At 40.6% G+C, this 144,179-nt stretch overlaps 5 protein-coding genes across 11 annotated transcripts in view; 3 read left to right on the top strand and 2 right to left on the bottom strand.

Moving 5' to 3' along the window:
* LOC103720534 (SWR1-complex protein 4) overlaps nucleotides 1-10,462 on the bottom strand; it is an 11,815-nt gene extending 1,353 nt beyond the window's left edge. For 3 of the 4 annotated variants that reach the window (XR_001880166.3, XR_001880167.3, XM_017846031.3), the window contains exons 1-13: nucleotides 10,214-10,462; nucleotides 10,008-10,097; nucleotides 8,282-8,347; nucleotides 8,109-8,168; nucleotides 7,904-7,960; nucleotides 5,427-5,556; nucleotides 3,952-4,019; nucleotides 3,754-3,846; nucleotides 3,542-3,589; nucleotides 2,493-2,663; nucleotides 902-1,012; nucleotides 519-614; nucleotides 1-52 (exon numbers count right to left, since the gene is read on the bottom strand). The exon at nucleotides 1-52 is cut by the window's left edge and continues 20 nt beyond it. Coding sequence is in view for 1 of the 4 variants with exons in the window: in XM_017846031.3 (XP_017701520.1) it covers nucleotides 1-52; nucleotides 519-614; nucleotides 902-1,012; nucleotides 2,493-2,663; nucleotides 3,542-3,589; nucleotides 3,754-3,846; nucleotides 3,952-4,019; nucleotides 5,427-5,556; nucleotides 7,904-7,960; nucleotides 8,109-8,168; nucleotides 8,282-8,347; nucleotides 10,008-10,097; nucleotides 10,214-10,327 (1,156 nt within the window). In the remaining 3 variants the exon portion in view is untranslated. The remainder of the gene's footprint in view (nucleotides 53-518; nucleotides 615-901; nucleotides 1,013-2,492; nucleotides 2,664-3,541; nucleotides 3,590-3,753; nucleotides 3,847-3,951; nucleotides 4,020-5,426; nucleotides 5,557-7,903; nucleotides 7,961-8,108; nucleotides 8,169-8,281; nucleotides 8,348-10,007; nucleotides 10,098-10,213) is intronic. The other variant, XR_001880168.3, reaches the window with a different exon arrangement.
* A 32,223-nt stretch (nucleotides 10,463-42,685) lies between these two features.
* On the top strand, nucleotides 42,686-68,070 carry LOC103720536 (protein ROOT HAIR DEFECTIVE 3-like). Its single transcript, XM_008810281.4, has 23 exons — nucleotides 42,686-42,851; nucleotides 44,866-45,015; nucleotides 46,151-46,217; nucleotides 46,311-46,413; nucleotides 47,125-47,195; nucleotides 47,314-47,377; nucleotides 47,467-47,532; nucleotides 47,629-47,676; nucleotides 47,750-47,812; nucleotides 47,900-47,956; nucleotides 49,642-49,800; nucleotides 49,889-49,957; nucleotides 50,050-50,141; nucleotides 51,448-51,526; nucleotides 53,576-53,741; nucleotides 53,924-54,048; nucleotides 56,637-56,899; nucleotides 56,989-57,085; nucleotides 57,192-57,353; nucleotides 64,835-64,939; nucleotides 67,116-67,210; nucleotides 67,302-67,398; nucleotides 67,504-68,070. The coding sequence occupies exons 1-23, from the start codon at nucleotides 42,695-42,697 to the stop codon at nucleotides 67,726-67,728; spliced, it is 2,580 nt and encodes an 859-aa protein (XP_008808503.1). The 5' UTR covers nucleotides 42,686-42,694; the 3' UTR covers nucleotides 67,729-68,070.
* Nucleotides 68,071-69,143: 1,073 nt separating this feature from the next.
* On the bottom strand, nucleotides 69,144-75,243 carry LOC103720537 (transmembrane 9 superfamily member 7-like). 2 transcript variants are annotated; one of them, XM_008810282.4, is made up of 7 exons: nucleotides 75,038-75,243; nucleotides 73,245-73,409; nucleotides 73,008-73,117; nucleotides 72,587-72,698; nucleotides 72,397-72,512; nucleotides 70,743-70,890; nucleotides 69,144-70,668 (listed from the first exon to the last, which is right to left on the bottom strand). In XM_008810282.4, the coding sequence occupies exons 1-7, from the start codon at nucleotides 75,143-75,145 to the stop codon at nucleotides 69,511-69,513; spliced, it is 1,917 nt and encodes a 638-aa protein (XP_008808504.2). In that variant the 5' UTR covers nucleotides 75,146-75,243; the 3' UTR covers nucleotides 69,144-69,510. The 2 variants fall into 2 exon arrangements, with proteins under 2 accessions (XP_008808504.2, XP_008808506.2); XM_008810284.4 differs by having other exon boundaries at nucleotides 72,397-72,509.
* A 6,849-nt stretch (nucleotides 75,244-82,092) lies between these two features.
* On the top strand, nucleotides 82,093-108,727 carry LOC103720542 (mediator of RNA polymerase II transcription subunit 9-like). 2 transcript variants are annotated; one of them, XM_039125264.1, is made up of 5 exons: nucleotides 82,093-82,409; nucleotides 92,671-92,733; nucleotides 96,649-96,729; nucleotides 108,289-108,347; nucleotides 108,459-108,727. In XM_039125264.1, the coding sequence occupies exons 1-5, from the start codon at nucleotides 82,245-82,247 to the stop codon at nucleotides 108,520-108,522; spliced, it is 432 nt and encodes a 143-aa protein (XP_038981192.1). In that variant the 5' UTR covers nucleotides 82,093-82,244; the 3' UTR covers nucleotides 108,523-108,727. The 2 variants fall into 2 exon arrangements, with proteins under 2 accessions (XP_038981192.1, XP_038981194.1); XM_039125266.1 differs by lacking the exon at nucleotides 96,649-96,729.
* A 4,798-nt stretch (nucleotides 108,728-113,525) lies between these two features.
* On the top strand, nucleotides 113,526-122,784 carry LOC103720538 (V-type proton ATPase subunit B 2). 2 transcript variants are annotated; one of them, XM_008810285.4, is made up of 16 exons: nucleotides 113,526-113,630; nucleotides 114,683-114,754; nucleotides 115,593-115,648; nucleotides 115,775-115,873; nucleotides 116,906-116,965; nucleotides 117,620-117,731; nucleotides 117,843-118,051; nucleotides 119,364-119,492; nucleotides 119,649-119,786; nucleotides 120,442-120,592; nucleotides 120,881-120,963; nucleotides 121,233-121,280; nucleotides 121,435-121,488; nucleotides 121,581-121,664; nucleotides 122,323-122,440; nucleotides 122,527-122,784. In XM_008810285.4, the coding sequence occupies exons 2-16, from the start codon at nucleotides 114,697-114,699 to the stop codon at nucleotides 122,625-122,627; spliced, it is 1,500 nt and encodes a 499-aa protein (XP_008808507.2). In that variant the 5' UTR covers nucleotides 113,526-113,630; nucleotides 114,683-114,696; the 3' UTR covers nucleotides 122,628-122,784. The 2 variants fall into 2 exon arrangements, with proteins under 2 accessions (XP_008808507.2, XP_008808508.2); XM_008810286.3 differs by having other exon boundaries at nucleotides 113,527-113,630; nucleotides 122,323-122,784.
* The last annotated feature ends 21,395 nt before the right edge of the window (nucleotides 122,785-144,179 follow it).

The raw sequence follows: 144,179 nt of genomic DNA, 5'->3' as shown, positions 1-144,179 counted from the left end.
CAGCATATGAACTATCACGATTTGCCGAAGCTTCTGCCTCTTTATTTTGGAGCTGTACGGAGAGAATTTAAAGGTCACATTATGAAGAGTATCAACAAACATGACAAGGGGAGGGTTCAAGAGAAACAATGAGTTAGATCTATACAATTCTTTGCCTTGTACTTTTGGACTAGTGGCTCTAAAATGTGATGATATATGGTATTCATACACCTTAGACCATCAGCATGTGCATGACCTCCACACACATGCATGCACACACACACACACACAGAGAGAGAGAGAGAGAGATGCACTTTGACAGATAAATATGCATGAAAACATGCATTGTTATTCACACATGCATATGAAGATAAGTGTGCATGTAAGTATGTAAATCTTAGATACAAAATGCATGCATGTGCAACAAGATTGCTATTATTGATTAATATAACAGATGAATGTAAATCTTAGATACAGAATAAAACAAACAAATGCAGCCATCGTCTGAACATGACATAAATTGTAGTAAAAGTAGGAACCTGTTTCTGTAGGTTGAGCAATGTAAGTATTTCTTTTCGCAATTCAAGATGTTCTGCACAAACTGCTTTTGTTGGGACCTTCGGTTTCACATGAACCTGAAGAGAAGTTGGATCATCATAAGCTAATAGCAGCAAGCTGAAAGTGGCTTTGCTACAGATGTTGTATCCAACATAATGTAAAAGTAATTTTACAACAAAATGCATTTAAACTTTGTACATAATAGACCCAGGGCTAGCAACTGAAAAAGGAAAAAAGAAATTATCTACTATTACATAGAAAATTGGAACTATTGCTGTATCCATATTATCTGATGTATATTTTCACAATTGGTACTAATGGCTGCTGCATAACTCTAAGCACTGAAAGTGAGGAAGAAGCAAACCCCAAGATCTTGTAAAGTCTGGTCAACCCTTTTGATAGTCCTGAGACCAGCAGTTGAGCTTGCTGCTTGCACCATTTGGTCAAGTACATGGGTTCTCAAGTATACGCGAAGCTGAAAATTTTCATATTAGTTACAATCATAACCGAAGAAATGTGGATGCATATACAACTACTAACTAGGCAGGTGCATTAAGATTATAAAAAAAAAAAAGATTTGAGAAGATACTTATCCCAGTATAACATTTGTATGGCATGGTTGCATTAAAAGAAATTTCTTGGATAGGTATAACTAAAGATCCGTTAGGTTAAGATATTGTGCCTCCTATAATTATTATTTAAAAAAAATATGGACTTGGTACATCGATATTACATAACCCATCTAATGCAATCAAATCATACAACAGGGCAGAATACCACATTGCATGACACAAATCCACAACAGAAGGTAGCTTAATTACAATGCCTATGAGAATTTACCTTAGTCAGTGTATAACTCAAGGGTATGCTTAATATTCTTGACTTTTTGTTGAAAAGGTCCTCTTATACTTGATTGTTCAACGAATAATGAACAAAGAATAATTACAGCAATCGACAGCATAGCCATGTATCTTTTATAGAGAAAATTCTAGAAAAAGGAAGTTATAGAAGAGTCTAGAGATTCGCTCCAAATTAGATGTGAACATATAATTTTTTTTCTGATGTCACTCTGCATCTGTTTCAACCCTAAGCTTTCGGTTAGAAAGAAGTTTTATGTTGGTTTAACCGTCAAATAAATTTATAACAGAGAGGAATGTCAAGCATGCATCTTAGGAGTTAAGGACAAGAAATGACAAAAACAATGTAGGGCTAGGGCATGAACAGAAATCACTCGTGCTAATAGCAGCTTCTTTCATCTAGCCAACCACCTATAAGCACCAAACCTCACTTGCATGACATGCTACAAATTTATCTGTCATAACATTTATGAACCTGTTTGGCTATTCCTACAGGATTGGGCTGAAAATTCTGTAAAATTCATGGATTGGGCTGTCAACTTAAGCATAGTCCTGTATCAACCACACTCCACCCAACCCAAATGTTGTGAAATAGGTTTTTTTTTTATCTTCCTGCAGCCCAAAGGCTAGGATCCAAGCTAGGTTTGGATATGTTCTTAGAAAATGGAAGCTAGATGAGACAACAGGCCCAATTCCTATAGGATCTTCAGCCTAATTCTGTAGAATTATCCAAACAAGCCCTTAAATGTTTCAAGTGATTAGAGTTCAGGTTTTTATCTGCATCCAGTAAAAACCTAGACAACGAAGATATGCATATAAAATAACAAACCATATGGATTTTGGGCCCAAAAATTGCAAGACTAAACAAAAATAAACTAGATACAGATATGTGCAGCATTCAAATTTCACAGGGATCGAAATGGATACAAGTGCAGATGATTACTAGCCTTGTTTATCGCAATCATGCATGCCAAACAAGAGAAACCAAATGTGTCAAGCATAATCTTAAATCACCAGTAAAAGCGAAAGGTGATGACAAGGTAAAACTACAGCAAATCAATAAAGTTGTAAAAAATAAAAATAAAATATGGGATCTACCATCCGGAGTGAAGCTGGAGTTGAAGCACTCTCTGTTGTGGCTGTCGCGGGTGCAGCAGTTGAAGACGATGGATGGATGTTAGTAGATGGTGATACAGATTCAGCAGGTGCAGTAGCCTTCTCAGTTTCGTTACCAGTTGGGTTAACTGGCATCTCGGCATCTTCAGCACTCTGCAGTTACAATCAAAGGAAAACATATGAAAGCCTTAAGAGCACAGTAAATTACTTAAAAATTCTCAAAAAATTACTCTTATAATCTTAGAGATTAGAGTATATTATCTGTCAAAGAACTAGATAAATATCTTTTAGAAAAGAAGAATGGAGACTAACGATATGAGGTTGTGGGCATAATTTAAAAAAGATAGGAATAAAAACCAGAATAACTAGCAAGTTAATAAGAGTTTGATATGGTATACTGCATGAAGAATCAGCTGTAGTGATGAATCCCTAATGTTTGTGGTAAGAAAAATGAAAACAATGAAGAGAAAATGCAGAAAGAATATGAAGATGGGAGAAGAAAATTGATAATGCATCAGAACTATACCTACCTATGAAGCTACTGAAATCTATTAACACCCAAATCATGGTATCACACTTAGCCTTGGTGTTAGCCCCACCTGAAAACCACATACTTGAATAGCTTTGAACTTTTGATGACATGGAAAAGTCAATATTTTGCCAAGGAGAGTGGAGAAAAAAATATGGTAGAAAAGAAGCAGGGCTTGGTTCCCGGAAACCATCAAGAGACAGCAGGATCAAATGCATAGTGGACAATCAAAGTCATTATGTTCAACTTGAAGCTTTGTTCTCAAACTGATGGACAGTATAAGATGATAGGACAGAATATGTATATGGAACCTTGTTGACATACTACAGCTGCCCTTGGATAACTTACTTGCACTATGGATCTAACCAATTTGATCAATCAAAAATCAAAAAAAAAAAATACAAAAGATTTAGCTTCCACCTGTACATGTAATAGAGACCCTTAAGTAACAAGCAGCAAGAAGAATAACTTGACAGGTGCTGTTTATCAATTGCATACTCACTTTACTAGCCATGCGTGACTCCATTATACGTTTAGCTTCGGCAAGGATCTGACACAAGAAAAAAATAGTTAATGCTGTCAGATTGGAGAAGCACCTGTTAAAAAACTAAGGTAAAAAAATAAAAAAAAAAAAACAAGTGGTCTGAAATAATCATTAACCACCAACATGAACATTATTATAGAAGTGCTGACGCTGCAAAACAATACATTTACCTCAGCATCTCTGCGCTCCTGCTGTTTTGTTTGAGAGAGCACAGCAGACAACGCACGTTTCCTTTCAATCTCATGAACCATGTTGTAAGGTTCCTAAAGAAGGATGAGGAATTCAAAAGGAAAGAAATTAGGTTGTAGTTGTACACATCATATGTTAGAGGCCCTAGTATACAAGCAAGTTTGATAACAAGACCAAACCTTAACTAGTGGATGTCCAGAAACATCAGAAGGAGAGGGTGCTCTAGCAATTAAAAGTGCCCGGTTCACTGCAAGCAGACAAAACATATTAAACCCTTAACTTATCACATTTCAAATAAAATAACATAGTCAAGCACCAATTCCGCACAATAATCATAGAGTTGAAGATGGTTATAGATGAGAATCATACAAACCATGGTCTGCCGTACCGATCCGTACCGGCCGGTACGGGCCGGTACGTACCGGTCCGGCCTGGGACCGGTACCGGATCAGCGTAAAATCCGGTACCGGTAATTTATTGTTGAAGAACCGGTACGGACCGGTACGGGGCCGGTTCGGACCGGTACGGGGCCGGTTCGGACCGGTACGGGGCCGGTACGGACCGGTACGGGGCCGGTACGGGACCGGTACGGGGCCGGTACGGGACCGGTACGGGGCCGGTACGGGACCGGTACGGGACCGGTTCGGACCGGTACGGGACCGGTTTCGTACCGGTCCGGGTCGCCACCGGTACGCCGACCGGTACCGGTACGGCGGACCTTGATACAAACCCTTCAAAAATTTCTACTTTCAAATCTAAAAATTAATCTCTTGCCGATGCATGATTATAAGAATAAAAACCCCCTTTATTGGTTATACTCTTATATTTGATCTTCTTTGTTGCACAAATTGAGCTTTCTTGATTTATAGTCTTGTTATAATTACAGTTTGAGATGATTTCCGTTAAATATATAGACACACATGTGCATCTGGTTTGCCAGAAACTCCAGATGGCAGCATTTTTCCGAAAAAAGAAGAGAAAACTATTTTCATCTGTTGCTAGCAGCATTTGTCCCCATCTGTATGTGTCAATGCAGATGCAGAAAGAAAGCCATCACCAGTGATTGCAAGAAAATGCCCAATGCCCTGGGTAAGAATAACCATGCACTTTTACCGTAGAAGAATAAATTGTTTGCATCACTTATTTTTTTGTCATTCAGAATTCATTTTATTACAGGAAAGTTTATCTGATTTTTTTAATATATCCACAATTTTTGAATTACCAAGCATGTTAAGCTTCAAATAGGCCTATCATCAAAGCAGCTTTTTTTTTAGGTTAAGGATAGTTTGTTTTTCCAGAGTTTGATGGTAATTTATGGCAAAGAAATAGAGATAACACACTACCAAGTTTCAGATTAGCAACCAATGTCTGAATTTGTTTCTATATGATTTATGGATGTCTGAATTTGTTTCAACATGGGTTATGGATATCTATGATTTTTTCATCATTGTTCACAAATATCACCTAAGAGTGATTTTGCATGAGGCTTTCACATACAGGTTTAAATTTTACAGAAATGATAATATCCAAATGACCTGAAAAATAGAGCATGACTAGATAATCTCCAATATCATTGTTACAAGAAATCTTATCAAGGAAACAGAAAATTGTCTTAACAAACTCCTTGATTAACTTTAAAGAGGCAAAAGAATACCGGAATAATAGCGACTCTTAAGTTCCTCCACACTCCGAGATGATGGAAACCTATCAGCTATCACTATGAAGCGAAGATCAAATCTTTCGCAGAGATCAAATAACTGATCTGTTTCTTCCTTAGTCCACATCTAATTCAAATCACATCAAATCAGATCCCTAATACAGTAAAGCATGCAGCTGCTAAATGCTTTCAGATTATATAACAAGAAAATTGGTATATTAACATTCATGGAAAAAGTGAAAAGCGAGTACAAGCGTGTCAACAAATATTGCAAAATATCCTGTCAACAAATGTTAAAAAGCAAGGTTCAAAATACCGTCAGGCAGGGCTGTCCCACTTTTCCGTGGAACAAGATGCCTTGGGTCTTGACACTCGGGGTGGTGAACATCTTGTCCCAACCCTATCCATTTCCCGGCTCATCTTGTCCCGACACTCAGAACAGTGGGACTATTGTCCCACCAATATTTAAAACCTTGCTAAAGATCCACAATATTTCAACAAAGTCATGTATGCAGATTTTATATCAGAGTTTTATATCAAGAATGGATTAATTTGGAATAAAACATAAATGTAATGTATACAATAGAAGGTTTGGACAATTTGAGCATTTCCTCGCATATAATTCTTCCTCAGGAAAATGAATCCTTATCTTCATCTTCGACTAAATACCACTCTATGCATGCATACATATGCATGTATGCATACATGCAATGCACAGATAATGAATCATCCAACATCTTGACTAAAAATAGCTTATGGCGAGAGTTTTAATATGACCAACCATCAAATAGATATATGTACTGTAAACAGCCACAGATGGATCAAGTTATGTCATTGGTTTATAAAAATAAGGAGCTTTGATGAAAAGTAAGATCAGAAAAAATCTGATTCTTCTCCACAGTGTAGCCTAATTCCACCATATTCTTCTCATCAATACCATTCAGATTTCAACAGCTTAATTAACACATTTTTCCATAGGATATGAGAATGCTTGCTCTGAACCAAGCCTTACATAAGTGGGCAAGCAAGCAAGCATTACAAACCCCAAAGACATAGTTTCATAAGTAGCAACAGTCACACAAACAACGGAACAAGATAAAAAAGATTGAGAAACCATCTGAGCTCCATAGATTTAACTGTTAAGAGTTCATTCATACTGAAAATTTCTATTTCCTGAAAAATAGATGAGCATTCTATGCAGCAAATATGGACTTAACAATGCTGTACAATGCAAGGTCTTGATGCAGAATAAGTTTCTTCACCGCAAAACAAGATGATATATCCATAAGCTACTCCCTAAGTTGTACATTCTTCACAACAGAGTGTGGGTCAAGGGGGTATTTGATAATCAATCACTCCTAACAAGAATAACTATTGGTGTAGATGATCTCCACAATAAATCAGGCTAAAAAAAGAACACAAAATCCACTAAATCTGAAGTTCAGGATATCGAGCAAGATCAAAAGAAATAGTTATATGACAAAAAACATGAAGTTAGATTTGGCATCGAATCAAAAGACTCCACAGCTAAAAAATAAACATAAACAGGTTACTGCTGTATAATAGAATAGGTTTTGCAACTGATGAGCATCAACCCAGACCTAAACCAGATCAACAGAGAAAAGATACTGCAGGAAAAATGAATTATAACTGTATACTAAATTGCTGGTATCCAGCCTAAAGCCAACCTTCCAATTTCCCATACACCCTACGGCTCGCACACCACATATGCAGCGTATTGTTGACATTGCCAACATTTAACACTAACAGCTATGTGATATGCAAACAAATAGAACTGGTTAACAATAAAACTTAGCACTGAGGTGGACTAACATAATCCACGAAGTCGGAGAAATACCAGTTGGAAACCAAGCAGCTTGCTTATACTGTCATCAATGAAGACCTTTGATGAATGGTTCCCATGCACCAAACTCTCAATGTGCATGATACTAGAGAACTCTAAAATGTTTCTCTATGACACGCTCAGTAAATTTCCCCATTTATTGATCATTGAGGGCAAGTCAGCTTTTAGGTAACAGAGTTTACAAAATAGACTCATATGTGTGCCATGTGGGTGAAAAATTTAAAAATATTTGCTGACTGTTGAATAGGTATCTTCTTTATTAAATGCAGGCACTATCATACCTGCAGACTGCAAATAATGTGTTGGCTGTACAGCAATATAAACAATTGCATATGATGAGAATTTAGACAAAATCAACATCCGCTAATATCACAGAATTGATCTTCACTCGCTTGATAAAGTATTTCAGTTATATATAACATACTAAGTCAACAAAATGTTAGGAAAACCTTAGCAATACATGTATAAATAATATAACAAGTAATCAAGAAATATCAGGTCTCAAAAAATCGTTGCAGTGATATACTTGTATGTGCATCCATAAATTGCATTGCAAAATAGACAGAAACAAAGATTAAAAATTGCATATTCTATGGTACCTAGTACCTACAGGATCAATCAAGTGCTTTTCATATTCCTCATCCGTATACCTAAGAATGTCCACAGACTGCATCCATGTAGCAATAAGAAATGCATATTATTCCTCAACTGGAAGGACTGAGGCATAGCCAATTAATAGTGAAACAATAGAAAGAAAAGAGAAAAATACCATTGCTAGTATGCAATATAGCACTGAGTTAAGTTTCCGCTCTTACCTTGTTGTACTTAGCAAATGAGTAATCACCAGTTGGTGGAACACCATTTACAACCCTGACCTGAATAATATAATGTTTCAAAAAAAATAAGAGAATTGATTGCAGCATTTTAAGGTGGAACTCTATAAACCAAATATCATTATGGTTGTGTTGAAGAAGACATGAGAACAAACCCAATGATAAAGTTGCAAGTTATCTGTTCTTGCAGATGATGTAAATGAAAGCCACTGCCATGTGATCTGCACAGGTTGTATATAAGTTTGATTTTAGAAAATAGTAACAAAGTCAACAGAATTAGAGTAGTGCTCTGATCTAGTTCTACTACAATTACAACAGTCGGAACAAAAGAAAAGACACCCAAATAGCAAAGTTCAACTCTTGGAACTTGCCATAAAAGCATAATAAGTGGGAAATCGAGCAGCCACACATGTGTTGCATTTTTAATATCTTGAGTTTCCTGTCATACATGTTTCCATAAAAACAAAGATGGTGACAAGATCCAGCTAGAGCCTTAGAAAAGACCCCACAGGTTACAATCAATTCTAGCTGATCAGATTGACCTAAAAACAAATACCACTTGGTAGAGCAAAAAATTAATCATGCCACTGTATGAGTCCCAGCTATGATCTATGTGAGTCTTAGCGTGGACCATAAAAAGAAAAAGAAGATACACAAACTACGTTCAAAAACTTGATGATGTGCATGCCTAGAACTAAAAACATATGCAAATTGGCTTCACACTAAAGCAAAGTTCAATGTCTCTGGTTATTTTTGTTTTCATCATCTTCTTAGCTTGGATGAACCATCTACCAGCAAGAACTTCTTTCTCATTCCATGCTCTGTTTCTCATAAAGTGATCATCTATATCCACCTTAGCACAGCCAAGAATAGGAAAAGCTTTTCTTAGGAGGACACCAGGACAATTAGGCCCATAAGTCAAACTAAAAGCACCATGAAGGATTGTGTTTCTTCTTGGGTCATTCACACTTTCTTCTTTGTTCCACGTCATGCATTGAAATGAGAATTTTGATGCTTCTGATTCTTTTTTCAGATCTCAGGCACTTGGCAGAAGCTTCGTGCTAATTTGCAAAACCACATGGTAAGTCTATTTAGCCAAGGCCTCACAATGTTCTCTAGATGGCCTAATTATTGCTTGATAGTTTGACCCAGGTGTTTCTTCAAAGTTCAAAATAAATTTAATTGCTCTCACGTAACTAACTTACATAGTTATTTCATGTAATAGTGCTTAAAATTACCATATTGTAGCTGATGAAACCTAGGGTAAAAGGGTTGATGGGGAGAAGATTGAAAATGAAGCTTAAGATGAAAATTTGGCATAGTGCAATGAGGAACTAAAATGCTTTCCATTAAGGCAAAGTGTTGTTGCTTCTATATTACTATCTCGTAATTCTTGGATCATTCAAATATATATGAGCATCCAATATCCCTCATGCAGCCAGCCGGTCGGAGAGGGGACAATAGAGGAAAGTTTGGGTCTCGATAAGTCAAATTCATTGATATAAATAATGGAGGCTTTCATTATGTTTTTGTGAAGTGTTCAGTGAGTTTCAGTTCTCTTCATCCTCTTGAAATGAAAATGGGATTCTTCTTCACATCTTTTTCCTCACTTTGCAGTAACTCAATGCAATTGACTACCTTCCAAAGGGTTTAGGAAAATTATTAAGCTGTTACCACGGAGAAATAACACCTTATTCGGCTGTATTTTCTGCTATTAGCCATATCTAGTCAGTGATATAGCAAAAGGAACCGAAATCTACTGTGCAACTTCAACCAGTAAACCAAAAAAATCTGCACATTTCCTAGAGGACAGGTTCTTGCTACGAAACCCTAGCGATGAAAACAAACGGAATCCATTAGGAGGTTAAGAAACACTCTTACCTTCTCTTTCTCCGAATTGGGCCGCTTCTTCAAGTGTGAGACCTCGATGGAGGGCATGAGAGGCGCCATTCCTCCCGTAAGAGCGTAAACCTAGAATCCAGAACGGCAAGACGACGACAAATAAACCGACTAGAAGAGGGATAACACCCGGGAGGAGAAGAGGACGCGGTGTTGGGGCAAAGAAGAGATTGGGGAAGGAGAAGTACCTCTCGGGAGACGCCATCGGGCTTCCTTTGGGAATCCTTCGGGGGGCGAGGCTTCTTCTCCTGGGCTGCCGGAAAAGAATTCTTCGGGAGACCGAGGATATCCTTCGCATCCATGGATTAGGGTTTAAGGAGCCTTTTAGGGTTAGAGTTCGCTCTGAATCGTTTTGACGGAGCTCGGGAAGAAAGGACCTCTCGATCCCAAATAAAGAAGGAGGACCCCGATTACCGCTAAAAGGATTCCGAAGGCAGGAGTTATTTATAGGGACTGCAAACTATTTCAACTACGAGAAAAAAAAATATTTTAAGGTCTCGAGCCGAACCTTTGCTTACGTGGCAGGTTTTTAGCGCAGGTTTCATGCCTTGCAGTAGCACGGCGAGATAAATTATATAGCTAATTAAAATTGCAAGAATAGGTAATGTTAATCAATACAAATACTAGAATGTTACAAGAAACAGATCATTTTAAGTGTCCGATTAAATTTTAATTTATTTGTAGGTCTAATTTCATATGGAGACTCCATGCAGCCTATATTTCTAGATATAAATAACTAATTATTTAAGTCTAAGATGAATGATATCCTATGGCATTAAACCTTGATAAAAAATCTTAATATTCAGTCAAAAGTTATATTTTTTATAAAAATTAAGAGATATTAATGTAAGGGATAATAGAATTATCCCCTACTTAGGTAGTGTTTGGTTGCATATTGAGTTTTGAAAGAAATATCTCTTGTATTGTTTTTTCTGTTACAGAAACCCTTGGAGTAAATTTAGTCTGCAGAATAGAAATATTTTACTATTTGGTTGGAGAGATAAATAGGGAGAATAAGTAAGGATAATAAGGCGCCTTTAAGGCATATTGGATTTCAAGAATTTTTAGTTTTTATCATAATGATAAAAATTTTCTTCCACTTTTTATACATATTTATAAAGTAGACAAGAAAGCCATTGAAGGAGATAAGAGCAAGCTTATTATGGGGTATAAGTGTACTCCACCAAAATGGTGGAATAAAATTATATCTCACGATCTTATCTATATCCTCGCACCACATAAGCTCAAGTTCCATTCCTTTTTTGATGTTTGGCAAGGATATCCCCCAATTTGCAGGGGGATATTATTTACTACCACTATTGGTTGAGGCATATTTTTGTAAAAAAATATTGAATTGAGGGTGTATGGTAATACTCAAGGAATAAATTTGTCTTTTAGGAATCCATACAAAAAGTCTAAAAATTTCTAGACTCAAGTTGAACTTACTCCATTTCTGCAACAATGCTTCTATTTGCTCCCCAATTCATTCTTTATGCAGCGATATTTCTCTCATTATATTTTTTATGATGGTGTAAATAAGTACCTATTTAAGTCCGGGATGAGCACAATACTCTTTTCCATACGCATCCTTGCAAAATTTTCACATTCGGTAAAAACTACATTTCTATGTAGAAATTTAGGAATATTGATGTAAAAGAATAATATAATAATTATAAACTTTAAAAACTATCTTTCGGCACAACTGGCGGAGGGGGTAGGTTTAATTAAGGCTATATAGAGTAGTCTCCAAGGAATAAATTTGCAATAATCATACTTTTAGATACACATGCAAAAAAATTCAAAAGAAAAAAAGATCCAGACCGTAGCCGAATTGTTTCTTATTTGTGTGCATTTAAGTTAGTTTCATACAATGACTATAAAAATTTGCATTCCCCATACAAATATAATAAAATGTAAATAAAAATTCAAGATCCCCAATACCATGATGATTGATTTATAGACTTTAAAGGATAAAATTCAAATAAATACTCAACGATCTGCAATCATCTCGTTTAGGGCATTAATAAAAAAACTAATTTATCTCTAAAAGATTGTTGAACCATCTTTGGGGTCCTAGTTCATGTTTCTGTTAGAATATTGAGCATTATGGGAGTTAAGTGTTTAAGCCAAATTAAATGTAGGACCCACATGTTTAATTAAACAGGTCCAAGAGGAAACGTATTCTACTCTTTGAGTAGAATAACGTGATATATTCACATGCTCAAATTCGTTAAGTAGTGAATTAGATAATTCGCTTCAAAGTATCAAATTGGTAATGGATTATTGATGGAAAAATATGGATCCTACATTGGGAGAACATATTTCAGTAAATGGTTTATATAGTGGCAGAACAGTTTTTAAAACCATCAACTGTCAACAGTTGTGTCTGTTCAAAGAATTTATTAACTTCCTATAACTGCCATTCGGTTGTAATATATAATTATTCTTCACTCCAGAAATCTGTATGTCTCCAGAAATCTGCAGGATCTTTTTTCTGAAATTGCAAACAGATTTTCAAATTTACTTTTTCTCTCTCTGCACTTGTTTCTTTATTCCTTCCAGCCCATTCCCCTAATTGAGTACTAAACATTGAGTTTCAAACAAAGCTTGAAGATTGTAGTGCTTCATCTTCAAGAGGTTTCATACCGTTTTATCCTGGGAGACAAACGTCTATACAAACCTTAAGCACCGAGAGGGAGACGAATTTGTCTTTAGGAAATTGTGTTAAACACAAGACTCGGTTATCAAGTTCAATTGACATTCGAATTATTGTAAGTGGTTATATACAAATTATGTTTGCATAGTTTTTATTTATCTCAGAATTTTAATACTGTAGTATTGATAAATTTACCCCATAACAATCTTAAGACAAAATTCTTCTTTCTGTTTTATCAGTACTACATATTATAAAAATTCTGTGTTGCAGATTTTTGTTAAACAGATTTCTGCACAGTTTTTGAATCTGTACAGTTTTAATAAACAGATTTCTGCCCAGTTTTACATCTGTGCAGCAATACAGAATTGTAAATCTGTGCAGAATTATAATTTACAGATTTCTGTTATCAATGTTATGTACAGTATCTCAGTTCTGTGTAGTATTAAATTTGAGCACTAGTATAATCTGTGTAGCATTTCAGTTTCTGTGTTAAACTGTTTTCACTAAATCTATACAGTTTTGATATTATCAGTTTTTTGTGCAGTAGTATTATTTAGTATATATAATTCTGCAGGTTTACATTTATATATACTTTTACAAAGTTTGATTTCTACAATTTGTTCGCAGTATTGCTTACATTCCTGGTATACTGAAACGTGACATACACATTGATTTTGTGCAGATTTTTTAAACTCATTCCTGAATTGTTTTGCTAATCTACTTACATGTGTTTTTACACTTTGAATTGTTTTTTCTTTATCCAACACTTGTTAATTAGTCTTCATCACTTTAATGCACATGCATTAGTCAAACCTATATTTATGTTGTGTGTGTATACAGTTAGTGCAGGAAAGGACAGTTAATTATTTTTTGGTCAAAGTTCTTTAAGTGTATCTATATCAAGCTAGTTAGTTAAAGTCAATATTGTTTATACAGTATTGGACTTGTTTGATTTGTGTTAATCAGTATAAATTATATTTAGTTTATTTTTAATAACCTATAGTGAATTTAGATTTCTTCCATTGAACTGTACAAATTTCTTACTCTTATAATTTTGTGTACAATTCAGTGACTGAAAAAATGGCATCATCTAGTGCAATGCCTGTGACTCATGGAGAAAAACCTGAGAAATTCAGTGGGCTTGATTTCAAAAGGTGGCAACAGAAAATGTTGTTTTACCTAACCACTTTGAATCTGGCTAAGTTTCTCTCTGAGGATTCTCCAAGCAAGAATGGTGAAGATGAGGCTGTTGTTGAAGCATGGAATAAGTCAGACTTTCTATGCAAGAACTATATCCTGAATGGATTGGACAACACTTTGTATAATGTTTATAGTCCAATGAAAACAGCAAAGGAATTGTGGGAGTCCTTGGACAAAAAGTACAAAGCAGAGGATGCCGGCTTGAAGAAATTCATAGTCGGACGTTTTCTGGAGTATAAAATGGTGGACTCCAAAACAGTTGCGAGCCAGGTTCAAGAATTTCAATTAATTCTTCATGATATAATGTCGGAAGGCATGAGTTTAAGTGAGTCTTTCCAGGTGGCTTGTACCATCGAGAAGTTACCACCTTTGTGGAAAGACTTCAAGAACTACCTGAAGCATAAGAGAAAGGAGATGAACCTGGAAGACCTGATAGTCAGGCTGAGGATAGAGGAAGACAATAGAGCCTCTGAGAGGAAGCTTGGAGGATACTCCATTGAGACCAAGGCCAATGTCATAGAACACAAAGATAAGAGAAAAAAGCGAAAGTTCTTCGGACAAGAAAAAGGACCTAAACAGGGGAACAAAAAGAAGTTCAATGGTAATTGCTTCAATTGTGGCAAGAAAGGCCATCAAGCCAAGGATTGCCGAAAACCCAAGAAAGCATCCGCTCAAGCCAATATGATGAACAAAATCACAGATGAGTTTTCAAATATCAATTTATCTGCAGTTGTCTCTGAGGTGAACCTAGTAGGAGGGAATCCTAAAAAATGGTGGGTGGACACTGGAGCTACCCATCATGTGTGCTCAAATAGGTCTATGTTCTCAACATACAAACCACTAGAGCATGGAGAAAAACTGTACATAGGAAACTCCTCAACTTCCAAGATTGAAGGAGAAGGAAAGGTGATTCTGAAGATGACTTCTGGAAAGGAACTGACTTTGAATAATGTGTTGCATGTGCCAGACATTAGAAAGAATTTGGTATCTGGTTCTTTGCTGAGTAGGAATGGTTTTAAATTCGTTTTTGTGTCTGACAAGTTTGTACTAACTAAGGATGATGTATATGTGGGGAAGGGTTATATGAGCGATGGGCTCTTTAAGATGAATGTAATGACGGTACTCCGAAAGGAGATTGTTAATGACAATAAAGCATCATCTTCTATTTATATGGTTGACTCCCCAAACATATGGCATGGTAGGTTAGGGCATGTTAATTTTAATTCTATTCATAGATTAATTAATATGGACCTATTGCCTAAGTTTAACATTGATTCTAATCATAAATGTCAAATATGTGTAGAATCAAAGTTAACTAGATCTTCTTTCCAATCTGTTGAAAGAAGTTCTGAACCTCTTGATTTAATTCACACTGATATTTGTGATTTAAAATTTGTTCAAACAAGAGGTAGAAAAAAGTACTTTGTTACTTTTATAGATGATTGCACACGGTTTTGTTATGTGTATTTATTGAGAAGTAAAGATGAAGCAATCGACATGTTTAAACATTATAAGAATGAAGTTGAAAATCAACTTAGCAAAAAGATAAAGGTCGTACGTAGTGATAGAGGTGGAGAATATGATATACCTTTTGATGAGCTTTGTTCAGAACATGGCATTATTCATCAAACTACAGCTCCATATTCACCTCAATCAAATGGTGTTGATGAACGTAAAAATCGAACCTTAAAAGAAATGATGAATGCTTTGTTGATAAGCTCTGGATTATCCCAGAACTTGTGGGGGGAAGCGTTACTTTCCTCAAACTACATTCTTAATAAGTTACCCCATAAGAAAATTGAAAAGACACCTTATGAATTATGGAAAGGAAGAGCTCCTTCTTATAAATTCTTAAGAGTATGGGGGTGCTTAGCTAAAGTTGCGGTCCCTAAACCCAAAAGGATTAAAATAGGACCAAAAATTGTTGATTGCATTTTCATCGGGTATGCACATAACAGTAGTGCATATAGATTTCTAGTCTATAAATCAGATATTTCTGATATACATGTGAATACGATTATAGAATCTAGAAATGCATCATTTTTTGAGGATATTTTTCCTTATAAGAATGATGCAGAAGCTTCGAGTTCATCAAAAAGAACTCATAATGCTACTACTAGTAATCATCAAGAGAATATAGGTCAAGGTCCTATAAACAATGAAGATGAACCTAGGCGTAGCAAGCGAGCAAGAATAGCTAAGTCTCTTGGTCCTGATTTTCTAACGTATATGTTAGAAAATGATCCTCGAACGTTCAATGAAGCTATGTCTACTCCTGAAGCTCCTTTTTGGAAAGAAGCTGTGAACAATGAAATTGAATCCATACTGCAAAACCATACATGGGAACTAGTGGACCTTCCACCTGGAAGTAAACCACTTGGTTGTAAATGGATATTCAAGAAAAAGTTGAAAGCAGATGGATCCATTGATAAATATAAAGCCAGGCTTGTAGCTAAGAGCTTTAAGCAAATGGAAAGATTAGACTATTTTGATATATATTCACCAGTAACTAGGATAACATCCATACGTATGCTAATTGCCATTGCAGCATTGCACAATTTTGAGATACAGCAAATGGATGTTAAGACAGCATTCTTAAATGGTGAATTAAATGAAGAAATTTATATGGAACAACCAGAAGGGTTTGTGTCACCTGGACAAGAGAAAAAGGTGTGTAGACTTGTTAAATCCTTGTATGGATTAAAACAAGCACCTAAGCAATGGCATGAGAAATTTGACAGTGTTATGTTGTCAAATCAGTTTAAAATAAATGAGTGTGACAAATGTGTATATGTCAAGAATACTCATAATGGATACGTCATTGTATGCCTTTATGTTGATGATATGCTTATTCTCGGTAGTAATCATGAAATTATTAAAACTACAAAGAGAATGTTAATGAATAAGTTTGATATGAAAGATATGGGTGTTGCCGATGTCATTTTAGGAATCAAGATTTCAAAGACATCAGAAGGGCTGATTTTATCTCAGTCACATTACATTAAGAAAATTCTTGAAAAATTTAATAAGGATGACAAAAGTCAGGCTAGAACACCTATTGATGTAAATCTTCATTTAATGAAGAAAATTGGTACTGGCATATCTCAACTTGAATATTCTCGTATAATTGGCAGTTTAATGTATTTGATGAATTGCACAAGGCCAGATTTAGCTTATGCTGTAAGCAAGCTAAGTAGATATACGAGTAATCCAGGATATGATCACTGGAAGGCAATCATCAGGGTTTTAAGATATCTAAGATACACCATGAATTATGGATTGCATTTTACAAGATATCCAGCTGTACTTGAAGGATACAGTGATGCTAACTGGATATCGGATTCTAAAGATATAAAATCCACAAGTGAATAAGTCTTTACCTTGGGAGGTGCTGCAGTTTCTTGGAAATCCTCTAAACAATCTTTAATAGCCAGATCGACCATGGAATCTGAGTTTATCGCTTTAGATAAAGCTGGAGAAGAAGCAGAATGGCTTCGCCAATTTTTAGAGGATATCCCGATGTGGCCAAAACCGGTGCCTGCAATATGCATACATTGTGATAGCCAATCAGCGATTGGAAGGGCACATAGTAATATGTATAATGGTGAGTCTAGACATATACGTCATAGACACAATACCATTAGACATTTGCTCTCTAACGGAATTATCTCTGTTGATTATGTGAAGTCAAAGGATAATATCGCAGATCCACTTACAAAAGGTTTAACTAGAGAGCAGGTAAATTGCTCATCAAGAGGAATGGGGTTAAAGCCTATGAATTGAAAGTCACAATAATGGTAACCCAACCTAGCTGACTGGAGATCCCAAGAACTAGGTTCAAAGGGACAATTGAATTATGTGTGACAACAAAGAGCACTAAAACCCACTCCTGAGATATTAGTGCGCCTACAGAGGTTATTAGGGTAAGCTATGCTTTTAATGGTTTTCATATACCTGATTAAGTCAGGTTGAGTATGGCAGGATACTCTTAAATGGAAATCACCTATGTGAGTGTGAAGGGGCCGCTTCTATGAGAATGAGTAAGGCTAAATTCTCTAAAACACTTGCAGAACCAGGTGGTGTTCAGGGCCAAAATGAACACAAAGTAAGAAATAACAATGTTCGAAAGAAAGTTGTGTAATTTCTATTGTCTTGATTTACACGAACGGCTGAACAGTTCAAGGCATCTCATCCACTGGTTAGCCAAGTAAATCCGATAGTTTTTACTAAGGAAGGTTCAAGGCCAAAAGCTACCTATCTCGATGCAGTTACTTTCATTAGTACTCAATGTCTCTCTCTGTGTCTGTATTTGAAATTTGTTTTCTTCAGCCAATTCCAATTCATGTGGGGGATTGTTAGAATATTGAGCATTATGGGAGTTAAGTGTTTAAGCCAAATTAAATGTAGGATCCACATGTTTAATTGAACAGGTCCAAGAGGAAACGTATTCTACTCTTTGAGTAGAATAACGTGATATATTCACATGCTCAAATTCGTTAAGTAGTGAATTAGATAATTCGCTTCAAAGTATCAAATTGGTAATGGATTATTGATGGAAAAATATGGATCCTACATTGGGAGAACATATTTCAGTAAATGGTTTATATAGTGGCAGAACAGTTTTTAAAACCGTCAACTGTCAACAGTTGTGTCTGTTCAAAGAATTTATTAACTTCCTATAACTGCCATTCGGTTGTAATATATAATTATCCTTCACTCCAGAAATCTGTATGTCTCCAGAAATCTGCAGGATCTTTTTTCTGAAGTTGCAAACAGATTTTCAGATTTGCTCTCTCTCTCTCTGCACTTGTTTCTTTATTCCTTCCAGCCCATTCCCCTAATTGAGTACTAAACATCGAGTTTCAAACAAGGCTTGAAGATTGTAGTGCTTCATCTTCAAGAGGTTTCATACCGTTTTATCCTAGGAGACAAACGTCTATACAAACCTTAAGCACCGAGAGGGAGACGAATTTGTCTTAAGGAAATTGTGTTAAACACAAGACTCGGTTATCAAGTTCAATTGACATTCGAATCATTGTAAGTGATTATATACAAATTATGTTTGCATTGTTTTTATTTATCTCAGAATTTTAATACTGTAGTATTGATAAATTTACCCCATAACAGTTTCATATGGGGACCCCAAATGCTTCAAAATCCTTATTTAGATCTCTCCTTAGTAATAAGTTTTCAATTTTGAGTGAAAGAGAGAGAGATGTGACGAAACTTTGAAACCTATTCTGAAGTAATGAATTGAGACTCGTTCCATTGGTAATGCCCCTTTGTATAACAACCATATAGGGCTCGTTTGGTTCGCGGGAAAAGAAGGGAGGAAAGTGTGGTCAACGGAAAAGTAATGAGATGCCTTTTGTTTGGTTGGAGTTTTCAAATGAGAGAGATGGAAAAGTTGTCTTCCTATGGGAATATGATTTCCACATTTCATGGGAAAGTCTTTCCCATGAGAAACATGGAAAAGTTACTTTTCCATGAAGTGAGAATCACTTTATTTTTATTTTTTTCCAAAAAGCCCCTTCAACATTAAAGAAACATTAAAGAGGCATTAAAGACCTAATTTTTATTAAGGGCATAATAGGAATTATACATAACTTTTCCAGAAAAATAGATGGCCAACCAAACATAAGCACTTTGAAAATTTGTCACTTTTCCATGGTCAACCAAACATGCCAAAAGTACTTTGCTAGGCATCCTCTTCGTAGGAATTTGTTTTCTAGAAATCATATTCCTAGGAAGAAAAATGCTTCCCGCGAACCAAACGAGCCCATAGGGATCCAACTAATTATAATTCCTTGAGTACAAGTTTGGTGCATAATAATAAATATTTAAAAAATTCTCAATAGATCTCAGAAATATTCAAAAAGGTCCCTAAATTACAATTACCACATAGTATTGAGAAAACATTACTTGTGACTCCAAATTATATTTATAATACTAAGATTCAAGCTTCATAATCAACAGATACGACCTGCCTTTTGTGCAAAAGGATTGCAAGAAAAAAACATGTGGTTAGTTACAAATCCTAGTTTGAGAGGATCTATTAAATGGCACACTATTTGCAATCTCTTCATACAAGATCCCACAAATGTTAGTACATGTGGCATATTTAAAACTAGAGAAAATTATATTGCAAAAGTTCTTTTACACTTTTTTTTTCTTTCCACTGAGAAACATGGATAGGTGAGTGTGCACATTCTTAATCAATAATGTAGTTCCTATGTTTTCAAAGGCTTGTATACATTAATAAACCATGTCTCAGTAACACCCTCCTGAGCCAAACCACCAAGGAAAGAACAACATCTAATGAACCATCCATCGCGACACTCATAAACCATGTGTTTGGCCACATGCATCTAGAAACCACACAACTTCAACTCGCACATTTTTTTCTTTTTTGGAAAAAAATCATCACCATGTCAAAGCAACATCCACATACCATAATTGAAGCTGTAGGTTCCTTAATAACATTATATTGTACTAAATCTCACTTAAACAACACACTTGTTATTTCACATTAATTTTACTATATGGATCATGTAGAAGTATTGTTGCGGGGATGACGCTTTGGCCGGAACCTCGCGCAACAGCATAGCCCACATTAAGCTAGCAGAGAAGGAGGACCGCGTTCCTCCCGAGGTATTGTCCGCTTTGAGCACTCCGGCCCGCGCGTCCAGTGCTACGGGGGGAGACATTTCCGGCCCGCGCGTCCAGCGCTGACGGGGGATGCCCTCACGGTTTTGCCCTTCAAAAGGCGCCTCGAGAGGAAAGAGCTTTGCCCCCCAATTAAGGCACAGAACCTTTCCGCTACTAGCCGATGTGGGACTAAATTCGGCACCCCCCACAACATAGCCCCCTAGCGGGAAGGTTTAGTGCACCTCGCAGTCCTAGAGGGTAGCCTGCGGCAGGGAGCGCCCCTACCTGGCGCGCCATCTGTTGCGGGGACGGCGCTTTGGCCAGAGCCTCGTGCAACAGCATAACCCACATTAAGCTAGCAGAGAAAAAGGACCGTGTTCCTGCCGAGGTATTGTCCGCTTTGGTCGCTCTGGCCCACGCGTCCAGCGCTACGGAGGGAGACATTTTCAGCCCGCGCGTCCAGCGCTGACGGGGGGATGCCCTCACAGTTTTGTTAGATGTATGCCCTAGAAGCCAATCTGGCTGACACATTATTAATTTTAGGACATAATTTTATACTTGACTATTTATTATTGAATAAATAAAAGGCATCTTTTTCATTCATATTGTTTATGTGTCTATGAATCGTCCAAAAATTAATAAGATGATGATGCATATTCTTAAGAGTTAAGAATTTGAGCCATGCATCATTGGTGATTAATTTCTACGAGGACGGTGATCGATCCGATCAGTGCACACATTGCTTTTCTTATGGATGGACGAGACTCGAGTCCACAGTGTGGCGACACTGAAGTAATAGTGCAGGTGCTTGTTAAGAACAAGGGTACTGAGCGTGACCAAGACAAGAAGTCACTTGGATGTCTATCCACTCGTCAGTGACTTGCTTGATATTGCAGTAGTGTGACTGGTCCTTTGACCTGCGGTGCTTCGGCTACTCACAGTGAGGTTATTGTAGTTTGACTGCACGTATACATGGTCTCTAGACATGCGGATCCATGCAGTGTAGATTGGCTGCAATAGGTTCACTGTAGGAGTAGGGTATGCACCTATATGGAATCTATCGACCTTGGTAGATAAGGAGAGATCCTAAGTGATTTATAAGACTGAGTTCGTAAGACCTCGACCGGGGCAGTGTGCACAGTGGAGAAAGAGTTTTCCACTCTCGAACTTAAGTCGAATAAATCTTGACATATGACAGACGAAAGGGGTTTGACGAGTTGTCCATGACCTCCGTACTGTAGGGATCCACGATAGTAGGACTGTATCATACGATAACTGCACCTAGAGGTTCATCATTCCATTCTGCTGGGTAGCCACTATATGCTACTAGGTGTCCCTGGTGGATGGTGAGACTCACAGGGATTATCTCGATGATCGATAAATCCTAATGAGTAGAGTTGGAATCGTTCCAACCCATTGAAAAGAGTTTTCAATGATATTGTGATAGAGATCGCAATATATCTCACTACCAGTCAGAATAGAACCTATGGGTCACACACACTAGAAGTATTGACCGATCCGATGGTTGAAAAGTGATTATGAATCACGAGTAATCAATTCGATTGATAATCAGTAGAAGAAGGAGCAAAGGGAATTAATTAATTGGACTTAAATACAAATCCTACTTAGAGTAGGATTCCTGCAATCCTAATTAGATTAGGACTGGGAGTCCTATTTGGAGTAGGACTGAAATTCCTACTTGGAATAGGATTCCTACAATCCTAATTAGATTAGGAGTTTTGAATTAAATTTGGATTCCTACTTGGAGTAGGATTCCCAGAGTCCTAATTGGATTAGGACTTCGGATTCAAATTAGAGTCCTAATTGGATTAGGACTAAAATTAAATAAGTCCTAATTGGATTAGGATTTCTTAAGTCCTAATTAATTATTAATCTAATGAATCAACATGACTCCTAATTGGGTTAGGATTGAAGAGTTCAATTGAGTCATGGTTCATTCAAGTTTTAATTGGATTAGGACTAGCATAGATTGAACCCAATTGATTCATGATTTGGTTAAACCCTAATTGGATTAGGACTAAACTAAATAGGGGCATCCTAATCTTTTAGGACAACACAAGAAGGAGGGGCTCACGCCCCTCCTCCTTTTCTTCTTTGGTGCGGCAACACAAGAGGGGCCGACGCCCCTCTTGGTAAAACATCAAGGGCTCCTAAATTGTAGGAGCCCTAGATGCCTTTAAAAGGAGGTGAGGGGCGGCACCCTAGGGCATTGGAAGCCCTCTCCTCTTTAGCCGTACGCCCCCTCTCCTCCCTTGGTCTTCAACCGCAAGCAAGGAGAAAGAAAAGAAGGTCTTGGCGGCTCCCTTCCTCCACCCTTCCTTCTTCCAACGCAGGAAAAAGATAAAGGCTACAAAGCTTAGTGATCTTCTTCCTTGGTTGTTCCATCTTCTTCCTCCTCCCAAGTACAATCAAAGGTTGATTAAAAGGGAGGACATCAGCCACCTAAAGTAGTCTCTGCAAGGGAGCTAGCACCCCGGGGAGACAAGGAAGCTTTGATCGGATCTCTACTTCGTGTGGATACCCGTAGAGGCCGGACGCGTGAACGGCTTCAAGCGAACCTTCATCCTAAACCACGAACTTCAGTTTGCGGTGATCATCTACCCGCACAAGGTGAAGATCTGATCTTCATAATTAGTTTAAAAGTTTTTAATTCTAATCTATCTACGAATGGTTATTGAACAACGTTCATAGGATGAACGAATGATCCCGTTTATGCCTCTTCCGCTGCATCTGAAATTTTTTTAAATTTTCTGCGGCATGGGCGGGTTACCAACAGGTTTTGCCCTTCAAAAGGCGCCTCGAGAGGAAAGAGCTTTGCCTCCCAATTAAGGCACAGAACCTTTCCGCTACTAGCCGATATGGGACTAAATTCGGCATCGTAGTTCTTTTTACAATGAGGTTGAGCCAAGATGACTGCAGACTTGAGTAAGATTAATCATTTGCTTATGTGAAGATATTAATAATTTGGATTAGTTCAATCAATATTAAATATTTGTTGAAAAATTATTTTGCGACATAAATATTGCTACTCGACGTTCAATCGCAGTCATGCGCATTTGTATATGAATTACAACTATTCTAAAATGAGTTGATTATCAATATCACATCTATTAATGAAATACTTTTTTCCCCGTAGAGCAAAAGCACATGCACTTCACGTGCCAGGTACTAATTAAATATATACGCACGGCTCCATTTTATGTATCCGGCAGCCTTTCTAATGGCACAGTAAGAATTTTTTTTTTTTTTTATGGTACAACGGCCACACATAATAAGTATGGTGTAGTCGACAAAACCAGAAAAAATGAGTTGAAGAAAAGAAGAAAAAGTTGTCACATGGTTCTTCCAGAAAAAATTTCTAGAGTGATCGGCCGAGTAGGAGGCAGCCCAGTCAGCAACACTGTTCACCTCTCAGTAAACATGAATAGCCCGAAAGAAGTTATACTCTCTCAAGAGTTTATACATGTCGTGAAACAACGTTATTCCACCAGCAGCATTGTGCCGACTCTGAATCCACTCAATCACCGTAGCCGAGGACTCGAGTCTCCTTCAAGAAGGATACAGTCTACACCCAGAACAAATTTTGTATGGATGATGCCTTCCCATATGGCTTTAAGCTCGACACTGATGGCAAAAGTATCGAAAATTCTCTACCCTGGCCGCCACGTAAGATTTTCCCAAATATAATTTTCCCTATGATCCCGCAAGCCTTATCTCAGTTTGCCCGGCCCCCCAAGCAGCGCAAAGGGTAAATCGGCGGATCCATCCCTTCTCCTCGCCCTGCTTCCGATGGTGAGACGCACGCTGCGCCCGCCTCTGCTCTCTCACAGACTCTCTTGAAAGGATCTCCAGGACTTCTCTAGTGCTTCTCATAATTCCGATAGTCGTAATAAAATGGTTTAGGCATTGAAACCCATACCGAGCCCTGTTCCCGCTGCGTGGTAGCAAACTCTGGCCCACCTCACGCTGGTCGCTGGAGTCATCGGCACCGCGACCTTCTTCATGTAAGCCGTTCTACCTCCCTTGTCCCGATGCTTGTTTAGACGATAGTCACAGAGATACATCTCTTGATTTTTTGAAAAATATTATGATATAAGAAATCAAGATAAAAAATTTTCGAATTGTAATTGTTATGATCTAAATTCTGGATGTTTTATTTTCCTTCACAAGCATGATTTATTTTGGAATGTTTGCTATGACGATGAAGGATAAAGAAAGAGTTTGGTAATGAATTACAGAGTTTTCTTCTAACCGCTGCATTTGGCCTTCATATATATGAATGGCTATTCAGAACAAGTGCGGTGTGGGATTATCTATGAGATGCATGAGCTGGATATGGATCTTGATTGGATTCAACTTGGGATGGGTGCTAGCTAGCTTTGCTGCATTTAGCTTTTTATTGGTCAGTAGATGTTCATGCTGCACTTAGACCTGTTATGTGGAAATTTGTCTCTTTTTGGCTAGAATAGAACCAAGTTTCTTACATCCTTCCTTCAGTTACTGCAATGACGACAACTGTAGCTGTTGGGAGATTACCCAAGTCACAACACCTCAGAGGCACTCGACCGAAGGGCGCCGACCAGAGAGGCGCTCGACCGAAGGGCGCCGACCAGAGAGGCGCTCGACCGAAGGGCGCCGACCAGAGAGGCGCTCGACCGAAGAGCGCCGACCAGGAGAGCGCTGACCAGAGATAAAAAGCGCCAAATAGAGGCGCTCGGCTAGAAGGTGCTCGACCGAAGGGCGCCGACCAGGAGCAATCCCGCCACAGGACACTCCGCTAAGCGACCTGCTCGGCTCGGCACCTCCGCTAGGCCCATGCCTTAGCCGAATACCCAATCACTGCCTAATCCTCCAACAAGTCTGACAACCAAATACGTAACTCCACTACAATCTGCCACCGTCCCTAAGTCATCAAGGCACGGGATCTCCACAGGAACTCGGCATGACCTGTCATTAATGCATAAGACCCCCTCGGGCCTCCGATGCACTCAGTCATTAAATGAACACAGCTCAAGACGATCTCCGGATCACTGAACCATCACAGCGTATGGCTCACCCTGACCACCGGTTCACTCAGCAATTAATGAACTTACCATCTACGAACCCCCGGGCCTACCATAACCGGCGGTTCAACACACTCCAATGGGCCCAACCGACCGTGACAGCTCCCTGACTCCGGTCTGATCCGGCCTTATTCTCCACAACAACATTAATGAGCGTGATCGCGTCCAATTATTGCAAAAGGAGACAAACTCCCCTGTCACCTCCCAGGTAACGCTATGTCCCTCTATAAAAGGGGCGGGCCCTCCTCCACTACGACACACACAGATTAGCCCCCTCTAACTTAAGCTTCGGAGGGCCGGCGCCGGATAATCCGGCCACCGGCTTTTTTGCAGGACTGCCCAGGGAAACACCGCCAGTCGGCGCACCGTCTCCCACCATCCCGGCAGCGGAACTCCTCCCCCTCCTTGGTCCGCGGCAGCCCCCGGGTCCAATTTCTAGCAACAGTTGGCGCTAGAGGAAGGGCCCGAGTTGCTGCCATGAAACTAAGAAGTAAAGGGGCTTCCGATGCCTCTCGATGTCCTCCACCTAGTCCCGGACACTCTGTCCAGAACTCACCACCTCCGGCCGAGTCAACTCCTCAAGTTCGGCCGGAGCAGTTTGACGCCCTGATACGGCAGGTGCAGGCCTTGGCTACTGCTGTCCAAAGCTTGCAACCCAGGGGCGTCCCGACGGTACCACCCTCGCCGGCCCCAGTTCAACCGGAGCCCCCTACAAGCGGGCTCCCCCTTCAAGGTCAGGACTCTCAAGTCCAGGCCTCCCTCTGGAGAGAACACCCAGCTAGAGGCCCTGGTGGCTGGCCACAACCCTCGGAGGTCGAGTCAGTCCCAGGGCAACTCGCACCGGAACGGACCGTTGCAGCGATCCCCCAGAACCATGAGCTCGACAAGAAGGTCGAGGAGCTGGAGCGCCAAATCCAGGCGTTCCACGGGAGGAAATCAGGACGTGATGGTGACTTCGAGTTCACTACGAAGTCCCCATTCTTCCTGGAGATTGAAGACGAGCCGGTCCCGTCACGGTTCAAGATGCCCCAGGTGGAGCCTTACAACGGCAGGGCTGACCCCCTAGACCACTTGGAAAATTATCGGATCTTAATGGCCCTACAGGGGGCCTCGGAGGCCATGATGTGCAAAGCTTTCCCAGCGACACTCCGAGGACCGGCCCGGCTTTGGTTTACCGGGCTAAAGCCGAGCACAGTCTCCTCTTTCGAGCAACTTGGCCGGCAATTTTGCCGCCAGCCAGCCCCAGCGGCGGACATCAGACTCCCTCCTTGATGTCAAACAAAAGGAGGGAGAATCCTTCAGGGAGTACTTGGATCGGTTTACCGCCGCAACATGGGAAGTCCGGGAGCTTGACCAGTCGATCGCCATGTCAGCACTGAAGACTGGAGCCCGGTCTTACAGGTTCCTCTTTTCTATTGAGAAGAACTTCCCTGCGGACCTCACCGAAATGCTTGTTCGGGCACGGAAGTACGCCAAGGCTGAAGAAGTCGTGGCTACCAGGCGGAGCGGGGCCGAACAGACATCCAAGAGACAGAAAAGGCATCGCGAGGAGCACGGCCAGCCTAGAAGCCCGTCCCCGCGCCGAGCCAAAAATCTGCCCCGCCTGAAGAGTCCACCCCGATTACGGGGATCGCCTCAGCAGAGGCTATCACTCCGCCCGAGGTTTCCACCACGGGCCCACGCACCTGAGGGGAGGTACGAGAGCTATACTCCCCTCACCGCTCCTCGAGCCGAAATCCTCATGGAGATTGAGGGTCAAGATTGCATCCGACTCCCACCTCCTAAACGAGATTTCAGAGCTTGGCGCGACCCTCGGAAATATTGCCGTTTTCATCGAGATCACGGTCATGATACCGAGGACTGCTACCAGCTCCGTAACGAGATTGAAGCACTCATTCGCCGAGGGATGCTTGATCGATTTGTGCGGGGCCGGTGTGAAGAAAAGAAAAGAGCCGAAGAAGCCTCCCAGCCTGACAGTTCAAATGCCAACAGGCCCATCGCCGGCATCATCAACACCATCCGAGGCGGGGCCCCCGTTGGAGAAGCTTCGGGGGAAGGAACCTCCTCGAAGCGCCTACGCTCCTCGGAAGCCATCTCTTTCTCGGATGACGATCTGATGGGAGTCGAAACTCCCCACGATGATGCCGTTGTCATCTCCATGATTATAAATAGATTTGATGTAAAACGCATCTTAGTTGATAATGGAAGCTCGGCGAATATTTTGTATTTTGATGCCTACTGTAGAATGGGGATGACAACAGAGCAACTACAGAGGATAAATGCTCCGTTAGTCGGATTTACTGGGGATTCAGTCCCGGTGGAGGGCGAGGTCGACCTTCTGGTCTCGGCCGGGCTCGCCCCCCGTGAAAGTACCGTAAGAATGAGCTTCCTTGTGATACGCCTGCCTTCGGCCTACAATGCCATTCTCGGACGACCAGGTCTTAATGCCCTCCGAGCAGCGGTTTCGACTCGCCACTTGCTCGTGCGATTCCCCACTAGCCAAGGAGTTGGCGAAGTTCGTGGGGACCAGATAGTAGCCAGACGATGCTACATGGCAACTCATGAGGCGGGGCGACCAGCTGAGACACTTTTCCCTGCAACCGGCCAGCCTTCAGTCAAAGCTCCGGAGGCACGAGTCAGCCCTCAGAAGGAACGGATAGAGCCTGGTGAGCTACTGATCCAAGTTCCCTTACACGAAAACCTTTCCGAGCTAACCGTGCAGGTCGGCTCTGGCCTTAACAAGTGCGAAAGAGAACGCCTCGTCAATTTTCTACGAGACAACATGGACGTCTTCGCATGGTCGCCTGCGGACATGCCGGGGATAGATCCAGAGATCATGGTCCACCGGCTCCAAGTGAAGCCAACCTGCAAGCCCGTGCGACAAAAAAAGCGAGGCGTCGCCCCAGAACGACAACGAGCGGCGGCCGAGGAGGTTGACAAACTCCTTGAGGCTGGATTCATCCGGGAGATATCCTACCCGGAGTGGCTCGCCAACGTGGTTCTTGTCAAAAAAGCCAACGGAAAGTGGCGCATGTGCGTGGACTACACTGACTTGAATAAAGCCTGTCCAAAGGACAGCTTCCCCCTTCCCAGCATCGACCAGCTCGTAGACTCTACCTCGGGACACGAGCTGCTGACGTTCATGGATGCCTTTTCCGGATACAACCAGATCCGCATGGCACCGGAAGATGAAGAAAAGACGGCCTTCATCACCAACGGGGGCACCTACTGCTACAAAGTAATGCCATTCGGCTTGAAGAATGCCGGGGCAACTTATCAAAGGCTGGTCAACCGGATCTTTAAAGATCAAATAGGCCGAAACATGGAGGTATATGTTGATGACATGCTGGTGAAGAGCAAGGTGGCGCAAGACCATGTGGCCGATCTTGATGAAGCATTCTCCACACTCCGAAGGTACCAAATGAAGCTTAACCCAGCTAAATGCGCTTTCGGAGTCACCTCGGGCAAATTCCTCGGCTTCATTATTGCACAACGAGGAATTGAGGCCAACCCTGAAAAGATCCGAGCACTCCAGAAAATGACGCCTTCGAAGACAGTCAAGGAGGTACAACGGCTTACAGGCCGAGTTGCAGCCCTCGGGAGATTCATCTCTCGCTCGGCCGAGCGCTGCCTTCCATTCTTTACGGCTCTAAAGAAGCCAAAGAATTTTTTGTGGTCAGACGAATGCCAGCAGTCTTTTGAACAGCTTAAGCACCTCCTGGCCTCCCCTCCCCTACTCACAAAGCCTCAACAGGGTGAACTCCTCTATTTGTATCTAGCTGTTTCCCCTGTAGCAGTAATCTCGGTCCTGGTTCGAGAGGAGAGCAAGCTCCAAAAACCGGTGTATTACACCAGCCGGGTCTTGAGGGATGCTGAGACCCGATACTCTAAGCTGGAGAAGACTGTCTATGCTTTGGTCATCTCGGCACGAAGACTCCGGCCCTACTTCCAGGCCCACACAACGGCCGTGCTGACCGACCAGCCAGTAAAGCAGATCTTGTAGAGATCAGACCGTGCTGGCCGGATTACTAAATGGGCCATCGAGCTTGGGGAATTTGATCTCGAGTACCGACCCAGACCGGCGATCAAAGCGCAAGCACTCGCCGACTTCATAGTCGAATGCACCATACCAGACGAAGTCGAGCTTAAGCCCGAGCTTACGCCAACAAAGCAGACCCCTAGTCCGGCATGGGCCTTACATGTCGATGGCTCTTCAAACTCGGGGGGTAGCGGAGCCAGTCTCATCCTCACCAGCCCGGAGGGGGTGGTCGCTGAACAGGCCCTACGCCTCGAGTTTCCTGCTTCCAACAACATGGCGGAATATGAAGCACTGGTCGCCGGGCTCAAGCTAGCCAAAGAGCTAGAAGTAAAAGACTTGGAGGCCTTCAGTGATTCTCAGCTCGTCGTCAACCAAATCCTGGGTGACTTCGAAGCCAGAGACCCTACAATGCAAAAGTATCTACAGAAGGTACGGGATCTCGCCTAGTCCTTGAATTCTTTTCACATCCAACATGTCGCCAGGTCGGAGAATCTGAGGGCCGATCGGCTGTCGAAACTGGCGTCCTCCCGCATGAGCGAGTTCCCCAAGACAACGGCACTGGAGTACCTCCAAAAGCCCAGTACGGAGGAGCCCGAGCAGACCCTCTGCGTCGAATCCGAGCCAAGTTGGATGGACGAGCTCATTAGCTACCTGCAAGACGAAGTCCTCCCCGACGATGAACGGGAAGCTCGCCGAGTGAAGCGCTCCGCCACCCGGTACATATTGTACGAGGGAAAGCTTTATCGGAGATCCTTCACCTCTCCCCTCCTCAGATGCATCCGCCCAACAGAGGCTGACTATGCAATGAGCGAAGTCCATGAAGGAATTTGCGGGAGTCACCAAGGGGGACGAGCATTGGCCCATAAAATTTTGCGTCGAGGATATTATTGGCCGACACTCCAGAAGGATACAATGGACTTCGTCCGGAGATGCGACCGATGCCAGAGAAACGCCAATATCCAACGCCGACCCTCGGCTTCCTTAACCTCTATCAGCTCCCCTTGGCCTTTTGCCCAGTGGGGAATTGACATTCTAGGGCCATTCCCTCTGGCTACCGGGCAAAGAAAATTCCTGGTCGTCTCCATCGACTATTTTACAAAATAGGTGGAGGCCGAGCCACTTGCCCGGATCACCGAGCAAAAGATGCGGGACTTTGTCTGGAAGTCAATAATCTGCAGATTCGGACTCCCCCGCATCCTCATATCCGACAACGGCCGCCAGTTTGACAACCTCCGTTTCAGAGAATTCTGCTTCGAGCTTGGCATCGACCACCGCTTCACCTCGGTCGCGCATCCCCAGACGAATGGAAAAACCGAGGTAACAAATCGTACTATTTTGCAGGGGCTCAAAGCCAGGCTCGACAAATCCAAAGGACAATGGGTCGAAGACCTATACAATGTCCTGTGGGCTTACCGAACTACATTCCGTGTCCTCACCGGCGAAACTCCCTTCAATCTGACATACGGAACAGAAGCTGTCATCCCGTTGGAGATCGGACTCCCATCTCCGAGGGTAGAGCATCATGACGCCAGCTCCAACTCCTCGCAGCTAAGGAACAATCTCGACCTAATCGAAGAAACAAGGGAAGCCGCCCGTGTTCGCATGGCAAGGTACCAGCAAAAGACCGCCCAGTACTACAACGCCAGGGCTAAAATCAAGTCCTTCAAAGCAGGAGACCTTGTCCTCAGAAGAGCCGAGGCCTCCCGACCAACCGAGCAAGGGAAACTGGCTCCAAACTGGGAAGGACCTTACCGAGTCACACGCATCCGTCGGCCCGGAACTTATAAGCTAGAGTCTTTAGATGGGACTCCCATCCCACGAAGCTGGAGTTCTGAAAATCTCCGCGTGTACTACCAATAGAATCCCAAGGGATCCCCTACTATGACCATTAAATTTTATTTGTAAAGGGCTTGTGCTTGTTCAAACTCACCGATTCTCCTGTGTTGTCTCATGGTGCCAGGCTCGTTCTCCATCGACCAACGAGCTCGGCTCGTTCTCCATCGACCAACGAGCTCGGCTCGTTCTCCATCGACCAACGAGCTCGGCTCGTTCTCCTACCCCGACCATGGTCAGGATGCCCCCATACAACGGGACGTATTCAACGAGCTCGGCTCGTTCTCCTACCCCGACCACGATCGGGATGCCCCGATATTTCGGGATGATGTCCGTGAGATCGTGACGTGTTCTCCATCGGCCAACGAGCTCGGCTCGTTCTCCATCGGCCAACGAGCTCGGCTCGTTCTCCTACCCCGACCTCGGCCGGGATGCCTCGAGACGTCGAGATGCCCCGATTCATCGGGATGCCCCAATACGTTGGGATGCGGTCTTCATTGACCAGACGAGCTCGGCTCGTTCTCCATCGACTTCAACCAACGAGCTCGGCTCGTTCTCCATCGACTTCAACCAACGAGCTCGGCTCGTTCTCCATCGACTTCAGCCAACGAGCTCGGCTCGTTCTCCCATTCATGATCAGCGAGAAGTCCGTGTTTGGCAAAAGCTGAATCTCTCTGCCGACGTCCTCAAAGAACGGACCCCGAGCAGAGGAGCATCTTCAGTCGCCTTGGCGAAAAAAACGATCACGGTGCCAGGTACCCATTTATTTAGTGTTTTTACATTATCTTATTTTTGGATTTCTCGCTGCCGACGTCCAAAAAAAAAAAAAAAAACGGAGCCCGAGCAGAGGAGCGTCTTCAAGTAGCCAGGTGAAGTTCATAGCCTCGGCACAAGAGCGCTCACGGTACCAGGTACCCATTCGATTAATGTCTACATTATCTCATTTATTTTCATTCTTGGTTAATTAATCCGATCATCCGCCTCGGCAACCCGAGGTCCGGGCTCGAAGTTCGCTAAGGAATCTTTAAGTCTAGTGGCCTTATCCTAGGGCTCGGTCGAATTCCGAGCTAAACTCGGAGAGTCCCCCCCGAGCCCAAGCACGTCCTAGACATAAGCACCGCTATATTACTGGTCTTGGGACCCTAGTTCAGCTGTGCCGAGCCGTAACGCAAGTTCGGTTATATAGCGGACGAAGTTGGAGCCGCAGAACCTAATTCCTTAATATAAAAACGGATTCAAACGAAAGATCTTTAATCAGCCAAAAATGGAATCAAAGCATAAGTCATAACAAATGTATATTCATTTGAAAAAGCCCATAGGCCAAGTACAAGAGTCCGGACTCGGCCTTAACAAGTATAAAGGCCATTCCGGCTTACAAAAAAAAAAAAGAGAAAGAAAGAGAGCAGAAAGGAAAGGAGAACTATATATAGGGCTCAGGCCCGGCGATTTCGACAGCGGTCGGCTCCTCTGCGGTCGAGGCCTCCACGGTAGCCTCGGGAACCGCCCCGGTGACCTCGGGGGCGATCTCGCCTTCTTCAGCTTGACCCTCCTGGTCGGCCCCGCCAGAGGTTGAAACCTCTGCCTCCGCCTCCGCTTCTGGATTTTCGACCCCAGCGCCTGGTTGAAGCAGGCTAAAGTCGAAGTCGGAAAGAAGTCGCCGCAACTGGTTGCGGAAGTCCTTGAAGCCCTGGATGAGCCCGTTGACGCCTTCCTCTTCCATCAAGTCGCGAAACTCTTCCGATTCACGGAAGAGCTTGACGGCGTCCTGGGCCTGCTCCCGGGCCTCCTTCTCCCGAGCCTCATGGTAGGCGGCCTTCTGCTCCAAAGTCTTTATTTCTCTTTCGCGGTCCGCGAGCAGAGATTGCACGTCAAGTAGACGGATCTCGAGATCTTGGACCTTTATTCGAGCCTCCCCCACCTCCTGCTCGCGTATAGCGAGCGACGATTCGGCCTCCGTCCGGCGGGCCTCCGCGGCGCGCACTTCAGACCTGGTCAAAGTGTGCGCGCCCTTCTCCTCTTCAAGTTCGGCGACCAGAGCCCGAACCTCGTCCTCGGCCGCCCCTAGCCTCGCTTGAAGCACTTTCTGCTCGGCCTCGGACGCGAGGAACTTTGTTTCGGCCTCCTCACGCCCCCTTTGATGCCTTCGGGCCCGGTCCCGATAGTCCTGGATGATGTGAATCATCGTTTCGGTCTCGTGGAGGCGCTGCAAGAGGAACACGTAAGAAATAGTTTTAAGCCGAAACACAAATTTGCACAGAAATAAAAGCTGACTTACTCGGATGGAGGAGCAAATAGTGGAATCCATGAACTCGCCATAGTTCATGGACCGGATCTTGGCCTGGTCGGCCGGGAGCAGCGCGACCCGGAGAACTTCGCGCGCCACTTGTACGCTGTCGAGGGCCGAGTCGCCCTCAAAGACGGCCCATCCAGGAGCGTATGGCACCCGCTCCTGGGGGCCCGATGAACCCGACAGGCCGGCCTCGGCCGGCCTGGGTGCAGCCGACCCCGTCGCTTCCTGGCTATTCCCCGGCTCGGAACCGGAGAGTTGGGGTCGGATTGGCGGCCGACTTGACCGCCGCATGGTAGAAGAGGGGCGCGCGAGCGCCAAATCTGTCGAAGTCCTCCCTCCCTGGTCGGAATTTGGAGCTTCCTGCCGACCAGAGATTTGCGAAATGGGCACCGGGCATGGGAGTGCCATCGTGACTCCGCCAGAGCCTGCGCCCTCTCCCCGACCAGCCTCAAGGCGCGTGGGGCGAGGAGCGCGCGCCTCAACTGAGGTGGTAGCCGAGGTCTTCGCTTTCTTCCTTGGCTCGGTCGGCTCTCCCGAGAGCTCGGCTGCTCTCTTTTGGAACCGGGCGTATAGAACCTCGCTCTTGGTCACCATTTTTGCGATATCTGCAAGGACGAGCAGGATTAAAACTCGGAAACTGTAACAAAATGAAAAAGACACCCTACTGCTACTCTTACCATGGGGACGCGCCGAGCTCAGCCCAACATTCACTAGAGCATCCTCACTGATGAGGCCGCTCAGTAAGATGCCGCCCCCAAGGCTGCGAATGGTGTCGAGGACCCCTTGCTCGCGCGAAGAAAGCTTAGGGACTTTGTTGACAGACTTGAGTTGGGTTGGCCCCCACCTAGGGTTAAATCCCCATGTCCGTTCAGACCCCAGGAAGAAGAACTTCTTCTTCCAGTCATGAATGGACGAGGGGGCACCCTGAAAAAGTGGCCGACCCGCCCGAAGGGCGATATAGAGCCACTCTCCGTCTCCCGGGTTTGACTTTAACACAAAAAGTCGCCGGAAAATGTTAACAGAGGTCGGAATCCCGTGCAGTAAGCACAGCGACAGGAAACCGATCACTGTTCTCCAGGCATTTGGAGCGAGTTGCGCCGGAACCAGCTGGTATTCCGTTAGCAACTCATCCACGAAGCCGTGAAGAGGAAACCGTAGGCCAGCCCAGAGTGATTCCAGATACACTCCAATCCGGCCTACCGGAGGGTCGGTCACCCGATCCCCCTGCCTGGCGGGCTCCAACTGGAACCCTTGGAGAGGAAAAAACCATTCCTCGGTCATTTCCACCTCCAGTACACCCATAGTGGACTCGACTTCACTTGGACCGGAACCCATTAGGAAAAAGGAAAAGAGATTATTGGGAGAAAAAGAAGAAAAGGGAAAGGGACCTGTGAGACGTCGGGAACAAAAACCTCGGACTGAGAAAAACTGGAGGAAGAAGACAATAAGAAAGGAGAAGGAAGCCAGGTGAGGGTTTATATAAATCCCTCCAACGGCCCAGATCAGCGAGAAAAAACGCTGCTCCCCATTCGGGTTACGACGCGTGTCAATCCAAAAGATAAAACGCCGCATTTATTCCGGGGTGACGCTTCGAACACAGAAGCGCCCTATCGAATCATACGGCCCCATCATGAGCCCACGACGCGAGGACGCTTCGGAGAAGGCGTCCCGATAATGAGGTATTCTCGGGAAAGAAGAAACGCCGCCTATTAAAGGCGTCTCAAAGCGCCCGATAATTCAAAAACGCGCAATAATTTCAAAATTTTCCATAATAACCCAACTAAAACTACTTCCCGCGCTCAAGCTGGTAGCCAGCTAGAACTAGGAAGTCGGGGGGTAGTGTTGGGAGATTACCCAAGTCACAACACCTCAGAGGCGCTCGACCGAAGGGCGCCGACCAGAGAGGCGCTCGACCGAAGGGCGCCGACCAGAGAGGCGCTCGACCGAAGGGCGCCGACCAGAGAGGCGCTCGACCGAAGGGCGCCGACCAGAGAGGCGCTCTACCGAAGGGCGCCGACCAAAGAGGCGCTCGACCGAAGAGCGCCGACCAGGAGAGCGCCGACCAGAGAGGCGCTCGACCGAAGAGCGCCGACCAAAGAGGCGCTCTACCGAAGAGCGCCGACCAAAGAGGCGCTCGACCGAAGAGCGCCGACCAGGAAAGCGCTGACCAGAGACAAAAAGCGCCAAATAGAGGCGCTCGGCTAGAAGGTGCTCGACCGAAGGGCGCCGACCAGGAGCAATCCCGCCACAGGACACTCCGCTAAGCGACCTGCTCGGCTCGGCACCTCCGCTAGGCCCATGCCTTAGCCGAATACCCAATCACTGCCTAATCCTCCAACAAGTCTGACAACCAAGTACGTAACTCCACTACAATCTGCCACCGTCCCTAAGTCATCAAGGCACGGGATCTCCACAGGAACTCGGCATGACCTGTCATTAATGCATAAAACCCCCTCGGGCCTCCGATGCACTCAGTCATTAAATGAACACAGCTCAAGATGATCTCCGGATCACTGAACCATCACAGCGTATGGCTCACCCTGACCACCGGTTCACTCAGCAATTAATGAACTTACCATCTACGAACCCCCGGGCCTACCATAACCGGCGGTTCAACACACTCCAATGGGCCCAACCGACCGTGACAGCTCCCTGACTCCGGTCTGATCCGGCCTTATTCTCCACAACAACATTAATGAGCGTGATCGCGTCCAATTATTGCAAAAGGAGACAAACTCCCCTCTCACCTCCCAGGTAACGCTATGTCCCTCTATAAAAGGGGCGGGCCCTCCTCCACTACGACACACACAGATTAGCCCCCTCTGACTTAAGCTTCGGAGGGCCGGCGCCGGATAATCCGGCCACCGGCTTTTTTGCAGGACTGCCCAGGAAAACACCGCCAGTCGGCGCACCGTCTCCCACCATCCCGGCAGCGGAACTCCTCCCCCTCCTTGGTCCGCGGCAGCCCCCGGGTCCAATTTCCAGCAACAGCAGCCTCACATGGTGACGTGAAACTGTCTGTCTCATTGAGACAGTAGAAGTAGAGTTCTGCAATCTAGCTCTATTGTATTGCCAGGTGCTCCTCTCATTCAGGAGAACCTTTTCTTTTCTATCTTTTGCTTGATGCCTCACTTGCCATGGCATTTAGCTTTACCAAACTGGCCACAGGTTTGCAATTTGGGGTGAAACTTAAATCGTATCATGTGTTCCAGTGAGTTGTGACTTGCACAAGGATCCGACCCGACTCGAATAATTTGTTGGATCAAAAATTATGGCCGTAGACCCGACCTGACCCGATCTTCTATAGGGTTGTATTTAGGTCCAAAATTAGAACCCAAAAAAGAAACTGAATTGGGTCGGAACTACTCGAGACCTAATCCGACCATAACCCTGAGTTATGGTGGCCATCGATCCATTTGCGATAGTGGCGCGGTAGCATCGATGGCCATCATAACTCTTGCAAACCCCATCCTTTTCTACTTCTCCGTAATGCCATCGACGGCCAGCGGCCGGCCAACAATGGCGGCGATTTGCAGGATAGTTTTCCTCTCCCATTACTCCACTAGGAGTTTCGGCATCCAGATCCACACCACTACTGTTTTCATTGTGTCCGGGCCCGAGACAAAGTCGGAAGCCCATGGCTCTATAGCTAGCAGCTGCCTCGGCATCACTCAGGAGCCGCCAATGAGGGTGATGTCCTGGTCAGCATCCATCTTGAATTTGAGGGCCAAATGATCCTGAGCGAGTGGAATAGCCTCCACCTCATGCTTAGTCTTCCCCCGTAGCACCACATCTCAGGCCACCCAGTCTGCTAGAACTCGGCAGCCAAGGCTCTAGATGACCACCACCAAGTTCTCCCAAGCCTTCCTTGAGGCTTTGATCCGATCCTTTGGCAATTCAAGAATCGTTATAAAGTGCCGTCGGAAGTTCTCCACCTCCTTCTCTGGGATCCGATGCGTAACCCATCCATCCGGCTTTGCCTAGCTTTCCTTTTCCTCGCCAAGTGCCGGCATTCCTCGACTCCCTCCGGCGGATGGGCTGTTTGCCGCTTTGCCCACTCTCTCAGTCATTATCGCAAACACTTGAAATCAAAGCACCGACTGCGCACGAATTTGAAGAGAGCACCCTTCTCTGACCAAGCCTTTTATATGTACTGTGGATGCTTTGGATGGAAAAGACAGACGCACATGCGCGCTCGTGGACAAAGGCAATGCAGCAGTTGGAATTTGTGCTGATTACTTGTGATCGTGTTACTTTAAATGCCGTGCACGAGGATGCACAGTGTTATTTGTCAAGCCGTTAGCTGTTGTTCTCCTTATGTAGTATGACGAACGACGTATGTCGCCGAGATTTATGGTCGGAAATGCCCGCGTTCAGGCGGCAGAGCCGTGTCATACCATCTCCGTTAGAGGGACCTTGATAGCTCGGAACATCCGAGGTTCCCACTCTGCTTCGGCAGTATCCCGTACGGTATTTTTCACCTGGGAGCTTCCACTTCCGAGCTTCCTCAATATCAATTTTAATGGGTTAGTTCTGGATGGTGGCACGAGGGGAGGCGCGAGTTTTGTTATTCGGGACCCATCTGCCAGAATTGTGGCTGCTGGTGGTAATCAGTTATTTGACACTTCGGTTCCGAGTGCAAAGCTGAGAGCCGCCTGGTTGGGCCTTCGCCATGCCCGGTGCGTGTTACAGGCCAGGTCCATCATCCTGGAGGGTGATTCAGCCACCGTTATCAGTTGGATCCGGAGGAGTCTAAGGGATGACGGTAGTGACCATCCCTTGCTTTGTGACATTTAGGCTATGGTGAGGGATGGAGGCCAAGCATAGTTACCGTGAAGCCAATGGTGCTGCGGATTGGATGGCTGCGTATGTAGCTTGCCACTCCGGAAGCACCTTGTGGACTAGAGATGGAGAGTTGTCCTTGGTGCTCCGAGGTATCCTATTTTTTGATTTTATTGGATGTATCCGTACCCGTCAAGTATGATCCATTCGTATTAGGAGGAGGAGGAAGTAGAACTACAAGTACGGGAAAAGGGAATTTGGAGTAGTGTTCTGTCTCTGCTTGTGCTGAAATGAATAAAAATAGGCATTTTCACTCATTTCCTGCGTCTTATGTTAAAGAGATATTTGATTCCATCTAATCTCGTTCCACTTCATGCAGCACCAAGACCTGTCGATGTGAGAAAACTTAGCGACTGCTGACGTATTTTGGCAATGGAGGAACCACCCCCGGTCAGTCCAGAAGACCTTTCTATAGTGCTGAGCAACATAGACGGTGACTCAATCGGCGGCCATGTTTGCGTTCTGGTATATGTGCATAGTCCGAAAGGCATTATAGTCCTCCACCATCCGATGGAGATCGTGGAGCAGAGAGTTCCCATCCCCCCTCCTCCTGAATCCAGACGATCATTATCGCTGAGTCCCCCTCGAGGAGGATGCGCTCCACCCTCAGCAGTCCCCTTGCATAGGAGATACCCTTTCAGACTGCCCTGAGCTCTGCCCCTATAGCTGATAGGCATGCAGTGCTTCGCCTTCCGACAACGATCAATCTAGAGGCATGGCTTCTGATCAGAAAACCAATGCGTACTCTGTCTCAATTACTGGATACGCTACCATTAAAGTTCACTTTGAAATGGCCTGGGAGTGGAGGCTCCCAAAAGACAAGGGCGATCCTGGGCGTTGTAGCAGCATAAGAAGGGTCTCAGATGTCTTTAACTGTCCCAAATGAAACCGACGTGGTAGCACTAGTAATCTCCGCTGCCTGAAAAAGAGCACGCTCCACAACACACCTCGGGGATGCCCACTTGTCTTCAAAGATTCAGACGTTCCATCCAACGTATGCCACATAGGCATATGTGACACCCCACTCAATTATCCTCGAGCTGCGTATGGCCTTCCTCATCTGTCATAGGAGGTCATCAATAGATCGGATAGCCCGAGCCAATGGAATCGAAGCCCTTCTCTATATTTGTGCTGCCCGTGGGCAACTAATCAAGCTTTTAAAGGGGCATAGAAGTAATCTGATTTTTTTTTTCGGACAACAACAATACTGATGAGTTGCTTATTTTTGTTACCCTTTTGAGCTTCCTGTTTATATTAGATTTTTAATTAAAAAAATAATTTTTTTTTATTTTCTATTTTATTTTAAATGTTTTAAAATATTGTTTTATGAGACGTTTCTTTCAGAAGAGTTTTGACTCTTGTTTTCGAAAAGATACAGTGTTTCTGAAATATTATGTATCTTTTGGATAGAGTCTATAAATAAACTCCTCGGAGATTAATCAAAAAACTAATATAATCCGATCTTTCTTTTTCTCACTAGTACTCTATCTTCTAAAAGTTTCTTCTATAGATAAGAGTTTTTTTACTTTTCAACTTTTTGCTTGCTACTTTTTTTTATTTTTTGGATAATTAAAAGAGTATTGTCGTACTTTGGAGATAAAATAGCCGCAGATTTGCATGCAGGGGGTGAATCACATTCTTAAGGTAGTATATATCATACGTCTCGATTCAGACAAGTTATTCTCAATTTTCTGATTTTATTCTAGTAGATAATTTTTTTATAATACTTCTATAAAGTAAAGATATAGTAGTTTCTAGATAAAATATTTCTAAAAGTTTAATGATAAGAAACATCAACCGATCCCCATGGCTCAGCATTTATATGCTCTTATCGAAGGTGAAACCAGATTTTGATGCTTACTATGTGGTCCGTTAATTCTTTGTCGCCAGCATTCGGTGAAAACAAAGTGCAGAGGAGCCAAAGAAATTAGAATTTGCAGATGGCTGCAGATCTATGGGGATAAGGATTCTCTTAGAAATTAGACTTATGGACCCTCTTCTGTTTCAGTTGAAAATGGGTTGATTGGGACCAGTCTAGTTCCACGTTAGACAACAGCATGCTGAGTTTTGGATTTTGCTGGCTGCTGCTGCTGATCCTCTTAGATAATGGTCAAGAAGGAGGAAGGCGTCCTCGTTTTAAGAATTGGTTCTTGTGAACGGTCCCAGGGGCTGTGCTGTCCAATTGGACACATTTCAAATACCTACCACATTCATATACATATACGCCCCCCCCCCCCCAACACACACACCCCTATATACATATACAAACATACATACATACATATACATATACATATATATATATATATATACACCGTTAATAAAAATATATATTTATTTTAATTAAAAATAAAATAAAAATTTGAAATTACTTTTTTGTCCCCATTATAATTATTTTAAAAATATTTGTGATTGCACATCTATCCATTAAATATATTTTAGTTATTTTAATTTAAAACCATAATTTGTTAACGTCGTTAGATGGTATGGTATATATATGCAAAAATAAGGATAAAAGAGGAGCAGAATAGTAAAACAAGTGTTTTAAGAAGGTATGTATGCAAATATCAATTTTAAAAGAATATCCATGCGAAATTTGATATTTAAAAAATATTTATGTAAAAAAACCTATATATATATATATATTGTTGGGCCAGCTGCTTTACAAAGCTAGCTATATATATATATATATATATATATATATATATATATATATATATATATATATATCAGGAATAAATGGGTAAGTGTCATATAATTCACTTGCAAACCCTTAATATCATTTATAAATCAACTATTTTTTGGGCTCGTTACGCTCGTATCTTCCAATATACAGCCAGGGCGTATAGCGTATACCGGGGCCATACGGTAATATCTGCTATTCCCAAATGGCAAGGAGAAGGACGCCTTTTGGTTGGCTACCTGTTTATTCTTTGGAAATGGCAGTCGCAAGCTTTCCGCAGGCTCGCATCAGCCGTCACGTTATTTTAAAATCCCACCTTATAGACCGTGAGAGGTGATCCGGTGACACCCGACCCAAGGTGCTTTCAGATCTACGGTGTAAGATCTTCCTGTCCCCCCTCAACTGCATCAAAACAACAAAAACCGTCCGATCGGACAATCACGCCACAATTTAATGTTCTCCCTAATCATATCATATGGAAACAGTAATGCTATCAAATTTGAATTTTGAATCAGGACCACCCAATAATGTATTGGTTGGCTGATAGTTACCGGTTAAATAGGAATTAATGCGATACACTGAAATAATGGTGTGGATAGTTAGGATCATAGAATCATTTTACCGTTGAAGCGTTACACGTACGACGTCTAGTTACGAGGATAAGAAAGGAGGGAGAGGGCGGTGAGAAGTCCGAGAAGACGAGATGGAGAGCGAAGTGGGCGGAGTCAGGGCAGGTGGGCGGTTCCTGAGGTCGGTCCGTCTGAATTGCGTGGGTCCCACTTCCCCTTACCACCATCTCTTTTTTTTCTTTTTCTAAAGACTCTTTTTTTAAAAAAAAGCAAAAAAAAAGACTCTTTTTATTTTTTGAATTCAAGAAAGAAAAAATTAGGAAAATAAAAGAAAGGAAGGATGAATTGTGTCCAAATACAACGTATTTTACCACTGAGATGGTAGCCTAGTGAAAATATGGACTTACTTCCAACCAAATAGTTCCGAGTTCAAAACGCACGGACGTCGATTAAATTATAGAGACCGGATGCTCCCTGCTCGGATACGAGGTCTGGAAGGACGTATCGCTCTGCTGGTAGCCTCGATGGTGCCAGATCTGACGTACTCACATGTGGTATTCGTGTTGGAGCCCAAAGGGATAATCGAGCTGGGTTCACAGGTGGAGAGGGTATGAGTAAAACCAGTTGAGGTGCCTAACATACGGTCATTTCTGCCCGCATCAAATATTCTTCTAGTGGGATGGGAGCCTAGTGGGGTTGGAATGCGGGGGTGGGCCCGACGGATTTTACCTCTTTCGCGATTCTTCGGACCGTACGTATATTTATTTTTTAATCATTTTTTAGGACTAGGTGAATCTGGTTTATACTGGTTTAAAGCGTGGAGCGATGGCGATGCTGGACCGGTCTCTCTCGTTCTCCCCTTTCTCTTCTTCCGCTGCCGGAGACGCAGGCCCGGCTTCTCGAATTCACCGCGATAGGGTCGCTGCCGAGGATCTCCCGCTCTACGAACCTCCCCGGCAGATCTATTCTTTTCCTTCTGTGGGTACGGCTTCGCAAATCTCGCGCTCCCTTTCGATTCGAAGTTCATGGTTTTTTTTTTAATCTGCACTTAATTTCTTGAATTCTTGACGCTTATTTCGATGAGATTTAGGTCCGATCTTTCCAATGATGAGGGTTCGATTACCTTTTACTTTTTCCCCCTATTTTATTCTAGTCTTTCTATATTCCTTTCTCTCGAAAGTGGGACTGATGAGTTTTTATTCAACTTGATGCAATGTTAGGAGTAGGGGTTGATCTGTTAATTGATTCTTGAGATGGATTTCAATCTTGAAAGCAAAAAGTTTTTTGTTTTTTGATCTGGTGTTGTTTCGTCAACGGATCAAGAAGTTCGCTTTGAGTGGAGGATCCTTTCTTAAAAGGGGGAAAGAAATTTCCCTTTCTTGGGATCAAATAAAACCTTTTTAGATGGCATGCATAAGGATGTAGCTTTAAGGGAATGAACTTATTGTTTTTTTCTTTGGATCAATGATTAGACTTGCTCGAAGAACTAAATGATAGGAAAAGATGCAGATATTATACATGGTTGTCTGATCTCAAAAACAATTAAAGCAAGAAATCCTCGCACCGGTTCTTGTAACCTCTGGAGTTTCCAGTGATTTGATTATCCACAAGAATCTGTTCTTTCATCCCGAGGCAATTTTCTGAGTTTCAGCCCTTCTTAAAAGATCAACCTTGGTATTGAGGGATCTTGAGGCAAGTTCGTGAAGCATTTGATATCCATGCTTCAGTTAAATCATCTAAACATATCAAGAAATTTACAGCAGCCGACCTTTGCCTCTAACTCCTTCATCTTCTTTTTAAAGCATATTAATGATTAAGTGAAAATGTTGACTATTAACTTTTGGAACCTGTTTCTAATTGTGTTTATTGAGAAGCATGCCCTTTTAGTCCACAATAATTGTTAAATTGGCATCTTATTTCAGTTCATAAGCTCTTATATTCTATGTTGTTTATTTGAACCTTGTAAGAAGATTAGCTGATAAGCTTTACTCTGGAATTCTGTGTACTATTTGATTTGTGAGCATTCTAAAGAAATAGTAGCTGCATACCAGCATATGGTAAGGTCTTATTTTGAACAATTGGAAAAATGGTGGGACATTAATTCTCTTTGCAACCTGTCTCATATTTTATGATTTTCAAGATATTTTCCTTTTGTTCTTTTGAAGTTTTAGCGAGTTGCCAAGCAGTATTACTTTATGAATTTTTTTTCCTTGATGCAGTTTTTCCCCCTTTTTGTGCATGTTTCTTTCCTATTTTATTTGTTTCCTCTGATATGCTTACAAACTTGGTGCTAATTTTTGGAAAGAGAAATATAATTGTCTTGCTTGCTAGTGTGCAATAATGGTCTTACTTTAGACTATGGCTAGGATGATATCTAAAGACTTATGTTCGTTGAGAACTGGAATGTAAAACATATGCATTGCCTATTAATCTCCAGAATCGAGATCCTATGATGTGGACAAGCATTGCCTATTGTTGTGTGAAATTTTGATGACATGCACTTGTAGAACCTGTTTAGAGTCTGATTCAATGACATTCCAAAAATCCCTTTGTAATGGCAATTAAATTCTGATTTTGTTAAATTGGAAAACTTTGGAAAATGACAGCTATTTTCTGTTTTTAATTTCTCACTTCTCAATTTTTTAATCTCTTTCTCTCTCTCTCTCTCTCTCTCTCTCTCTATCTCTATCTCTGTATGCACGTGCATTTGCGTGCGCACCCCCTTCCAAGCACTTTCTTTGTGTAACTGTTAGTAACCACATCAGATAATTTGCTGACAAGTTGAACTCCTGTCTTCCCCTCTGCATTAAAAAGGTTGGCAAGTTTGTGATCTAATAACAGCATCATTATCTGCAATGTTATCAAATATCAAATCAGATAAATTAGCTTCTTTACCTGGTGATCTTTTGTTATAGGTTAACTGTCATTTCTACCTTTGTTCTTTTTTGAGCAGTTCCATAATAACTTCTGATATTGATTTTGTCATCCCATTCCAGAAATGGGTGCAGATTGTTGTTCTATCCAACTCATTAATGGAGATGGCATATTCAATGTTTCTGGTTTGGAAAACTTCATGAAGACGGTGAAGCTGGTTGAATGTGGGCTGTCTTATGCAGTGGTCTCTATAATGGGCCCTCAAAGTAGCGGTGTGTTTGCTAGTCTTGTGAATGCTTTCTTTCAAAAAAAAAACTCCTTGTTTTCATTTAATATAATTGTTTGGATAGCATGTTCTGTTTGGCTTTCTTAATGTTCTTGTTTCCATTTTCACATTTCTGACTTGGTTTGGAGTGGTTGTGCATAAGAAATAGAGTTTTCCTGGTGTGGTCAATATTGTAAACTATCTGAAACTTGAAGACAAATATTTCCTGTTTTCCTGGAACTTGAAGATTGTATGCTCTTGTAGATCAAGTGTTTTGAAAGTGATATTTGTGATTGATGAAGAGGCTTGAGGAGAGAAAAGTTCAGGACGAGAACTCAAATGAGGTTCTTGCTCTGAGATTTTTCGAACCTAGTAAACTTAATTCAAAGATTTTCTATATACAATGACAAATCTCATTGTGGCCTAGGTGCTTCCAAAAGAAAAAGATCTAAATTTGAGAATAACTCAAATTTTAGATTGATGCTGTTGCCTTCAAATTGTCATATGATGCATGATCAAATATCTTTTGCAGGCTTTCAGGTATTTTCTGCAATGCATCTTAAGATGGCGGACATATGTATTGTTTGGTATTACTGTTGATCTCTTCAAGGTGTTACAGTGCTTTGATATTCATCACACCTCAAAATCTAGTAAATCTTGAACTAGGAGCATTTGCTTATTTTGTCTGCTGAAAGTTTCACAAATTATACACTTCTCCTCCGATTACTTGTGTCTAACAACCATGCTTCTGTTGCTGCTATTACTAGTATTGTTTTGCTGTAGGCCGATCATATGATTTGCTTCTATCTATTTAGGTTAATGATATATTGCTGGAAATATGCTCAACTTTAAATATCGTGAATGATTTATATGCTTTAATTGTGCAGTAATGCTATAAATATTTGTTTTTGCAAGGATAGGAACATCGAAGCATATATATGAAACAATGTGTGCAAATTATGCATTAATAGATGTGCTTAGGATCCATGTGTCTGAATTAAGTTCGAAGTTTCATCGGCACCTTAATGTCAGGCTTCTGCCAGCTTATGAATTTCTTATTTCCAAACATTGCATACATGTAAATCAGCCACGTTAGAATGTATGATAAGGTTTCTTCATGATTCTTTCTTGATTTTGGACAGGGAAGAGCACTCTTTTGAATCACCTATTCCATACCAACTTTAGGGAAATGGATGCTTTGAGTGGAAGGCAAGTTTCAATCATCTCCTATTTGTTTTATCAGCATTACCAAATCTGTTATTTATAAGTTGAGTTTACTCAGCTTAGGCATTTTCTCTTTAGGTCACAAACTACTAAAGGAATTTGGTTGGCAAAGTGTGCTGACATTGAGCCATGTACACTTGTAATGGATTTGGAGGGCACTGATGGAAGAGAGCGAGGGGAGGTATTATTTTAGTTTATGCAGTATGACTATCTCATTGAAAAATATATTTGTAAATACAATTTTTTCTTTCCATTCCAGCATTTGTTTACATGTTACCCAAGGTGTATACGGATTTCCTTAGTCTATGTACTCCACTGTCCATTGTTTGACAATTGGAGTCTAAATAAGTCATGTGGGAAGTATTTTATTGATTTATTGTCTGGTTCAGAGTGCTTCCAATCTATTTGGGGGACTTGTGATTTGGTCCTTGTAGATCTGTAAAGATTACGGAACAAGTGATTTAAAGGTGTTTAACCAAATGAGATGGTGAATTAAAAGAAATGGTCTGAGCAAAGAGCATAAGAATTAGGTTCTGGGCTTCTGGCCCATGCCTTGTATTTTGCAGACACAGGAAAACATATTCAGAAATAATCTATAACCAGAAATTCTTCTTATTTGTTGCTTCTTGTTGGGAGTGCTTCCTGCCACACCAAGTTAATTGTTTCCTTGATTTTATATAAGCATCCTCTTGCATTAATTTTCAATTAGAAAAATGAAAATGATTGGTCATGAATTTATTATTTGTGGTGGCTTTTGAATGTAGTTTAAAAAACTTCCATCTCTTTTTCCTAAGAGTATTGTCTGCCTTTTCCATCGCATTGCTATTCTAAATTTCTTGATCAGCTGTCTGGATACTCTTAAGATCTGATTCATCATCTACTTTGTTTCCAGGATGATACTGCATTTGAAAAGCAGAGTGCACTTTTTGCTCTGGCTATTTCAGACATTGTGCTGATAAATATGTAAGCCCACTGGTCATCACACAGCATGCATTTATTTCCCCTTTCTAATCTTGTTTAGATTTCTAAATTTTGCAATGATTTAAATTTTATGTGTTGCTGAAATGCCTTCTTAATGTAGGTGGTGTCATGATATTGGCCGAGAACAGGCTGCGAATAAGCCTCTTTTAAAGACAGTATTCCAGGTAAGTTTGAGGTGTGAAATCCATGTAGTTATGTAGTGCTATAGTTTTAGTTGTTTCACTTTAGTTTTTACTGTGCTTCCTAATAACAGGTCATGATGCGATTGTTTAGTCCTCGTAAGACAACATTATTATTTGTCATACGTGATAAAACCAAGGTGCATTTTTTTCATCATAATCTGAAAAGGTATTTCTTTTTTTCTTACCAATCTTACATGTTTTGATTGCATTTTTTTCTCTTTTCTCTTTTCCAGACTCCTCTGAAAAATTTGGAACCTGTTCTGAGGGAAGATATTCAAAAGGTTCGTGTTATCTAATGTTGATAACTGCATATATGCTATTTCCTTTTTTCTAACATCAAAATATTCTTGGCAGATATGGGATTCTGTTTCAAAACCACAAGCTCTCAAAGAAACTCCACTTATCGAATTTTTCAATGTAAGCTGTCTTAAAGGACTGATATGAGATAAAGATCATTATATTTATCCATTGCTCATGAAATTGGATTTGTTACTTTATTATCAGGTTGAAGTTGTGGCTCTTTCAAGTTATGAAGAGAAAGAAGAGCTATTCAAAGAACAGGTGCATTGCTGCATATGGGCACTGTTTGCCATTCTATTAAATCAATTCAACTTACCTTATTTGGAGCATTTAGATGGCATGCTCTTGCCATGAAATAACAAGTTCATCAACCTCCAATAAAAAACATGGGACAGTTCTGTGTTAGAAAATTAGCAACAGACAATGTAAAATAATAGATAAGCGAGGTAGACCTATTATATCATGGGGTTAAAATAGCCCTAGGTTACTTTTAGAAGGTACACATACACCCAAACCAAAATATGGCAGAGAATAGAAGAGAAATGGTGGGGGGAAAGGAGTTACAGGATTTAAAAGAACCCAATTGTTAAGTCACTGTGGAGAGAACTGGTGTGCGAGTGTGGGACTATTTCCAAGTTTCAACTACTTTTATATGGAAGATAAAAAGTAATTGTAAATTCATCATAGTTGTATGCCGGTAACTATGTATTTAAATCAGAACTGAGTGGAATTCGTAGTTTAATTCCCAACCAGAAGTTGGTCAACTTAGTGTCTCCTATTAATAGTTTGGATTGTAAATTGATGGATGCCCAAATTGTTTTAGAAGTTAGAAAAAAATTCAGACTTCGCAAATGAACTCCAAAGAACAGGACTGGATGTAAAAATTGAGTATCAGGCTTATAAATAAGAGAAGTTACTTCTAGTGTAGATTTTGCTTCTTTTCAGAACCAGCAGGTAAATAAACTTCATCAGATTGCATCATCAGTAAGACTTGTCATCTAGAAAATTATTCTCGAAAACTAGCCAGAATCATTTTGGTTGAAGCATTCTATCATCTACTTTAAACTCACTGCCTTTTGTGGAAAATAAACCTGCAGTAAATCAAAATTTTGATGCCTGCTGCTTTAATCAACTAACAAGTCTTTTATTATGCTTTGTGCATGAGGTGATATGTTGAACTGTTAAGAGCAAGGTTCGCCGTACCGGATCTGGTAGGCGTACCGGTCACCTACCAAACCGGTACGGTTCCGGTTCGTTGTAGAACCGGTTGGTACGAACTGGCCAGCTCTTCCCCGCCGAAGCCGGGGAAGAAGAAGAGAAGGAGAGAGCGCGGAGAAGAGAGGGAGGGAAGAGACCCATCAACGCCATCGGAGAGCCGCGGAGGCCCCGTACAGGTTTCATTGCTCTGGCGTATCGGTTACAGGCCGGACCGGTTCGAACCGGCCGGTTTGTCAGACCTTGGTTCAGAGCATTCGGTAGTGCTAATAATTCGGGGGCTACTATGATTTTTTCATCCTTTTGGCATGATATGTAGATGATATTATTACAGTCTATGAAATTTGTTTGCGAGAGTTATAATTTTAAGTAACCAATAGTTACTACTAAAACATAAATTCTAATGCTTGATCGGCTGAAGCCATGACAATAATGTCATCATGGCATGGTGTTAGATTATGGAGCCATTTTGTCTGTATTAGTCTTCAAAAGAACCACAAGTTGATGGCCTTGCCTAATCTTTGTTGTTTCTATCATTATCATGCTTCACCATGCACTCATATCCAAGGTCAAGTCCACCTCATTTTGTCAAAAAGTGTAAATTCATTGATTTGGAAAATGAAGTGCTCGATCAACTTGAGATGATGTAAATTCAATCTAGCCGTCATTCTTTGGTTAACTTGGAAATCTTTTTGTGTTGACTTATTGATTCTATGTTGTAATTAATGAAGGTTGCCAGTTTAAGGCAAAGATTTTTTCATTCTATTGCACCTGGTGGACTTGCTGGTGATCGCCGTGGGGTTGTTCCTGCTTCAGGGTTTTCATTTAGTGCACAACAGATCTGGAAGGTTATCAAGGAGAATAAGGACCTTGATTTGCCTGCACACAAGGTGGGTGATCTGATTATTTTCTCCGTAGCAGGACTGAATTTCTAATGCTTATGGGTTTAAATTTTGTTTTTCTTTCCCCTGTCTGTAGGTTATGGTAGCCACTGTACGCTGTGAAGAAATTGCTGATGAAAAACTTGCTTATATAAGTGCTGATGAGGTAATGGATGTCCATCCTGTAATTCATGTCTACGTATTCTGTCAATGAAATTTTCAAACATGAGTGGTATATCATTCTTTGTGTCATAATAGGAGTGGCTTCAACTTGAAGAGGCTGTCCAACATGATATGGTACCAGGGTTTGGGAAGAAGCTTACTGCAATCTTAGACAAGTGCTTATCAGGGTGAGCATCCTTATTATTTATAACTATCTGCTGAGTAGTTTTCCAGTTTTAATGGCTCAAATCATGTTTAGGATTTAGGAAAGGTAGTCCAGTTTTCTGATTAGTATCTATAGATTAAAGTGTCTGAAAAAATTGAGTAAGAGAGCTCCTAGAGAAGGTGATGTTCATAGTCTAAATTAAATAAATTTCTATCCTGATAAAAAAATATATTATTAAGGAAGGAAGCAGACATGTTATCATCATACTAGGTGAGAAATTCAAAATAATCTGGACAACAGAGCTCAAGAGAAACCTAAATATTTTGGAAGAAACCTTCTGGTTTGCCTTAAGAAAAGTTAGTATTAATATATCAGCTTTAAACTTTAAATCTTGACAAATGTTGTTGCTCCATTAATCCCCTATATGGAGGACTAGCGTCCCACATGAAGCGTATCTGTGAGCTGTTCAACTAGTCCGTCGTTTATTAAAACTAAAGAGCGATAAAGATGAGCAAATGCCAGGAAGTGTAGCAGTTGCATTGTTGGTGCATATAGCTATGGAGAACCACTTTTGATGGTATGGGTGTTTCCAGTGATGCATCACTGGAGGAGGCTCAAGTAGGAAATTGGTATATGGTTGGTGCAGCTTAGGAAAAAGGGGAATAGATAGGAAAGACCTTTATGGAGATCTTGTGAAATGATAAAAGGGAACTTCTATTGTTAGAAAAAAATGATTTTTATAGGAACAAATGCTAAAGGGTGATTCTTGAAGCTGACCCAAATGGATGGAAGAAGGCTTGTTGGTTGTTGTCTGCTTTGGCAGAACACACTGAAATATAAGTTTCTTGATGCTGTAACATCTGGACGGTTAATGGTACTTCATACACTTCCAAACACTTCGTATCGTCAAAACTTGGTATCATTTTCCCGTGTCCTCATGTGACAATTCTAACAAAAGATGTCGAGTCAAATGCTAGATGTATAGCCCAGATCTTGTTATGATCCAAGTTCAATGTAGCTGATACTACCATAGGCATATATGTTATAGCTGCTGTGCTTGCCTTATTGGAATTTGTTAGTTTGTCCTACTAGATTATTTTGGGGACTTTAATGCTTGCTATTTGGATTATGTGCTTGAGGAAAACTGGTTATAATTGTTCTTACACCCAGTTGTAGTTCGTTAAGTGTCTAGATTTCATTTTTAAATTTAGGTGATGGTTGAAGTGATTTATTTGTGGACACATAACACCAGTAGTTTGACTTGCCAATATCTACGTTTCTAGTCTTATTTCAGAGCTATTAAATTTTATTCTGTTTTTTCTTTGCAGATATGATATGGAAGCTTTTTATTTTGATGAAGGTGTCAGAACTGCAAAGAGGCAGCAACTTGAATCAAAACTTTTGGAGGTATTATTAAATTCTAGAAATTCTTATGTCTGTACTGAGTGAATATCAACATGCAATCCAAGTCGATGTGCCATTAATGTTACTTATGCCATGCAACATAGTGGTATTGCACCAAGGTTGGAGGAACCGGTATCGGACCCCGTACCGGTTCTTCGGCGGGACGGCTTGGTGCAGTCGCGCGCCGTGCCGTGCCGTGCCGGGCTCGTACCGACACGACTGAATAGACGGGGGAGAGGGAGAACGAGAGAGGAAAAGAGAGACAGAGAGAGTGGGGGGAGGGAGGGAGGGACGCCGGCGAAGCACGCAAGGGGCCGTCATCGGCAATTGATTTGCCGACTTCACTTACGAATTGCGAATTTTTTTAAGCGGCTGACCCCTGTAGACCCTTATAGGGCTCGGCTGCTTAGGCGCCCCTTCTTCCCCAACGCCAGCCTCCTTGCAGGCTCTACCGGCCCTCCACCGGCGTCCTCTCCCTCTCCCTCCCTCCCCCGCTCGCTCTCTCTTTCTTTTTCCGACTCCGGCTCCGAAAATGCATCTTGTTTTTTGAACCGGAACCGTACCGGTGGCTGAACCGTACCGGTGAGCCGCCGGTATGGTTCGAAACGGGCGGAACTGGTTGGTTCCGCCGACGTTGTACTGCAGAAATATTCCACTGCCATATAAACATGTAATCCATGTTGCTTGCACTTTCCAAGAATTTGTATATATTCACCTATATAATTTCTATATGACTTTTCCCAAACTTTCTTTTCATATATGATAATTTTCTTTTCATGTTTGCCTACTTCTTATATTGCTAATATGTAATATCTGTACTGTCTTTAAATCATGCATGGTTTGCCGAGTTCTTTAGCCCTATTTGGATAATTTAGATGATGGCTTGGCATATTTGTTAGAATCTTTAGCTCTAGATGAAGCATAGCTTGTGATATTCTATGTTGGAGAAGTCCTTGTCACAATTTTCTAGTATCTTCGATACAAATGATACCTTTAAATGTAGACTTGTTTGAGTTGATATGTATTCTTGTTCTTCACGACAGCCCCAACTTCCATGTTTGAGTATCAGCAGTTTGTAGATAATATGCTAATATTTTCATGCTTGCAGTAATATCAGTATTCCAATCTACAAAGACCTTGTGCCACTCTTGGATTATTGAAAATAATTGTTGTACATCAACTGTGGTGGGATATGACCAATTTCTTCGAGTTTGCCATGCCCAGTGGGAGCTTTGCCTGGTTGAGTCCGCATAGGGAGCACCATAGATTATCCTGAGAGATTTTAGCTTCTTACATCAAATTTATAATTTGGAAGAGATGCAGTTATGTCCAAATTGTAGGCTGAAGAGTTGGTAGGCATCCATGTTTGTTCCTTGCTATGTTAAATTATGCTTGTGCATTCTCAAATTATGAAAGAGGTATCAGTGCTGGAAAATGGTAAGGGACTTGTTATATTTCGACAAATCACAAATTTGTTATGATCCTGCAATTCAGCTTGACAAGGCATTAAAGAGCACACCAAACTATGATTTTGTCAAATTGTAAGCTAGCCAAATGCTTGGACTCTTGAGATACTGAAAATTTTCTTCTAATTGGCTAGGTTAGATTTTTCCTGCATAAAAAAGGTTCACCAGTTGAGCCTTAGCTCATGCAGTGATATTGGATGCTGGAGCTGGGATGAGGGATCTTCTATTATGAAGTATAGAGTCTCATGTGCTCGGAGAGCCTAAGAAATGTTTGTACGACACATATAGATGTTCATGTCTGTTCTGCATGCAATGATGGTCCATGATGTGTTGAGTGGCAGCGTATTTCCTTATTTGAAATGTTGTCCCTAAAGGTATATGCTTAAGTGCATGATTGCATTTCTGAAGCAGGAGCCATTGTGTATTTGCAAGCTTTCTGCAACTTAGGTTTTAGCACATTATAAATTGACTCAAGTACTCCAGTTCTTTGATGTTTTCTGGGCATATAATTCGATTCATTTTGAGTTTGTACTACTTATTTTGAGGCCAGTTGTTTCTGATGGATTGCATTAATTGTACTTTCTAGATGGTCTATCCTGCTTACCAATCTATGTTGGGGCATCTGCGGTCTAAAACTCTAGATGATTTTAAGGAGGCTTTTGCCAAGGCTCTGGAAAGAGGAGAAGGATTTGCTGTTGCAGTTCATACTTGTACTCAATCCTTCATGTCAAAATTTGAGAACGGCTGCAAAGGTAGCATTTTAAGAGAGTTCAATTGTTTTATTTGTTTTCATGTTTTTCCCATTCTTTAGAGGGAATATCTTATCATCGCCTTGTTATGTACTATTAGCTTTTATTCATCTGTGCAACTAGCTAATCATTTTTTTTCTTTTCTTTTTTTCCCCTGCTGGTGTGGTTACCTGTTGGGATTGCAGATGCAGCTATTGAACAAGCACGATGGGACCCTTCGAAATTTCGGGAAAAGCTTCGGCGTGATATTGATGCACATGTTGCCTCAGTTTGTGCTGCAAAACTGTCTGAACTCAGTGCGCAGTATGAGGTATTCCTTTTCTTGATTGAATCCCGGCATTGGGGCATGCGAAATGCACAAGGGGGTACGAATTACTATTTATATGCTCTATGGGTATAGTTTCCAGGAACATATATGTTAAGATACTAGTAGTTTTATTAAGTCTGCTTTCCAGTTTAGGATCATAGAGATCAAATTTTAAAGCTGTCATTTGATTTGAATGAATTAGTAGAAAGGTAAAATAGCTGCCACTTTTATACACACCTATTATGTGTGCATGTCATCGACATCTTCAAAATTGTTGCAGGACCAATAACATGATAACAATCATTATTTTAGACCATAATGTCAACTGATTGCAGCGTATAAAATCCTTTCTTTTGCCTGCTTTTCTTGGATCAGTTTCATCATAGCCACCCACATTTTTTTTGAGCATGCACTATTATGTGTGCATGTCATCGACATCTTCAAAATTGTTGCAGGACCCTAACATGATAACAATCATTATTTTAGACGATAATGTCAACTGATTGCAGCGTATAAAATCCAGATTGTGGTTTTTCTTTCCTTCTTTTGCCTGCTTTTCTTGGATCAGTTCCATCATAGCCACCCACATTTTCTTTGAGCATGCACTATTGGCGAGCCACATAATACACCTGCAATTTCATGCATTTATTCTTCAAGGCAAGGAAAAACAAGAATATTAAAAATCTTACATCCCTGTTGGAGAGATTGAAAATAAAAATCTAAGGTGCTTGGTTTTGTAGTTAGGGCTGAAAACAGGTTGGATACTATGGAGTAGATAGTGCTTGAATGTGAGGTTATGGAGGCAAACTACACATTATGGCCATGACCAGCTAAAGATCATTGCCATCTCATGAATTGGATTTGAAGCAATGAAGCTACTTTCCTTTTAGTAGGTAGTGAGTGGGATATCCGCTGTACAAGGGATCGAACTTAAGACCTCTTGGATTGATGTCTGCTACTCCCTTGATAGCATTGACATTTGGTATATAGTTATAGTTTATTATATCATTCAAAACTTCTTCACCTTATAAAATATGACCATTTCAAATATGTAATGGTATTTCATATTTTAATAATTAATTATTTTCTTAAAAATTCAATCCTCTTTCTTTTGATTAAAAATAAAAAAATGAATAACTTCATTTTATTCTTTATTATATTTTGAAAATATTTTTGTTTAAAATATTTAAAGGCATCAATAATTTCAACATATTGCTATATTCGTATATTTTTATAATATTTTTTTTAAAAAGATAATTCATGTTTCTTTTTATTCATGCTGCAATTTAAATATAGAAAACTTTTAATACTTTGTGTTATATATTTTATTTAAATAGTTTTAGTTTTCAGTATATTTTTAATTCGAATCAGGTTGGATTAGTGGTCCAAATCCTTGGTCAAATTGGTCTTTATGCAAGTCTAATAATTACATCTTAGACTATTACCTGGCTATGGTGCATCACTTAGCAAGTTTGATAGTAGATTTTTGACCTAGCCTTCATAATTATATCATTTATTTAGTTTTCATACTTGACATCTGATTTGCATCTGAATAATATCTGACTTATATTTGTATCAGATGAGAAAATATGGATCTAACTAATATTCGACTTGTATCCATTTTTGTTTAAAACAAATATGGATATGCTTAATATCTGATTTGTATTCATATCCATTTGGACAAATATGAATACTAATTTTGGTATCCTTTTAATTTCCATATTTATGTCCATATTCGTTGAAAAATATGGATGCAAATATGAATATACTAGTATCCGATCTGTGTCCTATCCATTTTCAGCTCTATTTGTAGTCTACACCCTCTTATATTGTGTTTTGTACTCGATCCCTCTTGCACAACCATCAGACAACTAAACTTCCTATGTTCTCACTTTTTTCTTCTAAATCATGGCCATTCCCTCAATAATTTTTCTTCCTCTTAATTCAGGGTCATCCATCTGTTGTTTCTTTCTCATTGGATTATAGTAAAAATTAGCAAGGTACGTTGTACCGGCCTGAACCGGATGGTACAGGGCATACCATACCAGTTCGATACCGGTACCTAGTATAGGTGGCGAAAAAAATTTCATACGGTACTGTACCACTGTGCTAGTGTGGCATCGGTATAGGGTCCGATATCGAGATGGCGAACTTTGGAAATTAGAGAATAGACAGAAGCATTAGTGGGGGACGATCAAGATAGATTCTAGCTCGAATCATGCTAGTTTATATGTTGTAGAATGGTGAGATAGGATTAGATCAAGAGGGAACGAAAAAGAAAGAGGAGAAAGACAGGGCATGATTGCAGTTGGAGTTGTAGGAAAGCAAAGTGGCTGACGGAAGATTATAAAAATTAGATAGGGAAAATAGGTGTGCTATTCCTAAAATTTACCAAAATGTACCCTCTTCAGAAGATGCTTTTAACAGTTTAACTATAAAAAAGCTAGTGGCATTTATGTGTAAATTTTGATCAAAAGTAGAAAGGTACTTGGGAAAAAAAAGTCAATACCTTTGGATTTTAGATGGCCATCATCTCACAGAATGTAATTATAGGTGCTATCATTAATTCATAAGAACTGATACACTTGCAGGGGCAACTGAATAAAGCTCTTGCAGAACCTGTGGAAGCTCTCCTTGATGCAGCTAGTGATGATACCTGGCCAGAAATAAGAAAACTTCTCCAGCGCGAAACTAAATCAGCTATCTCTGGTTTTTCTTCTGCCCTCTCAGCATTTGATATTGACCAGGCAACTACAGATAAATTGATTGCAAAACTACAGGAGTATGCTAGAAATGTTGTTGAATCTAAGGCTAAAGAAGAAGCTGGAAGGGTTTTGATTCATATGAAGGACAGGTATCATGCTCTTGCCCCTTTTCTTTTTTCCTTTTAGCCTGTAATATCCTTTGTTTTCAGACTTAGATTAACTTTGTAGCTTTTAACAGGTTTACGACATTGTTCAGCCATGACTCTGACTCAATGCCAAGAGTTTGGACAGGAAAGGAAGACATTAGAGCAATTACAAAAACTGCTCGTTCTGCAGTATGTCATGGATAGTAACTCTGTTATAAGCTTATGTTATTATTTTGACACTGCAAATTAAATTTGTAATATGAATATTTAACGGAAAAAAGTTAGTTTTTTGCAGTCCCTGAAGTTGCTCTCGGTAATGGCTGCAATTCGCTTGGATGATGAGTCTGATAACATTGAGAATACTCTCTCACTTGCTCTGGTGGATACTGCTAAGCGTAGCAGTTTAAATAGAAGCATCCAATCATCTGATCCACTAGCCTCAAGCTCATGGGAAGAGGTGATCAATTTTCTGGACACCTGTTTTAATATCTTCAAAACTTATATTTGCTCAAGAATCATGTCTTTGTCAGTTAAACTCACTTAGTGTTGGATATCAGATTCCACCACTTGCATTTGGCAATGTCCTATTTTTTGGTAACCAGTTTGCATTTCTTTTAGTTTTCTTTTCAATTTTGATAACTGTTATAAGCTTTACTTCAGGTTCTTAAAGCTTTTCTTGTACTAGCCATGGATGTCATTTTTACATTTGTAACTGCGACCTTCTATTCTATAAGCTATTATCTTATGGTACTGTGATCAAGTCAGTGTTCGTTTGGTGGTCAATTGGCCACCTTGTTGTGGTAAAGATGGGAGTCTAATCTCAGTTTTCTGGTTATCAGTAACCTGCCTTCACTGTTCAACAGCACATGATTCTTGTGGTTTTGCATAAATGAGCATAAAATCTATAACCTAATTATAGTGTATTGACTGCCTTTGCAACACCAAGAATCTTATATATGTATGTGTATATATGTATATATATGTATGTATGTATGTATACATCTGTATGTGTACATGGATAGATAAATAGTGTATTGACTGTCTTTGCGACACGAAGAATCTTATACATGTATGTGTATATATTTGTATGTATCTGTACATGTACATACATACATATATGCATGCATGCATGCACAAATAGATAGATAGATAAACTTTGCTCCTCTTGAGATGGGAGGGTATCTACTCCTCTCGGGTCCAACGTAATAATGAGATAGGTGAACAATAAAAAATTCGAGATAGAGGTATCTATCTCCACAAAATTCGAAATGAGAGGATATCTGCTTCTTTTGAGTCCATAGAAAGATAGATAGAAGATGAACTTTGCTCCTCTCGAAATGACATGGTATTTACTCCTCTCGAGTCCAAAATCAACAATGAGATGGATGAACCCAAAATTAGTAACCTTGCCCTCATTGTTCAACAACACAATTCTTGCGGTATTGGTACATGCATGCATGAATTACTGCATGCATGCATAGATGAACTTTGCTCCTCTTGAGTGAGAGGGTATCTACCAAGGTCCGCTGAAATAGTACCGGGACTTGTATCGGTCGGCGGGCGGGTCGGTATGATATCGGTTTGGTATCGTATTGACACACGGTACGCTTGGGTGTGCCTAATTTTTTTTGTTTGAGTTTTTTAAGTTTACTTAATTGGTAATCAGTCTTTTTTAGCATTTTCAATAATTTTAAGTCTAATTTAATGTTATTTATACTTGTTGATATTTTTTGAAGTTTTTTGATGTTTTTATGATCCCAGTTTAACCTAAATGATGAATCTTGTTATTTTAAAGTGATACAAAATATAAAATGATCAGTGAGATGTTGCATGCTATAAGAAGCAACATGAAATATTTTAAAATCAACTAGTGAGGTGAAAAATATAAAATAATAGAATCAATTACATATATTTAAAGTATAACATGCATACCGATATTTAAAATCTCGTCGAGTGGTGATGCCTCTCGTAGATATTCGGATCATTAGCATAGTCAGAAGATACATCGGCCTATCTCTTTAACAAAGCAGCGTAGTCTTGTATGTTTATCCCATAAGGAATGCGCTCTGGGTTATAAGCACTTTTGAATCTCTCGCTGAAGTTCTTGGCTCTGAGAAATGTCATCTGGCTGATAAAACGACTGTGAAGGGGCCTATTCGAATAAACCGAAAAGAAAATTGGATCTGTAAGATCCTCTGGATTGCGTAGGATAGTAACTACTGAAAAATGCCCCAGACGCACCATATCCGTATTTGTATGAGTCATATGCTGTCGTGGCTGTGGGTAATAAGATCTAGTGTACGACTTGGAACTTGATACGTCTATGGATCCTACTCTACGTGAGCTTTATCAGATCGTACACCGTGGTCCTTATCCTGTGTAGCATACGTAAATTAGGACTTACCAGTGAATCAAAGACCATCCTGCGGCTATCTCATAAACGATAGTCTCATGTCTCACTTCCTCTTTGACCAGTAGATCCGTGACCACCAAAATTGCTGCTCCTGGTCTTTGAATTTGAGTGAATTAACTCCACTCTCCATTGGGGCTACAACTGCTTTTTATTTTTCTTTTTTTGGTGTGCTGAGCAGTTGTCTGTTTACCTTTTGTGCCATTCTCTGCCTGCTTACCTTTTGTGCTGCTCGTTGCCTGATTATCCTTCGTGCCACTTGCTGTTCGCTTACTCTTCGTGCTACTCTTGGCATGTTTATCCTTCGTGCCCTTTTTTTCTGGCTATATTAGGAGGATGCATGTCGCCTTTCTGTCTGAGTCAACCGGGTAGCGTAGTGGCCTCGTTTATGCATCTCTCGATCATATCTTTGAGAGGATGTCTTGAACAAAGAGTCATGTGGTGACCGACTCTCCAATGACTCTTATGGCTGTGGCTGATTAGCTGGAAGGGTGCATGGAATATTGCTTTCTGCCTAATGTCCTGCATCGATTCTAGCCTCATTGGTTACAAAACTGGCCGATCGTGGAGGCGATCCTCGCTCATTAAGTTCCAACTCTTGCTGCTGGCCCACAAGCCATCCGATCATAGAATTATCCACATCATCAATGAAAGCATTATAGATCGGATCTGTGTACTTTAGTTTCACTTCTCCTGAATACACTTCAGCCTCAATCTCAGTTTGTAATGAACATATATAAGGTTGCTGAGGTGCTTCTGTGTCAAACGATTCCTCTACTTACTGTGGATGAGGGTGAAGGTGGACCAGTTGCACTCAGCTATTCGAGGAGACCGTCTGGAAGAGGATCCGGATAGCGAGCCATTAAAGATTTTTCGCGGACAAACCAAAATGAATCCACTATTCAGTTACAAAAATATTGAAAAAAATTCTATATAAGATAGTATCATATTAATAACCATCTAACGTCAGGTAAATGTCGTCCTGATGTGTAATATATATGGATTTCATACTTTTCTTACTTACGACAGCTGTCGAGACTTTAAAGTTGTTAGTGCCCTCTCTAATATATTTTGTTCTAATATGTTAATAACTGAATGTATCAGTTAACTTATACGTCACTTAAGTTAACTTATCTCTTCTAGACATAGGGTCGCAACTTCTGGATCAGGCTTCATTTTATAGATCACATTACGCAGAGCGGCCAGAAGTTCGTCATTCATATCGAATCTGGCTACGGTATACTGAAATCTCGGATTTATGTAGCATGCTGCAGATAGAGTTCGTTATTATCTTAGTAAAATTGTATAGGTATATGTGCAATCTAATTTTTAATATTTTTGCTTACCTGCTAGATGCAAGTCCCTACCCAGCTGGTAGTCCCACTGTCGCTCAATTTTTTTCATATCCTTTTTCAACATTGTGTCAATCCTCTGTTGGTTCGAATTCTTGCTAGGAAAGACATGGATCTAAATCATGGATAGTGGTTCCTGGTGGAATCTCCTTGGATGATTCTTTTTGCTACCAAAAAGTCTCTAGTATAAATGCGGTCACCGCCTCTGCTGACGGCCTCCTTGACCGAGGTCCTTCTAAACTTTAGATCTGCCTTGCTGCTCGCAAAATCGGAGCCCGACTTGTAGTATGAGGGCCCAAATCGAGCTCTATGCGAGGCCACTTTATCCTGCTGCCACTAATCATACAGGCTCGCCTACATGACAGCTTGGATCTGTGTCTCGTCATTTGGAGCGGGTGCCTTCTCTGTCTTCCTAGAGTGATAGGAAGGTGGCTTTGTCGCTCAACAATCCACTTACGCCTTTTTGGCAGTTCTCTCCTTAGTTCTTTGAAATCAGTGAAGTGATTCTTCATCAGCTGTCGAATCTCCTGTGGGCATTTTCGACACATAAATACGTCGGGGTAATGACCAGCTAAGTGCTGCTGCAGTTTGGTTATCCATTCTTTTTTGAATTCTGTGTTGCACCAGTTGCACTTTCAATGGTGCTGACTCGAGCATTTGTCCATGATCCCAACCAATGTCACGCTCTGGCTCTTTTTTGTTTGATGGTTCCATTCCTGCAGGTTTATCAATTACATCAGTTTAATAATTATTTAAAAATAGCAAAATTTCGTTACAATGAAGATTTTTTTACCTCAGAAAATGCATTTGATTTATCTAATAATAATACCAAATTTTCATATATTTTTATTTCTTTGTATGTTTTTAATAATTTTTTAAATTAAAAAATATGTTTAAATATCATAAATTTAGAAAATATATTTTTTACTTTTTTTGTGCTAAGGTGGGTGGATCATACGTGACGAGTACGGATACATCCAATAAAATCGAAAAACAAAATACTACGGAGCGCTAGGGACAACTCCCCATCTTTAGCCCATAGGGTACTACCAAAGTGACTTGCTACATAAGCAGCCATCCAGTCCGCAGCCCCATTAACTTCAAATATATTACTTTAGATAATACTTCTGAAATATGTATTACATACTTTTAAAAAATTAATTTCAGCTCAGATGCATGTAGAAATCAATAATAGATGCTACATATATTTTTTTACGCCCGTGGGCATGTATCAAAAGCTGCTTATTTCTCATTTTTTTTAAATTTAGGCATAGGCCATGGTGCGCATGATCGCATCAAAATTTGAATAAATGGACACCAAATTTTGCTAGAGAGTAGCTTGCATGATCCTAAATACGCTCCTAATTTTACAATTTTTTTAAATTTTATTTTGTTTTATATTTTTTATTTTTTAATCCAAAAATATATTTTTAATTTTTAAAAATTATATATAATTCAAAAATTAAAAATATCTATATCATCATGTAGATCATCTATAGATCTACAATATTTCGTAAAATCAAATGAAAATTAAAAATTTTGGCATGATCTCTCCTTATTTTGCGAAGTTCGAGCTATTTTTTTGGACCCTCCAAAAATAGAGGGAACGAGATAGGAGAGAGAGCACACCTTATTTAGGCTTGGTTCTTCTTTCAATCGTGCTAAATTGGTATGATTTTCGCCGGAGGGGAAGGGGGAGAGGTTTACAGTAAGAATAGACATTGGGAAGGCCGGAGACAAAACATTCTCTTATGACAAAACAAAGAAAGGAGAGGGCCAGTTCCGAACGGGCCTGACTCGACCAGTTTATGATTGGTTCTGGTTGATTTGGTACCGGTCCCGATTTTAATAGCTGAACCGACTCGGTTTTCCACCGGGCCGGTTCGGTACAAGCCGAGCCGGTCGGTTCGGTCCGGTTTGGCCGACCTTAGTATCTACTCTTTTTAAGTCCAAAATCAATGATAAGATATCATTGTTATTTATGATAGATAGTTGAACACAATTTATTACCTGCCTCCATCATTCAACAACGCAAAATTCTTTGGTTTTGAGTGAATTATCCCAAAATCTAGCTATTAGTTTATTGACTGTCTTTGCAACCTACATACAGACCTATATAAACTTTGCTCTTCTTGCGATGAGAGGGTATCTTCTCCTCTTGAGTCCAAAATCAATAATGAGATATCACTATTGATCATGATCTGTATCATAAAGAATGTTTAAAAGCCAAAAATCATGTATTCTGGTAACTTCTAACTTATACATCAAGTGGGTGCAAAAATAAATGGTTAAAACTATGTAAGAATTGGGTGGCAATCAGGGTGGGTTGGACAGGATACGGTTCTGGGTCAGATACCGGATAGATAAAAAAATCTGTCAATTTGATCCTGATTTATTAAATGGGTTGAAAATCCAAACTCGAACTTAAACTATTTTATTAAACATGTAATCTAACCCAATCTACAATAGGTTAAAACAATTTAAACGGGTTAAATAGTTAAGCATTGCCACTAGGGCTGGAAGTGGATCTGAACCGGTGGGAGGCCCATTAGGCCGGGCCAACTTCGGGTCAGGCTATGGGCTAGGTCTAAGAGAATTCGGATTGGGTTTGGGCTTAAATATGGAGACCATATACTTTTTGGGCCAAGCTTGGGTATATCCTTGGCCCAGCCCAAGCCCAAGCCCAAGCCCGGACAAGACTTGAAATGGAGCTTGAACTCAAGCCCAAAGCTAGCCTGAATTGATTTCCAAAATAGTCCAAGTCTTGGAATCATCTTTAGTTGTGATCGCTAATCTTCTATCTCCCTTGAAGGCTCAATCGCTAGTCTCCCATCTCCCTCAGACGCAATGTCCCTAAGATAGTCATCCATGATGGAGGATGAGGAGCTGCAATCACTATGTAGATTCTCCGTCGTGAGGGCATAGCAGATCAGCCTTGTGGCTTTTGAGCTAAGACTTGAGGGGGGAGCAATGGAGGAGTGTCGGGGCTCGTTGAAGGACTCCATAGTACTTTTGTGGCTACGGGAGGCTAGCCACTGCGATGATGGTTGCCATTGCTGAGGGGAGGGGTTCTAGGGAAGGCGGCGATGGTGGTAAGGAGAAGAGATAGGGTGGACCGCGGCTAGAGGGGAGGGCATGGTGTGTGGAAATTGGTCTTGGCTTTGTAGCCATGGAGGCTAATGGCAGCAATGTTGTAGGCACCAACAGCCTCCTCGGTGGAGTTGAAGGTGCTGATGCCAGATGCATGTTTTCATCACAAGTTCACAGATCTCCAATACGAACCACCCCCATGGCCTCTCTTGACACAACAAAATGGACCTCCGGGCCCAAACATTTGATTCAAGTCAGTGCGATTGGGTTTTGGGTTGGGCCCGAGCCTAGGCTCGCGTTGGGCTTGGGCCTCATGTTTTCTAAAATTTCCGGACCAAAGTCGAAGCCCAAGAAAATTTTTCAGGCTAGGCTTGGGTGGAGGCATGGCTCGGCCTGTTTCTAGCCCTAATTACCACCTCTAATGTGAGACCATGTTAGCTATGAGCTAAACATTAAAATTTATTGATTTTGAATTTGTATATGTTTTAACATGTGTAGATCATGACCACTAAGATAAATTCTCAATTTAAATGTTTTATCATGTATTATCGCACACTAGCACAACGAAAACCGTCTATTTTTCTGTTCACATGATGCATAAGTTAGAGACTATCAAAATATATGATATTCTGTTTCTCGGTTTTTTTAACAGTATGTATCATAATCAATAGTGTGGACTTTCAATTTGGATGACTTATTATTGGTTTTGGTCTCAAGAGAAGGAGATACCATCCTTTCTTGAGAGGAGTGCCCCTGCCCCCAACAACCTATCCCAACATCCACACATATATGGATGCAATAATTAGCCCAAAAATTCCAGCTACTGCACTAACTGCATATTCTGAGATTAGTCATAACTATGCATTACTATATACTAGTTTGCACTTAATGATCTTGCTTGTGTATGCATTGAGAATTGCAATAATTATGGTCATCTTTCTTCAACCATGCAAATTCTACCTTGTATTTTTCCTTTTGAAAGCAAAAAATTCGTCATTGTTCTGGCATATTCCATTTTGTCTGAGGTTGCTACTCTCTTAATTTTGATTTGGTAGTTTAGGTTGATGTGTTTTATTTTTTCACCAGGTTTCACCAACAAAAACTTTGATTACACCAGTCCAATGCAAGTCTTTGTGGAGGCAATTCAACACAGAAACCGAGTATACTGTAACTCAGGCCATTGCTGCTCAGGTATGTTCTCAAGCTTATCTTTTTGACATAGTTTATGTCGTTTATCCTATCTATTCAAATTATGGATGCCACTTGTTAAAAAAATTATATGAGTTTCTGGAGGTTTTGATATTTTCTACTGTTATGGTTATATGGTGATAGCTCGGTGGTATTGTTATCAAAAATTCATTGATGTATCAAATGCTGATATGAGGTGTCTTCTGGGAGTCAGATTCAAAAACATTGTACCTTCTTTTTTTTTAAAAAAAAACATCGTATTTATGCTGTCAAAGTTTGTTTTTAAGAATATGCAGAAGAGATTTATGGCGAGGTGATAAAAAGTATGATGCCTTTCAGTTTGAACTGAAGAATTTTGCCTGGACTGGAAGTATCTTATTGATCTGAATGTTGATTGGTTTTAGCTCATGTAGTGTCTGCCACTTGCTTTGGCTTTCATTATTCTCAGTATTGGCTGGCTCTGATTCAGTCTATTGTATATCTTCATGAGTTTACAAATGAACAGATAACTCTTGCTTGGTGACGTAGAAGGGTTTTATTAGCCATAGTTTGTTATAAAACTACATTATATTGCAATTTTAAACTGAATAATGTCCTCTACTTGTGAATGGATCCATTCTTTTATAGGTGGTTTTTCGCATTTTATTGTCTTCCCAACCATTTCTTTTCTATAGTTGCATCTAATTATCGAAAAAGTTGCATCTCTAGTGCTTTCCTTGTGATGGATCAATGCCATACTTATTACAGCACAAATATAAAACAAGTAATTGGTAGAAAAGCAGACTTGCATGCATACATGCGCGCAAACAGATGTCCTTGCTATAACTTGTGCATTTTACCTGACCTAAGATATAAGAAGATATTATGGTGTTGCTATAGGATTGCTATTCTGTGATGTTAGATCATCAATTTCAGAAACTTTAGACATTGAGGAACCTGGCTCTTTCTGGACCTCATCAACTGCCAACCCCCTGTAAACATGAGCAATAGGATACTGGAGATGGTGCCTTCTGCTATCTGGTTTAAAGCCAAAGCTACCAATCTAACCGCCAACTTTGTCAGCCCTTACACTTGATAATCACCTTGTGAAGAGAGAGAAAAGAGGGGGGTGGGGGGTAGTTGGCAGGCAGTGTGTACTGTATGTTTGTTAGATCATCAAAAGGAATTTTAAGGACTTGGAGATTGAGGAACCTGGTGTCTGCTGGGCCTCATCAGAAACTGCCAGCTCACTGCAATCAAGGAATTAGTTGTTGGAGTTGGTGATCTACCTATCTGATTTTTCAAACATGAAACTCCACAGGATAACAAAATCTTTGGCTGTGTCTCATGGCCAACATCATGAAGCTGTCCTTACATGACAACCTCATGAAGAGGGCTTGGTGTTTGGCAGTTTGAAATTACTATATATTGTGCAATTGAGAGCAAAGCCATCGCCTACCTATCATTACAGTATGGAGGATTGATATTACACCTTTTGTGTAGATTTTCTTCCTTTTTTTGGATAAGGTAGGGAAATTCGTAAACATTTTGATGAGTGGGGAAGTGCTCTGAAATTTTAGGAGGGTCTCGTTCGCACATCTAAAGCACAAAGCAGCGAACCTTTTTATCTTTTGTTGCTGGTGGTCCATTTGGGAGCAAATGGGCAAGTGTAAAATGCCTTGATAGGATCAAATTGCCGAGTTCTAGACTTTATCATGGTGTTCTATGGTGGAGCTGATGGGGACTCGTTTATTCTGGTCTTTAGGGTTTCTTTTGGCTTGTTTATGTGTTTCTGGTCTATAGCTTCATACTCATTTACCACGTTGGCATGGCATGCGCAGACTTTAGTTTTTGTTATTTTGTTGTATTTTTTTCAAAAAAAAAGAAGGATGCAAGAGATGGTAGCATTAACAAAGAGAAGGTTTCTGCAGTTTATTCTCTTTTGGAAATAGCAGGAAGCAATTGATTTTACTACTTCTGAGCAATATAGTCTTGAGGTCTCTGCAGCTATCATTCTCACATTGTAGATTGTACACCTTTACACATAAATACATGTGTAAATAATAATTGGTAGATTTCGTTCTTGTAAGAAAATTATAACGTTTCTTCCATGCATGCCTTGCATAATGGTAGCATTTGTTAAAAAAAAATGTCACGTGCAAACTTTATATGGAACTTGTTTGTTAATACCTTATTTCAGGAAGCCAACAAGCGTAATAACAACTGGTTGCCCCCTCCATGGGCGATTGTTGCCATTCTTGTTTTGGGATTCAATGAATTTATGACACTTCTAAGGTAATTTACTTGAATTTATGAGTTGAATATATCTGACAAAACTCCGCCTCTTCCTGGCTTGAATTAAATCTTTTGCTGTTTCCTTTTGCAGAAATCCTCTTTACCTTGCTGTCATATTCATCGCCTTTCTAGTGGGCAAGGCCATCTGGGTCCAGCTAGATATCTCGCATGAATTCCAAAACGGCGCTGTGAGTGTTAGAATAACAGTCTAATTGCATTCTTTTTTATGGCCGAGCTGAAAATACCTTTTTAGTTCTGATTTTGAGTATTTGCCTATATACGTTCCTTCGCAGCTTCCTGGTCTCCTCTCCTTGTCGACGAAGTTTCTCCCGACAGTAATGAATATACTAAAGAGGCTAGCAGATGAGGGCCAAAGGCCTGGAGCTCCAGAACCCCGGCAGAACCCGGAACTTGCTTCAAAACGCTTCAGGAATGGCATATATGACAATTCAGCATCTGATGCGTCTTCAAATGTAACCTCATCAGGGAGCGGGGTGGAGTACTCAAGTGAAGGATAGACTTTAGACTACCTCATTTGTTGTGTTTGGCTGTGGTTTTTTAACATGTAAGCCAATTGCAAGTCTCCTGTTTTGCTGAGATGCCCTTTCGCTAGGTTAAGGTGGGAGCTACGGAATGTATCTAGATTATGTAGTTGTGAGTATATGACACTTGGTTGTATGAGAGAAAATTGGATGCTAGTTTTCACCTTTTTTTTAATTTATAGGGTTTTTATGAGGGGTTATATTTAGTGAAAAAATGACCCGATAACGAATAATTTCATCTTACTTTGCTTCATTTTTTTTTTTGTTTTACGTGTGTACCTCGTCGATAGATGTATAAAGCTCATTTGTTTTCTGTAAGTGTTTATGTTCTGACATCTCAGTTTGAAGTAGCCTCCATTAAGATCCAAGGGTCTCTCTTGTGCATGATAAATGTTCGGCAAGATCGCATATACATGCATTTGTTGGATTACTCGATACATTTGTTTCTGATACTGCTCTGTGCTTGAAAGGTAGATAGCTGAGATTACATTCCTGAGGTGTTTGACTGTCACAGGCAATTTACTGGTCTCGTGGATGTTCTTGGATATCCATGTCCTGCAGAATATGAGGCCAGAATGCGATGAAACTCAAGGGGATGAGGAATTGTTGGAATCAGGAAGAATCGAGGACCCTGTCTTGGCAGGTTTTAGCTTGATTTATAAAGGGTTTGGCTTGGTATGAGTGATGTACTCTATTGTGGTCTGATAGGTCGTGCACGGTTTGGCATGGTTTAGGCCAATTGTATCCAGTTGGCTGTTGCCAGCCCTACTCTTCTGGCAGAGTTCCTTGCCAGCCCTACTCTTCTGGCCCTACTCTTCTGGCAGAGTTTCTAGGGGAACAATTTCAGTTGGCCATCCAGGAATCGAATGCACCTAGATATAAAGCAGATAGATAATTGGAAGAGAGGGAAATGGTAGGACCGGAGAGAATTGAGTGATGTAGAGACGTATAGTAGGATGGCAATTGCAGAACAACAGTTGAGACGAATTTGAGAGCTTATTACCTGAAAACAATTGAGAGCTGTTGAGGCAGCTCTAATAGCAGGCAAAGGGCAGTTCAGTGGACTCCAGAGAAATCAGGCATCTGGCAATTTGTGGGGTACAAGGCATCTACTACAGCAAATGAACCTCGTAGTCATCCACTCCCAAGATGCCTTAAGGTTCACGAGCAAATCGACATGCTGCAAGCCAATGCCAAATGACTTGAACATACTACCCAAAGAGAAAAGTTAAAAGACCAAAGGTATAAACAAAAATGATGTATGCCAGAGAAAGAGGGTAAGTAAAATCCAATGGTCGAGCAAAGACAACAGTGACCAAACATATCACCATGTAAATCTTCACTCAATCTAGCAACGACAGTGCAATCAACTGTATTGGTGAAAAAGACCGAACGAGAAGACTAGTCTGGCATGATTTCCATTTGAAGATATATAGTTGCTTACTGAATTGGTGTAGTCCAAGCAAAAAGTTACAACATATGGAACAGAAATGAAAACAGCAACCAGTTCCAAGAAAACAGGAATATGAAGATACAAACAAGTCCTAGCATGCTATCCTGATTCCTACAATTAAAATAATAAACTCCTGAAATTGCTCCAAAGCCCTCCAGCAGGTACTGAGATAACTTTCTTCCTTCATCTTTCATTCTTCTCCCATCTTCACTTTTTCAACCAATCATCCCTCAGCTCAACGAACCAGCCTTTTATGTTGAAATGCCATTTGGAACCTGATAAAAACTCACCAGCTCACCCTATCATCAGTCTATCTTTACAGAGGAGTATATCTTGCGTACAAACCAGAAGCAAGCATAGAAGCCGATGGTCCCCGTCAATACAAAGAATGCATAAGATACGATCAACATGTAGCCAAAGTACAGGACCCCAGAAACAACCTTTGTAATCTCAAGCTTAGTGAAGAAATAGAATGCTGAATATAAGAAAAGGTACAATGCAGAAGAACCTGCAGTCAGATATGCTCTCCACCACCAGTGGTAATCCTCACTGCAAAGCTGGAAGTAACAGAGCACAATGGTAATTTCCGCACACGTTATAACGAGGATTACAAAGACTATAAAGAGGAAGCCAAATATGTAGTAGAATTGATTCAACCATATTGAGGTCAAGATGAAGAAGAGCTCAATGAAGACAGCACCAAATGGAAGAATACCCCCGATCAATATAGAAAATGCTGGCTGCATGTACCAAGCCTGCTCAGGTATCTGTCTTGGGATCTTGTTGGTCTTTACAGGGTCCTCGATCGCTGGCTTCTTGAAACCTAGGTAACTACCAACAAAGACTAGTGGTACTGATATGCCAAACCATAGGAAAACCAGCGCAAACATGGTCCCAAAGGGAACGGCACCAGAAGACTTTTCACCCCAGATCAATGCATTCAGCACAAAGGAGATGGTGAAAACAATACCTGGAAACATGAAAGCCGTTTTCAAAGTAATCTTCTTCCACTCTGTACCTTTGAACATCTTATAGAGACGAGATGAGGAATATCCAGCAAATAGGCCCATGAAGACCCACAAAAGGACCATGGCAGTCATCAAACCCCCACGGTTGGAAGGAGAAAGAAATCCTAGTAATGCAATTATCATGGTGACCAGGGTCATCCCAAAGAACTGAACCCCTGTTCCCACATACACACAGACCAAACCAGAGTTGATTGGCGGCCGGAACACATCACCATGGAGTAATTTCCATCCAGTTTCTTCTTGGGCTTCATCCTGAGTCTCCAATTGATTGTAGTTTGCTATATCTCTGTACAAGGTTCTCATCATAATCATTGCCACCATGCCGGACAAGAAGAGAACAATCATTAAGGAATTAATAATAGAAAACCAGTGGATCTGATCATCATTCATGAGGAGGTAAGTGTCCCAACGAGATGCCCATTTGATATTACTAGTCTGAAGAGGCAAAGCCATGGAAGTTAGCACCGCATCTCGTCAAAGAAAGTAAGTTTGAAGAAGCGAGTAAATACCTGGAAGATAACATCATAAGTGAATACAACAAATGTATCATCCGCAACTTCCTGTGGACTCTGGGCATTTGGAGTTAATTTGGTGCTTGGGTTGCATGTCAATAATCTAGGGTTCTTATCATCCCACTCGTTGTACTCATGGCGTACACTGTTTGAAAGAGCAAATGACATATCGGTTAAATGCATGCATGCAAAAGCATGAATTAAGATTAGGTTCATCATAGTCCACTAATAGTAGCAATCTGGTACTTTGCATAACAGCTACTAAAAGTATAAGAGATACTAGTGCAAAGCTCATCAAGCAGATCTGAATTGAACAAAAGAGAGAATTTTTTTTCACATGGAATTAGTTCAAGCTATTCTTTTTCCAACAATTCCATTACAATGATTAATTTTTTTTTTAATTACTATTAACCTCCTCAAACTACTCTTAGCATATCTTATGGAAGCACCATAACTCGTAAAAGAATCCACAATACAATTTTGTAACAGATAACCTGGAATATTAATTAAGCATCAAGCAGATGCTAACCACAAAACAAAGAAATGGTTCAAATGGCATCAAAACACTGTGACCCCTAATCTAGCACATCAGACACTTTATTAAGAAACTCTTAATATTCAAAAAGACAGCTTTCCATACATTAAGCTGAAGCCAGAACTAAAGCAATCCCCTAAAGCGCATATAGAAAGTTACAATATCTGGTCATTTTTTTAGTATAATAAGAACCCCAAAGCACCTATTAGAGGTGGTACAAGTAGGAAAAGGCCATGTCACAACAATACTGACTGATATGACTCCAATCCTATGGGTTGCATGAGCAGAGCCAATCCTTGATAGTTGAAACCATAAGGATGGCTAAACACCAAATGTTTTCTACCAAACAATTCTGAAGGTTATAATAAAAACTTGTATGTTGTTGCAAAGATAGAAAATGATAATTGGGGTACCCATTCTTTTAGGAACATCAGTTACCAGCTTTGTGGAGAACTGGGTGGCAAGGGCAATAGTCTGATCCATCTGTCTTCTATCAACATGGAACAAAACCCTGTCCTTACCATCACACTACTGCATCCATGATACTACCTTCTAGTTCTTACTGTCTTTATCTTTCAGAATTATAGCTGCCATAGGCATCATATCCTACCTACATAGAGTACCTAATTCATTAATTTTATCAAACAACATGGCACAACTAATGCACAAAATGCAGCACTCATCAGCCCCTATCACCCGCCTGCCGCGCACAAACACACACCTTTTTTTTTTTTAAAAAAAAAGGAACCATCATGGGCTTCAATGACCTCAAATGTTATGGAGTTCATGAGGTTGCAAAAGCAGATAAGAGAAGTCACCTTAGTAATAACTAGTGTTATCGCGCTCTATTGAGGCTCAACACAAGGACTTGTAATAAAGGTGTTCCCAAGTTTGAGTTTCATTGTATGAATAGTTCGCATATTATGGAAGATAAAGTAATGAATAAACATCGAACTACTCTCTTTAATAACAGTTAAGAATTTAAGAGAGAGATAAGGCACTCAACAAGCAAGTATGACTCAACATTATCATAGAAGTAAAAAGAGAAGAACTATTAAAAAAGAAAGAAAGAAAAGAAAGGAAGGGAGAGAGAAAAAAAAAGAAGAGCATTTGCACCTGCTTGGAGTAACCTCAAAACCAACTACACGAGCGTCCTCGTTTTCAGGGTCCTTATGGTACATAACTCTAAAGCTCAGGTGGTTATTAATGTAATATTTCTCACCATTATTCTGCTGTTAAATAACATATGTTAACTACAATTTAAGCACAAGCAAGAATCACAGAGAAACCACCACATGCAACTTACAGCAGTAAACTGGCTTTGTTTGTAACCAACACGGAAACCATGCTCATAACTTGGTGGTTGACTTGCATCTCTCCTTGGCCTCGGAACTGCAGCAGGAAGATTATCCAATATCCTGTATAGAGCACAACAGGATGGTCAAATGTTGAAGGACATGGTAGATTTACATTAAGATCTTAGACTGTCATTTTTTTTAAGTAAATAAAAATATTCATGTTCATAATCAGGAAATATGGTTCTCTTCCCAATTTGGTATGAATATAACATCTATCATAATCTCATTATTACATAATCACATTTAAATAACTGATGATTTTAATGCTGTAAGCGAGATTAGATCAAGTAATAACTCTAAAAACTGTACAGATGTCGTAATATTAGCAAACATATTCAGTGAAAAAGCAATCTGTACAAAGAAACTTACATGTTCACCCGATACTCATCATCAATTTTCTCCTTAAAATTCTTTGCAGCTTCTGGGGTAAGCTTTGTGCGACAGGCTACTTTGCATGTCTCGTCCGTCCTCATTTTAAACTGATTTGGACACCACAGATTTACAGTATCATGTTCAGATAGTAACTTAAATATTGAAGCCTTATTATTCCCATGATTAAAAATGAATTGTACTTGTTTATTGGACTAAAGTTTTGAAGCGACTCACAGTATAAACAGAGTTCTCAATGCGATCACCCCGTAGGACCTCTCCCAAGTTCTCAGCACTGTTCACGATTTTAGAAGGCTTACAGTAATCCAAGAAATAATAATCATATGGAAGTTGTGTCTTTGTTGATGAGAGTTTATTCACTTTCACTTGAAGTTCATCACCCTGAACAGAAATTTAAACAGCAAATATGTATTTAAATATACTGAGGAAGACGAATTTAAAGATTGAAAGTAAAAGTGAGAAGAAATACCAGCCTCAAAAAACAACCCAAAAAAAAGAAGGATTCTGGTCATAGATCTATGACAAAAAGGAAGATCGGAAGGCAGTAATGTAATATCAACAAATTAATGGATAACTAAAGGTCAACATGTTAAGAAAGATACAATATAAGATCAACAAATTATACACATCAAGAAACTTATTAATATAGCCAATATATGCCTCAGGTGATAGATATCAATCCATATTCAATTTAAACCTTAATGAATGGCATCTCTAAATAATTGGGAAGCATATTTTTTCCTCATGCTTAACACCAATAGCTTCCTGGTCAGCGCCGCTGATGGCATTGACAAGCAATACACTTGAGACACCAAACACAGAACCAAAAAGAAATGTTCAATCTCACTGACATGTTAACGCATAAAGTCAGAATCCTCGACCGAAGTTGGAAATAAGAAATTCATGTCTTTGATTGAGGTAAAATGTGAGCTAGCATGGCGATATCTTGGATTCATAGTTCAGCAGCCTCAACCCAAAGGAAATGTTTCTATTGACATAAGGCTCTAATTATGGAGGTTACTCTCTCCAACTCTAGCCACAAGATTTTCATAGAGGCAATATCTCATTATGTCTAAACATGACCGTTTAAGCCTATTTGCACTCAATGAAGAAAAGCAATGCTTAAAATGCAAAATGTCCAGCTTAAACATAGAATTGTTTTGCAAAAATACAAAAAGACCTAGAGATTGCAGCTTGCAGGAACTCAAAATCTATGATTAGATAGATAGAGAAAGAGAGAAAATAGTGCTGAATAGATAGTACTCCAGAGTACTACATCATATAGAATACTCCGGGAAGAAGCTATCTGGGAAGAATTTCCCCATCCAAGCACCAAAAAAAAAAACATAGATAAAAAAGGACGACTGAAAAAAGGGGTCGAGCAAATCACAGTTAAAATGGTCGCAAATTAATTAATAGGAACTTTTGTATAATCTCAATGAGTGTTATGGCCTTATAAATTCCAACAGTTCCAAACTTCAACTCCCCACAATCTCCCAAATGCAGCAACGGAAAACAAATCTCGAATATTACTACCAAACTAGAAACAAGTCAGTCAAACAGATCAAAATGAGCATATAAAGATCACCAAAACGTGCATCACATGGACAAATCTATAAAATAATTGGCAACAGAATATCATGAGCCTTAAACTCGATTTTCAGATAATTAAACATCGCAATATTATGTGTACATGACCAGTATTTCAAGTATTTTATATAATGAAGGGCAGTAATGCAACGAAGAGAAATAATCCAGCGTAATCAAATTCTTGATGAAGACAAGTAATCAAAAACCCTCGAGTATAAGAGCAGTAGAGGAGCAACAACTAGGACATCTAAAATCCTAAAACACCATTTCTTGGCCCTGATTTCCATGGATCCCTCTATAAAACAACGATCCAACAGAGCAAGACAGGGAAAACCTAGATCCACGAAAGAAATAGATTCGGAGTTGTAAAACCCTAGCCAGATCCGCGCTAATTCGATCAAGATCGCCCAAGAAATCACCTGCTGAAAGTCGCGAGGTGCGACGCCGGGGAGATAGAAGGCATCCGCCAGTGGGAGAAGCAGGAGATAGGAGAGGAGGACGACGGCCATCCCCCCGAGGTTCCCCATCTCGAGTGCTGGAGAGAGAGAAAAGGATTTGGACTGAGACCAAGAAGAGGGTGTGCCTACTGAAGACGACGAGGGTTCATATTATTATTTTGGAATGCAGCGTTCAAACAGTTTACCCGGACAGGCCTTTAAAGTGGCACCGATATTTTTTGAAGGAATTATTAGTTTAATTAGGGAGAAATTACTGGTTAGACCGGATCTACCAGCTCAGGTAGACCGATTATAGCATGAAAAGCCACGTGTCGTATTAAAAAAATGCAAAAAAAAAAAGGAGGGCCCATGCATCCGTCCCCGCCTGTTTTTTTTTTATTTTTTTGGTTGACGGTAGAAGTACCATACAGCACGTGTATGGATACAGCCAAAAAAAATTAAAAAGCAAAACATTTCGAAGAACACTCGATAACTCCATCATGCCCATCCACAAGTGTACCCCCTCGGGTGCTATTGGGCTGACCGCCTACCTTGCTGACGAGCAAAGATAGGCAGCGAGAAAAAAATGTCAAGGGAGATAGATACTTCAATTTTTTATTTTTTTTGGAGTCGAATAAAAATATAAATTTAATATGATTTTAAAAATTAAAAATTATTTGATTTTGTTTTTGTTTCTTTTTGGGATCTAAAATCAAACCTAATACCGGACAGAAATCAAATTTAACCGATATCTCTTAGTGCCATTTATATTTAATATAAATTCTGTGCTACGTCCCATTCAATCTAGACCATCTATAGGCTGGGATTATTATTGGTAGTAGAACTGTTAGAAGTAGAGATTTTGGAAAGTAGAGCTTTTATAAAAAAAATATTTGTTGTTTGGCAACTACATTTCCAAAGTGTTTTAGAACTTTAACATATGTTTGATGTCCAAATTGAGAAAATACTTTTAGAATGATAAAATAACAATAAATGATAGTATTATATATTATTATATATTAAAATATTAGTATATTATAAAATATTATTATAGTAAAATATAATATGATATAATATTTTAATATAATATAATATTATTATAATATAGTGTGATATAATATTGTATACCACAACACAATAATATAACATAATATAATATGATATAATATAGTATAATATAGTAATATATTATTACAAAGTATAATATTATTATAATATAACATAATGTAATAAAATACTCTAAAAATAATATTATATTATTATAATTATAATTGAATATAGTAATATTGTATAGTATAATAATATAATATGATAATATATGATATAATATAATATAATAATATATTGTTACATGTTAAAATATTATTACGTAGCATAATATTATATTATAGTATAATGTAATGTAATATATAATTAAAATATAATACAATACAATATAATATAATATAATAACATAGCTAATGTTAGTTAATAATTATAATATAATATTTTGATATAAAGTATTACAATTATAACCATATATTAATATACTCTTAGATAGTATAATATTTTGATGGTATTTATTCATGGGTAATTTGACCACCATAAAAAATTTCACTAAAATTAAAACAGTTTCCTGGCATTTATCAGAAAGTATTTTTGGAAAGAAACTCCAAAATAGAATTTCTCCCGAGTATATGTTTTAGCTTTATGGCAAAGCTAAAACAACTTTCAGATTTTTTACCAAATGCTACTATACTATCCAAAGGTACTTTTGAAAGATCAAAGAGTATGAGGATGCTACATTTATTGAATGGCATGGATTGTTCGGTGGATGAACAACAATCATCTATGATTCTCTAACAAGAACGCTACATAATGCAACCACTAAAGTTATTTGTAGGATTGAGTAAGAGGATGCTGCACAGCTGTTCTCATTAAGGTTACATTTAGATACTAAATAGCTAATTGGAGAGTAGATGGACCTACATGACCATTGATAATCACCCCCAATTAACTAACCAGCAGCAAAAAGGTGAAACAAAAGGTGAAAAAGTAAAATAAAAGAAGAGAAAGCTTTAGTGATTAATTCCCCTATGAAATAAAGTTAATCAAATTTGTACCAAAAAAAAAAGTTAATCAATTAAATAATTTTTCAGGAGTATTGATGGAATAGCTTTAGCTCCCATTCTTGGATTGTTTGTCTAGTTGAACTGATAATTTGTTCTTAATAAGTAGGTAACCAATAACCACACGAAGCCTAAAACAACAAATTGATTAGATCACATAATATTCATGCTAGCATTGGTTAAAATTTGTTTCAAGAAAGGACTTTGATGGTAAAAATAGATAAATACCATCTCCAACTAAAACAAGAAGAAATAAAGAAAACCTATTAATCCCATCCCCCACACTACCCCATCCTCTTCCTCTTCTTTCCCATGTGGATATGCTTGATAATTGTCATGACCATAAGGATAAAGGAAAATGCTACTTCAACCATGGCCATTACGGATGCTCCTTTGCCCAATATCTCCTTCTCTCACTCGCCTTCTATCTCCCCCCGCACCTCCTTCTTATCAAGCTGCCTCTCCTCATCAAGCTTCCTCTCCTCATCCAGCATTGACTTCTACCTTTTTTGACTCCCTTACTCTCTATTTGGTATGAAGGATAGATTGGAGGAAAGATAGATAGGAGATGAAAGATGGATGAGCGAGATGGTGGATGGTCTTTTATCCATCCTCATGGGTGTTTGGTAAAACATGGAACCATGGATGTGAATAATTTTCTCCTTTGTTTGATATAGAAAAAATGAAAGAAAAGATAAATGATATTTGTGTTATATTTTTACTAAACTATCTTTTGATAAAAAGTATTATTATTATCAATTTATAGTACTTATTTATACTAAGGAGTAGGGCAATATGTAAGCTTATAATCTTTATAACTTATAATTATATAAGTATTTAATTTAAGTTAATAAATAATTTTATAAATTAATTATATGTAACTTTGTTTATATATTAATTAAATAAATAAGTAATTAATTTTTGTTTTTATTTAAATCATTGATTTTTTTTATATAAATAGTTAACTAAAAATAGTTAATATAAATAAAAAAAGAAGAACATTATAATTTCTTAATTAGAAAATTATGTATTAAAATTAAAATAATTAGTAATAAAAGAGTGAAGAAGAGTTGAAGAGAAGAGGGATGGTGGCTAAAGTATAGAAGGGGCATAGATATCTTGTCTAGGAAAAGAGTGAAGAAGTATTAAGGTTATATTAAAAAATTAATAAGAGGTAATTTTGTCAACGTAGAAATCCACTCCTTGTATGCTTCATCTATTCTTTCTTGCATCCTTCCAATTTGGGAAGATGTAAATTGGTGGGCTAAGATATATGGGCAATTCTTTCTTTTTATCCATCATTTCTAAAAAATTTTGAACCAAACGATGGATAGGGCCATCCATCCTTCCAACCCCATCCATCCTCTCTCTATAATCCTAACCAAACGCATAATTAGTGTTGAAATTCATTGCTGTGTCCATATTTTATTTGACATTTATTTTTAGTACTAGTCCACTTTAGTTAAGTTGAGCCTTAAGCATAGTGTACAGAGTTTATTTTTTAGTTGAAGTAGGATAATGATGTTTTTGTCTTGTAGTTAGAGATAATGATATTTTTATTCTCTAGTGGGAGAGAGAGTATGCGAGAGAGAGCTACATGAAGAGAGTTGAGGAGAATTTATTGAGACATCACAGATAGAGAGAGAAGTCATTTGGTGAGATGAGATATATTTGTGAGTGAGAGCCAAACTCATTATTTAGCCATTGTTTTCTTTTTAATTAATTTGTCTTTCTCTTCCAATATTTTTTTCGCTACTATTGCTTAATTTATTTGGGTTTGTTTCGGATCCTAGATCAGCACGTTTGGTCTATATTATTTGGGTTTGTTTCGGATCCTAGATCAGCACGTTTGGTCTATATTGAGTAATATGACATCCTATATAGTTTCAGAGCTACAGATTTTGAGATTGATGGTTCGTGTATTGGTAGCTCCATTGTTTGCTTGTCAAGTTGTCACATGTTACTATTATTGCGATAATGATAGCAATGGGTAATATGGCATAATGACATTAGCAAATTCAATATTATCGGTATAGACTTTGTAATAAGGGAGTGTGTTGAGATTCATTGCTAGGTTTTTATTTTATTTGGAATTATCTTTAGTGCTAGTCCACTTTAGTTAAATTGAGTACTAAGTATAATATATTTGAGTTTATTTTTTAGTTGAAGTTGGATAGTGATGTTTTTATTTTTTAGTAGAAGATGGTGATTTTTTTGTTTTATGGTGTGGGAGAGAATGTTTGATTCTATTAAGAGAAGGTGAGAGTTATATAAAGAGAGTTGGAAGAGTTTATTGAGACATCATAAGCCATGAGAGAATTCTTTTTGGTGTGGTGAGTCATCTTTGAGATTAGAAGCCAAATTTATTGTTTTAGCCTTTATTTTTTAAAATAAATTAATTTTTTTCCTCATTTTTTTTTCTTTCACTATCATTGCTTGATTTAATTTGTATTTGTTTTGGATCTTGAGCTGGCACATTTAATTTACATCAAGTAGTGTGCCATTCTACATCTAGTTACCTCCACAAAAATCCTCTCCTCTCACTTTCCACCTCTACTTTTCCACTTTTATTATTGCCTCATCTTATTGATATCTATCTTCTCCCTCATCCTCTCCTTATATATCCATCCCACCCTCCTTTAGCTCCTCTTGTAGACCCATGCATTGCACAGAATTTGGTATGCATATATATAGAGTTTGTAAATATTAATTGGTTTAAAGAATATGATACAAAACTTGAATAATGAGCTGAACATCTACAATAGCGTGTAGAGTTTGTGAACTATATGGGCTCGTTTGGTTCGCGGAAAGTATTTTTCCTTCTAGGAATATGATTCCTGGGAATCAGATTCCTAAGAAGAGGATACCTAGGAAAGTACTTTTGGCATGTTTGGTTAACCATGGGAAAGTGACAAATTTTCAAAGTGCTTATGTTTGGTTGACCATCCACTTTCCTAGAAAGTTATGTATAATTTCTATTATGCCCTTAATAAAAATTAGTTCTTTAATGCCTCTTTAATGCTTCTTTAATGTTGAAGGGTCTTTTTGGAAAAAAATAAAAAAGGAGTGATTCCCACCTCATGGGAAAGTAACTTTCCCATGTTTCTCATGGGAAAGACTTTTCCATGAAATGTAGAAATCATATTCCCATGGGAATACAACTTTCCCATCTCTCTTCTTTGAAAACTCCAACCAAACAAGAGGCATTTTATTACTTTCCCGTTGACCACACTTTCCCCCCTCCTTTTTCTGCGAACCAAACGAGCCCTATATGCATATATAGAGTTTGTGAACTATCTTTAAATGCTTTGGAGACACAAAGTTTGGATAATAATAGGCTATCTGGAGGGCTACGTGTTCTTTGGAACCAATATATCTTTGTCAATATTTGGAATGCCAGGCAAACCATCATTCATATGAAAGTGGAGGATGGGGAAGGCAAGATCTATCTTTGTTCTGGCATTTATGTTGATTTAGATGATAAGAAAAAGAAGAAGGTTAAGACAGAATTTAAAAGTTATGGTAGCTAATATTTTTGATTTGTGGCTTTTAATAGGAGACTTTAATGATATGTTAAACAGTGATGAGAAATGAGGCAAAACTAGACCAAGATGGACTTTCTCTGATCTCAAGAACTTTCTTAGTGGTTGATGGACTTAGGCTTTGAAGATTATCCTTACAGCAATAGAAGGGAAGGGGATTCTTTAAAGTGAGGTTGGAAGTTGTAGCAAATGCTAAAGGGAGACTTGCCTTTGATGATGCTTAAGTTATGCATATGTCATCTAATTGTTGAGATCACTATCCTATCATGGTTGATATCAAACCAACATTCCAATGGAGGAAAGATATTTTTCAAGATTGATGCTTGTTGGACTAAAGATGAATTTTATAAGGAGGTGACTGAGGAAGCTCAGAATAAGGAGAAGATTGGCTCCAAGATGTTTAAAGTAAGTCAAAAGAAAAAAGCTTGCAAGGAAAAACTTGCGAGATGGAACAAAGGAAAGCATGTAAATTTTGCAGAATGAATCCAATGACTCGAGGATGAAATCTATACCAAGCTTGTAGAGGTCCCAAATAAGTAGCAAATGATTTAATCAAAAAAATAAGTGGCAAATGAAGTAAGTCAGGACATTGGAGATAGAATTTAATGAAACTCGGACCAAGGAAGAAGCATTTTGTAAAGAAAAAGCTCGATTGGATTGGCTAAAACTAGGTGATAAACATTCTACCCATTTCCACACCAAGTTGCTCTAAGAAGAAGAAATAAGAATTTAGGTTTGGAAAGAGAAGATGGTGTTCAGATTTATGATAAAGAGGGCATTCAAAATATAATCATGGATTATTTTTTGTGCTATTCCATGAATATCCTGTTTTCTTCGGCTGTAACATAATTTATCTAGAGGACTCAACTTAGACAATGATATGTTAAATATTGTTCGAGGGTCCATCTGCGCATGCAAATATTTGAATACTCAGATTTTCCATTCCTACTCAAAATATTCTTTATATGTTTAACTTTAGCATTGATACAGTACATGCAGAACATAAGTTTTTTTTTATTTTTTATTTCAAAATTGATGTGTAAATTTACTTTTATAGTTCTAGAACTTTTAGAAATGTTTATATTGAATAGACTGTAACCTTTTTATATTCCATTTTCTTCGAACAATATTCTTTCATGCACCAAACCGTTGAATTGACATCGCGATTGGTGACTACTGAGTTCGAGATTCGTGATATTCGGCAGTGTCATCCACGCGTGCATCATGAAATTGTCACGTGGCAGTATCAACTGCGTTATGCCTACGTGTATCGCAGGCGGCGGCGAGGTAAACCGCGCCCCGTCAGTCCGTCACATCGCGAGACCGAACGGTAACTCGACCCGTAACCGTAGGCCCTCAAGACCGGTCGACGAGCAAGAACAGAGAAGGCCTCGAACCGTTTCCCTGTTTCTTTCGTCCTCCGCCCCCCCACCCTTCCCTTTTCTTGAACCCTTTCCGTTTCTCCTCTTTCTCCCCTCTGGGTCCCAATCCCAAGCCCCAGACGGGGTTCCTTTTTTTAAGCGCAAGAGAGGCTCAGAAATGGATCATCAGTACGGCGGGGGAAGCTGGATGAGGGTACCGAGCCAGAACTCGATGGCTCAAGATCCCCACCCTCTCCAATCCCAATATCAGCAACCGCAGCAGCAGCAGCAGCAGCAGCACCATCACCACCCCTCTCTGGCCTCTAATTTCCATCTCCTCCATGTACGATTACCCTCTTCCTAAAACCCTAGCTCTGTTTCTTTTGGAAATCAGTACAATGTCTTTGTTTAATCGGGTTGGAACGATCAACTCGTATACCTGAAATCATTGTTATCCTGGTTTCTTGAATTCGTCAAGCAGATGGTGAGTTCAATCTCATGTTTGATGAATGACACTGATAGGAAATCAGTTGGGTTCTATTCTTGCAATTTTCTTCCCCATATTGATTTCTTATATATAAAATACTGATAGACAAGAACAGCCTAAATTGTTTCTTTTTGATTTATATTCAAGTAATCATGTAGTGATTCGATATGTTTTTATGGATGATTGATAATTCTGCTAGATTTGGTTTGATTTGGTTGGTTCTTTGTCTAAATTTACCTAAACGTTGGTTTCTTTTAATTTCTCGAGATTCTTGGAAATCCACGGATCTTTCTTCTATGGAATATGATTGTTTCTTTAATCATTAACTAGTTGGTGTTTCTAGATACACGTCGAGGCAGGGGCGGCCCAAAACATTTGGGGGCCTAAGGCGAACTCACAAGGAGAGGCCTTTTTTTTTAAAATGATAATTTTTTTTAATAAGTGTAAAATACTTTAAAATTTTATTTAAAAATAACTCGTCTAGCTTTTTGAGATGCAAAATTATCAAATTTGGTTGTCCATTTCATTTTGTTTCGTTCTTTTTATGTCATTTTCTAACTCTATTTCGGGTGCATGCTCTGTTGTTAATTCTTGAGTTGAATTTGATGTGGTTTTTTCTTTGTTTGTGACAACAAATCTATCTAGAGCTCCTTTTTGAGATTGAATGAGTTTATCAATTTTTCTTTTCTTTTTGAGTTTTTCATACCTACATTCATATTTTCTATTAGACATTTTAATCTAAAAATAATATTATCAAACGAATCAATTAAAAAAAACACTACAAACAAATTAAGATATAAAAAAGTTGAAAATGATAAAATTTGATTGTGTAAAAAAAAAACAAACTCAGGTCCCGACAAGTAGTGCCGAACTTGACAGGGAGAAGAGGCCGAATAGTGCCGAACTTGACAGGGAGAAGAGGCCGAACCGCCGAAATCACAACCAACCTACAATTAGACCAAAAAAAATAATTGTAGTGTCTCTTACTTGACTAAATCAAAATTAATTGGACCAAAAAATTAATCAGTTGGCCATATATTCCCTTGGCTTTTTTCATTATTGTATAACATTAAATGCAATAAGCCAATAACAACAACTGATGGCATATGAAAGAAATCCTCTTTATATACAATTGTTCAGTGATCACAGAACTATTAGATAATAAAATAACAATCAACAAATACTTCCATGTGAAATAGTAATTAGTGAATAGTGATTAGTCAATAGAAAACTCACCACTGCGGTCTGCGGCACTGCCTGGGATTTGGCCTTTGGGAATTGGGATTTGGGAATGGGGATGCTAACGGAGGAGCCGACGAGGCCGGAGCCGCGGAGCGGCGGAGCCCGGAGGTCGGAGCTAGAGTCTAGAGAGGAGATCCGGCCGCCGGCTCGCCACTCGCCGCCGTGACGCCGTCGCCGGGTTCTTGCCTTCTTGGAGCTGGAGGAGGAGGACGGTGGCCTTTGGAAGTTTAGAGGCTAGAGCGGAGCCGAGGAGCCGGAGGCCGGAGCCCGGAGGCCGGAGGCTGGACGTCGGAGGAGCCGAGGATGGCGAGCAGAGCTGGAGAGGAGATTCGGACTCCGAAGTCCGAAGCAGGGGCGGTTGAGCCTCACACCGTCGACGGTCGAGCCTCCCGGCTGCCGGCAGAGAAGGGAACTAGGGAAGGGCCGAAGAAATGTAGTGAAGAAGCACTGGGGGGAGAGCCGGAGAGGAGAACGGAAGGTACGCTCTTTTTTTTTTTTGCTTTGAAGGGTTCTGCCGTGGGTAGTTCTAAATACACCCCCCCGATTGCTCAGGACACCCCCCAAAAATTAAAAAAAAATTAAATACTCTCTACACCCCCCCATTTGCTAAGGACACCCCTAAAAAATTGAAAAATCCTAAATTACCCTTCACCCTCCCCACCCCCTCACCTAAATTGCTCTCTACACCCCCCAAACCCCCCCCCAACCCCGCTCTTCCCCTCCAAAACTCCACTCCAGCCGGCTTCTCCCTTCCCCCCAAAAAACTTCGCCTCAAGAACCTCAAGCACCTCGCCGGCGGCCAAACCCCCTCCGTCTCCCCCTTCTCCCTCGCCCAAAACCCCCCCGTTCCCCCTTCTCCCTCTCGTCGCCGGCATTCTCCCCTTCTCCCTCTCGTCGCCGGCATTCTCCCGGAACCACCTCCCCAGCCATCTCCCGAGCAACGAGCACCTCGCCGGCGCCTCCACGACCACGTCGAGGTAGCTCCCCGCCCCCCCGCCTCCAGTGCTCCGTTCGGCACTGGATCGCCGAACAGAAGGGTTCTGTTCGGCTGAACAGTGCCGAACAGAAGCCCTCTGTTCGGCAACACTCAACCGAACAGAAGCCTTCTGTTCGGCTGCACGGTGCCGAACAGAAGCCTTCTGTTCGGCTGCACGGTGCCGAACAGAATGGTTCTGTCCGGCTCTGAGCAGCCGAACAGAAGCCTTCTGTTCGGCTCTGTGCAGCCGAACAGAAGCCTTCTGTTCGGCTCTGTGAAGCCGAACAGAAGCCTTCTGTTCGGCACTGTGCAGCCGAACAGAAGGGTTCTGGTGCGTGCCGTGCTGAATTTTGTGCCGAACATTTATGTATGCAATTGAATTATTTTCTTTGATATAGCCTAACATTGAATTTCTATATTTTCAGACATGGATCCCCGTCCCGCCAGAGTTAGACCTACGGCGTCAGCTAGGAGACGTCGTGCTAGGATTGCTTCTCCCGAGCCTGCTCATATGCCATCGGACTCTCCTGAGTCAGAGCATGATGATATGCCCGCTAGGGGCGAAGACGATGAGTCCGTTGGACCATGTCCAGGAGGTCCAGAGGATGAGTCCGTCCTGATCAGTTTCAGGACGCATATAGCAGCTTCCATCTGGAGGCAACAGGTATTGTTTATTTGTTATAGCATTATATTTTGTTTATTGATGTTTTATAAAGTAGTAGTAATTATACATTTATATTACAGGAACGAGCTCCACTAAAGTGCATGAACCATACTGCCAAGGTTGGTGAATGGAAGTGGTGGTCTTCAAACCAACCAAATACCAGGTTCAGAGCACTATTGAGGCAGTCGGGCCTCGTAGAGTTAGTACAGTGCTCTTATCGATTCATCGATAAGATTCTGATTTCGGGCTTCGTAGAGAGATGGCAGCCCGAGACGAACACCTTCCATATACCATTTGGCGAGATCACTATCACGTTGGATGATGTATCCGCCATTTTAGGGATTCCTGTCGCAGGTTCCTCAGTATCAGTTTCTCCTGAGAGGATGAGTGATCGGGATGCTGAGGAGCTACTTGTGGAGTTGTTGGGGGTGTCAGCTGGAGACGCGCGTCAGGAGGTACTGTCATCGCGCGGTCAGTCTGTGAGGATGGAGTGGCTGAGGACTCAGTTTCACTCTGTATCTGATAGAGACAGGCAGCAGAGGATAGAGTGTGCAGCACGAGCCTATTTGTTATTTTTGTTAGGCTGCACACTCTTTGCTGATAAGAGTGGGACCAGGGTGCCTATAGCGTATCTGTGTTTACTGCGGGATCTGGATAGGGTGAGCACATATGCCTGGGGTACAGCTGCCTTAGCATATTTGTATCGGCAGTTGGGGATTGCGTCGAGGTCATCAGCGAGACAGATCAGTGGTTATATGACGCTTCTGCAGGCATGGATTTATGAGCATTTTCCAGCACTCAGTCCTCACCCGTCGCTCGAGTATACTGATGCCAGTCCCCGCGTGCACCGCTGGATGCCCGGTACTCCATCCCGTACCACGATGGACCATTTAGTGGTTCTACGTGAGTCATTGGACCTTTTGAGCATCGATGAGGTACGTATCATATTACCATTTGCTTGTGTTTGTCAGTACATTTAATATGCGATATAGTATAAAACTGAAATGGACCTTTTGTTTTACAGGTTATTTGGGATCCCCATCATCGGCTTCGGGGAGATCGCCCATATATACCCGTCGCATTTTTTAGTGGCTCCATCAAGTGCCTTGATATCGTAGAACCCTATCATCCAGAAAGGGTTCTTAGACAGTTTGGTCGTATTCAGACCATCCCTCGAGCGCCACTAGCCCCTACGCGAGCCAACAGAGGTTCCACAGCAGGCTCGTACCGGATACATTACTCCTATATGGATCAGCTTTGGGAGCGGTGGGAGGACCACGTGCTGAGCCAGGCGAGCAGGAGCCACCCAGTTACCCGGCCATCAGACAGCGTACCGGGATACATGGAGTGGTATCTCCGTATCACGCACGTTGCAGTTCAGCCTCCTCATCTGCGCTCGAGTACTCATTCTGGAGCTAGGGGAGGTCATGATGATGCTGACATGCACCGGCGGCGTAATGCAGCTGCACTCGGTATCAGTACCGACATTGTACGGATGGGTCCCTCAGAGGCTACGTCACTAGGTGCCGGGCACCTATATGATGCTATTTCTCAGATGCATCAGGTACTTCTGGGTGATGAGCCTGGCCCGAGTACAGCACCCTCTCATTTGGATCCAGGACCCTCTCATTCGGACGTACAGCAGTACACGCGTCGACGATGGCGTCATAGGGATTGATGATGGAGCCTTTGTAATCTTTGTAAAGCCTTTGATATTAATGAAAAATATATATTTTTGGTACATTTACGTGTAATCTTTGTAAAGCCTGGCCCGTTCTATTTTACATAAATATAACAGTGCACATAACAATCAATCTAACAATGCGAAGACAGATATTTTTTGATTTATATTGATGATGGAGTTTCAAAAATTGTACATATATAAACAATCAATCTAACTCTACTGTCTTGCCTCCACCTCCCCCTGAGGAGATGGAGTCCCGTGGGGGGTTTGACCCTGAATCTGATACGACTGATGTTCTGCCTCCACCTCCCCCTGAGGTACCTCCAAATGTTGTTCCAATCAAAGCTGACCCTGGACAAAGTTCCCCTCCAAAAAAGGCAGCAAAGCCTAAGAGGGTGCCAGTGGCAAGACCTGGCCTTGCAAGGAGAGGGCAGCCGATTAACCTCTTAACCAAGAACATCACAGAGCCCTCTTTTCCAACAAATGTGTTAATCATCTGCTCAAGCTTGTCACCGTTAAGTTCTTGTACATCAGAAAGGTCTATTAGTTCCCCTGTTTGATTTGTTTGCTCCCACCAGCTCTTAAGTATGTTTCTGTTTACATCTGAAATCTCAACGGAAACAACAGTCGTCATATGTATTCCCAGCTGATGATGGAGTTTCACAGTACATGACTCTAAGAGCCCCAAAAAATTTACAACTTTCAAAAATTGTACATATATAAATAATCAATCTAACTCTACTGTCTCGCTAATTATAACATTAGGTGAGATGCTCTCTTTGAACTGTTGAATCCGTGCTTCATATGAATTTTCCCATCCGGTAGCACAAGGAAGATGATATTTTCGCCAGTTGGTCGCTACTGGCGGAACGGGATGTCCCGGCAACAAGAACACCTTCAAAATTAGAAATAAGAAAATATTAATAGCTACAAAATTATAAATAAGCAAAATTAAATAAGCAAAATTAAATATTCGCAAGTGTTGTGAACGTAGTACCTCAACAAAATGATTTCCATTTACGAATCCGATAGCGATATCTTTGCGGGATAGAAGAGGTACTGGCACAGAACGGAGAGGTAGGAAGGTCAGACATTGTTGCAACGAGAGATGGTATAGGACAATATTATAGCAGGATGCTATAAGATGACCCATGTCCGGCATAGTCATCCATCTGTCATATGGTGGACAATCATCATAATATGATAATGCATGAGTGATCTCAGCAATCGTCCCTTCCACACCATATAATGTGCGATAGTGGTCCGAATGACATTGCAACTCTTGCAATAAATCCTTCCTAACACGCACCCAGTCATCTTCTCCAAATCCCAGTAAGTCAGCTATTGCCCTAAATCCGCAATTTCCATCAGCTTTTACATCCTTGATATGCTGGATGTATGGTCTCAAGGCAGAAGGAATAGCATCAATATAGATAATGGGCGTATGTGACTGGGCTCTAGTACGAAAAATCTGCAAATAATATCAAATGATAGAAAATATGTAACAATGGCAGAACATGTCCCGTATCGGCACATCTCGGCACGGCACATCCCGTATCGGCACATCTCGGCACGGCACATCCCGTATCGGCACATCTCGGCACGGCACGTCCCGACATGTCCCGTATCGGCACATGACATACCGGCACGGCACGGACCGTCCCGTAGACGTTGTGATACCTATTGTAAGGAAATAAATATTTGGTACTTACCTTTTGCTTGGGCCGTCTCTTTTGAATCTGAGTAGATGGATTGCGGATGGTAACTTTCTCAACACCAGGTGAATAACTATCCTGTCCAGATAGAACCAACTCAAACGCAGACGGGTCACGTCGAGTAGACGTATCAACCTTCAGTGAAGCGCGCCCACGTGAACCGGTCTTCCGTTTTGCAGGCTCTAAAAGAGGTGTACTATCTGGACTTGCAATCTCTCGTAACTTCTTGATCATCTGCAATTGAGAAGCCCCATCTAACTTCTTGAATCGTAGCGCAATCAAATCTAACTCTGCATCACAACTCAACTGAATTGGCTGCACGGGGGGGTAGGCAGAATATCAAGTTTCCTCCAATGAGGATCTATGCAGTCGAGAGGAATGGGCCGACCTTCCACCCTGTACCGCGCAATCTGGTGAGCACATGGTATACCATGTGTGCGTCGAATAGCGCACCCACAATTTGAATCATCAAACCCAACTGAATTGGCTCGTTTCGATTGGGCGAGGACATGATTTAACGCACTTATAGATATGAAACCTCGCAACTCTTTGAATTCAGCTGGCTTGAAGTTGTGCTGCACTACCAATAAACTCTTCTCCAATGAGGCTTTAACAGAGCTGTGCTGCAACTCAATCAATCCATGTATTCTAGTCCAAGATGACTCGAAACTTCCTTGGCTTGATCCAAGCTGCTTTTTGAGCTTTGCATGTGCACTCTCGACCCTAGTAAACAAATGAAAGTTAGATATAAGAATTGAGGCAAATTAAATTTAAATGAGTCTTTATTTGTGATACCTATTTGTCGTCACATTTCCGTAGTGCCTGCATGTATCAGTCCACGCCGCAACAAATCTTTCCTTGTATTTGCTCAGCCAAGTATCTGACACATACTGTAGTGCATCTGGATAGGTACCGAACTCTCTCTGTAGTGCACTCCAGCGATCATTATACTCGTCTTCCGTGGAGGACAGCACTAGTACATTCCAACTCATAATAAATTTATCCCATTTCTCCTTCAATTCGAAAATTTTTTTGCATTTGGCCAAAACATTCCTACTAATATGCCATCTACATAATAAATGTCTAGCAGTAGGAAATACTCTATGAATTGCATTCATCAAAGCCAAGTCTCTATCTGTAACAATCAACTCAGGCAAAACATCATCAGCTATGACACTGCGCAATCTCTCTAATGCCCAAGTATAGCTTTCTTCCCCCTCAGAATTTAAGTATACAAAAGCAACTGAAAATGTCATGTCAGTAGATGTCACCCCCACAATCTCTAAGAGCGGAAGACGATACCTATTCGTCTTGTACGTGCAATCCATTATCAACACACGGGGAAATGCACGGAACAAATCAATGCTGCCAGGGTGTGCCCAAAATAAGTCATGCACAACATCCGTATTAGTACAATTCCTATGCCACTCAATATATTTAGCCTCTGATAATTTACCTAATAGATGTTGCATTTCAGACCTCCCGGCTTTCTCTGCAACCTTAAACCGTTGACGTACATTGTAGATAGTCTTGATAGTCGTAACATTGAGGGCATCTCTTTCCTTCAATGTGGATAATATGTCCTTTGGACGAACCAAACTCTTCGACATATCCACTAACAATTCCGTCTCCTGCTCAGATAATCTTCCTGCATATGAGTGCCCCTCCAGATTCTCTGCAGCGGGATGATTGTGCACTCCACATACGACCAGTAATATCCAATCATCCGCAGTATCCAATTTCTTTCCTCTTAATGCAAAAGGGCATCCACACTTCTTTGTCCCACAGGCAGTCTTTATTCGCTTTTCTTTTGTGGTTCGGTACGTCCCACCCCTCTCACAACCTAACGTAATTCTGGGTTTCTTAGAAATGGTACCTGCATCAGATGATTTGATTACAACAACAAAACCATTTCGCCTCCCAGCTTCACGACACCAATTACACAAGTCCTCTCTACTCTTGAAGATCTATACATTAAACAATTTATGTAAGTACACAGTTGTAAAAATAGCTCGCTAAACTAATACAAAATTGCACAATATATTATAATACCTCGTAAGTTGTAAATTCGCTTGTGTAATCCAGTACAAATTCTGATCCAATTATACTAGATTCGGTTGTAGCATAGCCCTACATATAAAATAATTTATCATCAAGAATTAATGAATCAGAGGATCTGTTCGGCACAAAATTCAGCACGGCACGCGATTTGGCACGAGAAGGCTTCTGTTCGGCTGCAGAGTGCCGAACAGAAGCCTTCTGTTCGGCTGCAGTGTGCCGGACAGAAGCCTTATGTTCGGCACTGTGCAGCCGAACAGAAGCCTTCTGTTCGGTAGAGCGTTGCCGAACAGAAGGCTTCTGTTCGGCACTATGCAGCCGAACAGAAGCCTTTTGTTCGGCGATCCAGTGCCGAACGGAGCACGAACCGTGAAAAAAAAAACTTTAGAAACAAGGTGGAACACGTACCTTTGCGGCCGATTCTTCGTCCCAAATCACTAGTTGCTTGTCCATGCTTCGAATGGGGCTTAAATCTCCTTCAAAGATCGCCTAAACGATGTAAATGGATCGAGGGGTTTAAGGGGGGTTTGAGGGGTGGTTTTTTTTTTCCTTTTCAAAACGAAACGGAGGAGGAGATGGAGGAGGAGGAAGGGGGGTGTACTGAGAAAATTTCAAGGGCAATATGGTAATTACACTAAAGGTTAGTTTGGGTATTTTTTTTTTGGTTTTTGGGGGGTGTCTTGAGCAATCGGGGGGGTGTATTTAGAACTACCCTTCTGCCGTTTAGCAAAAAAAAAAAGCACCAGCGGAGAAGGGGGGAGAGTCGGAGAGAAGGGGGAGGACCGTTGCCTGTCTCAGCTGTCGTAGGCTTGTAGCCGTGCTCGTCGCCCAGCCGTAGCCTGTCTCAACAGCGTAGCCGTCGCCTCGTCGGGGAGATGGGGATTGGGGACGCACTGTAGCGGGCCAGCAGCGTAGCCATCGCTCGTCACCCTGCTACTCTGCCAGCTTTCGGATGTGAAAGCTCAAAAAAAAAAAAATACTCGCCACGAGTCCATGGGCAGAGCGGGGCGGGGGCCTTCCATGAGCGGTCGCCTAAGGCTCGAGCCGGCACTGCGTCGAGGATGGACGATTGATTGCACACAACAGCAAAATAAGCTGAAGCCGAAGCTGTTTTAGTTTCATGATCATCACATCTTGCAATCTGATTGTTTTTTATTTTTTTATTTTTTTCTCGAAAATCTAGATAAGGAAGCCAAAATCCTTTCTTTTATTGAATGTGATTGTTTTTTCGTGATACTAACAGAAGTCCATTATTTATGACTGGAGACATAATTCTTGACAGTGATCATGTATGAACATGAGGAAAGGAAAGGAACATAATAATTTGACCAAGATAATTCTTATCGAGCCTTGTACATGTTTCTGATCCTAGCTTTGCCCTCAAGATCTGAGCAAAACCAGTAGTCTTTTTTATTGATGTCGGATAAGTGGAGAGGAAGAATATGAAAAGAACCAAAAGCTTGTTCCTTTATCAAGATCGCAGAGGCACCAAAGTCTCCTAGGAAAACCAATGCTGCATCACTGCTGCACAAAGATATATGATTGCTTATGATTAGCCTGTATATACTGAGGCATATCTTTTCCAATTGTCATCTTGTTTCTGTTGTATGTGTCCACCGTTTACTTGATCGGGCTTGTTAGTTTTGATTATGATCATGCATCTGTTATAATGATTATATTTTTGGCTCACTACCATGCGGATACTCATGGTTAAAGAAGAACTAGTTTATTTATCTTTATTTTGTTTATAATTGTTATTAGTACTTTTTTGTTTGCAGTTATTGGAAAGGTTAGCAGATGCAATTGAAAGTGGAACTCGTGATCAGCATTTTGATGCATTGGTTAGAATCTCTCTCTCTCTCTCTCTCTCTCTGACATGTACAAACATGCTTGAGAAATTGTACTTGATTTAGTGGTATTTCAGAGTTCTTTGGCAATAAACTAGTGCTAGAGTGTCAAAGAATCACAGGTGCTCCATTTTTTGGATACCATGTTTCCATCTAGTTTTGTTGCTCAATTGACTTTAGTTGCTAATCAGAGACTCGATTGTGTTATCTGATAAAATGTTCCTCCCCATTAGCCATTTTTGCAAGAAGTTGACAATGCTTCTGTTTAACGTCTTGCTGTTTTGGAAAAAGGGTTGGTAGATTCATTAATTAATTCAAATTTTTGCCAGAGAGCTGCATGTAATATTCACACACGTACATATAATTTAAAGTTCAATATGTTATATGTGAAATATACTTTTATATTATTCAATTTAAATGAAAAAAATAAAAAGATCGAGTTATAACTTGATATATACGAACTGTTTTATATGAAATCAATTAAGGATTGTAAATCAAGGGCTTTATTTGTTATTTGAAATTTATGAGGTTGTTTGTAAGTCCTCTTAAACAGTAGAACAGGAGGTCTTTTTTAATGTATTACTGATTAATAGGATTTACACAATATTAGTTAGTGGAGAGGATAAGAAACATGGGTGTAAAGTGCAGACAGAGCTACACATTGAGACAAGGGAGTTTGGTATCAGATAATGGCGTCTATTTTTAAGTATCATATTGGAGGCTAATGATCCATTTTGTATGAAATCTTATTTTGAGAATAGACTTTTAACTTAATCTTAGTAAGAAATGGGCTATTAGCTTTTTCAGAATGTCATTGGCACTCTCAAATGTATAGAAATTGAAGCAATTTGCTTCCACCTGTTTCCTACCCATATATAGGTTACATTCTCTTTCAACAACATAAAACTAGGAAGAGTCAGTTTGACATGGACATTTGCCAGCGTGCAAAATTGGGACACTATCTTAACAAAATGTGCAATAAAGGAATGAAATTTAATTCTACTCCTCCAGTTTATCCACTAAAGATGGAAATTGTTCTGTTGCACCAATGTAATTCTTGTACCTTTGATACTTTATTATCATATTGTCAGTGATACCAATAATTCTTTGTTTAAACATTGCCACATGCAGCATAAAGTAAAGAAGTCCCCTAGTAAAGTGGGTTTGGGATTTAGGTTAAAGGCTGAAATTAAAAGAATTGATGTAAAAGCTTGGGTAGTAGTGTGAAGATAGAGGACACCTTCATCATGGAGAAGTTGCTCAAGATAGGATTGAGTATTGATAAAGGATTTGCAAGCTGGCACCAGATAGTTGTGATAATGCTTGTCATTTATATTTTTCTTTGTATCATTTGCAAGGTCTGCAAGTTCGATATTAGGTATCATACAGATACCTGACTGGTACGATATTGTAGTATACTGTACCGATACTATATACGCAAATGCATACAGATTTAGTACTAGTATAACATTTTTGTTTTTTTTTTGTTTTTGAGGATTATTTTAAGGTTTATGGATGTTTGAAAATACTGTAGTGTACTTTTAAGGTATCCAATTAAGCCTCGGTTGCTCTTCAAAGTATCTAATTAAGTTTTTATGGATGTTCAAAGTCCTTAATAAATTTTCTATTAGCAAATTTAGACATTTTAAAATTTAAGTTTGAACAGCACTAGCAGTAATTAGAAATTCTAAGGAACACATTATGGTGTTATATATTTGCACTATTCAAGCCCCACTTCTAGATAGGTGGTATCAAAAACTTCTAAGAGCAATCCAAAAGTAATACCATATTAGACTAAGTGATCAACCATGCTAATAAATATCAAGAGAATCATTAAACTTTAAAGCAATGTCTACTATGCTGGTACCGGGCCTGTACCAATTGTCCGGTGGCACGGGTCGGTACGGCCTTGCGTTGTACCATGCTGGTCCAGTAGAGGTGGGAAAGAGGGAGAACGAGAGAGAGAGAAAGAGAGAGAGAGCGGGGGAGGGAGAGGGAGAGGAAGGAAGAGAGAGACCGGCCGGCGGAGGCCGAGGAGCCTGCGCGTGGAGGAGGCAGAGGCCGGAGAGACGCGGAGGCAGGGCTCTGCTCCGGTCCCCGGTTCCGAACGGAGGGGGGCCCTTTTATTTTTGCGGATTTTAAGTTGGGGCAAATCCATTGCCGGCTTCACTTAATTTTTTTTCAAACAAAACTAGGGACCGGAGCAGAGCCCCGCCTCCGCGTCTCCCCGGCCTCCGTCGGTCGGCCCCGGCCGGCCTCTCTTCTTTTCTCTCCCTCCCTCCCCCGCTCTCGCTCTCCTTTTTTTCCTTCTCCATCTCACTCTCCAGCGACAGCGCCTCGGTTTCTTTGCCGGAACCGTTTCGATCCGCCGCCAATATAGCTCGGTATGCCCTGAATCGGGCGGTTTGGGATGATTCTGCCGACCATGCTTTAAAGGAACAAGCTTTTCCTTAGACATTTTCTCAAGACTCATACAACACTAGTGCATTATGTCTCCTTCAAAAATAAACAAAAATAAAAATTAGACTTGGTAAGACTTGATTTATATATCATCTAACACTTTGATTATTGTCAATGACATCTTCGAGCTACAACCATTTGCCCTCAAAGAACTGCAATGAAATTATAGTGCCATTTGCACCAAAATCACATTAAAGCACAAAATACATATAAACTATAGCTTTTAATACAACAACCTGACAAAAAAAACAGATGGTAAGATATCTACAATAATTTGGAACATTTAACTCCAGCAATTTTGTATTTATTTATACATCATTAAATGCTCAAATTTGTTATACCATCCTTGTAGATCGATCAGGGCATGATGCATTCGAGTCATTGTGATTTATGACTGTTTGAAGTATTTGAACAATGCCGACTCAAATAGCATATGTAGGGAAAGAAGAAGAAAAAGGAAAGAAAGAAAGAAATGAAAGAAGAAGAAAAAGAAAAGAAAGGAAGGAAAGGCAAAAGAAGAAAAGGAAAAAAAAGAGAGAAGGGAAGAAGAAGAAAAGGGAAGAAAGAAATGAATAAAATAAGGTTTAAAGATGAAGAAAAGGAAGGAAAGAATGAATGAAAGAAGAAGAAAAGGAAAGAAGGAAATGAATGAGCGAAGAAGAAAAGGAAAGAAAGAAAGGAAGGGAAGAAGAAGGAAAAGGAAACAAAAAGGGAAGGAAAAGAGAAGAAAAAGAAAGAAATGAAGGAAGAAACGAAAGAAAAAAGAAGAACAAAGGAAACAAAAGAAGGCAGAGGAAAAAAAAAGAAAGGAAGGGAAAAAGGGAAAAAGAAAAGAAGAAAGAAGAAGGAAAAATGGAAGGAAAAAATAGTAAGGGGCCTGAACCACTCCGAAGTAAGTGGAACCATGTGGTTCCACTTGGTTCGGCCCAGTTTGGTCCCCTTACTAAGCTGAACCAGGCAGGCATTGATTTGTCAAAAATCAATTGTTGATCACCTTCAGGCAATGATCTCTTTGAATCCCAATAGGAAACAACCTACAGATTTGAGTGTGCTGCATAGATAAACTCAGACTGAGTAATTAAAATATCTGTATCCCTTATTACCTCTAATTTATTAGCACATTATATGCACTTATTTTCATCAGCATTTGTTTGTCTTATTTTAAAGCGCAGATGGCATATCCTTATGTATGTGAAGAAATTTGCAGTTGGGATTATATCTATCTCATCATGGTAGTTTACCAATATATCAAGAGTTTTTATGCACCTATGATGTATCTCTTAGATAGTCTCTCATGGAACTTATCTGATGGCAATTATTATGGTTAATTTCACCTGGCGTTTTTTGTGACCGTGCTTGTGAATTTTCATCTTTTTTCTGCTCATGCTTATGACTGTTTAGCTATTAGTATATGAAGTGCAAGTTGTTATTTCATTTTATTTTTTTCAGGTTAGCGAATTTACCGCCCAATTTGAAAGATGCCAACGATTGCTAAACTCTATTTCAGTTACTATAAATACAAAGGGTGTGGTGAGTAAACCAATCATGATTTATTTGTACCATTTGTAAGTGAACTGGAAAGAAACCACCGGAAGAGTTTAGCAAAATAGTGCTTGCTTTGGTATGGATGGTGAACAAGGATTCACAAGCCTAGCTAAGCAGCACAAATGAAGCTGGGCACTGGGTATTTTTTCTGTATCTGAAGTAGGACTTTCCTTCCTGTAGGGCTGAGGTTTCAATCCTAAATTTAAGAATCTACATATCAATCATGAACCAGCAATTTTAAATACCTAGATAGACTACCACTCTATATTTTCTTTTGCATGTATTGTGATTCCAGACTTTTCAAGGTACAAGTAGACTGTTAGCTTATTATACATGCTACATTAGATGCAATGTGTTGTGGTTCGAATTTGGCCCGAGGGTGGCCACGCCGGAGGAGTCGAGGAAGCCGCCGGAATGTCGAGGAAGAAGGCGAGCCACCTCCTGTGCGATGGTGTACCTGCACAAAGCCTCACCGATGGTTTCGGTGAGGGCCTTCCGACGATCAAGTTAGAGTGGATTTAGGATGGATTCCCAAAAAGTTCCCCCTTACGTTACCTTACGGGGCTATTTATAGTCTCTGTAGAGATGTCCAGGTAGCGGAGGTATGGCTTCTTCTCATCATGAGAGGGAATGGCTTTAAGCCAGACAGCACGTAACTAGGGCTTGCTTGTGGCGCGCAGCGCGATCCGTTCTTGTGAACGGTAAGGTGTTGACAGTTATAGCAGGGGACGGCCGGAGTAGCATGGCGTTGTCCTTGACTGTCGCTGGCCAGCAGGTAAGGCATGGCGCGGAGGTGTTGCGATGTATGCCTACGTAGGCGGGTGTGGGCACGCTTGTAGGTGCGGCCGTGGGCGAGGTCAAGCTCGTTGAGAGGTCGCATCATATACTCGGCGAGGTCGGCTTGACGGGTACTAAGGCTAGCCTGGCGTCCCTGATTTCGAGATGTGCTCGGTAGAGCGCTCATTATTGGATAAGGCACCCCGATCTCGGTCGGGGTGTGTCGGTGAATATAGGGGCGCCCTGAGCTCGGCCAGGGCGTGTTGTCTATGGAGTGTGCGGGAGCAGCTCGGTGGAGAGCAAGGTACTGTCCGCTTTGGGGGAGCACGCACGTGCTTAACGTCGTGCATGGCTCGTGCACGACAATTTTTTTCTCACGGCTTCGTCCCACGAGGGGCGCCTTGCTATGAGCATCGGAGAAGGTCGGCGCAGGTTGTAGCAGCGGAGGGACCTGTCTAAGGTCGGCTGAGCCTTCGATGAAGTTCGAGCTCGGATTGATTCTTAGCGGAACCGAGGTTCGGCTCAACCGTTGTTGGGGCTTGTTTTGGAGTAGCATTGGGTGGCCCTACTGTAGTGTCACGCCCCGAGCCCAGAGCGCGATAGACGTCGCCCGCCCGCGCGGCGGACCGCACGGGCGCGAAAGACAGCTGACCACGTCAAAGCTATCACAAGTGCTTAAAACTTAAACATTAATATATATATATATATACAAAATAATCTTACAAAGTTTTCAAAATTTGCATTTATCAACATAGTTCAAATATTTTAGTTTGACTAACCAAAATTCTAATTTTAGCAAAAACTCTCAAAATCTATCACACTTCTCAATCCCGTGCAATCAAACTTTTGGATCTGAAAAACAAATAAAATAGGATAATGAGCTACACTAGCCCAGTAAGCAACATAATACCCCAGAGTGGGGTCAAAGCATATCAGATAATTAATCAAAACACAAAATAATGACTGAAAATTAAATCACAGATAAGCACTTTTTTTTTTCAAAACTTATCATCATTTTCACAAAAACTCTGATACGGAAATTCCAGCATATGTTGGTTACGGCCACGAAATCCAGTGGCATGGGTCGCACAAAGTGCCAAACACAACTATTATTATACACCGGTGGTCCGGTGTCCAAACACCACTATTATTAAACACCGGTGGTACGGTGTCCAAACACTACTATTCTAATCATCGGTTGTACGGTGTCGAAACCGGTCTCTCACAGATACAAGTCGACAGGGCCAACAAATAATACCCATTGGCGGGGCCAGATCATAGCCATGCTGAGAATACATACATGTATACAAAATAGATTTTTCATCATTTGCCCAGTCACATTTTCCAGATTTCATAACATATAACATAAATTTCAAATGATATTTAACATGCATGACCCATTTTACTAGGTACAAAATATATCTCAAGATTCAATCACTAATAATTATTTTATCAAATACTTTGAAAAATACACTTTGAAGTATTAAATTACTTACCTTTTCTTGCGTAAATCGCACTTCAAACAAACAGATCAAGTGCACCTGTTTAGATATAATAAATTTCTTTGTTAATTTCAGGACGAAGCAAAATCTAAAATACTATTGGACACGGCCCAACAGGGCCCCACACGACTGAACAGAGCCCAAGCTGGGCCCATAATGGGTACGACCCAAATAGGGCCCAACAAAGCTGAAGTGGGCTCAAGTTGAGCCCACAAAGGATACGGCTGAACTGGGCCCAACATGGCTGAACTGGGCCCAAGTTAGGCCCGCGATGAACAGAACCCAAGTTCGGCCCAGTTCGGCCCACGATGGGCCTTTTCTCCTTTTTTTTTTCTTTCTTTTCCTCTCTTTTTCTTTCTTTTTCTTCTTCTTTTTCTTTTCTCTTTCTTTCCTTCTTCCTGTTTCTTCCCGAAGCTTCCCTATTCCCCTCTTTTTTTTTCTTCTTCTTTTCTTCTTCCCGAAGCATCCTCTCCTCCCTTCTTTCTTTTCTTTCCCGAAGTATCCTCCTTCCTTCTCTCTTCTCTTCTTCCTCCCACCTTCCCACTCTTCTCCTGTGAGCACCTTTCCTCTCTTCTCTTCTTCCTCTCACCTTCCCATGATCACAAGGAAAATCCCACGCCGGAGCTCAGAAGAACCCTTTCTGCGAAGAGGGAGCTCGGGAGGAGAACCCACGGCGGAGAGGGGGCTCGGGGGAAAATGACCCGAGGCCGGTGGCGTCGGCGACGTCCGCAGCCCGACCTCCTTCTCCTTTTTCCCGTGAACACAAGGGAGCGGTCCATCGCCGGAGTGCTCGGGAGGCCTAGGCCGAGATCTGCGGCACCCGCGGCGTCTGGCCCTCGCCTTCTTCCCATGGAGGAGACGCACAGGTGAGCCCCCCTTCTGTTCTTTCTTTCTTTCTCTCTCTCCCTCCCTCCCTCTATTATCCCGAGTAAATCGGAAAGAATAAAGGTACGGAAAAAAGAAACGAGAGGGTCAGGAGGCTCACCTAGTTTTGGGGAGGAGTCCGTGTGCACCTTCTCCGGCGATACCGACAGGGTGCCAAGATTCGGCAGCTTCCGAATTTGGGAGGGAGTGTACAGGGAGGAAGGAAGGCATAAGGGATTCTAGAATGGCGAGGTTTAGAGGGCTTTTAGGCGGTTGTAACCGCATTAACACCTGACAGGCGTACCTCCCTTTCTCCCTCCCGAAGTAATCGATAGTGGCCTCTAGATGGGCTGCCGACTTTGGCCCAGGTCAGCCCATCTGGGGCCCAATCGTCACATGTAGTAAGCAGGATGATCTATTTTGCCCCCCATCATTTGCCCCCCGACTTCCGAGGCCGAGTTGCTTTTTAGCTCGGGCGAAAGAAGTAGTTGGATTGTTGGTCGGCCTGCGATGAGGTTAAGCGCTCATAAAGATGTTTGCGCCGAGTCGGGCTTTCTGAGCCGGGCTTGGGTGGCCTAGGCTGCCATGTAGCTCCAAGTAGGATCGGCCGTGGGACCTTTTTAATGTACCGCATACACGCTCCTTTTCGAGGCGTTGCTGGATGGAATGCGAAGGGGGCGGTTATTAATGTTCCATTCCCCGAAGTGCCCCGCATGATGGTCGGCCTTTAGTGCCGCGAACTGGGAAGATTTGTTGAGGTCGTTTCCGGATCTAACACATAGTGGGATTTGGCCTGCTTGATCGCTCAAGTTAGCCGATCAGAGCCGTTGTACTGAGCTATATAAGGCCTGGAAGGGACCTTAGGGTCGTTATTTGATCCTTTTCGCCCCTATTTTTCTTCCTGGCCGCCACCATCGTGGTGTTCGAGCTTCTCCTTGGGTGTTTCTGGAGCTTTCCGGCGACCTTCGCATCGAGCTTTGTTTTCAATCCCCAGCGATTGTTCTTCCTTTCCTCGGTCACCTTCGGCGAACTTTCGGATAGGTGTTTTATCCCTTTCTCGGTCGCTCGGAGAGTTTCTTGTCTTCTCCCTTTATAATTTTGTGACCAAGGCTATGAGTTCACCTACGAGGGCCCTGATGCTCGACATAGGTTCATCTCGAGCCCAGGCTTCTTCCGACGTGGAGGAGGCTGAGCTCGAGGTGGGCCAAGGTTCGTATGGGATCGGCTCGCTCATGAGTGACGAGGATCTGGGCTCGGTTCGGGCCCGGTTCTTCTTTCTTCTGAAGTTTATCCTCGAGCTCCCGGACCTCGGGGGGCGAGCCACTAATCCGCCTAGAGGTTGGATTGGGGTGTATGTAGAGACGCTCCGAGCAGGGCTAAGGTTCCCTCTGCACGGATTCGTGGACGAGCTTTTGACGGCTTACCATCTTGTGCCCGCACAGCTCGCCCCGAACCCGTGGAGAATGATAATCGGCTTCCTTGCTCTCTGCCTTGCACATGGTCTGCCCTCCTGATGAATGTCTTTCGGAGGTGCTTTATATTGAAAAGCAACCCCGCAGACAAAGGGTGGTGGTACTTCTCCTTCTGAGGAGGCCGCAAGCTCTTTCGGGGGATTCCTACCCCCATTCATGGGTGGAAGAATAAATTCTTTTTTATTTCCTCCGAGCGGTCGCGGGGGTTTAACCCGACCTGGAGCTTTCCGTTGGCCTCGGTGAATAACAGGCCCCCCCCAGTTATCACAGTCTGAGCAGGGCATGCTAGACGGTTTGCTCGGGCTGGAAGGGACTCCATGACTTCCTGACCTGCTCAGCGAGGAGGCCTTAGTAAACGTTGGCCTGAGCCCGGCTTGCCCCGAGGGTAAGAGTAGCGCAGCTGCTTCTCTTTTTCTTTTTCATGCTGGATTCTAACAAGGTCTTTTATTGTCAGACATTGTGGGGATGATCTTCAGCACCGAGACGTTGATGGCTAGGTATAGGAAGAGGGTGGCCACCTCCGGCGAAGCTCAATCTGAAAAGAAGCCAAAGAAGGCTAGAGCTACCTCTGGCTCCAGGGTTGAGCAGGGTGAGCTCGCTCTGATTGAGGGCGCCATCCCTGTTCGGATGAGATTCGATCAGGTTCCATCAGTGGAGGTTAAGGCGCCCCCATCAGTAGCGGAAGGGGGTTCTTTTGAACAAGGGGCGGCCGTGTCTGTTGGCCGAACTCAGGAGGTTCGCAAGGCCGCCTATCTGCGCAAATCAGGTCCCGAGCCGGGGAGTGGGCTTGAGACCCCAACTTCTTCCAAGGTCCCGACTTCGGCTGGGGCCTCGGCTCCTGCTGAGGCTCTAACCTCGGTTGGGGTCGAGTCCGCTTCTTCCGAGCCTGAGCGGAGGCGATTCCAGCCTCAGTGTCGTGTATTTGAGGACGACGTGGCCCTTGAGTCTGGCAATGTGGCTCGGGAGCTCGTGCGCAGTATCATGCTCCCGCGCGATCGAGCTTTGATGGAGGACTTTGACAACTTCACCCGCCATGCTTACTCAACTAGCGTCATGGTGAGTGACGCAACCCTCCTGTTCCTTAAGTGCTCGGCCTTGGCTGACATTTTGTCTTCTATGCCAGTTCCTCCATATAGTTGACATGCTAGTGTCCGGCATGCTGGCCTATCGGGGGGAGATGAGGGTACTCCGGTCGACGATGGAGCACGCCGTGCTTCGGAGGTAGGAGGCTAAGGCTCGCGCGATGTCTGCTGCACAGCGACAACAAGAGGGCAAGGAACGGGCGACGATTGCCGAGCAACAGCAGCGCGAGGCTGAGGAGAAGGCCGCAGTTGCCGAGCAGCGGCTTCGAAGGGCCAGGAAGAAAGTACGGACGGCCGAAGTCCTGATCAAGGACGGGCTCATCCAGATCCAAGAGATGGAGGTCGAGCACTCCCGGGCATGCTCGTTCGCTGAAGGCCGTATCTTCGAGCTTGAAGCTGTTCTGAATAGTCAGCAGGACAAAGCCGAGGCCTTGAAGCGGGAGGCCGCGCAACTTGTCTGTGAGGCCGTCAAGAAGTTCCGCCAGTCGGAGGAGTACCTTGACGAGCTGGCGGAGGGGGCCACCAGTGCTATGATTCAGGGCTTTGAGAACTGCCGTGGCCAAGCCCAATAGCTCTGCCCTGGAGTCGACCTCAGCGGTCTTCAGCCGAATTTGGACGAAACTGCCGAAGTCGACGGGAGTGCTGCAGAGGCCATCGCTGAAGTTGGGCCAGAGGTCGTCCCCAAAGTCGCCACCGGCGTGGAGTCAGAAGCCGTTCCCATGGCTGACATTGAAACTGGAGCTGCCCCTGAGGTTGGTGCCGAGGTTGTTTAAGTTGACTGAGCCAGTCTTTTATTTTTCTTTTTGTAAAGTCGGCCACTCAAGCCTTCTGTATTCGACCCGACCTCGAGGCTGTTTTTTTTTTTACTCGACTCTTGCCCTTTCCTAATATTAATGAAGCATACTTTTCTCCAATGCTTTGCTTTTCGAGGTCCAACGAAATGTTTAAACTCGTTTCATTTGGTACTTGGCGTCAAGTTCTTATTCTCGATTTTAGAGATGTCCTTGTAGTCGAATAAGCTCGTAGCTCTTCGCTAGATTCTGTAGGGCACCCCAAGGCCGACCCGGGGAGCGGCGTCGAAGGATAAGGGAGACCAGCTTGAGGGTAAAACCCAGTTCAAGAGTAAAAATCTGCTTGAGGGTGAGTTCCAACTCGAGAGTAGGAGCGAGCTCGAGGGTAAGCACCGGCTCGAGAATAGAAATCCAGCTCAGGGGTAAGCACCACCCGAGAATAAGAGATGAGCTTGGAGGTAAGCACCGGCCCGAGAATAAGAAATGGGCTCGGGGGTAAGCACCGGCCCGAGAATAAAAATCCAGCTCGGGGGTAAACACCAGTCCGAGAATAAGAAATAAGCTCGAGGGTAAGCACCGGCCCGAGAATAAAAATCCAGCTCGGGGGTAAACACCAGTCCGAGAATAAGAAATAAGCTCGAGGGTAAGCACCGGCCCGAGAATAAAAATCCAGCTCGGGGGTAAGCACCAGCTCGAGAATAAGAAATAAGCTCGAGGGTAAGCACTGGCTCGAGAATAAGAAATGAGCTCGGGAGTAAGCACCGGCCCCGAGAATAAGAAATAGGCTCGGGGGTAAGTACCGGCCCGAGAATAAAAATCTAGCTCGAGGGTAAACACCAGCCCGAGAATAAGAAATAAGCTCGGAGGTAAGCACCAGCCCGAGAATAAGAAATGGGCTCGGGGGTAAGCACCGGCCCGAGCTTAAACGGATTAAGCCGCCACTTTAGTTGGGGCGGAAGCGGTCGCAGAGTTCTTTGGAGAGTTACATGGGTGCTCCTTTTCAAGGCGTCACTAGGTGGAAAGCGAAGAGTCAGGCACCAATGGCCCGTCCTCCGAAGTGACTCATAACTACTTCCGTCTTCAACGTTATGACCTGGGGAGATCCGCCAAGAGAGCCTCTAGGCATGCCACGTAGTGAGATCCAACTAGTTAGGCGTTTAGTTATCCCAATCTGAACCGTTGAAGTAGGCTATATAAGACCTTGAGGGAGGAAGTCTCGGGGCCTTCTCTCAATTTCTCTTACTTTCATCTCCTTCCCTGGCTACCATCTTTGCTGTGAGAAACTGCAGGGATGGTCTTCAGCAATAAGACCCTGATGGCCTGACACAACGGGGTGGTTGCATCGGATGGAGCTCGGTCTGAGGAGAGGTTAAAGAACCTCATCACCGGCATGACAAAGGGCTTCTACTACAAGATGCGCTTCGTCTACGCCCACGGACACTAGGGAGAATGACGTTCGGGAAGAACAGGCTTGTTGAGTCGGGCGGGCCCATGGAGGGGGTGACGGTCCGGGATGCCGCAGAAGTTGCTGCGGCTAAGTCGGAAGTTTATTCAAGCCGATGGTTCTTTTCAAGTTTCCTTTTTTCCTTTTTGCTTTTGCTAAATAGGCTACTTAGGCCTTTTTGTATTTAGCCCGACCTTAGGGTTGACCATTTTTGTAATCGGCCCCTGGCCTTTCAATGAGAATGAAGTGGATTTTCTTCACTACCTTGAAATCTGGCATAATGTCCTAAACTTACTTCGCCTGAGGCTTTGTGCCTAACTAGTAGGACCTTTACTGCGTAGCTTAGGGATTAGCTCAGTCTCTACTCTCTATGTTGCCATGCAACTCCTGTTGGCAAAGAGCTTGCCGAGCTTTCTGGGCCGAGCTCGGATGATACGTCACTCGACGCGTAAGCAGCCATGAGAGGTTCTTTTGGCTTGTGATCGATATGACGTTGGGCACCTCGAACTCAGGTTGGGGTGCGTTGTCGAAGGATACTTGGCGATCGGTCGGCGAAGTTTCTTGGGCCCTTGGTCGGCTCTGCAGGATGCCTCGAGCTCGGCTCAAGAGTCGTCATTGTAGATACCTGCGGTCGTGGAAGATCTTTGGCTTGCGATCGACACAACATAGGGCGCCCCAAACCCGGCTCGAGGGACGTCATTGTAGATACAGTAAGGCTTCCCCCACTCAGATTGGGGGATACTTGAATGCCGCGGTCGGAGGAGCTCTTTAATGGCTCCCCGTTGACGCCGGGGGGCGCCCCCCACTCGGATCGGGGGCATACTTGTAGAATGCCACGGTCGGGGAGCTCTTCAATGGCTCTCCGTTGACGCCGCAGGGCGTCCCCCACTCGGATCAGGGACGTACTTGTAGAATGCCGCGGTCGGAAAAGCTCTTCAATGGCTCTCCGTTGACGCCGTGGAGCACCCCCCATTTGGATCGAGGGCGTACTTGTAGAATGCCACGGTTGGGGTAGCTCTTCAATGGCTCTCCGTTGACGTCGTGGGGTGCCCCCCACTTGGATCGGGGGCGTACTTGTAGAATGCCGCGGTCGGGGGAGCTCTTCAATAGTTCCCCGTTGATGTCGCAGGTCTCGAGCCGAGCTCGAGGGACGACTTTGTAGCTTTAGATCCTGCAGCTGCGGAGCGCTTTGGCCTACGATTGGCGCTACAGGGCGTCTCGAGCCGATCTCGAGGGACGACTTTGTAGATTTAGATCCTGCAGCCGCGGAGCGCTTTGGCTTACGGTCGGCGCTGCAGGGGGTCCTGAGCCGAGCTCTAGGGACGACTTTGTAGATATAGATCCTGCAGCCGCGGAGCGCTTTGGCCCACGATCGGCATTGCAGGGCGTCCCGAGCTGAGCTCCGGGGATGACTTTGTAGATTTAGATCATGCAGCCGTGGAGCGCCTTGGCCCACGATCGGCGCTGCAGGGCGTCCGAGCCGAGCTCCAGGGACGATTTTGTAGATATGTAACTCGTATCGCGGAGACTACCGAGACATATCGAACACATTAAGGCGTTTCAAAGACACTTTTAGAGAATCCCCGAGGACTATTTTATTGATAAACATGTCTTGGGATTTTAAAAATCCTAACCTGGAGGGGCTAAAGTCTCGTCCGGGGGTTGTAGCTTAAATCCCAGGTCAGTAGGCCCGGATTGATGGAGATGAGGCCTCTCTGTTGCCCCCCGAGGTCACGAAGCCGCTAGCATGTAGGATGCACGGCTACGACGTCGCTGATGCCTGCAATGGGACAATGGCTGTTCTGTGCATCTTGTGGCTCCGGGCTCTGCCCCCCGGGCGCCCTTTCGTCTGCTTGACCACGGACAAATCGGCCCAACCGTCCTCGGCGGACAAGTGCCTCGATTCTATCACAGAGCTGGTAGCAGTCCTCCGTGTCATGACCGTAATTTTTATGGAAGCGGTAGTACTTGTCCGAGCGCTCCCGCGTCCCTGATGGCCGCATCCTTGGTGGGGGTTGGAGGTAGCCACAACCCTCGATTTTCATGAGGATCTCCGACCAGGTAGATGTGAGGAGAGTGTACCTTCCAAACCTTTGGAGGGGAATATATTTTTCGGGCCTCCGGAGGGGGGATATCGGATGAGCCTCACTCCTAGGTCGAGGAGGTCCTCTCCTACGCCGTGGGGATCTGCTCCTTGATCGACTACGCTCCTCACGACATTGCGCGACCTGGTCTTGGAGCATCTGAATTTGTCACCCCAATTCTTCGACTTTCTTGTCGAGCTCGGCGACGGATGGAGTTCCTACCAACTGGAGGTTTTGAACAGCCGCGGTGAGTGTTTGGACTTGCGGGGCGAGCATATCAAACTGCCCTGGCCGGACTTGAAAGGTTCGGTCCGTCGGTGTAAGTGCTGCAGGGGTGAGCTCTGGAGCGAGTTGCCGGGCGTTGGTACCCGACGGCTCAATGCAGCTCCGTGATTTCTCAACCTCATGATCACAACTCAGTCCCTTCCTCTAGCGCCAAATGTTGTGGTTCGAATTTGGTTCGAGGGTGACCATGTTGGAGGAGTCGAGGGAGCCGCCGGAATGTCGAGGAAGAAGGCGAGCCACCTCTCGCGCGACGGTGTACCTGCACAAAGCCGCCGGAATGTCGATGGGGGCTCCCCGACAATCAAGTTAGAGTGGATTTAGGATGGATTCCCCAAAAGTTCCCCCTTACGTGACCTTACGCAGCTATTTATTGTCTCTGTAGAGATGTCCAAGTGGCGGAGATATGGCCCCTTCTCATCATGAGAGGAAATGACTTTAAGCCAGACAGCACGTAGCTAGGGTTTGCTTGTGGCGCCCAGCGCGGTCCATTCTTGTGAACGGTAAGGTATTGACAGTCGTAGCAGGGGACGGCCGGAGTAGCATGGCGTTGTCCTTGACTGTCGTTGGCTAGCAGGTAAGGCATGACGCGGAGGTGTTGCGATGTATGGCCACGTAGGTCGGTGTGGGCACGCTTGTAGATGCGGCCGTGGGCGAGGCCGAGCTCGTTGAAAGGTCACATCATATACTCGACGAGGTCGGCTTGACGGGTACTGAGGCACCTCGAGCTCGGTTGAGGTATGTCGGTGAATATAGGGGTGCCCTGAGCTCGGTCAGGGCACGTTGTCTATGGAGTGTGCTGGACCAGCTTAGTGGAGAGCAAGGTACTGGCCGCTTTGGGGGAACACATGCATGCTTAACATCGTGCGTGGCTCGTGCACAGCAATTTTCTCCTCACGGCTTCGTCCCACGAGGGGCACCTTGCTATGAGCATCGAAGAAGGTCGGCGCAGGTTATAGCAGCGAAGAGACCTGTCTAAGGTCGGCTGAGCTTTCGATGAAGTTTGAGCTCGGATTGACTCTTAGCGGGACCAAGGTTCGGCTCAACCGGTGTTGGGGCTTGTTTTGGAGTAGCGTTGGGTGGCTCTACTGTAGTGAGCAGGACGATCCATTTTGCCCCCCCATCACACGGTTTCCTTGTTTACTTTAAATCTGTGAATTTCATATAGTTTCAAGCCATTGGTGCTTGTATACTGCCTTGTTGAATTCTTCAAATTGACTGCTTGGTGTTTATGTGATGTCACCAGACAGTTGAGGGACAAAAGCGCAAATTAGAGGAAACTATGCAACAGCTGAACCAAAGGAGGTCTGTTCTGTCTTTTCAATATATCATTACCTACAATACATGATAAATAGATGATTGATCAAGCTTTATTTGCAATGATGTTTGACTTGTTGATTATTAAACTTTTACCAGGGACCTGATTGCAAAGTATAAAAGTTCTGTGGAAGAGCTGGTTAAGTCGGATAATAGCAGATAAGTTTAATTCATTTATTATCTTTGCTACCGCCAGGAAGCTTGTAAACATTCCTGAGATTATCAATTCGAGGGATTAAATTCTTATATATGAAAGGAGCATCTGGAAACAATTTTGCGACTTATCATTATCTTTTAATATTAGGTTTCCGTGGACTTTGGCTTATACAATCATATCAGCTATCAATCTTGCCTTTTTTTTCCTGTTCTGGTTTATCTCAAGGATCAAATATCTTCCATAAGGGATGGAAGGAGCTCTTTTTTATATTCATGAATGCTTCCATTTCTTCTTTATTCTTAATACCACATGCAGTATATTTGCTGGATGGGATCCTTCCTCTCCGTTTTGATAAATTAAAGAGAACAGACGTTCACATATTTGACTGTTGTCATTTTGCACCATACTTAGACCTTGTTTATATTCTGCTATGTGCATAAGTTAGAATGATTGATAATGACATTGTTAAAATGAATTTAATCTGGCTGATGGTGAAGTTGATTGCACTGGTCATTCTTTTAACCCTGAAGTAATTGGAGCAGAGAATGATGTGGCAGCTGGATGGCTTTTGGGCAATGGCCGGTGGCATGGTGGATGAGGTCATAGGGGCCCAGCCTGGTTGTGCACTGTTGTGCCTTTCTGGCTCTACCAAGGGGATGAAAAATGCGCCCATAATCTCATAAGGGCAAACGAAAGTGCCGGTCCCAACTCATGAACGCTGATTTAGTTGCAGCAGACCTTGCTCAGAATTATCATTATTCACTGTTTTGGGGAAGGTGTCTTGGGGCTGTTCCCCCTGTAAATAGGAATTGCAGGAAGGAGGCATTCAGATCATGCCACAGCTATTCTGTCACTGATGCAGCGATGGGGAAGAGGATATTGAACTTCTCCGAGCTGCCCTACTGCTCGAGCGGCAAGACAGACCTCTAATCTTCTCAACCATGAGCCTTGGGGCACCTTTCATAGTTTTTGTGCTACTTGGAACGGGCTGTCAACAATGACACCCAACTGCATTTGGTTTGCTGATCTTGGCTGCTAAGTCTGGATCATGGACTCGAGTTGCACCAAGTCGCTGGTCGCAATTGGTGAATGTGTTAGAATTTGCTGTTGCCATGGGTGCTATGACCAAGGGAAATTATGGTTTTTTTTTTTTTTTACTAAAGCAGATAAATTATACCTGACGAGTATGGATGCATCCAATAAGTCAGAAAACAAAATGCCTCGGAGTGTTCAGAACAACTCTCCATTTCCAATCTACAAGATACTATCGGAATGACTGGCCACATAAGCCGCTATCCAATCCGCAATCATGTTGGCTTCTCAAAAAATATGCTTGGCCTGAAAGGCTCCTTCGTTTCAAAAAATGGTGGTTTTTCTCTCTACTCACCATGGTGGGTTTCTCCATCTACTTTTGTTGGAAATCCCCGCCCTGTGTTGTTGTCAAAAGTGGCTCCGTCAGGGACCTGGTTTGTCATCCAGAACCATGTCAATGTCATCCTTATTTCTAGGGGCTAGCGTTTTGATGGAAACTATGATGCCCTGTGCTGAACTCTGGGCCTCCGGGGTTGGACTTCTCCATGCGATCTACATGCAAAGGAAATATGGTTCTTTGTCGACCATTTTATAAATAAATTGTTTAATTTCATAAATTTGTATTTGATGTTTTTAAGTACTGCTGCAGAATAGATCAGCAAATCACCATCCGACCAGCCACGACCCGGACATCTGGTTCTTAGACTTGCGGCCAAGTGAAAGGGAAAGGCTGCTGATTGGTGTCGAGTTTTGTGGCTGATCATAGTGGCCATCGTTAGAATTGTTTCTTAATATGGCCTAAATTATTCTTAGTTAGGATCATCTTGGAGCTTTGTTTTGATAAAACCTGAATCATCTTAAAATATTATTATTATTATTATTATTTTTGCTAAAGCGGATGTATCATACACGACGGGTACAGATACATCCAAGAAAGTCAAAAGATAACACATCTCAGAGTGCTCCGGATAAGTCCTCCTTTTCCAGCCAAAGGGTCTCGCTAGAATAGTTAGCCACATAAGAGGTTATCCAATCTGCTGCCCCGTTGGCCTCACGATACACATATTTAGCCTGGACGGCCAGCTCCCCACGCACCGTAGCCTGAATGTTCCTGAGCAACGGGTGGCTATCGTCTACACCCCACGCGCTCCTCTGGATCCAACTGATGGTTGTCGATAAATCGTCCTTCAGTACTACAGCATATGTAGGCAAAGAGCGTCGGATATAACTCAAGCCAGACCAGGCTGCTCTCAATCTGCCTCCAGAAATGAGATATCGAAGATCATCTTAAAATATCCTTCAATCAAGTTAAGGCGCTTCGTATTTACACGTGGAGAGGTTCAGGGGGACTGTCCGTAAGTACAGGGTCCCAGTCCCTCTGTTTACTCGCGGGAGCAGGTTATAGTAGGATACTCATGGATCTCTTAATTGAAGTCGGGGAGCGAGAGAGAAGATTGGTGTACCTTAAGGTCTCTGCCAAGTTGTGCTTCACTTCAAGGTACGAGAATGAATAGGACAACAAAGGATTAGCCAATGCGAGATACATGATGAAAGGTACGTTCTCAAATCCGTAATATTTTTGCATGGTTAATTGATCACCTATCATATGCAAAACTGTTGTTACATGTTTAACATGGATATCTTGTGGATCTTAGCCAAAGAATCTTTGTTTTGCTGACTCCTTGAAATACGAATCTTGCTGATTGCCCGGCAAAAATTCACCCGATCAGATGGATATGACAAAATTATTTTGTAATACTAACTCAGAGATCTCCAAAGCTCTCGACTGATGGGATACCTCCTTGTTGATTCATTTTGCCTTTGCCTTTGCCACAAGCCTCCTTTTTCTCTCGGGTTCGGCGTCAACCATCGAGTATCTCTCAGCGGCTTCCAACTTTTCCTAGAGATTTGTAATTTAGCTCATCTGCATGCCGGCAACTACTTATTTTTAGTAGTTTCCGCAATCCATGGAACCGCAAGTTCTAGCTAGGGATGGTAATTTTAGCCAATCTATTAGATACCTGATCCGATGCGATCCAAATGAGGCTGATTTTACCTGATTCGTTTAAACTTAGAGGTAGATGTGGATTTTAGATGTAACAGCCCAAGTGGATTTGGGTCAGACATGGATAATGATATGCCCTGTTCCAAATCTGACTGGATATGATATAACCTTAATCTCTCCCCTCCTGTTTCATCCCATAGATGAAAACTGTCATGGCCCCACTTGCCTCGGTCATCTCTCTCCTTTTTTTACTTAGAAAATTATTATTGTTAAAACTTAGAGTGTATATATATATCCTGTGAAAATCACAACAATCAATTATTTTTATTTGTTTTGTTTCCAAGCCTTCAATTTATTAGACTTATGTATGAACTATTTCTTATTAGGATATATTGTAGTTATTGATGTATATTAGAATTTTCTCTACGAATCAAACACTATATCATGAGAGAATAAGCTATAAGCTTCTCCTATTTATATGTAGCTATAATCTCATTTATTATAAGTGATGAAAAAAATATGGGACATCTTGATTTTGGCCTAAACCGACCTTCTTGATATCGATATTAACAGAAGTAAACAACTTCAGTGAAAACCAAGGTGCCACTTTGCTCATGCTGATAAAGACAAACAGTTATAGAAATATTGTAGTCAATGTACGGTTAGCATAATTGCTGCCGCATGCTGTTCACGCGGACAGTTATCATATTATTAATGTGCAACCGACTGTTACTTTACAGTTACGGCACATCGCGCCAAATCAGGTAACACATAAGTATTCTACCTTATATAAAGGGGTGATCCAGGGATCCTCAGGTAAGTTGATTTGGAGGCTGTTATTTATAATTTTTTTTCTTCTACATTGTTGCTTTATTATTTTGACTTAAGCATCGAAGAGTTTTCCGTCGGAAACTTTCCAACAAATAGACTTCTTGAAGGTTAACATCGAAGGCAACCAATTTGTCTTTGCTACAGTTTCATCCGACCTCACTCAGCTTGGTCCTTACTGATCTCAAAGCGAGCCGAGCAGTGTCCCAACCTCGGTTCAGAATTTAGCGGTAATAATAGGAATAAGCTATAATTATTTGACCCAATCAATCTTGCCTACCCGGTCCGCCCCACCCACGATCCATCCCATCAATTATGAGGTCCGATTTGACCTGATCTCGGATAGGTCTGAGCTGGTTCTAGTCCTGTACCAATCTTAAAGGTCCATAGGCTTCATCAATGGAGCACGTGCACGCATCATGTGGTATGCTAATATTTGTGATCGTGTTCACTATAAACTAGTCAGAAAATAACAGCCGAATGGGTTAAGAAACCAAGGGTCACATCAGAAGAGATTCGAGATGCCGTAACATGTCTACGTGCATAAATCGAATTGGATTTTATCACATGATCAACCTCTTTCATTTTTCTTTCTACTCTCAGGCCTCACGAGAAGGATAGGATCATAGGAAGAGTTACCACTCGTGATGAGGACATCATTTCTATCTAACAAGCTCAATCTGAACCGTCCATCACCTACGTTCTGTTTATTTGATCCAATCCACAATTTATCCTCGATGATCAAATCCTTAAATTAGAAGGAAACTGATATTTTTAAGGAGCTCAACTCAAAGCTGGCGATCAGCAAACTCGTCGCCATCAAACGGTCCCGATCAGGTTCTGCATGCAATTGGGAAACTCACTGGATTGCATGTATTAACTTTATTATGATTAGTTTTGTAATCGGACGGCTATCGACGTGCCGATACACGAGCCGCACCTTCTTGGATGTTTCCTCACGTGGTATGTTGGACTACAAATCGACATCATCCAACCAACGAACCAACGAACCATACTCACGAGGCAGCATCCTCGAATTGATTCATTTGTCGGATCGTCCAGATCAATCCACGTCCGCCTAATATTGATCCGACGGCTATCGCCCACGGATCAGAACTTCACAAAAATAATCGTTGCATAATGGAAAATAGAAAAACTTATGTAAGGCACGTTTTTATACCTCTCCTCCGTCGAACTCTCTATGTGAGGGAGGGAGAGAGGGAGAGGGAGAGAGCGGATCGAATCTGAGGTACGCTTTTCGCAGTGTCTTCCTCCGCGGAATTTTTTCCCCATTTTTTTTAAAATTTTGTGCCAAAATTTGCGATGATTTCTCGATGCCACACTGCCGAGTCGGAAGAATCTGTTATCTTGATCGGTTGATCGGTTTGATTCATGAGATCTGTTCATTCAGTCGGTTAATCGAAGTAGCGTGAAGAGTATTATGGCATTTTTTTCCCCAACATTTTTTTGAAAAATTTGCAAAAAATTACGGTTTTTTTTGGGTAATAGTTGAAGTTCTGTTTGTTCTGTAGAATTTCTCCTCCTCCCTCTTCCTAACTTTGCGGATTAGAAGAGCCAGTTACTGGTTCTTCAGTAGACAAAATGTCTACTCTGCTTTTTGATCAAGAATATTTATAAACATTTAAGTTTGTCTGGCTACGTTTTGGCACTGATTTGAACTCAATTTCGAACTTCTAATGTTTTAGAAGTTAAGGTCGGATTTTTTTGGATTTGTAGCTGGTATGGTTTGTTTCTTTATTCATTTATTTATTTTTTGTTACATGGAGAATCCGAGGCTGTTCTTTTTCCCCCCTTTTTTATAGATCAGGGGATGTGTAATCTCTGTTAATTCTTGAATGGCAGAATTTCCGTAAAAAGCAACCTAAATTCGAGATTTTGTTTCATATATTTTTGATTAGTTATTTATTGCTCATTTGTGTCGAAACATGCTTTTTATTAGTTTTAAAAATACAAAATATGTGTCCGATGGTGTTGGGAGTAGGAAAATTTAAATTAAAAAATAGTAAATGGAATCGATAGGCAACTTGTTGAGCTTCAAATTCACTTACTGTTATGTATTAATAACTTTTCTATGATTCAGTTAAAAGAAATAGGGCCAGTGTTACAGCTTTAGGTTTCTTTTACTGCATCTTTTGATGCACCTTCAGATTCTATAACTTATTTGCAATAATAGAGTCATAAAATCTGCCTACCATTTTTTTTAATAAAACTATTAGTTAAAAAGAAGAAAGGATTTTTATGCTTTTATATGGTGATTGTTTATCTTTCTGTTGTTTTCAGGCTGTTAATTGAATATGGGCGTGGCAAAGAACAACACGGACATGGAAGAGGGAACATTGGAGATTGGCATGGGTATGTAGTTGCTTAACTTTAGCATATCTTGGAATGTTGTGATAACCTTTTTTGTATGCTCTTTGATCATGCGCATGCGATGATCCTCACATTGCTTTCCCTTTTTGTTTTCAAGTGTCCTTGATGCATCAATGGGCAATATGCTTGATTTCTACAAAGATTGATGGGAAACTTCTAAAACCTTTAAACCAGTGGGCGTAGTTTGGTTATTATCTATATTAAACATTATATGATAGAGGCATGATAGAAGGATACCTTGTATGGGTACTTTTATCGTGCATTTGGGGTTCGGACATTAGGATCTCACACAGCTCTTATGCACTTATGCTTAGGTCATTAGGATGTTACATGGCTTTTTATTGTGCTCATATCGTGCTTTTTCCTGTCCACTAGAGAGAAAATGATACATAAAAGCTATGTTAAATGGATCCTTAGACTTGTATTTCACGATGTAGATATGGGCATGGATATAAGTCCTCTTGGGCACGGGCCTGTAAGAAGAATTCTTAGAAGGACTTGATACTTAAACATGTAAATGCTCCTAATGCTTGCATACAAATCCATGCAATGTAGGATTAAATTATCACAACCAATGGTGTCAAATATTTAGATACAATTTTTATCCGATCTGGAAACAAATCAAGATGTTTACAAACAACAAGCTACCATGAGAGTATTGATGACATGGGGAAGGCACTTCTGCATGTAATTTACAGATGCATGTTGCTAGTGTTACATTTTATCCTCTGTGGCGAGTTATACTGAATGATTCATAATTCTTGTGATAGTAGGTTACAGTATGGAATTTAAACCAAGGATCTTTTTCTTCATGATGCAGAGTACAGGACTGTTTCTGGCGTTGCAGGTCCTCTGGTCATTCTGGAGAAAGTTAAGGTGCGTATCTTATTTACTTCTAGTCAGCTACATTTACCACCATAATTTCTATAACATCATGGTTCTCCCATTTTAGTTCAAGGTCTTGGATTTCCACCTGAGCCCTCTTCCACCATATGATTTCAGGGTCCTAAGTATCAAGAAATTGTTAATATACGATTAGGAGATGGCACAACTCGACGTGGTCAGGTTTTGGAAGTTGATGGGGAAAAAGCTGTTGTACAGGTTTTAAGCTTGTTTTGATCTGTTTATTTATATCAGTTATGTGAATTTTGGCCATCAGCACACTCCTTGTTCTTCCATTGTTGTTAGTGTCCTATGTAATTGCTGAGTAGCAATGTTATCTTTGTTCAAGCTTAGTTGTAATTGCCTAATTGTTTGGATGCTATCTTCTGTTTAAAATCTAACCAAAGCACCCAGTAGTAGGCACGCTGTTGTTCTCTCTCTCTATCTCTCTCTCTACCCCCCTCTACTTCGCTCTCTCCTAAGTAAAATATGAGGATGTTGGTTATTACTTTTATTTGTTTAGCTTGCTAAAACTTGAGAGGGATGAAAACATAAATCTTTCTTTTTACTTGCAGTTGATGTTTGCTTTCTCTTTTAATTGTGAGAAAGTTTATGTTGCATTCAGATGCAGTTGATTTGCATATTTTCTTAAAGAGCTTTTTGCATGTCTACCCTCCAAAAATCACTATTTGTGTGTCCGTGTGTGCACATACACGCGCACACACACATATCAATTTTTTCTGTTTTTGCACCAAGATTCTCCCATTATATTTAGGACTGACGGTGTTAATAAGTAATCATTTTAATTGTAGAATGACAATATTACCCTTTGCATTAATACCCTTGAAAAAATTCACTTTTACTTTGCCTTGCAAAAAGCTATATTCTTGCATAAATTTTTCAGGGGTCTTAATACAAAAGGGTAATAAAGTGATTTAAACTTAAAACAATTATTTCATTAACACTGTCAGCCAAAAATCTAACTAGCGGCATCTTCGCAAAAACAAGATTTGAGAGGTACATATGCAAATAGTGATGTTTTGACAGTAAATATGCAATAAGTCATATTTGCAGGGGTGTAAATGCAAAAATTACTTTCTTGGATAATCTTCAGCTTTGCCATTGTGTCAAATGCCTGTTAGGTTTCCCTTGTAATTCTTTTTTTAAGCATTATTTATTTTCTCAATATAATGTTTATTTGATGTTCCCTTTTACTTGTATAATTTGTATGCATGCTGTTGTGATTTGCAGGTTTTTGAGGGAACTTCAGGCATCGATAACAAATATACTACTGTGCAATTTACAGGAGAGGTGATGGATCTTTTATTTGAGCGTGGTCCATTATTTTTTTATCTTATTCTTCTTCATTTTATACATAATACGAACATATTGTATTTAATTAAAGCCAGTTATCGAGCTATCAGTATATGATGTACAGCTTGTATTGTGTGTGGAAATTCCCATAGTACATATGTAATATGTGACTATCTGCTAATTTCTCTTGATATGTTATCAAATCCAAGCTTAACTCGTATACTATTCATTTTTTTGTTCCTGTGCATGCATCTGTGTGCATGCACCAGCTTCTTTTGATCCTTTAAGATCCTGCATGCAAGTCCAAACTTCAGTTTAGTGCATATATAACTTTGCACCAATATAGATGGTTATAAGGAATTGAAATTTATATGGAGGACCGTTAAAGCAGATCTTCTTGCATATGAACAGAAAGTAAGAGTCCACAAGAGGAAAAAATTTTCAGGTAGACAGCAAAACACAGAAAGTAAATAAATTAGCAAGCCTATTAAAGTGCTCTCTTGCTTTAAGCGGCTTAAAATGTATGTTGATCCCTTCTTGCTCACTATATTCTATACATGCTTGTTTTGGAATTTTTTTGTGCATGTTCATCTCTTATTTCTCTTGCTGCTTTGATGATTCTGATTTTTTCCCCTCTTGTTTTTAATGCAGGTTCTGAAAACTCCTGTCTCAATGGATATGCTTGGACGGATTTTTAATGGTTCCGGGAAACCTATAGACAATGGCCCACCTATATTGCCAGAGGCATACCTGGATATCTCTGGTAAGTTACAGAGGAAGATGATGAAATTGCAAAATTTCTGAGATTAGCTCTTTTTTGACCTCAAGCTTGTGTTATTTGTTTCGTCCAATAATTCTTATGAGTTTGTTGCAGGAAGTTCCATCAATCCCAGTGAGAGAACATATCCTGAAGAGATGATTCAGACAGGGATATCTACCATTGATGTCATGAACTCCATTGCTCGAGGGCAGAAGATCCCTCTTTTTTCTGCTGCTGGGCTTCCACATAATGAAATTGCAGCTCAGATTTGTCGTCAAGCTGGTCTTGTGAAGCGGTTGGAAAAATCTGATAGTCTCTTGGAGGTATTACAAAGATATCAATAAGTTCAATTGGCTAGCGTCAAAGAACTTTGTTTGTTTAGCTTTATGCTTTTTAAGTTAGTGAATTTGTTTTGTGTTTGCTTTGCCACTATTATAACGAATATCTTATAATTAATTCATATTGTGTTTCCTAAGTTCAATTAAATCCTTAAAAATCAAGAAACTGGAACAAATATATGTTGTTAAAACGTATGCAACTCAGAAAAGTGTAGGGAAAGTAAAACTCTTTTCAAATGCTTATTGGAGAGGAATGCTTTTCTTGGTAAGTATTGTTCTGGAAACTACTCAGTTGAGCTTTCCAATTCATGTGAACTGTATTTGGCTACAGTTGAAATTTGTGACATCTTTATTGTTTCTTTTGCCAATCTGTCTGGAGTGTTCATCTGATCCCTAGTATTGTTGTTAGTGTCCTATGTAAATGTGTTATGAAATTCAAGTTCGAAAATGCTCAATTTCCACGTGCATGAGTGTTCTGCAGTTGTATATTGTCCCTATTTTCTTTTTATTTTGCTTATCCTGGCAACTATGCTTCCAATAACATCCTTGCCAAATCGTGTAAGCTTAGCATTCCAAGCTGACTAAAGCATAACCAGGGTATGGCCCAACAACGGCATAGTTAAAATCCTCGTGAATCAGAGTAAAGTGAGAAGATATATACATAGTAATTAGGAGCCCAACAAGTTTAGACATGAAGGGTCATAGTCTAGGGATGGTCCATGTAACATTTTGAGATCAAGGATTGAATCACCAGTTCATTTTTTCAAAAAAAAAAAAAAAACTCTGAAATATCATACATGTGCTCCTACTTTTTCTTTTCGTTCCTCCCATTTCACTATATTAGAGATTGCAAATGTGGCCCTTTCTTGGAAACCAGATAAGACCATAATTTTTTTCTCCAGCTGATTAAAAGTTGTTAGGTTTAATCATCTCAATCACGGAGGTAAATTTAATCTAGGAGAATTGGGGATATGTCTTCATCGGTTTGGGAGCCATCGGAAGTCACCTTTCATCATTGATGTTGGACACCATAACTCTGGTTTTTTTCTTATAATGCTTAAAAGAGCAAGATTCATTAAAGTTCTGGCATAATGGTTTTGGATTTATTTTTTCTTTTTTTATTTTATTTTGACCTTCTTTCCTGCAAACATGAAATGTCTAGTTCATAACTTTGTGGATCAATCCTTGTTGATTGCTTGTTGTGGATCAATCCTGCAGTTGGCCATTGAGAATTTCTTTCCAAAATCATTGTCTATTTATACATGCATGTCGAACCTCTTTTCCCTGAATTCAACAGGATGGCGAGGAAGACAATTTTGCTATTGTGTTTGCAGCCATGGGAGTAAACATGGAAACAGCACAGTTTTTCAAACGTGATTTTGAAGAAAATGGTTCCATGGAGAGAGTGACACTTTTTCTAAATCTGGTATCTTTGCTAAACCTCATCGGACATATCACCTTCTTAATTTTTCGTAACTTGTTGCACAATTGCTATGTTTATTTATTTGACACAGTTTGCATATTCTCACGTATATTGACAATGCTTAATACTCAGATAGTACTGGTATCATTCTTATTGCAGGCTAATGACCCCACTATTGAGCGCATCATCACCCCTCGAATTGCACTTACTACAGCAGAATATTTAGCTTATGAATGTGGGAAACATGTTCTTGTTATCCTAACAGACATGAGCTCATATGCTGATGCACTTCGTGAGGTCAGGAAAATTGCATTGCATTTTCTTATTGATCAATATTTTTAGACAGTTTGATGAATGAAAACTTTACTACTGCTGGCTTTATCTTGATTACTTGTTGGTTGGGCTCTGCCTTTAGGTTCTATCTAATGGTCCTCTGTCAAATTGTTGGGTTTATAGGTTTCTTGCATAACCATGATTTCTAGGTAATATGTAAACTAAAGAATTTGGGACTTGTCATGCGATGCTTTTCCCTCTTTGGTCATTCTTGCTAATCTATAATTAAGGTGCATGGTCTCCTGATGTAAAAGTTTTGATGGCATTACTTGTATTTATTTGTGCCTAGCTCTATGCAACTATTTCTTTAGTTATAATTTTTGTGTAAAACCCTCATGTTCAAGGCAAAGTTCTCAAGTCATTTTTCATAAACCCAGAAGACACCACATTACATTTTAACGACCACATCTTAATAATTTTAGAATTTGTTGCCCAAACATTTTGTCTTTAGTTTCATACAGTTGCTTTCTTTTTATGAAATTGATTGAATTTATCATCAGCCATTATATGATAATTCTGCATCTATATTGCTGGCATGTTAATTATTTTAAACACTTTCACTGCGGAGTTTTTCCCGAGAAATAAATCTGCTCATGCAAGTTACCTTTTCTGATTTCAGGTATCTGCTGCTCGAGAGGAGGTCCCAGGTAGACGTGGTTATCCTGGGTATATGTACACAGATCTGGCAACCATATATGAACGTGCTGGACGTATAGAAGGGAGAAAAGGGTCAATCACACAGATACCAATCTTGACCATGCCGAATGATGGTAATATGAATTTATATCCTTCTATGCATTGTGTTAGTAAATCATGACCTGATTCTGTTGTATAATAATTTGGTATCACATATTGAATTTTTCTGTCATGGGAGATGGGACACTGTCTTTTCTCATCAATTTTTTATTTCTATTTTTTCTTTTTATTTTTTTTATTTTTTTTGGAGGGGTGGGGGAGTCGGGGAGGGATTGCATTAGGAAGGGTTCCTGTTTTGGATGTCATAACATGTGGTTATGTTCTAAGTGCTTTTTGCTGAATGTTTCTCCATTGTCAAACAGATATCACACATCCAACTCCAGATCTTACGGGTTACATCACTGAGGGCCAAATTTATATTGATAGGCAACTGCACAATCGACAGGTATGATAATGCCAATTTTTGTTTTAAGACCCCCTTTTTTAAACTTTTTATATAGTTTTACTTGCAAAAGATTACTTGACTTAAACCTACTAACTCAGATACTGTAGTTATTTCTATAATTTCCATTTCTTTGGATCAATGGTGCATCTGAAGCAACATTTATGGAATGCAACTGCTTTTCTCAGTCAGATATCAGGCGTCGTTACATGTTTGTTATGTCTAATATGTCAATCATGTATCTGAAGGTTACCTTTTGCTTAATTTACCAGATATACCCACCTATCAATGTCCTTCCATCTCTCTCACGGTTGATGAAGGTGAGCTTCTAAGTACATGAAGGCCCTCTTGAGTTAAAAGGAATATGTCTAAATGTTGAAGTAATGACTAATGAGCATTGATTAAACCAGTCAGAAGTCATCACATGTGACTAGAGCAATTATGTTCCTAACAATTGATTTGATTTCTTTGCAGAGTGCTATCGGTGAAGGCATGACCCGTCGTGATCATGCTGATGTGTCTAACCAGGTCAGTGAGCAAAAATTAAAAAAAGGAAAAAAATTGCTTCCTGTTCTGAATTTCTCCGGGGTGTCTTTACTCGTTTGTTGTTTGTTTTCCAGCTTTATGCCAATTATGCAATTGGAAAAGATGTTCAGGCAATGAAAGCAGTTGTTGGAGAGGAGGCACTTTCATCTGAGGATTTGGTATCTCTCTTCCCCTCTCTCTCATATTCCCATGTGCACATCCGCATGTGGTTTTCTCTATTTCTTGAGGAAAACCTGTACCTATCATAAACCAACGAATTGATGAACATATAGATCAATCTGAATGGTTTTGTCTAACAACCATTGCATATATGTGTGGTTTATGTCAGTCATGTCAATCTAGTGTTTAATGCAATCATATTTGTTTTGGACTCTCTAAGTTGTAACAGAAGCTCAGTGTATGAGCTGGTTCAACAACCCAACTAAGTCCACCCATTGGACTGTAGATAAGGCTGGATTCTTCAGATTGATAAAGTTGCCAGTAATGACTATATGAGTAAGGTAGGAGCTTATCCAAGGATTATCCAGTATTCTCTCTCTTAATTTGTGTCTGCATGCATGTGCATGTGATAGTGAATGAAGCATTTGATGGGCATGGTCTCTCTCTCTCTCTCTCTAGTCCATCTTCTAAACATGCAAACACAGTCCCTCTCACAAAGAACACAAACAGATTTTAATTCTTAGAACCCACATACATAATTTAAATCTTAGAATCAACATTTCTGTGCATTTCAGATTTGTGCCTGCTTAAATGTAGTTGTGGCCCCTATCTTATTGATTGTACTAATTGTGTTTATTCATTTGATGAATAACACAGTTATACCTTGAGTTCCTGGACAAGTTTGAAAGGAAGTTTGTCACTCAAGGAGCGTATGATACTCGCAATATCTTCCAATCACTTGATCTTGCATGGACACTTCTACGCATCTTTCCTCGTGAGCTTCTCCATCGTATTCCTGCAAAGACCTTGGATCAGTACTATAGCCGAGACTCCGCTCACTAAGATGCCAATATATTGCAGTTTTGCAGAGGTTATGGAAATCCAGCTTGCCTACCCCCCCAAAAAAATACAGCATGAATAAGTTGATGGGTACACCAGTCCTGACTAGGCCTGTCTGCTAGTTAGATGAGGTTTATTCTTTTGCTGTCAAAAATTTCGAAATATTGGTGCTATTTACGTCACTTATGTAATCTCAGTAGTTTATACAGAAGACATCAAAAATAATGTGATTTGTTGACTCTTGCATTAATTTTCAAGTTTATCGAAACGTTTTTTTTTATGATTTGCTATTTAGTTAAGAAGGTTTGCTTGGAAAACCAGTAAACAATCATTCGGTAGGTTTTGGTGATTATATGGTATCTTCCAAGTTTGATCGAATGTTAAGTTGAAAATCATACATTTAATAAATCATAATAGAGTTGCATCAAAAAAAAAAGTCCATTGTTCATCAGTTGGTTGTAAAGTTCCTTGTACCAATAAAAGCTTGATGTCTTGATAAACCTTGAAGAAAACTAATGCATGTATATTTTCACAAAAGCAAATTTCATTCAAATCAATGCCATATTGCAAGTCAAGGTTTTGTACATGACCTAAGTGCCAGCTTTATTACCCTTCTTGCACCAACAAATACTGCGAACCTCAAAGAGGATATTTGATACTTCATAAACCATCAGTTCCTAATTTTGACATGGAAACGGAGGATGGCTGTGATTCTCAAGAGATGCAGAGGAACTCCTACCAATTAGTGTTTTTGTAGACATCATTCTATTTTACCTCCAAAAATAAAAACTTTTTCTGCCCAGAATAGAGTACCATCGGGCTCACCCTGGGCATCGTCGTTGTTTTTTTTTTTTTAACGGATATTGTAGTTGTTTTTTTTTTTAACGGACATTTTTATATATCACGAGTATGAATATATCTAATAAAATTAAAAAAAATAAAAAATTTTAAAATGCTCGGAATATCGCTTCCCGTTCCGTTAGCTTCACGGTATGCAAGCATAGCCTGAAATGTGCGCCTTTTACTTCACCGCTTCTCAAATCGTTCCATGTCGTCAGTCCCACCATCTTCCTCTGCCGCTCGGCGCGCGAATATTTTCCGATCACTCTCTCTCTCTCTCTCTGGCCGCACTTCGAACAACCCAGCTTCCTCTCCGTTCCACCCTCTCTATTTCTTGTATCCACCCTCAGGCTCAAACCTCACCTCCTCGTCCTCTCCTCCACCACAACCGCCCCTTAATCCCCACCAAAACCCTCCCCTCCTCTCCTCACTCTCCCTCGCCCCTTCTTCTTCTTCTCCTCCTCCTCCAGCCTCCAACCCCATCGCCGTCGTCTTCCTCCGTCCCTCCCCCCCCCTCTCCGCCCTCCGTGGTGGCTGCGCCGTCCACATGCAGGACTCCGATCCCTCCCGGGTTTCTTCTTCTCCCGCCCCTCCTCCAAATCTCCCGACTACCCCCGGCGACCCCTACCTCTCCCTCTCCCTCAAGTCCGGCCTCGTTGCCCTCTTACTAGACAAGCACCCCTCGCGGGAACCTCCTCCCGGGCTTCGACTTCGACCGCGTGGTCGGCCCCAAGATGGTCTTCGGTCTTCCCCTCCGGCCCAGCTCCGTTGTCCTCATGGTCATCGACGCCGCCGACTTCGACGGCTCCTTTCCCCGCAAGGTCGAACTCGCGGGCGTGGCAGGAGGGCAAGCCCACCAACGTGGCCACCAAGATCGACCTGCTGCCCTCCTCGGTGTCGCCTGAGGCGCTGGAGGACTGGGTCCGGAAGAGGGCCCGGGTAGTGGGGGACCAACAAGCTGGCTGGAGTGCATTGGGTGAGCGCAGTGAGGAATTGCGGGGTGAGGAATCTGGTGGACCATGTGACGGAGCTCGCAGGGAGCCACGGGGATTTTTCATCCTTGCCAGGTTATAACGAGGTTGATGAGGGAGGAGTAGAAGCTGGTGCATATAGGCAAAGAAATGCGGCCAAGACCTTATTGAATCATGGTTAGTTTTTCCATTCAAAAAAATAAAAAAAAAATCAAGGTTAGTTTTTAGATCTTTTTGCAAAGCAGCAGATGGAGTCACAATAGTGTTTCGCTTCATTTGCTTATTGTTAGTAAAGTTGGGGCTTTTGCCTCTGAAGAAAACCGACCTTGAATGAGCTTCTAACTTAACACTTAAAAAGTATCAAAGTTCAAGATTTCAAGAGACGTTGGTGTGCTCCTTTAGTTTAATGTGTTCTGCTCATTTTTAAGCTATAAGAGACATCAAATTTGATTACTTTTAGATGTTCTTCTTCATAAAAGGCAAAAATATGAAATGTTTTGGGCAAAATGCTTCATTTGGACAATATGCTATTCCATGTTAGTAAGACTGTGCACATGATAAAGATTTTGTAGATGAAAAGCTCAATAGGAAACTTGCAATTTCGAAAGATATATACTTATTAAGTATGTGATATTCAACCAATATGTATACTTGTCAACTTTTAGGAACCCACTCACTTTTCATGCTTAGTTGGTGGGAATTTAGATTTCAAAGTAATTACTTATGGCAAGGTTGAGGGGGGAAGGATCTAAGAGAGAAAATCATTTAATGAACAATGAATTAAACCAAAGGTTTAAGATAAAGAGATGACAAAGAAATGAACGTGTGCTTGGATAAAGTATTTCAAGAGACTAGTATTGAAAATGGGCTGCAAGGGAGACAGTACCGGCAGCAAATAGTACAAAGGCTGATGTTGCCCAGTTGATACAGCCCAAGAGGAGGGGATGAATTGGGTCTTTTAAGCTTTTTCTGCACTTTTAAACTTTTCAGTTAATTAAGCTAAGTTGTATGGATGCATAGTGGAATTTAAACTTAGCAATAGTTTGATTCTAATCAGATCAAGATTAAAACTATTAAGCAATAGACTCAATAAATGATTAGTCTAAGTTTCCTCAAGCATGCAATTCAATATAATGGATCTTAATGCAGTTTTATTAAATGAGACTTGATTAAACAATTTGAATATACTTGCAATTAAAGGATGCGCGGATAAGAGTTAAGCAAGCAATTCAATTAGACATTTATCTAAGTGAGGAAATTAAACAACAAAGAAGCATCACAAATACAACAAAAGTATAGTAGTTCGGTGCCAACTGCACCTACATCCACTCTCCAAGCTCTCTTAAGAATTCCACTATAATCCTAAGACTACAGCCCGATTGTTTTACAAGCTCACAACCTAACTTCTTGTTTTCACGAGAATACAACGAATTCGGTCGGTTTTCACAGGCTCACCGACTAGAACCAACCCGATTATTTTTCCGGGCTCACAATCCAACCCAGTTGGTTTTTCCAAAGGCTCATCAACCAAAATCTTTACAACGTTTGTTTTTCGGGCTCACAAACAACCCAGTTGGTTTTCCCCAAGGCTCACCAACCAAAATCTTTATACCGTTTGTTTTTCGGGCTCATAAACAACTCAGTTGGTTTTTCTCCAAGGCACACCAACCAAACCTTACAACGTTGGTTTTCACTGGCTCACCAACAAATCTTAACCCCTTGATTCAATCCCTCGATTGAATCAAGTTACAAGATGTCAAAATACGAGTTTAAAACAAATACAAACTTCTCAAATAAGTAGTATAACAATATAAACAAATAGAGTAAAAAGAAGTCCTCAAACAAGTTTTGCAGATGAAAGAACTCGGCTTCTCCTTTATTTGACCCTCTTCTGATTTCGCACGAGGTAGAGAATCACTGAGGCATCACACAGTTGGAGAGGAAGCTTTGGGATTCACTCAGATGCTCTTCTTCTCTCTCTTGCTTTGAATAGCCCTTTTGTGCTTTTGGAAGGTTTCTCTTAAAATCTCTTTGAAATCTCTTTTCTATGTGTTCTCTTCCACTTTTTTACTTCTCCCCTTGCTCTTTTCTTGATTTTATAGCTTTGGATGGCGTGGGAACAGAGACCTAGCTATTAGAGACAAAAATAGAGCCGTTGGAGTCGAGAAAAAAACTAGCCGTTATGCCTTCCAGCATGCTCGAGTCGACTCGGCTGAAACAGAAGTCGGCTCGTGAATAGGAGTCTGCTCGGCACTGTAGCTGGAGTCGACTCGGCACCATAGCGAGTCAACTTGGCACTGTAGCGCTGAAAACTGCTTTCTGTCCTGACTGAGAGTGAGTTGGCTCGAATAGTAGGAGTCGGCTCGGCATTGTAGCTGGAGTCAGCTCGGCACTGTAGCTGGAGTCGGCTCGAGCACTGTAGCGCTATGCCATGGCACTCCAAAGTGCCAGAGTCGACTCTAAGCTTTCAGGAGTCGACTCGAGGACTGTTCTTTTAAATTTTTCTTTAGAATTGTTCCTTTAACTTGAATTCTTTGTACTTGAAACTTAGGCCAATGGAGTGTGGCTTTTTTCCAACTTTTCTTGAGAACTTTTGAGGCCTTCTTGCAATTTTCCAACTTGCTATATTCCTTGCAAAACAAATTATCTTTCTTCTTGCATCACAACCATTAGTAATTATGCTTCAAAGTTTTGTGATCATCAAAATCAATCTTTGGGTCAACAATCTCCCCCTTTTTGATGATAACAAAACTTGGAGTATATGCAATATAAAATAGATTATGTTCTAGAACTAATGCATAGCTAAGTTGCATGAAGTAGAAAACATGTATCTTTAAAACATACTTCATGATAATGCTTTAGATTTAATCAGCTTAACCCAATTAATACATTTCAATCTAAGCTGATTTATATTCCATTGAAAACACATAAAGCATTATGACACATAAAACATTATGAGCATATACTCTTACTCAGATATTTCTTTCCTTTTTTGACAACATCAAAAAATTTGCAAAATAATGAAACATTAAGCGCAAAGCAATAAATTATACTCAGATATTTCTCTCTCTTATTGTACTCTGATTTTCAGTCAATGCATGTCGAATTATTGCAAAAATATGAATCATATAACTCAAGACAATAATGTCAGAACAATATTAATGAGCACAGATCAGAGCCAATTAACATGATTTTAGGGCAAATTATAATGAGAGCACATCGAATGTGATTCCAAGGATAGTTTTCAAATCAAGTGCAGGTGAAACCTTTTTCAAGTTAATTTAAGGAGTGTCAAGGATGATATTCAAAGAAAGCACGAATGGAAATTTAACCTTCTTTTTTTGAAAGATCTTTAATAACAAGTATGAAAGCTTGATCATTTAAGATCTTTTGCCTAATATATTAAATATATAGCAACATAAGAGCAATCTAATTAATTTTTAGAGTATAATATCAAAACTTATATACTCGAAAAACATAACACTATGTTGGATCATTAATTCTTGATGACTTCAAAGTTCTTTTATGATATAAAAGCATTGGGGCACAAATACCAAAATATGAATTCATGCAATTTATGATATATCTTAGAACATACATAAAATTCAAAGCTTTGAAAGTTTTTTTAGAGCTCTTTTAAAGATTTTCTTTTACTCCTTTAAAGAGAATAGTATTAAAATCAATTAAAATGAATTGGCACAGGATTGAAATTCTAAAGTGCAAGCCAATAAGAACTCATTAGTAGATTCCAATGTAAATTTCCGGTACTAAGACAGATGAAATCCTTCAAAACAAATAATTTACCAATTAAGTATAGATGAAAATTCAACTTTCAAAAGATATTCAATAAAGCACAAAGTTTGATACCAAAAATTTGCTTAAATTGATATCAATTTTAAACCAATTAGACATTAAAAGCATACTAAAAGTCCTTTGCCAAATTTACATAGAGTAACCTTTAATGATTTAGCTTTTAAGAACATTCATTTCTTCTTTTATTTATGTAAGCCTCTTGAGATCTATTCATGTTTTTCAGATATTGACAACAATGATCATGAATCAAACATAAAACATTACGTTCCAAGCTGATTTTTCACTTTTATTTTTCTCCCCTTTTTGTATTAAATTAGAGGCACTTAAGATCAACTATTTGAATTGCAATTTGGTTCATGATTAATGCACAAGATATATTAACCAAATAGCAAGCCTCAAGATATATCATAAAGATTTTCAGATTTAAATTTTAGATGATACATATTGGAGAGTATTAGGATCACTTCTTATTTAGTATTCTTTCTCTCTCCTTTAGTTATGGATTTATGCAATTAAGTTTCATATGATCTCCCCCCCTCCGAAATTTTCTTTCTTCCCCTTAATTGATCATTCCATTTAAGAGTTTAGAATTTGAAGATAATTTTTAATAAAATATTCAAATTGTCAATCTCAGAAATGTGTTTTCTATGAGTTTCAGCACAACTTAAACCATTGAGAGCATATTTTCAAGTATTAAATTATATTCATTTGAGATAAGAAAAGCTCTATAGAACTAAACTCAAGGTATAAGCTATTATATAACTAAGGCAAGCAATGGCAACACAAAGAGGTTCATCAAAATCAATCCATAAAACATTCAAGGAATGCATCAAATGAAAGTGACTTTTGAATAAGATGTATATTGCAAAGAGATTGAATATCTAAATCTTCCCCTCAAAAGATGCATTCTTCTTTAATCATTTTTTTCTTTTTGTTGAATTTCAGATTTTAATAATAAGTGTGAATAAAACTAAAATTTTTTTCAAAATTATAGCAATCACTCTTTTTAATCTTTCAAGAATAAGTCATGCTTTCTCTTAATTTTTGAGAATATGCACTGAAATATTAATCAGAAAATAACTCTTTTGAAGCTCAAATTTCTTTCAAAAGCAATTACATTTTCTTTCTTTTAAGAATTATTTGAGTGAGTTGAATTGTTTCTAGTTTTAAGATCATTCACTCTTCTTTAAAAAAATTAGCTTTTTCTTTTAATGATAGAGGTCCTTAATTATGCAGGAGAGAAAACATATAGATGATCATTGAAGTGTATATTTATAGAACTCAATTTCTTAATCATAGTTTCACAGCAATGTATACATGAAACACAATAAATCTTTTTAATATCAAAATAAAATCATATATTTAGAAACATTTGTTCGCAATCAAGATCATTGAAAAACACATCATTTAGACCAATTTTAGTACACTTCAAAGATAAGAAATGATATGTTTCGGATGCGTATCGGAGCAATCAACAAAGGCATCAAAATTAATTCTATTTTTTTTAAGTTATAATTTTCATCTAGAAATTATATTGAGTTATTCTCCTGAATGATGCGATCATTGAAGCATATAACTAAAGTTACAAAGATGCAATGATATAAGAATTTTTAAATTAAGTTTAAGCTTTATACAGATCTGATTCTGAATTTCATAAAGATTTTTAAGAAAGCTTTCAAAGTTGTAATTTGATATATATATCTTCTATATTGTAGCTCATCTTAAATCACTAAGATTGAAAACACATATTTCAATAACATTAGAGCACATTCAGTATCTTTGTAATTAACATGAATTTTGGTACAGATTGGAGCAATTTAACATGTATCAGGATATTATGTACCAAAGTTTAGGCAAGATGGAAGATAATTCAAAATCAATTCATTTTGCCTAAATTACAAATTCAGTCTATTCTTTTCTTTTATTTTTAAGAAGATATTCATTAAAATCAGAAAAGTACAAGGAGAGTCAATGAATCCAGAAAATACATATCATTGAGGAGTATGTTATGCAAGTAAAAACTATTTTCATTAAGCTTTGGAACACAAGTTACTTCGAAGACAAAGGTGAAGTAAAAAAAACTTGTGTGTAGAGTTAAAACACATTTTAAATTATGAATGTCACATGTTATATGCAAAACATAATATGCATTAAGTCGTAACATAATATATTAAAGCATTAGGAATAATCATATCAAGGATCAAAATCAATTCTTTTCAAACAAGCTCCCCCTATTTAAATATGTAATTTCAGTATTAATTGATCCAATTATGATCCTTTGAGTTTGAGTATGATCTTTTATGAAATAATATCTTATTTTCACGTAATTTATACTCGAGAGAGAATTAGATTCTTCATTAAATTTTTGACATTAGAATCATTACATCTTATAAGAATTTTGTTTGATGTCAAAACTCTTAAGTATTTCATTAATTCATAATCTTAGATTTTATTTTCTTAACAGATTTTTATGAGTCTTTTGATATCAATTAAATATGATTCATTAGAATTAATTTGATATCTTTGCATATAAGCACAAAATAAGCATACAATTTGGCCTACAAGCTGTATGATACAATAATACAGTTCCAAACAATAGAATTTACTTTGATCATCATTTTCAAGCTCTACAAGATGGGGTCATAGACATACCTTTCTTCATGCCAAACTTTTATAAAAATATTCTTGTGAACTTACTTTGGCTAATGAAGATCCCTTTTCTTATTTGTCTTAGTTTAGAGTTCGAGAGGAAAGTTAGTTCATCCATTTTACTCATTTCAAACTCACCCTGCATGAGCTTAGTAAAAACTTCACATTAAGCTTCATTAGTAGAACCACAAATAATATCATCAATATATGCTTGAGCAATTACGATATCAGAATTTTTTGATACATAGTTTTATTAATATTATTTTCTATCAAAAAGTTACTTAAACTTTCATATCATGCTCTTGGTGCTTGTTCTAAATCAAATAGTGGTTTATCATGTTTGTAATAAATGTTTTTAAATATAGATTGTTATTTTTACATAGAACTTCTTTAATGATATAACCACACAGAAGTATATTCTACACATTCATCTGACAAAATACAAGGCTTATAAAGCAGTCAAATAAAAATGGTGATCTTTTGGCTTCTAATCATGCAAAGATTTCATCAAGATCTATTTCATCTTTTCTTGATTGAATCTTTTAGTAATCAACAATTCTTCCTCATTAAGTACATTTCTGAGAAACTCAATTTTGTTCCAATTATAGCCAAGTTTTCAGATTTTTCAACAAGATTTCAAAATTTCATCCTTTTCAAAAGATTGCTTACACAAGTCTCACAAATGTGTCGAGTATACTTTGCTTATTTTACTTTTGCTTAAGATTTGAGTATTTATTTTTATTTAGCTTTTACTTTCTCTGAACAATGTTCATTTTCTTTTCTTTCTCTCTGTTTTTGTTATTGTCAAGTGATTTACATGAAAGAGCTGGATAAAGAAATAATCTAATAGGCTGCATATCATATAAATGTATATCATGCAAGTAAACAACATAATCATTATGCTCAAGGATCACTAGTTATTTTGAATCAAAGTTTGAAGCATAAACTTGTGTGTTTTATGGTTATGCATCACATAGGCAAAGGTATTTTTCAATTTAGGCAAACCATGAAACAATCTCCAAAAGCATAAGTAATCAATACATATGTAGATATGATATCAAGAAACTTTTGTATGTGTAAACTTTTGGCTGAAGAAGGTTCTCTCTCTTGTTTGTATGTGAATGTTTATTGTACCTTACGTGGAGGTATCTTTCAAGTTGAAATCTCTCATTTCTTGCTCATAGATGCTGCATTATTAGCAAAATCTTTTTCTTTCTTGAAGAAAAATTATTAGTTTCTTCAAGATACAAAACATTCATACAACATATTTCTTAACTAGATGACTCAACATAAGACATGACAATAATTGAATATTGAGTCACTCTACTCAAGAGATTGCCTAAATATAAGCAAGCACAAGTCATTTAAACTAAAGAGATAGTTTTATTAAGCAAAATGGTTCAAGGACAAGCATGTGAGGCAATAGAAAGATTCATTAAGGTCAAATCAATTTAGCTTATATTCTATTTGCTTAAGATAATTAATTAGGTATACAAGTTAAGTTCTAATCAAATTATCTTAAATAGTTGTCTCTATCAAAATTCTGAATATGTTTTAGCTTTCAACACATATAATAATGTTTCAGGAAGATAATCAAACTTCTTTTAGAGCTAATAAAATTTTTATTTTTGACTTATGAGAGATAGTCCAAAAGAATTAATATTCATGCTTTAAAAGATTTTTATGCTCAAATTAAACATGATGAGTTAAAATTAATCGGTGGAATTTGAGATAATTTTAGAGATAGATATTAATCATGGATGCAATGATTATGCTCAGTGAGACATTTTAAAGATCAGATTTATTGTTTTTGGATTTTAGAATAGTCTTTGAAAATTACTTGTAAGAGAGAAAATCAATTTGTTATTGTAAAATTTTTAAGTAAATTTCTCATTATGATCGTAACACATTAATCATTTATGATTGAACCAATCTGATTATGATTTAACATATGTTGCACACATGAATCTTATAGAGCAAATCATAATACATTTCAGATAATTACTTAAGGAATGAATGATACAATAATATCATGATGAATTGCATTCATACCTTAACAAAAGATGAAATAAAATTTTATAAGGACTATGCTCAATAAAGTTTTAGCATGAAGGCATGAAATCAGCATCAAACATTTATACTCGAGAGAGAATTTAGATTTTGAAAACTCAAGGAGGAAAGTTATGCATATTCATTCACTATTTTCTTATCATCATGCAAGCACTAGAAGATTTTATTCTAAGATTGTTGAGATAAAATTTATCATACATATAAGGCACTTAGTAAATATTCAATAGCATAATTGAATTCACAAAGTTAAGCATATCAAGATATGAAATTACATTCACAAATGATGAAATAAAATTCATTTTTAAGTCATGTGTCATGGCACCTAGTTAAGAGTTTCACATGAGTTTCAAGGGCTGCTTTGACACATTTACAAAATAATTTTAGTTATTCATTTTAGGTACCCATGCTTGGGTCTTTGGGGGTTAGGATATATGGTTTCTTTTGGAATCCAAATATATTTAATTGTAATAACTTTACCACTTGATTTAATTATGTTAGAACGATAGGTAAATTTGTTATGCCCATTCTTTTTATGTTTGAAATAAGTTAACTTCTTTGATGGTTTGCTTGGTGAATTGATAACCTTTTTCTCTAGGAATTTATTGTTAAACAACGGAGTCAAGCCAAGTCTTGATTTATCAAAAACAGCATGTTGGCTTTTAAACATCATTTTTAATCTTTCTGAACTTACAGTGAATTTGTTAATAAGAGATTTCAATTGGTTAACTTCTTCACTTAAGTTTTGGTTTTCTTTAATTAAGTTATAATTTTTCTGAATCAATTCTTCTGAATTTAACCTTAAGTTTTTATTTTTAGAATTTAATTTATCTTGTATTTCAGCAATAGAATTTCTTTCTTCTAAAATTTTCAGATTTAGCTTTTTAAGATTCTTGTTCTTCATAGACAATTTTTTATATGCACCATACAAATCATGAAAAGCATTTAATAGTTCATCATAAGAGTATTCTTTATGAAATTCATATGGTGTAAAATTAGACTCAGATTCTACTTTATCTTTTTGTGCCATAAAACACAAGTTAATTACTTCTTGTAGTTCATCGTTGCTCCTAGCTTTCAATTTCTTGCTTGTCTCTCTATTGGTCAAGGCTTTCTTGCTTTTAATTTTTTTCTTTCTTTCTTCTTGCTTCCTCTTCTTCTTTGTCTTTAAGAAGTTTTTGAATTTTTCGGTGTTTGAGGATGGATCCTTATTTTTATCACCGAATTCTTCATTTGTTGCTCTTTCTTCCTGATTGGAAGATTCAAAAGCTTTTTTTGCAGTCTCACTGTTAGTATGTAATTAAAGCACATGTGAGCTAATCTGGAATTTATCATAAATATTTTCTAAAGTATCCCAGATCTTTTTAGTAGATAAGCATGCAGAGATTTCATTAAATACAGTTTCATGGATAGCACAATATAGTATGTTCATAGCATTAGCATTCAATTGTACTAATTCTTTTCATTAACAGCTTGAGAGAGTGCGTGAGGGCCATTTATTATGATATTCTATAACTCATAGTTTTGTGATTGAACAAAGATTTTTATTCTAGCTTTTCATTGAATATAGTTGGCTCTATCAAACAGTGGAGGTTTGTTTGTGGAAAGTCCCTCAGCAAATAATATGTTATGCGAGGCTGTCATAATCTTTGGCTCTAGCCGGTTAAGACTATAAATAATAGAAGAACACCTGCTCTGATACCACTTGTTGCCCAGTAGATACAGCTCAAGAGGGGGGGTGAATTGGGTCTTTTAAGCTTTTCTTGCACTTCTAAACTTTTCAGTTAATTTAAGCTAAGTTGTATGGATGCACAGTGGAATTTAAACTTAGCAACAGTTTGATTCTAATCAGATCAAGATTAAAACTATTAAACAACGGACCCAATAAACGATTAATCTAAGTTTTGCCAAGCATGCAGTTCAATACAATGGATCTTAATGCAGTTTTATTAAATGAGACTTGATTAAACAATTTGAATATACTTGCAACTAAAGGATGCGCGGATAAGAGTTAAGCAAGCAATTCAATTAGACATTTATTTAAGTAAGGAAATTAAACAACAAAGAAGCATCACAAACACAACAAAAGTATAGTGGTTCGGTGCCAACTGCATCTACATCCACTCTCCAAGCTCTCTTGAGAATTCCACTATAATCCTAAGACTACAGCCCGATTGTTTTACAAGCTCACAACCTAACTTGTTGTTTTCACGAGATCACAACGAACTCGGTCGGTTTTCACAGGCTCACCGACTAGAACTAATCCGATTGTTTTTTCGGGCTCACAATCCAACCCAGTTGGTTTTTCCAAAGGCTCACCAACCAAAACCTTTACAACGTTTGTTTTCCGGGCTCATAAACAACTCAGTTGGTTTTCTCCAAGGCTCACCAACCAAAACCTCTATATCGTTTGTTTTCCGGACTTACAAATAATCTGCTTGGTTTTTCTCCAAGGCACACCAACCAAATCTTACAACGTTGGTTTTCACTGGCTCACCAACAAATCCTAACTCCTTGATTCAATTTCTTGATTGAATCAAGTTACAATATGTCAGAATAGAAGTTTAAAAGAAATACAAACTTCTCAAACAAGCAGATATAACAACATAAATAAATAGAGTAAAGAGAAAAAGTTCTCAAATAAGTTTTGTAGATGAAAGAACTCGGCTTCTTCTTTACTTGACCCTCTTCTGATTTCGCACGAGGTAGAGGATCACTGAGGCAGCATACAGTTGGAGAGGAAGCTTTGGGATTCACTCAAATGCTATTCTTCTCTCTCTTTTGCTTTGCATGACCCTTTTGTGCTTTTGGAAGGTTTCTCTTAAATTCTCTTCGAAATCTCTTCCTTATGTGTTCTCTCCCATTTTTTTACTTCTCCTCTTGCTTTTTTCTTGATTTTATAGCTTTAGATGGTGTGGGAACAAAGATCTAGCCGTTAGAGACAAAAATAGAGCCGTTGGAGTTGAGAAAAAAACTAGCTGTTATGCCTCCCAGCCTGCTCGAGTCGACTCGCGCAAACCTTGAGTGGACTCGGCTGAAGCAGGAGTCGGCTCGTGAATAGGAGTCTGCTCGGCACCGTAGCTAGAGTCGACTCGGCACTGTAGCGCTGAAAACTGCTTTCTGTCCTGACTGAGAGTGAGTCGGCTCGAATAGTAGGAGTCGGCTCGACACTGTAGCTGGAGTCGGCTCGAGCACTGTAGCGCTGTGCCATGGCACTCCAAAGTGCCAGAGTCGACTCTAAGCTTTCAGGAGTCGATTCGAGGACTGTTCTTTTGAATTTTTCTTTAGAATTGTCCCTCCAACTTGAATTCTTTGTACTTGAAACTTGGGCTAATGAAGTGTGGCTTTCTTCCAACTTTTCTTGAGAACTTTTGAGGCCTTCTTGCATTCTTCCAACTGGCTATATTCCTTGCAAAACAAATTATCTTTCTTCTTGCAACACAAACATTAGTAATTATACTTCAAGGTTTTGTGATCATCAAAATCAATCTTTGGGTCAACAGCTGAGATAACTCGCATTTAAGATTAGGTCCTTGACACCTCAATTCTATTTTGTTTCTCCTTTTTATGATTCTAACTGGACACCCGTCTGCATAAATTTTCTTTCGGCCCTTTCTCCTCATTTTCTGTTCTTTCTTGCCACGTTACATATCCTAAATTCAGCACCTGTAGGTTAGCTTTTATCTTTGACATCATAGCTTGGAGGAATCCTTTGGTTTCATCATCATGGCAACTTTTTTGCTGCTAGCATATCCAAGAATTTTTGTTTTCTATTTATTGTTATTTTGAATACTGTTGAATGTGGAAAAAAGTTGTTTGTAGTATAGTAACTTTTTCTTTTCCCTCTTGGGTTGGTTTGTCGTCCTCATGTAACTAAAAAAACTCAAATTAAGTGCTAAGAAATAAACTGATGAGGAGAGGAACTAAGCAATGTGCTTAGGAATTCAATGCAGGCTGTGTTTGCATGCTATGATGCTCACACCAGTGAAAAAACAGTGAGTTGTGCTTGTGCACAACTTGTGAGCAAATGGTAGTGCCAAGTGACAGCAATTGGATTCTATTATGTGGTTGTGGGTATGAAGAGTCTGGGGTGGGCTATTTTACCTTCAAATACCTTGGCATATATATCTTAGGGAAAGAAACGGGACATTCAGACATGAAAGTTGGAAACTCTGTGAGCTTTGGGCCTCCTATAATAGGTTCTTTTCTTACATTTTGTAATCCTCCGCTATGAAGTGTAATTTTTTTTTTTTATGCTGGGATAATTTAGTATAACTATATATATCAACAAGCAACACCAAATTTGTCTCCAAAACTCAAATATTATCAAATTTCTCAATCATGACCTGGTTTCCTGTGGTCTCTTCGGTTCTAATCATTTCACTGCTTTTGAAGCATTTAATTGCACCAGGTTGTGTTTAGTTTTGGTTGGGTGGGATGTTAGTAGCAAGCAAGAAGTATAAATTAGTTTTGGATGAGTTGGAGTTTTGTACTGCTTACAACATGGGAGCAGGGAGATTTTTTGGATTTTGAAAAGATTATCTTAATTTTGATATTAGAATTGTTTCCACATGAACTCCTGTGACCGTCAAAGCTGACGCTATCCTCTGGCTTCTATTTTCATTCATAAAGAACTGTTTCGTTGTTATTATTGCAGTTTCAGTTTGTGTCAGTTCTTGCTACTTAACCACCATGGATTTGGTTTTGTCCTTTGTGATAGGGAAATTTTACCACTAACCTGGCAAGGCACATAAACATTAGTTAGCATGAATGTTGGGAAGTTAGCATGAAATGATTGACTGTGCATCAGTTTGATATACACTAAAACATCTTTGTGGGTTTAATGGAAAACAAATAGAGAAAAGAGGGGAGAGGTGTTCTTCCGGCAAATGGATCTTTTAGATATACAAGGGGTTGTTCTGGTTCTAGTGGAGAAATATGACTTTCTTCCTTGGTTTTCCTGTGACGAAACGGCCAGTGCAGCAGAGCATTGGCATTAAATATGTAACTAGGAAACTAAAATGAATTGAGATAAAAAAATAAATTGCTTAGAGGACCTAGGGAATTTGCTTGGGAATGCAATTCAGACTTAAATGCATATGATGGTCACTGCAGTGAAAAAGCAATTTGTGCTCTAGTACAGCCCATGAGCGAATAATGGTGCCAAGTGACTACAAAGGATGCTGGTCTGTGGTCGTGGGTCTAGGAGAGTCTGGTGTGGTTCATTTTACCATGGAATATCTTAGCATGAATATCATGAAGGACATGACATTTGGACGTAAAGTCTAAAATTTTATGAGCTTTGGGCCTCCTGTACTGGTGCTTTATTTTACTTTTTATAATCCACCACTATGAAGTGTATTTTCCCCCCAGGATTGATTTGCTATAATTATGTCCATCAACAAGCGACACCAAAATCCACCTCCAAAATTCAAACTTTGTTGAATTTCTCAATCATGACCTAGTTTCTTGTGTTCTGTTCATTAGTCTGAACATTTCACTGTATTTGAAGAATTTTATTGCAACAGGTTTTTCACTTTTTGCTGGGCCTGATGTTTGTGCTAAATGGGAAGTATAAATTTGTTTTGGATGGGCTGGAGTTAATTACTGCTTGCAGTATAGGAACGGGGCAGTTCAGGCTTTTGATAGCATCATCTTAATTTGAGGTTGAAAGTGTTGCCAAATTAATTGTTGTGATCGTGAAAAGTGACACTACCTTCTGGCTTCTATTTTCAGTGTAAATACCTGATTTGTTGTTATTATTGCAGTCACACTTCTTGAGACTTTGCCACTAGGATTTGGTTTTCTCCTTTGTGATAAGGAATGGTGCCTTTACCACTAAACCAAAGGCCCTTAAACTTCAGTTAGTGAAAAAGTTGGAAGCTACCATAAGATGACTGGTTGTGCATGTTTTTTGCATCTGAATGGAAACATCTTCATGCATTTGTTGGAAATCAAATATAGGAGGAGGAGGAGGTGGTGGTGGTGGGGTGTGTGTTTGGTGGGGGTGGGGGTGGGGGTGTGTGGTTTCTTTTAGGCTCTTGGGTGGCCACATAAATGATCCTTTTAATAAACCACATAAGATAAATGGTTAGAATAGATTATCCATTGGAAAGATGAATTTTGTTCATTTAAGGAAACTTGTAATCTTAAGGGTTCTCAGAAGGTGGGAATACTATAAATCACCTCTCGAGAAGAATGCACAATCCGTACTTTTTCAGGATTCTTTCATCTCAAAGTTCTGTGCTTGCATCCATCTCTCCATTTGTCTATTCTTCTAAACTTTTGGTTGAATGCATAATTTACCCGGTGATAATTTAGTGGATGGCCATGTGAGAGCTTTAGGTATACAAGGGGTTGCTGTGATGCTAGTGGAGAAATATAACTTCTTTTCTAGTTTTTATGTCACAAAACATCCAGTGCAGCAGAGTCTTAGCATTAAATAAAGAGACAATTCTTGTTAAGATAAGTTTGCAAGCTAATTTAATGGTTCAAAGTGAATCCCAAACCTCCAATGGAAATTCAGCCCTATCATGCTGTTACTGGGTGGTTAATCCTGGCATGCTCACATTAGTGCTATTATATGGTGGACACCTTTGCTAAAGGAGAAGCAGGACCCTGGCCTTTTGAAACTCGGTACTTCATTACTTCTGTACTTTATCCAGAACATTCTTTTGTTTTAGATTCTACTTTTCTTAACCATGGGCTGGAGGATATACTTACTGTATTTCAGGCATTTTGTAGTAATTAAAAAAGAACCCAAATTGTGCATAAAATAGCCAATGAACTTAATTCTGTTTGGCCTATTAGTGTCTGCTCTTATCTGTTCAATTTGTTGTCAACAGGCCGGTCATTCTGTTCACGCTAGTGGACTCATGAGGCTAGATGTCGAGGAATCTTCAGTAAAAACTAGTTATGTCACAGTATAGACATCATCACATCTTCCACTTCACATGGGGAAGATAGAGATGCTTCTGCAATAGAAGATCCCTTTGGTTGGCAGCTACAGGTATTTTTCACTTGGTTGTAAAAACTACTTCCTATCCATGGTGAAAGTGGCCGTTCGTGCTGCTTAAGTCACTGGAATGATCTGATAATTTTATTCGAACTGTAACTGCAGCCACCTGATGCTTTCCGGTCTTCTGGAGCAAAATCCAATTCAAAATTGGAAATGGCCAGGGCACCCACTTTTTTTTTTCTTTAAAAAAAAGGGGAAGGGGGGAGGAAGGGACAAGCCCACCCCCGCGTAGCAGCCCCCACTGGGCCGCCACCCCGCCAGGAGAATGTTCGATGCGGGTAGAAATGACCGTGTGTTGGGCACCCCAGACGGTTTTACTCATACCCTCCCCACTCGTGGACCCGGCTCGGTTATCCCTCTAGGCTCCGGCACGAATAGCACGTGTGAGTACGTCACACCTGGCACCACCGAGGCTACTAGCAGAGCGATACGCCCTTCCAGACCCCGTGTCCGAGCAGGGAGCATCCGGTCTCCATAATTTAATCGACGTCCGTGCATTTCAAACTCGGAACCACTTGGTTGGAAGTAAGGCCACGCTCCCAGTAGGCTACCACCTCAGTGGTAGGGCACCCTCTTTTGGAAAGATAGCTGGATATGTATGTCTCTTCAATTGTTATTCCCCTCCCTTCACAAAGTTAGCCCAAGGAAGAAGGGAACAGTGGCCGAGTTCAACCCGAGGACCATGTCTTGGAAAATCAGATTGCCATCTCATCTCGCATTGGAAGTCCAAATTGCAGCAGGACAACTTATCATCCTTAGAGCCTCCACTTTTAAGGCTCGATCTAACATATCCCTATAGCTGGTATACAGGTGGGAGGATGTCCGAGACCTAATCCCGTACTTTAACCCTTGCTTAAAATGGTTGGCCTTGCTTCTTTCGTCATCCATGAACTGGGGGTAGAATCAGCCCAGCTCATTGAACTTATTAGCGTATTCCAAAACAGCCATATGGTCGGATTGGATCAACACTAAAAACTCATTTTGCTTTGTCTGCCTGACGGAGTCCGGAAAGTACTGAGTATAGAATATACTTTTGAAGTCCCTCCAGGTCTTACCGTTGACAGCACATGCCGTCTCCATAGCTGACCACCAAAACTCGGCATTTTCCTTTAACATGGGGATAGCCAATCTAACCTTCACTTCTTCGGAAAATTGGAGTGCCTGAAACATCTTCTCCATTTTTCTAATCCAAGTTTCAGCTGCCATGGGGTCTGGTCCACCATCAAACATTGGTGGGTTCAACCTGTGGAATTTTTCATAGTAAGAGTTCATTGGTTGTAGAGCAGCCAACTACATCTGCTACTATTGCTGGAGCAGCTGTGCGATCAGCTGATACACTCCGGCCAGGTCTGCGTAGGTGCCTACGGAGTGTGGAGTATCCTGGAAAATAGACTGGCAGCTAGGGTCTGAGGAGGGCGCTCCTCTATCGTCCTCCATGTTTCTTTATGGTTACCTGTCAGTCACAAATTTTAGAGTAAGACTAAAATAAATTATTTTTTTAATTAACATATTATTACGATCTTAATATGTTATGATATTCTTAACTATCCATTACCCTATATATTTTATGGTTATAATCTTGTTAAACTGTGGTCTGCACCGACCACGGCGGAGAAGAGCTGCTGTCCAAGGATGAAGCTTAGGTTTGGTGGTATGAAATCTCTAGGTTTAACAAGATTATAACTATAAAAATATGGGATAATGGGTAGTTAAGAATATTATAACATATTAAGATCGTCATAATATGTTAGTTAAAGAAAATAATTTATTTTAGTTTTACTCTAAAATTTGTGACTGCTAGGTAACCATAAAGAAACATGGAGGACGATACAGGAGCGCCCTCTCCGGACCCTAGCTACCAGTTTATTTTTTAGGATATTCCACACTCCGTAGCCAGCCACGCAGACCTGGCCGGAGTGTATCAGCTGATGGCACAACTGCTTCAGCAACAACAGCAGATATAGCTGGCTGCTCTACAACCGACGGACTCTTACTATGAAAAATTCCGCAGGCCGAACCCACCAATGTTTGATGGTGGACCAGACCCCATGGCAGCTGAAACTTGGATTAGAAAAATGGAGATGTTTCAAGCACTCCAGTTTTTCGAAGAAGTGAAGGTTAGATTGGCTATCCCTATGTTAAAGGGAAATGCCAAGTTTTGGTGGTCGGCTATGGAGACGGCATATGTTGTCAGCGGTGATTTGGAGGGACTTCAAAAGGTTATTCTATACTCAGTACTTTTCAGATTCTGTCAGGCAGACGAAGCAAAATGAGTTTTTAGCGCTGACCCAGTCCGACCATATGACTGTTTTGGAATACGCTAATAAGTTCAATGAGCTGGGCCGATTCTGTTCCCAGTTCATGGATGACGAAAGAAGCAAGGCCAACCATTTTGATCAAGGGTTAGGGAACGAGATTAGGTTTCGGATATCCTCCCACCTGTTTACTAGCTATAGGAATGTATTAGATCGAGCCTTAAAAGTAGAGGCTGAGTTAAAGAGATTCGACAGAGAAAGAATTGACCTACAGAAAACCAGATCAGCTAGAGGTTAGAGTAGTAGGCTGAGAAGCATTAAGGGGCATCAGATTCAGAAGTGATAGAATAGGAGTTGCCCTAACTGCGGCAAATTCCACAGTAGGCCTTGTTTGAAGAGAGTTGGGGCATGTTTTAATTGCGGGCAGATGGGACACATAGCATGTGACTGCCCGAACTAGAGGCCACGGAATGACCCTTGAGTCTTCGCACTGACCCGTCAGGATGCTAGTGCTAGCGACCGGATGGTGACAGGTACATTACTAGTCAACTCGGTTGATGCCTCTTTTTTGTTTGATTTTGGTTCTACGCATTCCTTTATGTTGGTTAGTTTTTCTAGACAAGTACATTGCACACCAGAGAAACTAGAAGAACCACTATATGTTGCTACACCCCTCCAAAAAACAGTAATCGTTGGCATTGAATACAAGAACTGCATAATTCAGTTAGGGAAAAGAGAATTAGAGACAAATCTTATACAATTTGACATGCAAGACTTTGACATCATTCTGGGAATGGACTGGATGTCTAAATATCACGCTCATATTGACTGTTACATTAAAAAAGTAGTATTTCGGATACCTGGAGAACAAGAGTTCTTTCAGGGTGACACACCCCTTCAATGTAATTCAATATTGTATTTTATTTTCGCTCTGAAAGCCGTTAAGGCATTAAGAAAGGGGTATACGGCTTATTTAGCATGTGTAACGAGTATCCGAGAGGAGATCAAATTGGAAGATATTCCAGTAGTCAGGGAATACCCGGATGTTTTCCCAGATGAATTACCGGGATTACCCCCTGATCGAGAGATTGAATTCACTATCGATCTCACGCTAGGAGTGGAACCTATTTCCAAAGCTTCCTATCGGATGGCTCCTGCCGAGCTGAGGGAATTAAAGATCCAGCTACAAGAACTCCTGGAAAAGAAGTTTATCCAGCCAAGTGTATCTCCGTGGGGAGCTCCTGTCTTGTTTTTGAAGAAGAAAGATAGGAGTATGCGACTGTGCATCGATTACCGGAAATTGAACAAGATAATAATAAAGAACAAATATCCTCTGCCCCGGATCGATGATCTATTTGATCAGCTGCAAGGTGCTCAGATTTTATCTAAGATAGATTTGCGGTCTGGATATCACCAATTGAAGATAAAAGCGGAAGATGTACTGAACACCGCATTTCGAACCAGGTACGGGCACTACGAATTTTTGGTTATGCCTTTTGGACCGACCAACGCTCCAGCTGCTTTTATGGACTTAATGAATAGAGTCTTTAGGCAGAATTTGGATCATTTTGTGATAGTTTTCATTGATGCTATACCGATCTACTTAAGGAGCAAGGAGGAACACGTAGACCATTTGAGAGTTGTACTACAGACTCTTCGGGAGAAGAGGTTGTATGACCAAACTAAACAAGTGTGAGTTTCGGCTAAATAGTGTGACATTCCTTGGCTATGTGATCTCTAAGGATGGAGTGTCGGTGGACCCCAAGAAGATAGAAGTAGTGGTGGACTGGCCTCGTCCCACCAACGTCACTGAAATTCGAGCTTCTTGGGACTGGCCGGATGCTACCAACGGTTTGTGGAAGGATTCTCCAAGATCGCCACTCCTTTGACTCGTTTGACTAAGAAACGAGCCAAGTTTATTTGGGATGACGATTGCGAGAAAAGCTTTCAGGAGCTAAAACAGAAGTTAGTATCTGCTCCAATTTTAACTCTGTCATCCATTGCTGGAGTATTCATTATTTACAGTGATGCTTCTAAGAATGGTCTACGCTGTGTACTTAT

Source organism: Phoenix dactylifera, chromosome 4 (genome assembly GCF_009389715.1).
Source record: "Phoenix dactylifera cultivar Barhee BC4 chromosome 4, palm_55x_up_171113_PBpolish2nd_filt_p, whole genome shotgun sequence".
Classification (NCBI taxonomy): Eukaryota; Viridiplantae; Streptophyta; class Magnoliopsida; order Arecales; family Arecaceae; genus Phoenix; species Phoenix dactylifera.
Note: the sequence above shows the minus strand (reverse complement) of the source record. Positions and strands in the feature narration are given on the sequence as shown.

Bases quoted from the DNA above. Each gene is read 5' to 3' on its own strand.
- LOC103720536 (XM_008810281.4), top strand. From the start codon at position 42,695: ATGGCGATGCTGGACCGGTCTCTCTCGTTCTCCCCTTTCTCTTCTTCC. The intron at 47,813-47,899 runs GTAAGCTGTCTT...CTTTATTATCAG, and splicing joins CACTTATCGAATTTTTCAAT to GTTGAAGTTGTGGCTCTTTC. The intron at 53,742-53,923 runs GTAGCATTTTAA...TTGGGATTGCAG, and splicing joins ATTTGAGAACGGCTGCAAAG to ATGCAGCTATTGAACAAGCA.
- LOC103720537 (XM_008810282.4), bottom strand. From the start codon at position 75,145: ATGGGGAACCTCGGGGGGATGGCCGTCGTCCTCCTCTCCTATCTCCTG. The intron at 72,699-73,007 runs GTAAGTTTCTTT...TGCTCTATACAG, and splicing joins GATGAGTATCGGGTGAACAT to GATATTGGATAATCTTCCTG. The intron at 72,513-72,586 runs GTAAGTTGCATG...GTTATTTAACAG, and splicing joins AACAAAGCCAGTTTACTGCT to CAGAATAATGGTGAGAAATA.
- LOC103720542 (XM_039125264.1), top strand. From the start codon at position 82,245: ATGGATCATCAGTACGGCGGGGGAAGCTGGATGAGGGTACCGAGCCAG. The intron at 82,410-92,670 runs GTACGATTACCC...TTTTGTTTGCAG, and splicing joins CTAATTTCCATCTCCTCCAT to TTATTGGAAAGGTTAGCAGA. The intron at 96,730-108,288 runs GTGAGTAAACCA...TGATGTCACCAG, and splicing joins CTATAAATACAAAGGGTGTG to ACAGTTGAGGGACAAAAGCG.
- LOC103720538 (XM_008810285.4), top strand. From the start codon at position 114,697: ATGGGCGTGGCAAAGAACAACACGGACATGGAAGAGGGAACATTGGAG. The intron at 120,593-120,880 runs GTAATATGAATT...ATTGTCAAACAG, and splicing joins CTTGACCATGCCGAATGATG to ATATCACACATCCAACTCCA. The intron at 120,964-121,232 runs GTATGATAATGC...TTAATTTACCAG, and splicing joins GGCAACTGCACAATCGACAG to ATATACCCACCTATCAATGT.